This window comes from Carex rostrata, chromosome 10, assembly GCF_964058835.1.
Source record: "Carex rostrata chromosome 10, lpCarRost1.2, whole genome shotgun sequence".
NCBI lineage: Eukaryota > Viridiplantae > Streptophyta > Magnoliopsida > Poales > Cyperaceae > Carex > Carex rostrata.
Window position 1 is genome coordinate 4,838,804 of NC_135927.1, and position 115,959 is coordinate 4,954,762.

The 115,959-nt window shown below is 33.2% G+C and overlaps 7 protein-coding genes across 7 annotated transcripts; all 7 read left to right on the forward strand.

Annotated features, from left to right (window-relative positions):
• The first annotated feature begins 9,023 nt into the window (after positions 1 to 9,023).
• On the forward strand, positions 9,024 to 14,872 carry LOC144561033 (disease resistance protein RPP13-like). The gene is made up of 3 exons (XM_078310253.1): positions 9,024 to 9,718; positions 10,105 to 10,857; positions 13,471 to 14,872. The coding sequence occupies exons 1-3, from the start codon at positions 9,105 to 9,107 to the stop codon at positions 14,684 to 14,686; spliced, it is 2,583 nt and encodes an 860-aa protein (XP_078166379.1). The 5' UTR covers positions 9,024 to 9,104; the 3' UTR covers positions 14,687 to 14,872.
• An 18,625-nt stretch (positions 14,873 to 33,497) lies between these two features.
• On the forward strand, positions 33,498 to 37,203 carry LOC144560182 (uncharacterized). The gene is made up of 3 exons (XM_078309365.1): positions 33,498 to 35,800; positions 35,925 to 36,221; positions 36,312 to 37,203. Exons 1-3 carry the CDS (start codon positions 33,498 to 33,500, stop codon positions 37,201 to 37,203), a joined length of 3,492 nt encoding a protein of 1,163 aa, XP_078165491.1.
• An 8,772-nt stretch (positions 37,204 to 45,975) lies between these two features.
• On the forward strand, positions 45,976 to 76,263 carry LOC144560183 (putative disease resistance RPP13-like protein 3). The gene is made up of 4 exons (XM_078309366.1): positions 45,976 to 46,592; positions 46,955 to 47,764; positions 74,867 to 76,052; positions 76,213 to 76,263. The coding sequence occupies exons 1-4, from the start codon at positions 45,976 to 45,978 to the stop codon at positions 76,261 to 76,263; spliced, it is 2,664 nt and encodes an 887-aa protein (XP_078165492.1).
• LOC144560801 (putative disease resistance RPP13-like protein 3) lies at positions 57,170 to 63,027 on the forward strand. The gene is made up of 3 exons (XM_078310045.1): positions 57,170 to 57,805; positions 58,183 to 58,950; positions 61,830 to 63,027. The coding sequence occupies exons 1-3, from the start codon at positions 57,180 to 57,182 to the stop codon at positions 63,025 to 63,027; spliced, it is 2,592 nt and encodes an 863-aa protein (XP_078166171.1). The 5' UTR covers positions 57,170 to 57,179.
• A 4,867-nt stretch (positions 76,264 to 81,130) lies between the features above and the next one.
• LOC144560184 (pentatricopeptide repeat-containing protein At2g22070-like) lies at positions 81,131 to 82,119 on the forward strand. The gene is made up of 3 exons (XM_078309367.1): positions 81,131 to 81,254; positions 81,344 to 81,687; positions 82,042 to 82,119. The coding sequence occupies exons 1-3, from the start codon at positions 81,131 to 81,133 to the stop codon at positions 82,117 to 82,119; spliced, it is 546 nt and encodes a 181-aa protein (XP_078165493.1).
• A 5,724-nt stretch (positions 82,120 to 87,843) lies between these two features.
• Positions 87,844 to 92,740, forward strand: LOC144560185 (putative disease resistance RPP13-like protein 3). The gene is made up of 3 exons (XM_078309368.1): positions 87,844 to 88,509; positions 88,872 to 89,681; positions 91,391 to 92,740. The coding sequence occupies exons 1-3, from the start codon at positions 87,893 to 87,895 to the stop codon at positions 92,580 to 92,582; spliced, it is 2,619 nt and encodes an 872-aa protein (XP_078165494.1). The 5' UTR covers positions 87,844 to 87,892; the 3' UTR covers positions 92,583 to 92,740.
• A 9,212-nt stretch (positions 92,741 to 101,952) lies between these two features.
• LOC144561043 (putative disease resistance RPP8-like protein 2) lies at positions 101,953 to 106,456 on the forward strand. Its single transcript, XM_078310263.1, has 3 exons — positions 101,953 to 102,620; positions 103,633 to 104,400; positions 105,245 to 106,456. Exons 1-3 carry the CDS (start codon positions 101,998 to 102,000, stop codon positions 106,449 to 106,451), a joined length of 2,598 nt encoding a protein of 865 aa, XP_078166389.1. The 5' UTR covers positions 101,953 to 101,997; the 3' UTR covers positions 106,452 to 106,456.
• The last annotated feature ends 9,503 nt before the right edge of the window (positions 106,457 to 115,959 follow it).

A 115,959-nucleotide genomic window follows, 5' to 3' on the forward strand; every position in this document is an offset into this window, starting at 1 on the left:
TAAAATAATAACACACTAAGATTCTTTGATATATAATTGATAGTGTTTTAAAAAAATCAACTCAATAATTTTTATCCCTTGAATTATATTACATGGTAAATTTAAAGAAAAATTGTTATAGAATTATAGATGCATGAATACTTAATCTTCTTGAGGTCCTGTACAACTAAGTTATTTTTCAATTTTCAAAATTCAAAACGTCGATCCAAACAGTTAAAGTTATCTCTATATTAAAATGTGCTTGGAAGCCAAATTTTACATTTTTCTAAATTATTTTACTATTTGTTAAGCCACATTGAAAATCGCTGATCTGACGATGACTTCTGGTTTTACTATTTTGTTAAGCTAGCACTGGATCAACGATTTTCAAAGTGACTTAATAAATAGTAAAAAAAATTAGAAAAAAAAATATAAAATTTGGTCTCCAAGCACATTTTAATATAGAGATCAACTTGAACAGTTCAGATCAACGTTTTTGACACCCCAAGAAATCATTTTACTGTCTTCACAACCTACCAAAAGTTATTTAAAAGCATCTATCATTTTACTATCGGCTTTCAAAAACAGTAGGGTATTATTTGCAAAATGCAGATATAACACTGATTTTATATATATATATAAAAAGTCACATGATATACTAAATGAATCGAGCTAATTGAGATTTTTTCGCAAATTCTTTTAGTCAATTAATATATCGGCACTACTACCAGAACTGTTAGTTCTATCAGGCAAAAAAGCTGAGTACTAGCAGTATTTCCACCTGTTAATTAACGGATAGAACTTACAAGTTACTCCGTTAATTTTCGTGTGGAAACGGATCTTGCGAGTGGAGCAGTATCACTGGTTCTGCAAGGAATCACAAGCCGAAGCCGGAAGCCCTGCGTTTTCCACAACCTAAAACCTTCAATCCTTAACAGAGTGCTTCTTGATGCTTTCTATCTTTTCTCTCTAATTTTGGCTGTTACTATTCACACGTTTTTCTAATTATTAGAGAGAGAGAGAGGTATAGATGGTTTATATAAAACCAATGCACCCTTTTCAAAATGAGTTCGCATCTATTCATAACGGGTCAGATTTTGAGTTGGATTTCCCATAACGGGCGTACCATTAAATAAATCCAACACCACCGATAGATACCAACACCATAGAACAGTAGTTTCCCTCACTACCGATAGAATTAGAGGGGTAGTTATCATAACGGTGGTTACCTCTCTACCTACAGAAGAAACTGTAATCAAATTAAAATAAAAAATTAATTCAAATGCATCAAGAGACCTAAAGTTGATCAGAACATATTTGAAAACTTCAAATGCATTAAGAATAGGTCCCGAGACAAATAATCGGCTTGTCTAACCAAGAGAGATGCAATGAAAGTCAAGGACACATTACCAAACTCGGCTCGTAATTAAAGTCGGTAATTCCAGTTAGCATTTTCTTTCAAATTTACTAATTATGTCATGAAATGAAGTTTTAATTCTCCAATTGGATTTAGTGTAATAAAAAGGAGAATCTTTTAGAAACACCTTCTCTATGATATCAAACTGCGCCTTACAATTCTTCCACGTGCAGAGCGCGTGCTGTCCTTTGTTGTATCGGATGCTGACAACTGGTCAGAGGCACTGACTGCACTGATGCTGAAAATTATAATGGGCTTATACTGGGCCTATGTCAAGACAAATCAATTAATTATTAATTATATGCCACACTGAACTTGGATTAGTTGATCTATTTATCTTCTGAATACACCTAGCCATGTATCCACTAATATTAGAACAAAAATGCCTTGTTTTCGTAAATAACAAAATACATAACATAAGATTAAATCTAGAAAATACATAACAAAATATTTAACTAAAAGTCTAACACACGTACACAGAATTAATTTATAGATACTGAAAGAATAGAGTTTAATTTTTAAACCAACCAATTTACCTCTCCTCCCTCTAGGTGTTCTTAGAGACAACACTACTGAAAGCATAAAGTAAAAAAAATAAAAAAATATCACCACAGTGTGTTTTATTTGCAGTTATTAATGGAAAATACTTTTCTATATAAATTGTCTTACGTTGTTAGAGACAACACTACTGAAAGCATAAAAAATAAAAAAAAATAAAAAAAATCTCATCACAGTGTGTTTTATTTGCAGTTATTAATGGAAAATACTGTTCTATATAAATTGTCTTACTTTAAATAATTAAATTCTTTCTTCAATTTTTTTTAACTGAGCAAAATCTGGAAAATAACACTAGTAATTTGCCTCCCTAGTGTATATATAATTTTATAAGAAATACTGACAACAAAAAATATGTACCTCTAGACATTTTTTATGTCGTTTGTGAGTAATCCATCAAAGTGTTTTATTGTTCACTTTCATACCGAATAATTTACATTTTTACAAAACTTGTTAAGAGCTTGGAATATCCCAAGTGATGCATATTTCAAGAAGCATGAATTTATGTATTGTCCATGTGTGCATGCATTATATTTAAAGGTATAAAAAGACGCTCCTTTGGATATGCAGTTTTCTAACGGTTAAAAAACAGCTCTACTAACATGCAGTATGGAGACCGACACGATAGAAGAAGATGAAATATCTTCTAATAGATATACAAACCGATAGAAAATTTACACATCGATCTTCTATCGGTTTAGCTAAATAATTAAACCGATAGAAAAAGTGTACATCTTCTATCCATTCATCAAATGTTATCAATAGAAATTAATGGGTACCTGAGGAAAATCCATTCATGCATGTGCCTCATAACATAATACTTGCATTACCCGACCGATTTGTGTTATTGATGACACATATTTTAAAAAAAAGTATTAGTATTGTGAAACTTGCAATAAGTAACCTTATAATTTAATATTCAATAATTGTTTATCTCGAATGATTTCCAATTATTTTTGTTGCCTCTCCGTATACCTTCCTTTACGAGACTGATAAGTTCGAAAAGCCTTGCATTTAATCAGTATGATATCGGTGTCATATGACACCAGCTATAATATTGATTGGATGGACTTTAAATGACTAATCTAAACCATTCAAACCGATTTACTTTATGAGTGATGCGTTTACATACAACACATGCATTTATACTTTCTAGTTATTTTAGTATCAAATTAAGAGGTAAAAAATGTTGAAAAATGAATGCATTAAAATTAACTTAAAATCTCACACATTTGATTGCTTAATTTGATACTAAATAAATTCGAACAATTACAAATTTTGCATGTAACTGCACAACTAATGAAATAGATCAATCTAAACAGTTTAGATTCACAGTTTGAAGTCAATTCAAGTGGTTTTGGAGTTGGTGTTTAGATTCATAGTTTGAAGTCAGTTATGATTCACAGCTGAAATGACACTAATTCATACTCACTATCAAGTCTTTCAAAAAATAAAGACACTAATATCATACTAGGCAAACTCGTTAGTATGTTATTATTAGTCAATGAGATCCAAATTTAATAAACGTGTTGCTTTCTCGTCCAAAGTCCACAAGAAAATGACTTCTTACTTACTCATTAGTATATAATTTCCACCCATGCTCCCTTCCCTTCTTTGCTAAGTAATCAGCCATATCATTTTGGCTTCTCAGTATATGAGAACACTTAAGAGAAGAGTTTTGCTTGATCAACTTCCAGCTCTCATAGCACTCCTTATATGCCCTCCAATCAGCCTCTATTGGCGGTTGGAGCTTACTCGTCCAAAGTCCACAACATAATATTAGATAATATACAAAATATTTTTAACAAATAATTTTAACTATCATTATAAAATATATATAAGTCTAAATATTTGTGATAGTCAAACATATTTTTGAATTAATTTAATTGAAGTCAAATTTTCAAATCAATAAACGAAATATCCATCCTCCTAAATATTTAAAAAGAACTAAAACAAATTGTACGGAATTATTAGAGAAAGAACTAAAAAAATTAGGAAAGCACAAACTGAAGGTATAATGGAATGGAAAATAAAACAATGAACTGAATGTGAAGTATCAAGTTTTTTTTTTCACTGTCATTTCTGGTAATGTATAGAGTTTTTGGGTAGCAATATGAGCTGTTGATTAATGATCCTTTTATGAGTAGAACTAGGGTGTTCTTAAGCTCACCAAAGTGTTTGGTGAGCTTAACTCCAAAATTCATCAAATCGGTTTCAAATGACGAATTCGAATGGTTCGAACGCCTATCTTACGTGTGATGTGTCAATATGTGAAATTTTTAAATATTTGAATTAGTTTAGTATAAAATCAATCGGTCAAAATTAGAAGGTCAATAAATTAATTTTAGTGCATTCGTTTTTTGAACATTTTTTGACCGCTTGACTTTATACTAAACTAATTCGAATGTTTAAAATTTTCACATGTAGGCTCATCACCCGTAAGGTAGGCGGGTTAATTCCAACCGTTCAGATTCGTCATTTGAAACCGATTTGATGAGTTTTGGAGTTGAGCTCGCCAAACACTTTGGTGAGCTTAAGAACACCCTAGTTCTACTCTCCTTTTATAACTTAAATTTTTAACTTTGATTAATTAAGTACAAACTTAAAATTTTGGATAATTAAAATCATATTCTAAACTAAAATATAATATATACTTGAAAATTCAATATATGAAGAGTTGAGAACTTATTTATCATTTCACAAAACACAAGTCTCTTGTGTCTATTACAAATTGAGATTGAATTGAGTGAAAATCTTTATTGATTACTTTCTCATATCTTTACAATATAGGTTTATATGAGAACAAAAGAATGACAAATAAACGTAATTATATTTCCATTGTTGGAGAACTAATTAAGCAATATATACAAGGATTTCTAGTCTTGTCAGAGCGTGGGGAATTTAGCATTTATTTTCTTTTTATTTGTCTTCCTAAGAGATGAATCCATATCCTTTTTTACGGGATGGCTTACTTTTGGTGAAGTGGAGTCGGAACCAAATCTTCTGCCTCCATGTGGGCAAAAAATTCTTGTCTCTAAATTCACTGACATGTGAGTTTGGGATGGATTTTAAGGCAAAACTATATACAATATTTAAATATCAAAACTCACCCGAGACTCACGCATCAGTTACTTTAGAGGCAGAAATTTTCTGTCCACAGGGGAGCAAGTGATCCGGTTCCAGTGGAGTCATTATGAGTATATTTCAAATAATTGTTCGAGTAGTATAGGTCCGTTTCTAGGTCTTTCTCAAGCTAAATAGATTATACTCAGTCTTACACAATTTTCCTACTTTGCCTATGATCTCTATTTAAGATTTTTAAGTTGAATAGTACATAGTCCAAGAGAGAGAATAAGTTGAATAGTACATGGTCCAAGAGAATCTTCGTTTATGGATGCTGCAATTACTATGAAAAGACAGAGGCCAAGAGATTTTAGAAAGCAAAGGCCAAGGACTTGACTTGAGAGTTGATTTGTACGAGTCTTGTTATAATTTTCAGTATAAAATAATTTTCATTGTAGTTGCTGGTAGTGTGTAGAGTTTTTGGGTAGCAATATGAGGAGTTTATTAATGATCCTTTTATAACCTAAATTTTTAACTTTGATTAATTAAGTACAAACTTAAAATTTTGGATAATTAAAATCATATTAATAGCTAAACTAAAATATAATATATACTTGAAAATTCAATATACGAACTGTTGAGAACTTATTTATCATTTCACAAAACACAAGTCTTTTGTGTCTATTACAAATTGTGATTGAATTGAGTAAAAATCTTTATTGATTACTTTCTCATATCTTTTGCAATATACATGACAAAGAATATACATACTAAATAGCCGTAGTTAAAAAAACCATTGACACCTAACAATTTTTTTTTTTTTTTTTTATTGAAAGGCCCGGCAGAAGACCTAACAAATATTAAATAAGTTTTTACTTCAATGACCACAAAATGTACTTATTTATCATTTCACAAAACACAAGTTTCTTGTGCGTATTACAAATAGTGATTGGATTTAGTGAAAATCTTTATTGATTTTTATGGATATGAAAAATTGAAGAGTAACGAAATTATCTTGGAAATAAAATGATTAGAGAGATGTCATATCACATGCCAAGGAGAGCATCTTTAAAAAAGTAACTGTATTATGGTAAGAAATTGTCTTAATTTGGTCTAGTGACAAAAACACATGACTCCTACGTGAGAGGTAATGGGTTTGAAACTCACAAAATAGAGAAATCCTCTGTATTAATATATAGGGTTTGAAATGTACTGGGGGACTTGATCTCCAACTCATATTTCAAAAGTAACTGTATTATGGTAATTGGTAAACAAAGAATATTATGAGCAAATTAGGTTCACACTTTCTTATCGTAAATTTTGATATTTTGAATACATATTCATATATATGTTGAGAGAAGATGCTAATAACAATCATATCTGACCAAAGCATCTCTCTCTCTCTCTCGCTAATGGAGATGGAAATTAAGCTCATGTCAATTCGCACGTGTTGCTCTCATCGTCTGAAATGGGGAATCAGGAACGGTTGTAATAAATTCCAGCAAATAAATTATCAATTAGTTGGACAATGACTTGTTGCATTTTCCGGTTTGTAGTCATGAATGTTGTAATTGCTTCCAATAAATGGATGGCAACTTGACAAGGAATTGTACAGACAGATATTTGCTTCCAATAAATGAAAGATTTCTTACCATTATTGTCTATCAGTTTCAATTATTTAATTCAATGGCTGTGGAATATTTTTATTGTATTTTGTCAAGTATATTTAATTAGAATCAAACAGCGCCATACAGCTAGCGGTAATCAAAATCAACTTCAATTATCTTTTTCCAGTTTCAAAGTAAAAAAATTCAAAATAAAAGAACGATGGTATGATTGGATATTTTTATTCGGGGGACTTTCATATATATCCCTCAAAAGCATCAAAATTACGTATTCCCCTCTAAAATTCATCATAAAATATATAATATATACCATCTAAGTTTAAACTGACAAATTTACCTATTTTATTGGTTTTTATATTAAAACTGATTTTCAATTTAAAAAGTATCCGTTTTACCCTTCATTACAAAAAAAAATGTAGTTTGTTAAAAAAAGTCTTCTAATTGATCAATTTTCAAGGAAAAATAGATGATTTTCTACTTCTAACGCATAAACAATGACATTAGATATACACGTGTAAACATCAAAAGTATAGAATTGAACCATTTGTCTTCGGAAACCGACCAATTAAGACTTACATTTTCCTTCAACATGCTACATATTTTTTTAAATAATGGATAAATTGGGTGCTTTACACATTCAAAATTGAGTTTTACTAGAAAATGCAATAAAATGACTAAATTTGTAAATTTTTTTAAATTTAGAAGGATAAATGATATTATGAATTTAGATAGAACAATAAATAGTTTTGAATTTTTTAAGGGGTATATACCTGAAATTGCCCTTTTATGTGAAAAAGTCCATCGACAACACAACCACACAAAATTAGTGGTAGATAGGCCTGCTAAAGGATCCGGGCCGGCTCATGGGCTTTGAGCTGGGCTCTTGAATGAGCCGAATTGAGTTGAGCTCAATTTGAGTTGAGTCCAAACTCAGCTCGAACTCATAATTGAAGAGCGTTTCCCTAACCGAGTCGATCTGATCCGAGCCGGGCCGCCCATTGGGTCTTTCTTCTCTTCTCTGTTGAGCTCGCCGATCTCCTCCCTGTCGAGTTTGCCGATCTCGCCACATCTTCTCCCTGTCGCGGCGTCACACGCACCGTCTCCCACCGCTTCGTTCCCAAGTTTCTAGCCTCCTCATCGTCTCCCTCTCGCGCACAGGCCTCGCTCTCTCTCACAACTGGTATCTCACTAAGTTGCGCTCGATTTTCTTATTTTAGTTTTTTCTACTTGATTTGAATGCAACCCATTAAGCACAGTGGCCTATATTCGTGATTTATTCCTACTTGAGTTGATTTGAAGCAACCCATTAAACACAGTGGTCTATATTCGTGATTTATTCGTAATTTGAATGCAACCCATCAAGTAGGTATTCCTACTGGTATTCCTACTTGAGTTGAAACTTGAAACTTTAACAGTAAATGATGACCAGAACCATAGTTATATATGAGGAAAGCAAAACTCATATTTTCTGGCTTGCTTATACTCTATTTAATTTGCACTATAGTGTCCATCTTCTTATTCAAGAATGAGCAAAGAAAAGATAGTAATTCCTGGCACAAAGAAGAAAGGAGCCGATCATTGCATTCTAGCCGCACTAATGCAATGCAGGTAACATACAACAACAAACCTTTACACTTTTATTCAATTTTCAGAGGACTTCTTTATCAAGTATATTGAAGTTTGTGTTTCTATTTGGAATAGCTGAAAGTTTAGGATTCCGAGGACATCAAGACAGCTGCTGATTCAGCAAAATAGATTCTTTCTTGCTTGCATTTAGATTGAGAGTTAATCTCAATCCGTAAACTGAAGGGAATTTTTACAGTAATGGAGAGGATCATTGTCCCTATTCCTATAACCACATGATTGGATTATGACGGACAGAGGTTTTGAAAATATGCATTTGAGATTTTGTGTGGCATAACTTAAATAATGAGGATGCAATGGGTCAATAAACAAAGCCATTAAGCGAGTCATATATATAACCAAATTTTATTTAGAAAATAAAATTTTAAATATTTCATAATTCATAATATTATTATAATGAAAGCAGGATAGGACATTCGACCCTCCTAATTAAATAATAAGAAACAAAAATTCAATGTTATTTTTGAGATAAAGTGTTAAATATTTTCACAATTCATTATTTTCAATGTCTAAATAAATATTTATTTTCACAATTCATTATTATAATTTGAATTAGGACATGGTAATTCACCTATTATATAATTACTAAATTAGGACATGGTAATTCACCTATTACATAATTACTAAATTAGGACATGGTAAATTAGACAAAGCATCAATTGCAAAATGAATTAAATTTATTTTTTCAAATAGACATAGCATCAGTTTGCTTTCCAGTAGCTCGCCTATATAAACACATTATCTTTGCCTAGCATAGTCATCTGCATTAGCTAATAACATCCCCTTACACTAGTGCACATTATTTCCAAAGAGAGAGAGAAATGGCTCAGGCGGTTATTGTGAATATTGTGGTCGGCAAGCTTGCTAATATCATCGCGAAAGAAATTCAATTCTTGGGTAGCGTTGGGGAGAAAGTCAAAAGGGCGCAACGTGAGCTAACCCGAATCCAGTCTTGCCTGAAAGATGCGGATTCAAAAGGAAAACTAGATGAGAGGGTGCACAACTGGCTCAATGAGCTCCGCGATGTGGCATATCGCATCGAGGACACAATCGACACGTTCTTTCTCGAAGTTGATTATAACCAAAATCATAGCTTTTTGCAGAAACTCAAGAAGCAGCCGAACATGCTTCTTATCCACGAACTTGGCACGAAGCTCGATAGCATCCAAAATGAACTCGAAGAGATCTCGAACAGCAGGGAGAACTATGGAATCATAGCCCTGCAAGACATACCGGTGGGAGAGGCAGTCATCTTGCCTTCTCGGAGAGCTACTTATTCTGAAGTAGACGAAACTGAAGTCGTAGGCCTGCATGCCGACAGGGACAACATTCTGAAGTTGCTGCGCTGTGAGGAAACTCCAAGGCGGGCCGTCATAACCATTGTGGGTACCGGCGGTCTAGGAAAGACTACCCTAGCACATATGATATACAAAAGGCAAGTGAGATATTTCTTTTTCAACTATGTTATGATGAGATAAATAATTGCAAGACTAGCTAGGTTGCAATGTCATTATTATTAACAGTGTTTCCAAAATTCCCAATTTAAATAATAATCATAATAATCATAATAATAACAACAACAATAATATCATTTTATCAGTATTTATTAGCGGCTAACTTATTTGTTAATCATAATTATCAATATGTTTCGCTATTGACATTCATATATTTAAGTGGTTCGGAAAAACTTAATTAGATAGTTATTAATTTCTAAGAAATAATTGCTCATATCTTAGAATACATAGTTGCCGTGATGACTATTGTTAAAAATTGTGCTAGAAATCAATCTAATAGTATATTTCTGTTTGTTTGTATATCCAGTGCGATGGCAGAGTTCGAGTATCATATGATGCTGTCAGTTTCTCAACAGTTCAGTCTAACTGAACTCCTGAAAAGGATGCTACGTCAAATCATAGATTCTGTACCGAAGGAGCTAGATGTGGAATATTTAATGAGGGAGCTCAAGAAAAAATTAAGTAGCAGAAGATATCTAATTATTCTTGATGATGTATGGCAGGTTGATGTATGGAATCATCTGAAGAATGCATTGCCAGATGACAAGAATGGAAGTCGTGTTCTGATTACCAGCCGGTCTATCAATGTTGCAATATCAGCAGACCCCAATATGGAATACAAACTAAACTTGTTAGATGATCAGAAAAGCCTAGATCTCCTCCTCAAAAAAGCCCTCCCTAATCAAAAACCTAGCGAAGAACTCCTGAAGCTTGCTAATGAACTATCAAAGAAATGTAAGGGGTTACCTCTAGCTTTGGTAGTAGTAGGTGGTATACTTTTAACTAAAGATCGAAACTATCATGCGTGGGGGAGAGTGTTGCGAACAATGGATTGGCACTCAGAGGGTAGAGATTGCATGGACGTCCTCGCCATGAGCTACGAAGATATGCCTTATTATCTCAAGGCGTGCTTCCTTTATCTTGCTTTATTTCCTGAGGACTGTCAGATCTCTGCAAGGCGTCTGATAAGAATGTGGGTAGCAGAGGGGTTCATACCACAAGAAAGAACGAAAACGATAGAGGAAACAGCCGAGGATTACCTCTACGAACTTTTTCAAAGGTTATATGTTTTATTTTTTCTTTTATCCTTTCACTTTTTTCAGCCTTCTATACAATATTATTACAATTTTTTTAATGGCAAATTAAATATCATAGAACACATTTCATGTATACATGATATATACTCAGAGAACACTTTTTGTAATTAATTTAGGGCTATCATAGAAATAAACATCTAGAATCATTTAATATACACATTTTTATTTTTAAAAATTCAAATTTAAGTTTTAATATATTATTTTATTTTATGATTATTTTTCACGAAGACTCTAGAAGTTTATTCTCCGATAGTCCTAAATTAATTTTTATTACAAAGAAGTCCAATTACATATATATTATTTTATTTTATGGTTATTTTTCACTAAAGACTCTAGAAGTTTATTCACCGATAGTCCTAAATTATTTGTTATTACAAAGAAGTCCAATAACATATATATTATTTTATTTTATTTTGTGATTATTTTTGACCGCAGACCCTGAAATTTATTTGTCAATATCTCTAAATTTACTTTTATTACAAAGAAGTCTAATAATATATATATTATTTTATTTTATTTAGTGATTTTTTTTTATCCTGATGAAGGTTATATATTTATTTTTTATTTTATCCTTTGATTTATTTCAGCCTTCCTTTACAATATTATTGCAAAAAATTTTGTCACAAATAAATTTCCTCATAGGACACAATTCAGGTACACATGATATATACTCCAATTTTGTTCTCATAATAGAGTAGAAGAAGTAGAAAAATACCATATTAAATTTATATAAAAGTGAAATGAAATACCTGACTAACAAAATAAGCTACAACGCCTTTAATTAATACTCATTACTACAAAATAATCATGTATACCTGACGAACAAAATAATCAATACTCTTTACTACAAAATCGATATGTGCTGCATGCAATATGATATAGTTTCCTTCATCTATTATTATTTATTACAAGTATCATATATACCACCCCTTCATGTTTTATGATTTCATCTCTAATAAATAGCTTCTTCCTGGTAAACCTTCTACCAAGCGTGCTCTCATTTTTTTTTTTTTTTTTACAGAGTGCCAGCAAAAGCTTTTTCTATATTAGATATCTTTCACTTCCGTTGCAAAAGAAACAATCGATACGGTTTGATACTAAAACACGATTCCAAGGATAAAATCAAAATTTGATATTTCGGAGACTAGGGGTGTGCAAAAGTATTATTTTGTGTAAGGAATAAGAATTTCAAAATTAAAAATCAATTTTTTTAATATTATTAATTCCAACACTTGTTAACCGAAATTTTTAAAAAATACCATTTCTCCAAAAAAAAAAAAAAACACTAAAAAAACCATGATTTCTCTACAATTATAAATCTACCACGGTCGCATCTAAGAGATGCGGACTCAATTACTAGAGACCGCATCTAGGGGATGCGTCCCTATTTTTTTTTTCAAAGTCTGAGAGATTCTCAAAGGATACTAATTCAAATTTAAGTTATAATATATTATTTTATTTTATGGCTATTTTTCACCGAAGACCTTAGAAGTTTATTCGCTGATAGCCCTAAATTAATTCTTCTTACAAAGAAGTCCAATTACATATATATTATTTTATTTTATGGTTATTTTTCACAGAAGACCCTAGAAGTTTATTCGCCGATAGCCCTGAAATTATTTTTTATTACAAAGAAGTCCAATAACATATATATTATTTTATTTTATTTTGGGATTATTTTTCATCGAAGACCCTGAAGTTTATTTGCTGATATCTCTAAATTTATTTTTATTACAAATAAGTCCAATAACATATATATTATTTTATTTTATTTAGTGATTATTTTTCACCGAAAATCTTAGAAGTTTAATCACCGATAGCCCTAAATTAAACTTTTTAGGGTTATCGATGAATAAAATTTTAGGGTGTTCAGTGAAAAATAATTATAAACAAAATAATATATATGTTATTGGACTACTTTGTAATAAAAATTAATTTAGGACTATCGGAGAATAAACTTTTAGGGTTATCGGTGAAAATAATAAAAAATATATAAAATAATATATATTATTGGATTTTTTGTAATAAAAATAAGTTTACAGATATTAGCGAATAAACTTCTAGAGTTTTCGGTGAAAAATAACCATAAAATAAAATAATATATTATAACTTAAATTTGAATTCGTATCCTCTGAGAATCTCTCATACTTAGAAAAAAACAAAAAAAAATATAGGGTCGTATCTAATGGATGTGGACTGGGGCTGCATCCCATAGATGCGGTCCCCAGTAATTGGGTCCACATCCCATAGATGCGGCCATGGTAGATTTATAATTGTATAGAAACCATGGTTATTTGGGTTTTTTTTTTTTTTTTTGAGAAAATGGTACATTGAAAAATTTCAGAGTTTTTAACCAACATATATATATATTCATTCAAATATTTCTCTTCAAATTTAAAGTTCTTATTTATAGTATCATACAGATTGCATTTATTGTTTATTTTAATTTCAGTCATCCTAATGATCAACATATATAACTTAATTTTAACATTCAATGTAGGAAGTAATTAACTAATCTATTATTATTACAATATTTTTTGTATTCCTGACTTGCTTATGAACCAAAATTATTTCAGGAGTATGATTCAAGTATCAAGCCGACACGTGAATGGTTCGATCAAGCGCTGTCATGTGCATGATCTTCTCCGTGACTTAGCAATGCACGAAGCCAGGGAAGAAAACTTTGTTATGGGTTTCTCAAAAGAATCAGATTCCAAAAAGCCGAACAGAGAAATCCGACGTGCTTCGTTTCATTCCTTGAAATCCCATAATGATAATTCCCATCTGCGCAATAACCTTTTGCACTTAGAATATTCCCGTTGTTTATTATTGGCTGGGGGACATGGCTGGAGCCAAATACCTAATTTCCGTAAGTTTAGGCTACTGAAAGTTCTAGTACTTGACGGAGTCATTAACCATGATGTTGACCTGGTCAGGGGATTAGAAAACTTGGTTCACCTTAAATACTTGGGGTTAAGAAGATGCCAAATTCCCATCTCGAAATGTTCCTTTCATCGTATGAAGGTTCTTGAAACCCTGGATATGCAAGGAATCGGAACTGGTGTTGAAGTACCGAATGGTTTATGGTCAATTGATACATTGAGGCATGTGATGTGTTCTAAGCCTTTCGAGCTACCAAAAACAACAGCTGGGCTCAAAAATATCCAGACCTTGCAATGGGTGTATTTTAATAAGAAGATGCCCCTTTTAAGCAACCTTTGTAAATTAGGTATTGTTATTGTAGATGATTGTACTGATCCGATTGGATTCACCAGTAATCTATTTGTCACGCTACCTTCTCTGGTCTCCCTAAGTATTGATTCAGGGTTACGTCATGATAATTTCACTCTTCTCAGAATGGAGGTTGTTTACCCAAAAGCACTCCCAAATTATCAAGATTTACAATCTCTCTACTTAAATGGAGTTTGGTCAGCGAATGTCCCCTTAGATGCTAGCTTGTTTCCACCACACCTCCTTAAATTGACACTTGAAATATCCGGCTTTTACCAAAATCCAATGCCAGAGCTTGGAAAGTTGAAGAGCTTGAAGAAACTTTGCTTAGGAGAGAAGGTGGTAAATTGGATGGTTTACAGATCTGGTCGAATATTCTGTCCAGCAGGATTCCCTGTCCTACAATACTTGAAATTGGGATATCATTCTATGAAGAGTTTAACGGTGGCAGAGGGGGCCATGCCAAATCTTAAATACGTCAATGTAAATGACCGCAGCATTAAGTTTCATCTGCCCCCTGAACTACAGCACGTGAGCATTACATATAAATATAATTATTAGATATAGGGTGCACTGTAGGTTGCTTTTCTTATGAAATTTCTAGTTGTACACATGGTTGATGTTACATAATTGGCCTCCTACTAAATTTGCTTTTTTGTTTTCTGTAATTTTATTCTTTTGACAGATGAATTATATGAAAATTTGATTGTTGTTTTTCTACTTACGGGTTGATCTTCATCCTACAATTTTTGTATAGTTTTAAATTGTACCGATCACTTTATGTTCTCATGCCGGGAATATAAAAGAAACCGAGCACAAGATTGTTCAATTGCGAATAATTTATTCCACTTGTGGGCCGGGAATGGAATAAAGCAGCTAAAGTTAATTTGGAAAAGAATGACGGATCAAGAAATTAAAAAAGAACAAGGGTTAGTTTGAATAAAAATATTAAAAGGTTAATGTTTGTCAAGTGACACAAAATCGGTTTTACAAAATAGTTAATATTTTAGGAATGAAATTTGTTCTTCTAAAGATTTTTGGTACCATAAAAGAAATTACGTACTGAGATTGAGAATTAGATCTTGAGAAATTAAGATTAATTTAACTTTTCGTGCAAATATTAATTATTAGTTAACTACAAAGAACTTTTCCTGAATCAACTGCTTCACTATGATAATTTTTAATTTTTTATACTTTGAATTATTACATTATAAAGTCAAAGGCATAGTACGTAGTTATAAAATTTTATATATGCATGAATAATTCTTTCATAATTAGAAGTAATACATACATATATACAATACCATTTAATTATACTTTTTGAAATTTCATGCTATCAATTTGAACTGCTGTAATGATGCTAATTTTTAATGTCATTGGAACAAAATAATCAAGAAAATATTGTTTATGAGGTCAAATGTAACTCACAATCTAATAATTTAATTATGTTAGAAAGATTCACATTTCTTTCATTGAACAATCGTTTCATTTAATTTTAAAATTAGTTTCCTCCATTGCTCTATAAAACAATTAACTAAAAACAACTATCATAAATTTCTTTTATGAATTTTGAGACAGGAAAACCTTTAAGTGACGTCATTCAACTAATTTTTTACTTTTATAATTATAAATCAAATAAATTTTATGATCCATCATTGTTAGTTTAGCCTGCTTAATTGTTTATCATAAGAAAATTACCTTATTTTTGCTTGGCAATCAAAAAGTGTTGAACATGCCAAACTCACCTCAAGTTCCTGTTTCCCAATAAAAATAATCATATTACTTTTTTTTTAAGATGAAGGAATACTGACATAATTATCAAAACACAATAAATATTTATTATTGTGTAATGCACAAATTCCATAAACATTCAATGCCATAAATGCTTACAAGGTGTACCATGATATTTTATGATTTCTATAAAAGTCTAGTACTTCTGGTGCCCAGGTTTTATTATATGTTGTGCCAATTTGTACTGTAACATTAATTATTGTATATTGTAATAATAACTAAGGTATATTTTTTTTGTTAACATAACTGGTATGACATATGAGTACGGGTAAAAAAAAAAAAAAATAGTTTTTGAATAAGGGTACAAGTAAAAACTATTTCGTATTCATTACCCTATATAATGATTAATAAATATTAGATGATATACGATATTTTTATTTGTTCTCATATAATTGTATCGTGTTAATCATTATGATTCAATTGATTTATAAAATATTTTATATCATTTTATTTAATTGAAAATTCATATTTTTAAAATAGTGAAATAAAAAATAATAATTCTTAAATTTTATGAAATTACGTACATCTGTGTTTAATATATTTGATTATTTCTTATATTTTTATAAATTATCAATTTATTTTATAATTACACATTATTCGTTTATTTATTTGTTATCTTAGTGAGTACGGGTAAGATATGAACAAGGATATTTTATACAAATAGTAAAATATTTCCAAAAAAATATAAAATTTGGTCTCCAAACACATATTAATATGGAAAACAAGATAAACGATTTGGATCAGTCATTTGGACTTTGAATCCGGTGATTTATGATCCAATGCACCATAGCCCATCTCTCTCTCTCTCTCTCTATATATATATATATATACATATTAATATAAAAATACTTCCACGCGATCCATACTATACGCATACTGTTTGAAAAGTTTATTTTCATACAAGATAGGTCTTTAAAACCTACCGAAAGTCATTTAAGAGCATCTATCATTTTACTATTTGCAGTATTATTTGCAAAATGCAGATTTAACACTGATTTTATATAAAAATAAATTTACACATACCTAAGATGAATCGAACTAATTGAGATTTTTGTTTGCAAATTTTATTTAATACATCAGACACTAAATCAGTGAGGAATGAGGACAATAGATCACCATGTCTAAATCATCTTTTACATTAAAATTATTCTCTACCTCTTTCCAATATTTTATGAATTAATCCATTCGAATACAGGTTTTTTATTCTTATATTTTATTAATATTTTATGAATACACATTTTAGTGCCCTACACAAAACAACAACTAGAAATGTGGCTATTTTATAACGAAGAACATAGAGATGATCATCAGATGTTTTTCACGTTCTTCTTCAAAAGTTTGTCAATCACCTGTTTCTATTATGTATGATTTTAGATTAATTTTTATATATGTTATTAATATGTTTGAAGTTCATTCATACAGTATCGTCTGAGCAAAAACCCGTACAAGAAAAGAGATCTGCATGAAATCTGTAATAAATGGTGTAAGTACTTCTTAAGAAAATGTTTTGCCTTAGCTAATTATGAAACAAACAAATGGTGCAAGTACATCTGCATATTTCACACTGAGTCTAAGGCTCTTTCAGCGCAATAAAGATAAAGCCTTGAAACAAACCCAATAAAGATGGAAAATAGATTTCAAGAAAATGAGTTTTTTTTTTTTCTGGGCTAACGACAAATTTTTTTCTCTTTTTTTTTTTACCCCACAATACTGATATGCTGGTTACTATTTTTTCTATTGAAAGAAAAAACAATCCAAGTGAGATTTAAAATTACTATCAGTATCCATTAACTATTAATGCCCTCCTGAAAGAAAATTGTTTCTCATCACGGAGTGTTTTATTTACAATTCTGAAAGAAACAAATTTTTCATATAAATTGTCTTACTTTGAAAAAATAAATTATTTCTTCAATTGTATTATTTTTTTTAAATCTTCACAGAAGAAGTGAAGTCGTGAGGAGAGATCGAAAATCTTGACTGTTTGACAAGAACAAATGTCCTATCTAGCCGACCAGCTTCTTTCAGCCATCAGTGATAGATCTGGACTCACTTCGAGCAGTCAGTCAGTCAGTCAGGAGTCTAATTCAACCTAGTGGTGGATGCTACAGGGAACAATGAGGCGCCGTCCAATCGGCTCATTCCATGGTCTTTACGGTAATTAATAGAAAGCGATAGGGGTGATTAATGAGCGAGCATGAGCGAGTTAGGGTATGCTCATGCTCGCTCATTAAGTAAATGAGCGAGTTGTTAATGAGCGAGTTTAAATGAGCGGATAAATGAGCGAGTTGTAAATGAGCGAGCTTTTAATGAGCGAGTTATGAGCGGCTCACGAGTTATGACTTATGACTCATAACAAAATTATATAGTGTGTCCACGCATAACAAAATTTGTTAAAAGTCATCATAACAAAATCCAACAAATTGTCATAATTCATTTAAATGAGCGAGTTATTATGACTATTACTTGTTTTGGGCTTTAGGCGGAGGTTTTGGTTCTGCCGATTGACTAAAAAAAAATGAATATGAAACTATGAATATTAGTATATTATACACGATTAAATGTTACATTGTGCTCACTATATTACACAGGATCAAATATGAAACTATGCTTACTATCTATCAATCTTAATGAGGCAAGGTTGATGTTACACAGAATTACATATGATTAAATGTGGCAAGGATTAGATGTGGCAAATGCTTAATGAGCGAGTTATGAGCGAGTTGGGTCATGCTCATGCTCGCTCATTAAGTAAATGAGCGAGTTGTTAATGAGCGAGTTTAAATGAGCGGATAAATGAGCGAGTTTAGGCGAGCTTTTAATGAGCGAGTTATGAGCGATTTACTCACCCCTAGAAAGCGACATCTTTAAATATTAAGGAAAAAGACCAACGACTAGGTAAATTGGGGAAAATTGGGTCTGGTCTATGACAACAACAATATCGTTTGTTTGTGTGGGAGGTCAGATTTATTAGATAGAAAATTTGGGAAGTCATATTAGATAAAAAAGAATTTATTGTGAATATTTAATAGTTGAAAACAACGGTTTTCAAACCAGCTTAATAAATAGTAAAAAATTCCAAAAAATGTAAAATTTGGTCTTCAAGCAAATTTTAATATAAATTGAACATCTAACAGTTTGGATTTGTTGTTTGAACATCAAATACTAAAATATGACCCTGTAAGCACCTCGGTCGAAGTGCTACCGGTAGCAATTTAGCCATACTATATATATATATATATATATATATATATACATATATATATAGGCTGTGGCTAATTTGCTGCCGGCAGCATTTCTGCCGGCGGTGCTGCCACTGTTTTTTCTATTTTTTGATGTTCAAACGACAAATGTAAACCGTTAGATGTTTAATCTATATTATAATCTACTTGGAGACCAAATTTTACATTTTTTGGAATTTTTTTACTATATATTAAGCTGGTTTGAAAACCGCTGATTTCAATGCTGCAGAAATTTACTGAAATCAGCGGTTTTCAAACCAGCTTAATATATAGTAAAAAAATTCCAAAAAATGTAAAATTTGGTCTCCAAGTAGATTATAATATAGATTAAACATCTAACGGTTTGGATTTGTTGTTTGGACATCACACGGCTAAATATAGCCCCGGCAGCACCTCTGCCGAAATGCTGCCAGCAGCAATTTAGACAGACCCTATATATATAAATAGATACAACAAGCATTTTCTATATATATTTAGCCATCACTCATTAAGTTACAACAAGTTACAACAAGCATTTTCTACATTTTCAAAGTCCAAATCGTCGATCCAAACCGTTATATGTGATCTCTACAATAAAACGTGCCTGGAGACCAAATTTTACATTTTTTAGAATTTTTTTACTGATTATTAAGATGGGTACAAAATTCAATGATTTGAATTTGACTAGTTTTTTTACTCATCTTAATAAATAGTAAAAAAATTTCAAAAAATGTAAAATTTGGTCTCTAGGCACATTTTATTGTAGAGATCACATCTAACGGTTTAGATCGACGATTTCAACTTTGAAAATATAGAAAATGCTTGTTGTAACTTGTTTTAACTCAAAAATTATTGTAACTTGATCCCTCCTCTATATATATATACATAAATATAGAAAATATAGAAAATTGTTTCTCATCACCACTACTAGAATTCACTCTTTTTTCATGCTCCCGAAAATGGCTATTTTCAACGGATTACCCTTGAAAAAAGCCCAAAAATCGCTATTTTCAAGCGCTACCCTTGAAAATACTACCGTTGATAATACCCTCCTTGCAAATAGTCAGTATTTCCAAGAGGACCGTTGGAAATACTCTTTTGTAACTTTTTTCAAGAGACTACCCTTGAAAAAAGGGCCGTTGGAAATACTTTCAAACTTGGCCACTGTCTACATTATTTTCAAGGGGAGCATCGTGGGGCCCACCAGATTATTTTCAAGGGGAGCATTGTGGAGCCCACCAGATTATTTTCAAGGGGAGCATTGTGGAGCCCACCAGATTATTTTCAAGGGGAGGGAACATGGGTCCCACTTGAACATTTCCAAGGGTGACACCCCTGGGACCCACTACAGTATTTTCAAGGGTAGTTTACGGGGGACCCACCCCAGCATATCCATGACCAGCAAATGTGGGCCCCACCTGGTCAGAAATTGGCGCTTTTATTTGAGTGGGTCCGTGCATTTTTTCCAGGATATACCCTTGGAATTACTAGACTCCTATTTTTGGTACCAGAACGCTTTCATTAGACAATCCTCCCGGTACCAACCCAGTATTCCTTTACAATACCCAATTCCCATTCAAACTGAGAACACATCTTACAAATCGATAGAAAACACATTGAGAAAAGAGATTGCAAAGCATTTAATAAGCATAATCATTAACATAGCATAATCAACACATTGTATCAAAATAAGGTGGAAAACCCTTTACAACACAGTATTGTGTGCTTGAACATTGCTAATATAAACAAAATATACACACTATGACCAAAATATTCACAAAAATTCACATAATACGCTACCCAAAATATACCCACTATACCATGAGTTAACAAAAATTCACATAATAAGTTACGCAAGACCCATTCACTTGCTGATATGCTAACTTGTAAATTCACAAAAATCTAAACCTTCTGACACACTATAAGGCATGGTTCAGTTTGAAGGTAAATTGGCCCACCATTCGTCACCCCTTGCAATTTCTCCATTTCCAAGTGGAGCTTGATTCAATAGTGCTTGAAACGAGTCTCTCTGATTTGGTTGCATTGGAAAAGAAAGACCCTATGTATTACCAATTACCACATATATAGAGACAGCATGTTATATTTATGAGGGATTTTGCATGTACACCCTCAAAATAATTAATTTTGCAATTTAAGCATTGGGATCATTAATTGTACCTGAAAAGTAGGCAAACTCCTAGTTACACCTTGCTCAGTTCCAGAAATGTTCGGTTGAGCCTAAGTTTAACAATGCACAATGCATAATGTTATTGTACCTTTATTACCAATGCTTTACTAGAAAACCACAACAGTGTCAGAATACGCCATATGATAATTGCAGAAATACCAAATGAGTTCATAGGTTAATGGTGGTACCCGAGTAGTAGGCAAATTCCCAATGACACCTTGCTCAATTCCAGAACTGTTAACTTGAGCCTATGTTTCACAATTCGAAAGGTTTAATGTTAGTATACATCCACAACAGTAGCAAATAAGCCTTACACAGCTTGCAACACTAATACATGAGTTGTAAATAATGCATATGATAGTTGCATAAATACAAAAATGAGTCCATAGGTTAATAGTGGTACCTGAATAGGAGGCAAATTGCCAAGTACACCTAGCTCATTTCCAGAACTGTTAGCTTGAGCCTAAGTTTCACAATTCGAAAGGTTTAATGTTAGTATACATCCACAACAAGGTTTATGTGTATTTGATTTTATTTTGAAGTAGAATTATGGAACTATAAGTTGTGTATCTGATTCAAATCTTATATAGACTTAGAGGTTTATGTAGTGTATTATGAAATATTCAATTTTAGCCCTAATTTATGACCCATAATGCACTAATCAAATGTAGTTCACATACCTGCAAAGTAGGTTTTGGTACACCACACATTGAGAATAATTGGCTGAAGTACCAGTCATAAGTTGCCATTTTTCTTTCCTTCTCAGCCTCCGCCTCATTTTGACGACGTTCACTCTGAGCTAAGAGCAATCCTACTTCTGCGCGAGAGAACATTGACTGCTCCCCATTTAGCACACCAGAAATAGAAGATGTGTGGTGCTGTTTGGCTCGGGTGGTTGCTGGTTGCACCTTGTTTTGAAGCATGCTTCCAAATCCTTGGACCCTACCATGTTTTGATCCACCAACAGCTGAGAGAAACATGGTGTTCTCGTCCATGTCAGAATTGGCCTGATCAGCCATCATGTCCCTCACCTTTTGCTATGAGTTGTTCCAAATTTGAAATAAGAGGGGGAAAAAAAATTAAATCATTACTCAATCAGCCCTGTGCTATAAATACTGTACATGTTGTACTTATACTGAAAATGACAGAGGCTAAAGTTTGCAAGGCTTAAAAAACAACATAAAGTGTTGAAGCTTGTCAGTACCAGTGGAGGTGCTGTGGCACTTAGTGGTTTGAATTTTTCAATAAATTGTATGTATGTAATAGGTAGAGTTGTAAGTAGATATATCTTTTTTACAGTTGGTAGCTACTACCCAGTCTTTCAAATAAAAAAATTGAATGCATTGCAATGTATGTAATGCAACTTACATAAACTGCCTGTGAATCTGTGTTGGTAAAATGTAAGGAATTGACATCCAAAGCAGGAATCTCCGTGCAACTCTCATCGGTAATTGACTCCATTGGCCCGTTACCATCAGTAAATTCGGTGTTGGCCTCCGCAGCCTTCATGGCAGCTTCGATTTGGGCCACAATCGGTGATTTGCCATTCACTTTAGAACAATGAAGATGGGCATAAAGTTGTACTTTTGACGGTTCTTTTCCTTTGCGCAATTTTGTCTCCACATGAAAAAATAATAAACAAGCAATAGTAAAGGTCACAACAGTTATCCAAAATCGAACTCACAAAAAAACAAAATAACTTAAAAGGCACAGAAAAGCAAAATAACTTATTATGTGAATTTTTGTTAACTCGTAGCACAGTGGGTATATTTTGGGTAACTCACCCATGTTCAAGTACCAGCCCAGTGTGATACTAGTTAAAAAAAACTCACATAATAAGTTGGTTTCCCATAATATATTAGAATGTTAGCAAGTCTTTCAAGTTCACACAACAACAGTCACAGACTCATAATATATGTTGAAATATCTAATGGCATTTTTTTTTCATGGTTCTATAGTCAAACATGAACAAATCCAATATATACAGTACATGCAAGATTTAACAAATCTTATTACAAGACCAATAGAAGGAATCACATATATTAGATATAATAAGAGTTAACTAAATCTATTTTCAGCACTACACATATTAAAACATATCAAAAAGAAACCCAAACCTTTAATTTCTACATAATCCAATCCATTTTAAAAAATCAGCAGCTGAACAGTACCAAAATTATCCAACTCAGGTTGGTATGCAATCAGATCTAAATATAAACAACCCAATTTGATCTTATGAACATCAGAGTAATCTGATTTCCTGTGCAATTTATTAAATGACCTTATTTCTGATTATACTAGAAAATATTCGCTAATTGCATAAGAGTTAACTAAATATTTTTTCAGCACTACACATATTAAAACATATCAAAAAGAAACCCAAACCTTTAATTTCTACATAATCCAATCCATTTTAAAAAATCAGCAGCTGAACAGTACCAAAATTACATAATAGTTTGTAGAGTTTACCAGCATTTGATGGTGCTGGTGTGCGCTTGCTGACCCACCGTGGTGTGCCGTGATATTACGTTGCTTGCGGTTTTCCTGGTTTTGTGTACTAATTTGTTTCCAATCTTCTGTGAAAAACAAATCACACAAACCATGCCAGTTGGGGTGGTCAAGGCACCAATGCGGAACCGTGGCCTTCCATAATTGTATGTTTGTACCATATCTTAATGTCCATGTAACCCTCGCCGTGTGAAGCTCCTCGGTAACCCTTTTGGTTGCTATGGCCTCCAAAACATCTCTACAATGATCGGGGTCTTCCCCTTCCTTGTACCTGAATTTTTTCTGCAAAAACACATATGCACTGCCTTAATAGTGATCATTGACCCTAAAATCGTGAAAAGTGCAACTGAACTTGAATGTCTTTCATACCGTTCAATTAAGTCACTGTGCATATTAACCCTAAATATTCAATTAACTTTTCATGACTTATCCAATCAATTTGTTTTGGGACGTCAAAGGCTAGGATTATAATCCATGATATACTGTAATTTAAAAAAAGGGTACCAAAAAGAGAAACTCGATATTATCCTTTGTCTTATCATCATAGGCATGGAAGCTTCTCAATGGTCCTGGCATATTCTGCAGAGCAAGCCTATTGATAACAACATGCATTAAAATGTTGCACTCAACCGATATGTAGGAAATATTTTGTACTCAGTTCTGTAGAAAATCTACATATTTTTGTACTCAAAAGGTATGAACCAGATAGGAAATTTTTTCAAAAGACATACAGTTCTGTAGTAGATTATACTGTGCCAAAAGCTTAAAATTTATAAATACACCATGAATAGTTTTAGATGAAAGGACAGGTTACCTAGTGATTGCTGTCTTAATTTGATTTGGATTGTCGTCGCATGTGAACTCGCGAGGCCCAACAGGCCAGATTATCGGGCGGTCTTCTAGTTTATCCGTTGATTTTCTCATAATTGAAGGACCTCGTCCCTTCTTCTTTGGGGGTTCCGGTGGTGCAATTTCACGGTCTGGACTAGCATTTGAACAGTCAAGGGCATCAGGTATGGCCTGTGAACTGCCCTTTCTCTTTGAAAATTTTCTGGAAGTTGCCCTTTTTAGACCAGTTTTTTTGGGGGGCATATTTGCTGTGTTAAAAACCAACATTAATGAGTTATATAAGGATATAAGTAAGCACTGGCTAAGATAATATATAAGCACAGAAATTGCCAATAATAATGCATTTTTCCAATGGGAGGTGCTATTTTAATGTTTACATAGAGCAGAAATGTTGGTCATCTTTTTGTATACATACATTCACATACTCGATTCTAATGTTTGACTTATGAATGAAATGAAATCTAAGGACATATGAGTTGCAGCAAAATATATATATATAATCTAATTGTTTATTTTTTTTTTTTGGAAATCAAATATCCTTAGGTTTCATTTCATATATAATATCACCAACGAGTCAACCTTCCTAGCTGTACGTAATTATTTATAGAGACAACCCAACACTTTACTGCTGACCCTAACTACTGACAAAATTATCTGGGATGCTTCCTCAATCACTCATTTCAAGAGGAAAAAAAAAAGAGACAAACAAATCAAAATAAGGAAAATGATATAACAGTTTCATGGAAGCTCATTAATAATAATTAGCCTAATTAGTTGCATCAATCATAGCCTAGGTTTTGAAATTTACAAACCCATAAGAAGCAGGTCAAATCCTTGGTATAAGCCTCACAAAATGGGAGAGGCAAAAATATGCAAAACCCTAGACTCAAATTAGGTTTCCTTCTCAAGTAAAGACTCGATAAATGAAAATTGGAGGGACATTACCAATTTAGTTCGAATTTGATGAAGTTTTGAAGGACTTCTTCCAATTTTCTCTCAAGCCGTCGCTGAGAAGTGCTACCGGATATACACAGCGGGGGTGAGATTTTTGTGCAACATGATTTATTGGGAGAGAGCGGTGTATTATAGGAGGGCGAAATTTTGGTGAAAAATGAGAGGGAAATTCTGGCGGCCATTGATCGTACTCCGGAGAGGGAAATTTTACTTTTTTTCGGAAGAGATTGGGGGGAAATGAAAATTGGGGCTAAGTTTCAGCTTTTGCGTCTTCTCTACATTGATCGTAGAATACACAGGGAGCTATTATGCGTATCGGATGCCTCATGGTGATCTGAGTCGTTGGGTCTCCGCAGTAATCCGCATTGATAACTTTAATATTCACGCGGATGACAGTTCAACGGTACAAGATCTTTAATGTTACATCCGGAGCTAGGATACAACTTAATAAGAGTGCATCTGGAGTTGAACTGCGAAATGTTTAGGGTTAATATAACAGATCAGCTTCTTCTTCGTGCAGTCTTATATCTGCATATAAACAGTGGACATTGTTTAGGATGAGCACTGCTTGTATTGAAAACTATTGTGTTAATTACTAGGTGACATAATTGACAGAGCAGTTTGTTCTTTGTTCAGTTTACTAAATACTCTGGAAGCTCTTGTGTTGTTATAGGATGAGAACTGTTCCCAGTTAAATAGGTGCTGTTAATAAAGCCCTTAATCTGTTTACAATATAGAATTGTGATATTAATTGATTAGGATGGTGAATTAAATTGTTTACAATATAGAATCTGTTTACAATACATAATTCTATAAATAATTTAGTATTTTATAAAATTGTTTATTTTAACTTATTAGAATGAGCATATGCTATTTATTACAAATAGTAAATTAATTAGTAATATTGTTTAGTGAATTAATTTAGACCATTATTGTATTATAATATTTTTTTAAGTGATATTAGATCTAATTAACGCAATTATGATTGAAATACATGCATGTTTATGAATTATTAAATGATTTAAGCAAAAAATTATATATCAAGACATGGTTGTTGCACAAATAGGATGTGTGCTTCTGTGTTGTACATAGCACATGAACTCTCGAAGTGTGACATAATGAAGACTGACAAGTTTACGAAGTCCGATGGTCGATCGGAACCGTTAAATGTGAAGCATACCATATTACAATTGTTGTATTGAAATTTCATGTCATATGGCGTTTATTTACTCATCGATCAAGCTCATGCAATATACATTCATCGTATGGTCACAATTTCTTCGCGTTGGATCGATGCTTCGACATATGACAACAAATTTTTTTTTTGTTGGTTACGTTCAATGTTTGACCTTGATCATGTAACAATTATTTTGAGATGATTTCATTACGGATCGACCGTCGATCGAGTACGTGAAAATGAACGGTCTGCAATTATTTGCTCAATCTTTAAAAAAAAATAACTTTCAATTTAAATGAAATTGACTATTTCAGACATTATCTGGTCACATTGTATGTAAAAATTTATAAAATGTATATTTGGAAATTTATTTCTATTAGTTGCTGTACAAAATTAATTTGAATTAATCAATCTCTGATGTGAACCGTCTAATATGAGATGAAGAGCTTGGATTATCAATGGAAGCGTCCATTAGATTGTGAGAGGGCTGGAGGAGAATTTCTCTGAGGTACCATTATATTTCTGTTTACATCGTAGCATCTTAAAATATGTTAATAATCGTGCCAATTATGATCTTATGGCCCTGATTTCACATGGCATATTGCGTTACCCCAGTCGATACAAAATATTTGGTAGGTGGACAGTAAATGCGATACAAGGGAGTGCTCTCTGTAAGCATTGGCACTTAGAAAATTTTTTGGAAAAAAACGCCCTTTCAAACGTTCTCCGCAGAGAATTCGTATCCTCTGAGATATCTCAAACTTTGCGTGACTTTATGGAAAATCCCAACCGTTTAAATACGTTATGCACGAATCTCAAAGCACACATAATTCTGATCCTGCATCACTCCCCGGACACGTCGGTCACGTAAAATTTGAGATATCTCAGAGGATACGCACTTCGCAGCAGAGGCACCCCTCCTTTTAACTCCGCGGCGATCAGTTCGAACCCCATTTCCCTAGCCTCTTCTTACACACTAAGGCGGCTCAATCGATCGCCAAACCCTCTCAACGAAAACAGTAAAAACCCTAGCCTCCTAGCCACACTGCGACGGCCTAATCGATCGGCAAGCCGCTGATATCGGACAAACTACGAAGCAAATCGACGGCGCGGAGGACTCCGGTACGAAGCAAACCGACGGCGCGGAGGAGTCCGGTACGAAGCAAACCGACGGTGCGGAGGACTCCGGTACGTGGATCACTTTTAGGTCACTATTTTATGTTGGTTTCGCTGTTAATTTTGTCACCTTCAACTGAATTAAGACCAATAATCAGGGTCTACCCAATAGGTCTTTAAATCGGGGATGCTGTATATTGATCGTGTATTAGATGAGAAGACACGGTTTAGATGAGAAGATTGGATGAGGCTACTCGGTTTAGCTGAGTCTACACAAATCAATGTGTGAGTAAATTAGACCATAGCGGTATGTGAGTAAATCAGATGAGAAGACACGGTTTAAAGGAGTATACACAAATTAGACCATAGCAGTATGTGAGTAAAATCATCTTAGGCAAAATCAATGTGTTTAGATGAGAAGACACGGTTTAAAAGCATCTTAGGAATAATCAATATGTTTTGAAAGCATCTTTGTTTTAGTTTTTTATAATTATTGCTGAAATGGTGTTAATTGGTACAGAAAACATGGCCAAGGACGATGATGCCTCCAAGTACAGGGTCGTAACTCGCCGTACATCTGCGAGACTCAATCGTGACTATAAGGCAACGATGGAGACTGAGGAATCCGAGGTTCCGGTTGTAACTCAGTCAGTAGAGCCACAAACGATGGAGACTGAGGAATCTGATCCCCCGATTGTACCAGCCTTAGTTGTGAAAGCGCCAAGTCCTAGGAGATCTCCGAGGTTCAATCCACCCGAGAAGGACAATACATCCGCAAAAGCGACAAGTCCAAAGATATTTTTTGGACCAAATCCATCCTGGGCAAAGGGTAAACCGGGATTGAAGAAGAAAATCAACCCCACAAAACCACATGCAGGTACTGCCCTTTTTGTCAAACTGTGTTTTTCTTTTATCACTGTGCTATGAAATTATTTGGTTGGATTGAACTCAAGGGTCCCAATTACTGTGTGTACTGTGAACAATACATACAAATAATCATGGGTGCATTTGTTGAGATTTAGTTGAGAGAAAATTACATGGTTAGCACATTTGTGCATTTAGAAAATTACATGGTTAGTAAATTAGTGCATTTGTTCATATGCTACACTATATATTTTAGAGAAATTTGGACATATACCCATCATAACTTCATCAATTTGATATTTCCCCATCAAAACCTTAAAATTAGTTATTTCCCCATCTAAATTCATCAATATTATTAATATACCCATTCGTCAATTAATCCATTAAAAATACTAATTATTATTAGTAAAAATAAATAAAATTACAATTCTACCCTCCATTTCATCTCCTTCAACTCAGGGAATAAAGATATGCTTCTCTAGTTAATTTTGCATCTGTTCTTTCATCTTCTTCATTTCGCTAATAAGTTCTCATTCTCCTCTCATAAGATTTTTATTCTTTTATGGGTCTCATCTATTGCCTCTTCTATAGAAAGTTTAGTGATTTCGTTTTTTTTTTTTTTTTTAACTGGACTTCTTGTAAAGAGAAAGTCAACTTCTCCATGTCCATCTTCACCTCCTCTTCACACTCTTTCCATTTTTGTTTCACCTTCTTCAGTTCCACATTTCTATAAAATTAAGAATAGAGGAAATGTGGAGAAGGTGAAACAGAGATAGAGTGTGAAGATGGACATGGAGAAGTCGAGTTTCTATTTACAAGAAGTCCAGAAACCAAAAATGAAATTACTAAACTTTTGAGGGAATGAAAGCTTTTATCTGAGGAGAATGACAAATTTGTGGGAGAAATGAAGAAGACGAAAAAAACCACAAAATCATTTTTTGAATCTGTAAACTGAAGAATAGATATATAATCAACTAGAGAGAAGAAGCATATTTTTTATTTTCTGAGTTGGAGGAGATGAAAAGGAGGGCAGAATTGTAATTTTATATAATTTTATTAATAAATATCAGTGTTTGTACTGGATTAATCAACAAATGGGTATATTAATAATATAAATGAATTTAGATGGGGAAATAACTAATTTTAAGATTTTGATGGGGAAATATCTAATTGATGAAGTTATGATGGGTATATATCCATATGTTTAATTGTAAGGATGTTATCAGGAATTTAGAAAATAACAATAATCAAAATAACTGTGTGTTTAATTATTGTTAATTTTCGCAGAAAACAAGGGAGGTGCAGATGAATCAGAATCAGAACCTGCTCAGGCAACGGGTCCGGCCCGACCAGATGTATCAGTGCCTCCTCAGTCAACGGGTCCGACCCAACCGGAGGCATCAGTGTCGGCTTCGTCAGAGGAATCAGAGCTGGCTCTGTCAGAGGCATCAGAGCCGGCTCAATCAGATGAATACTTCTCCTTGACATCAGTCCCGGCTCCCTCACCGTCTCGGTCGCTGTCTTCGTCTGACACCAACCAAGCTGAGCAGTCCACTTATAGGCCACCTGTGGAACCTATGGATAGTACACAGAAACCATGGGATCGGTGGCCGCCTGAGGGCCAGAAGGAGGCTGCGAACCAGTATTCAGATCCCTCAGAAGATGAATCTGACGATGGTCAGTCGAGCGGGTCAAAGATATTATTGGATGATGATGGTGGTAGGAGGATGCACAACCATCTGCCCCTCAGGTGTTATCCCGAAGCTATTGCAGCATGCGGGAAAGATCTTGAAGAGTCTACAGCTAAAGAGACAACTGGCAAGCGAAAAAGAAAGAGAAAGACGGACAAATCTGGTCCGAGGAATGGGCGGGGTCTTGCGAAGCCTCGTGATCCAGCCCGTCTGGAAGACAGACCAGAGCTCATAGTGGTTGGTGACTGTGAGTTCACAACTAAGCCCCTCTGCACAAAAGTCATAACAACGATTCGGATCCTGACTTTGGAGAACCTACCAGGACCTTGCAGGTCATACCGGTGGTTTCCAAGTAAAACGAGGTTGAATATCCTACAACAGTTCCTACAGAGGTATCGATGGGGTGAAGGTGAAAGAATTCTGCGTTGTCTCGATGTTTTTGAGAATATAGCGGCGGTCGCTTACGCTTCCCATTTGGCAGAGGACAGAGCTTCGTACACGAAGAAACACGGGGAAGATAAGGCGAAATGGAAAGATTTCCCTCCTAAATGGTGCAAAAATGTAGAAGCCTGGAAGGGGTTGTGTGACATTTGGTCCACTGCCAAATTTGCAAGTCAATCGTTGACCAACAGTGACAACAAAAAGAAGCAAAAACATCCGATCCACCACGTGACTGGTTCTAGGAGTATGTATCGACACAAGCAAGCCATGGTATTGATTTACTACATTAACTTGAATTAAATTACAAATGTATTTATTTTATTAACATCATCTACATTTTTGTCCAATCTGCAGTGCAAAGAGAAGGGGGGTGCACCAGTGGAGTTGAAGGAGGTTTTCGATTTAACTCACATGATAAAAACACCGGAAGGGCCAAAGAAATACGTGAACGCTAGCGCTGAAAAGGCAGCGGTGAGTGCCTCTTAATCCACCTGGAGATAACGTGCACTCTGGTTTCTTTCTTCCTTTTAAGGGTGTTTTAAGGGTTCTCAATTTCATATACCTTTCATATATGAGTTAGAGGATAAATAGTGAAAACAATATATATACATTGTTTTAATGATTTGATGTATATGAGAGGTCTAACATTGAAGAAAGCAAATTTGCAAATCAACTGTTGTGTTTGTTAGTCCAAAGATTTTCAATCACTGACAGTTATTTCTAACAAATACAGAAAACCTATTCTGCCCTTAAGGAGAAGTATTCGGGGAGGCTTTCTGATGAGGAAATATGGGAGCTAGCTGTGAACGGAGAGGACAAGCGAGGGAGGTTATTTGGATTTGGCAACAAATCAAGGACAAGCAAAGCCACCCGCGTCTTGGAGACATTGGAGGCAGACATGTCTACTCCAACCAAGAGCACTGCCACTTCTGCCAGTGATGCAGATAAAAAATTCTCAAAGGAGGAGGTGACAGAATTATTAGAAGCTGAACGTGCCAAATTTGCTGCTGAACGTGCCAAGATTGTTGCTGACATAGTTGCCCAAGATGAGCGGCACAGATGTGAAATGCGTGATGTTCAAAGATACAATGAGTACACGCAGGACTGTTTTAACAAGCTCTTCAAGGCTCACGGCAGTCGACCTCCACGTCCACCTCCAATGTACAAGGTAAGCAACTAAACAACATAAAATAATTTATGCGTATGATACTTATATGAATAATTTCCAACCCCGAGTCTTTGTTTGCTCTTTGATTGGGCAGGGTCCGTCAAAAAAAGGCAACGGTGGTGAGGGCAACAGCGGTGGACAGACGGATGATGGGGCATCGAAGAGCTTTTGAAGGGGCAGAGCACACCAATCGACGCATGGTGTTGGATTATATATGTGATGATTGTAATAATCGTAGGACTGAACAGTATTTTGAAATGTTATTGTAATGATGTTTTAAAATGTTTCGGTTGAAACTGGTAATTGTAGGATGTGTATGAACTGTTTAATACTGGTAAGGCAAACATGCAACTGTGATGTGTAGGATGTGTATGAACTGTGATGTGTAGCAGTCGACTTGTTAATGCTTTAACTCAGGTTCGTTAGCTAAAGGATGTGCAGGATGTGATCTTGTTAATGTTTTAAAATGCTATGGTTGAAACTGATAATTGTAGGATGTGTATGATGTGTTTAATTTATGCATGTTGTGCTTTGTCAATGTAGTGTACTTTGATTTCTAAGGATATGTACATGTGTACAAAGTATGCATGCTGTGCTTTGTGCATTGAAGGCATAGGGCTTTGGGTAGTGGATTAATCATGGAAATTGTTGGTGTGTAATAAATCAAAATTTATGCGTACAATGGGTACGCAAACAACAATATATATTTTATCCAACAATTATATGGCCCTATTTCCGTTGGAATACCGAGGGAAATAAGTGCAACTATCTATCAGAACCTTCTCGCCTATCTATTGCAACTATCTGCTGTCCATTCTCTCTTTGTGTGAAAACCTTGTCGCCGTTCTCAGCTTGCGATTGAAAACCCATCGCCTCTAACCCTATTTAGGTCGCCGTTCTGTGAGACCTGATAAACCCCATCGCCATTTCTCTCTTCAGGAGAACTTTCGATCACCCTGTCCCACCATCTTACCTTCTGTTGTGGTCTCATCCTCTTTGGTTACTGCATTTAGGTAGGTAACACTCACTCTATCTCCACTCTCAATAATATCAAGAGAAAAAAAGAGGAAATAAGGAAACAAATCTGTTTTTCTAGGACTAGAAAATAACCATTTGTGACTTTTTCCACTGTGACAGTAACTTGAATTTTTCCACTGTGACAGTAAGTTACAATCCATGCACCAGTGAGCCATTTTAATGAATCAAACAACATAAAGTACTCATTTTAGAATACCATAACAGTATCAATGGTGAAACTACTCACTGTTTTGTGAAGAATGAAAACTTCAACCCAAGTAAAATATATACCCACTGTCATGTGAATCAAACGCCAAGCCTTCATGTCACTCTCTATGTTATTGTACAGTTATTTAATGAACTTGAATTAATTTGTCAAGGTTACATCGAATGGCCACTGATAGGGGATGGATGTACAATGGCCGATCAAATACGGGAGGAACTCTTCAACCCGAATTCATGGCAGGTGTTGACGAATTCATCGCTTCTGCTTTGACCCATCCTTCTGTTGTGAGTGTTGATGCAAGTGGAAATAAATGTATCCCGTGTCCATGTGAAAGATGTGACAATCTATACAACAAGGATATAGAAACCGTTCAACTGCATCTTTATCAACATGGCTTTTGCAGTGTATATGCTGTTTGGTACAAACACGGGGAGCCACATCCGAATTCAGCTAACAACCAACCTCAAAGTCCACCACCATCGAATAATGCCGCTGATCGAATGAGTGACATGGTGAGGGATGCCGCTGGTCAAGAATTCAATTGGAATGAGGAGGAACCGGCTGGAGCGGCTAAGCAATTCTTCGACATGATGGCAGCATCAAAGAAACCACTATGGAAGTTTAACGCAACGGGTGAAATGAAATGCGAAAAACACACCGTATTGTCGGTTGTGTCACGTACCATGGCTGTCAAGTCTAAACACCAAATGAGCCAAAAGGCATTTAATGATGTGTTAGAAGTTATGAAGGAAACGCTTCCGCCGGGTGAAGAAATGCCCGAAAATTGGTACCAAGCGAGGCGTTTGGCTGATGGATTGGGCATGGAGGCTCAAAAAATAGATGTATGTCCCAACTTTTGCATGCTATATTACAGTGAGGATAACAAGAAGAAGACACGGTGTGATGTATGTCTTGAACCAAGGTATAAGCCTCCCGGACCTAATAAAAAGGCTATGCCCGTTGCACAAAAGCAAGTTCGCTATCTACCTATCACACCACGAATGCAAAGGATGTACATGACTGCATCATCTGCGAAGAATATGAGATGGCACAAGGAAGGTGTGCGTCATAAAGCACCGATGATGGAGCACCCGGCGGATGCCGAGGCTTGGAAGCATTTTGCTGAAAAACATCCCACCTTCGCAGATGAGGTTAGAAATGTTTGGTTGGGGCTCACAACGGATGGATTCATGCCGTTCAACTCGAGTGCAGCTCCATATTCGTGTTGGCCGGTATTTGTTTTTCCGTATAACCTACCACCTGGGATGATAATGAAAGAGGAGAGCATGTTTCTCGCGCTACTCATTCCGGGACCAAAGCATCCAGGCCGGGATATTGATATATGTCTCGAACCTTTAATCGACGAATTGAACCGTTTGTGGTTAACTGGAGCACATACATGGGATGGGTATAAAAAAGAGAATTTTCAAATGCATGCACAACTACTTTGGACGGTGAGTGATTACCCGGCTTATGAGATGCTATGTGGTTGGGGTACAAAAGGCCGGTTGGGGTGTTTTTATTGCATGGAGAAGACAAAAGCTTTTCAACTTCAGTATGGTGGAAAAGCAACTTGGTTCGATGGTACAAGGTGCATGTTACCTCGGGATCACCCATTCCGTCGAGATAAGAAGAATTTCATAAAAGGTAGAGTCGAGAATGATCCGCCACCACCGAGATTGACAGGAGAGCAGCTGCTCGACATAGTGAGTTTGATCCCGCCTATTAAATGGGGTAAAGATGCACCATTATTTCAGATTGAGGGTTATGGTGTTACCCACCATTGGCAAAAGAAGAGTATCTTTTGGAGTTTACCCTATTGGAAAGACAATTTGTTGCAACACAATTTGGATATGATGCATTTGGAGAAGAATTTCACTGAAAACTTGCTATACACGCTTTTAAGCATAGGTGGCAGAACAAAGGATAATGAAAAAGCAAGGAAAGATTTGGCTATATATTGTGATCGTCCCACCCAGCACCTAATCCCGGTGGATGGCCACCCGGGAAAGATGCATAAACCAAAGGCCCCCTTCGCACTCTCTCCATCTGATAAGGTGATTGTTTTAAAATGGCTCAAGGATGTAGTAAGATTTCCAGATGGCTACGCATCCAATTGGTCAAGGTTGGTTAATCTAAACACTAACACCTTTGTTGGACTTAAAAGTCATGATCTACACGTGTTCATGGAGCGCCTCCTCCCCGTCGCATTTCGAGACTTTGTCCCGGATGCTGTATGGGATGTTTTATGTGAGATTTCAGCCTTCTTTCGAGAGATTTGTGCGAAGGAAATTGATCCAAACCGTCTTGCAACATTAGAAGATGATTTCATTGTCACAATGTGCAAGGCCGAAAAAATTTTCCCACCGGGTTTCTTCAATTCCATGGAGCATCTTGCGTTGCATGTAGCATACGAGGCTAGAATGGGTGGGCCAGTATTGGCCCGTTGGATGTTTGCATGTGAAAGGTTCGTGTGGTTTGTAATTTCTTCTTATTTTACATAAATGAACACTAAACTTACCTATAGCTTCTATTTCTAAACCATAATAGTTTATCAAGGCGCTAACACTAAACAATTGTTGCATTTACAGGCGTAACAAAGAACAACGGATGAGAGTCACAAACAAGGCACGGGTTGAGGGCTCGATCGTAGAGGCTACAATTGCCAAAGAAATTGGTACATTTTCCAAAGACTACTTTGCAGTAAATTCTAACATTGGCCAAGGAGTTGAAACAAGTAGACGTTTGGCGGGACAACTTTCGATATTCGATACTCCGACCCGTTGCATTGGCAGGAAAAGACGAAGGCCTCTCTCTGAAACAGATTTTGATGCGGCACACGCTTATGTCATCCTCAATTGTCCGGAGATCTGTGAGAAGTACATGGGGTACAATCTTATAGATTTGTTTTTGATGATTTGAAAATTCTATTCTAAAACATATCAAAATCTAATATATTGACATATTATAATACGCAGAGAGTTTGATACATGCATGCTTAACACCGGAGTAGCCACAAGCTCGGTAGATCTCCCAAAAATTCGTCAAGAGGGCTTTGCAACTTGGTTACGTAAAAAGGTAATAAATTCTCGTGAGGAAGGCGATTACTACATACGAATGGCGGGAATGAAGCCGAGCAAAGAAGCTTACTTCTATGAAGGTTGTGAAGTCAACGGGTATCGATTTCACACACAAAAGTATGGGCAAACCATGTCAACTAAAAGTAGCGGGGTTTGCATTAAAGGAGAGTGGGATGCAAACAACACACAAATCGATTACTATGGAATTCTCCAAGATGTCATTGAGCTACAATATGATGCCCACACGGTAATTCTCTTTAGGTGTGATTGGTTTGACATAATAAACGGTGTCAAGGTGGACCGCAAACATGGTATTGTTGAGGTTAAGCATACTTCTCGTCTTACAAATTACGAGCCGTTTGTGTTAGCGGCTCAAGCAACACAAGTATACTACCTACCTTATCCATCGCAAAAGGCCGAAAGACGCCAATGGTGGGTGGCAATGAAAACAAGCCCCAAGTCAAGGTTTCGTTCCGAAGGAGATGATACAAACATTGAATTTTACCAGGAGGAAAGACCGGATAATCCAATTGAACCAACAATTGGGGAAGACATTGATTGGGATGGTATGATCATTCGAGAAAACGAGTTGGAGCTAGTGATAGATACGACGACCCTTCCGTCGGCAACATCAAATGAACCGCCGAGTTTGGCGAGGGACGAAAACAACATAGATGAGGATGAGAATGATGATGACATGGAGCAAAATGACGACATAGAGCACGATGATGGCATGGAGCAAGATGATGAAGTTGACCTAAACTCCGATGATCCCGATGAAGACTACTAATTGGTAAATCAACACACATATGTTTTATATTTTTCATTTCACATTACTTTACACTTTATTAATCCGGTGTGCTTCATTTTCATCGAAGCCTTTTCTAACCTTGTTCTCTTATTTTTTGTTTGTAACAGGTACATGTTGTCATTTGTCAAAGGGAGATATCATGTTTGTCAAAAAAAATTGTATCTAAATTATATATGTTTGCACTAACAAAGACCTAATTAACATTTATGTTTTCAATCAAATGTTTCCTTCTATACAACTCAATTAAATAATGCTTGCTATTGTAATTTAATTTGGATAAACAATCAAAGGGGCATCTCAAATAAACAGAAACTTTTCTGTCTCCAGGAACTAAATTTTTCCAACGATGCTCTCATGGAAAACAAAATATGATATTATTATTCTGTTATTTAGTAATATTTTTATATAATTTAGCATTATTAATTGAAATTGTGGGTATTTATTGTACTAGTCTTATTGTTGTCATTTTTTTGTTTTCATTATTCAAAGGGGCATCTCAAATAAACAAAAACGTTTCTGTCTTCAGGAGCTAAATTTTTTCAACGGTAGCCTCATGGAAATATTATGTCTAACTATAAAATAATATAAACTGAATCAATAAAACATTTCCAAGGGTGTGCTCCAGCATTTTCATGGGCCTCAGCATAAAATAATATAAACTGAATCAACAAAGTATTTTCAAGGGTATTGTGCTCTAGCATTTCCATGAGCCTCACTATAAAATAATATAAACAAACTTACCAAAACATTTTCAAGGGTAGTCCCTTGAAAATAATATGGGCTCTCAATAAAATATAATATTCGTTCTGTTTAGTGGGTCATGGGTCATGCAAAAGTATTTCCAAGGGTGGATAGCAAACATTTTCAAGGGTTGGCATCAGGGATTTCCATGCGCTACTATTTTCAAGGGACTACCCTTGAAAATGGTTAGATGTGTCAGCAAACCCGATTTTATTTCCAAGGGCCCTTCCTACCCTTGAAAATACAGATGCTACCCTTGAAAAAAGCGAAAATTCTAGTAGTGCACGGAGTGTTTTATTTACAGTTCTGAAAGAAACAAATTTTTCATATAAATTGTCTTACTTTGAAAAAATAAATTATTTCTTCAATTGTATTATTTTTTTTAAATCTTCACAGAAGAAGTGAAGTCGTGAGGAGAGATCGAAAATCTTGACTGTTTGACAAGAACTGCATAAGAACTTCATTCTTTCCATACACACCAAAGCTGGCAGAATCAACACTGCACAAGAACTGTTTGACAAAATGCCCCAGAGAGACAAGGTCTCGTGGACCACCATGATTGTCGGGTTCAAACGATTGGGTCGGTTCAGAGAAATTATTGATTCGTTTCTGCCTTTCTGGGAATGGTAAGGGCTGGTATTGTCCCAACCTGGTTCACTTTTACCAATGTTCTCTCTTCATGTGCTACTCTGGAGGCAGCTTGTATCAGTCAGAAGGTCCATTCCTATGTGGTTAAACAAGGATTCAGTAACTGTGTAAGGTTGGTATGGCACAAAAAATCGTAGACAGGTGCATGACATGTGACGTAAATTTAATTTCACTTACCGCTCTTTTAGAGGGCTATGTTAAAATTGGCAATGTGACTGCAGCTAGAAATATTTTTGACATGATGAAATATCATGATGTGGTAGCATGGATGGCCATGATTGTTGGGTACGATCAAAACAGGTTTAATTCTGAGGCAATGGATCCTTTCCGGATAATGCTAAAAGAAGGCACAAAACCTAATTGTTGTACTCTATCATCTATTTTAAGTGTTTGTGCAACCCTATCAGCAATGGAGAAAGGGAAGCAAATCCATTGTTGGGTTCTAATGTGGCTTTATCAATGTATGCTTGATGTGGTAACGTTACATCGGCAAGACAGGTATTTGGCAAAATTTGATTAAGGAACCAAACTGTTACTTGGACCTCTATGGTGGTTGCATTGGCACAACATGGCATGGCAAAAGATGTCCTCTAACTGTTTGATGAAATGATCAAGCTAGGAAAGCAACCCGATCACATTACGTGTGTAGGTATGTACTCATTTAGGTTTGGTACAGAATGGGAAGAGGTATTTTGAACAAATACAAAATGAGCACAAGATTGTACCGACCATGTGCCATTACACATGTATGATAGATTAATTGTCTCGTGCCGGGAAGTTTCAAGAAACCGAGGACTTCATTGAAAAATTCCAGTCGAACCAGATTAAATTGCTTGGGGTTCTCTTTTAGGTGCTTGTAGGGCCCACAAAAGTGCTGACATGGCTAAAATTAAAGGCGGCGGAAGCCGGAAAGGCTGCAAGCCATTGATCCGTTGAGTAGTGATGCTTATATATTCCACCTTAGCGAATAAGTATTCCACTTTTGGGGAATGGAATAAAGAAGCTAAAGTTTGGCAAAGAATGAGGAATCAAGGAATTAAAAAGGAATTGAAGAGAAACAAGGTGTTAGTTTATTTATAAAATCAAAACTTGAAGTAGATGATATTTTGCATCCTCAAATGATACAAAATTAGTTTTACATGAAATCGATTGTTCCTGAGATTCAGTGCAACTAAGTCGTTTTTCAATTTTCAAAGTTCAAAACATCGATTCGGTTCAAGTTATCTCTATATTAAAATGTGCTTAGAGGCCAAATTTTATATTTTTTTGAATTTTTTTAATATTTATTAAGCCACATTGAAAATCGTTGATTCGATGGTGGCTTCTAGTTTTAATATTTTCTTAAGCCACCACTGAATCAGCGATTTTCAAAATAGCTTAATAAATAGTAAAAAAATTCAGAAAAAAATGTAAAATTTAGTCTCCAAGCACATTTTAATATAGAAATCAACTTGAACGGTTCGGATCAACGTTTATGACACACCAAGAAATCATTTTACTGTCTTCACAACCTACCAAAAGTTATTTAAAAGCATCTATCATTTTACTATCGGCTTTCAAAAACAGTAGGGTATCATTTGCAAAATGCAGATATAACACTGATTTTATATATATAAAAAAAAAGTCACATGATATACTAAATGAATCGAGCTAATTGAGATTTTTTTGAAAATTTTTTAGTCAATTAATACATCGGCACTACTACCAGAACTGTTAGTTCTATCGGGGAAAAAAGCTGAGCACTAGCAGTATTTCCACCGATAGATACCAACACCATAGAACACTAGTTTCCCTCACTACCGATAGAATTAGAGGGGTAGTTATCATAACGGTGGTTACCTCTTATCCTACAGAAGAAACTGTAATCAAATTAAAATAAAAAAATAATTCAAATGCATCAAGAGACCCAAAGTTGATCAGAACATATTTGAAAACTTGATCAAATGCATTCAGAATAGGTCCCGAGACAAATAATCGGTTTGTCTAACCAAGAGAGATGCAATGAAAGGCAAGGACACATTACCAAACCTCGGCTCGTAAAGTCGGTAATTTCAGTTAGCATATATTTTCTTTCAAATTTACTAATTATGTCATGAAATGAAGTTTTAATTCTGCAATTGGATTTAGTGTAATAAAAAGGAGAATCTTTTAGAAATACCTTCTCTATGATATCAAACTGCGCATTACAATTCATCCACGTGCGGAGCGCGTGCTGTCCTTTGTTGTATCGGATGCTGACAACTGGTCGGAGGCAGTGACTGCACTGGTGCTGAAAATTATAATGGGCTTATACTGGGCCTATGTCAGTAGTTAGTTTCAAATGAACTTGGAAAATAATTGGGCTTCTTCAATTTGGGTTTTTTATAAAGGAAATGGTCAGCTTTAAACGACCTCATTCTGACTTAATTAGCTTCTTCAATTTCACCTCATTCTGACTCTATCGTTTCCTAATGAAATTTTGCCAAAAAAACAGATTATCAATTTTTCAAGAACTATTGTTTTTGTTGCGTAAAAGAAAAGAAGAAAAAATAGAAAATAGAAAACAGAAATGAAATGTTTCTTTAATTCATCTAATGACGAATGCCAAGTACAAATTTTAGCTTATATATCCCCTCAACTAACCAAGCAATCTATATATTCAACTGCAATTAAAAAAAAAAAACTTGATACATCACCTTCAGTTGGTGCTTTCCTACTTTTTTTTTCTAGTTCTTTCTCTAATAATTCCGTACAATTGTTAGACCCTTATTGGGCCTCATTAATTCCCAGATTGATACATCTGCAGCCTTCAAAGATTCTAAAAGTACCAAAACTAATCACGTGGAATGGAACGCTCTTCCTTTGCAAATTGAATATTGATTCAATTAATTAATTAGCACGTAATCTGATGGAACAAAAATATTTCTCTCGTAAAGAAACTATATAGTATTGCTTAATTAAATTTATCATATCATGCAAACAAGTACTCTTGTTATTTTCCATATTAAATCATCTCAGAACCGAATCTCCTGCCTTTCTGTGGGCAGGGAATTCTTATCCCTAAAATCACTGACACGTGGATCCGAGATGTATTTTGAGGCAAAACTATATCGGATATTAAATGTCAAAATCCACCCTGGACTCACATGTTAGTAACTTTAGAAGCAGTAATTTCCAGCCTACAAGGGAGCTGGTGACCCTGTTCCAGTGGAGTCATTATAGGTACCTTGCAAATAATTGTTCGAGTAGTAGTATAAAATGTACTCAGTCTTTAAATTACGCAATTTTCCTACTTTGCCTGTGATCTCTATTTAGGATTTTTAAACAATAACATATTTTTGACAACACGTACTGGATATATTGCCTGAATGTATCTATATGTACTCACTAGTCATTTTGAACTCATGTATTCAAACATTATATAATACTGAATTTTGGAAATAATGAAGCAACTGTCTAACAGGCTTTCTTAATGCATGCTTCAGTATCTTACATTTAAATTATTATTTTTGGTATATAGAAAAAAAAGAAGAACTTTTTAGACATTTACACATGTACATGAGTTTAGAATAACTTGTGAACTTGTTTTGAAATTAAACATATAGCTGTTAAACATTTTAAAATAAAAATAATAAAAAATTTCAAACCAGCTATAAATTAGAACTAAAAAAAAATAAAAACATTAAATATTCGTCTGAATAATGTTTTGACTGATGTGCTCATCAATGCATATAAACCCTTGCTAAAAAATAAAGCCTTGGACTAAATTCCAGATAAACTTGTACAGAGCAGGACAATACAACGGTAAATATTTTAACATAAGAGCTTTGGCTTCAGCAGTGCTCTTTTGATGATATAGTCCATTGTGCTGCATGAAGTCAAAACTGCTATGTTAAATCTTTAATTACCCAACAAAGTGAAAGAATAAAAACAAATTGATTATTTATGTGATTTAAACTGAACTGAACCAAAGCATACTTTAGCGTAGTATATTTTGACAATAACATAAACTCATCTTTGCTCGTAATTTTAAATTCATTTCCTCTATTCACTTAGCATACCAACTAAGTTCTACATTAGCCATACTTAATTTTTTTTTTCATCCTTTTTTGTTCTCTATTTTTTTTTTCTCATTTATAACATACTACACTTGATAAAGAATTAATCTTTATTATTTTTTTCAACTTATTTTAAGTTATACATTTCACCAAAACTTGTGACAAGTGATGTTTCTCTTAAAAAACTCTAATGTAAAATAAAATTCAATTAATCAAGTCATAGCATGTGTAAATTAAATATTCCTTGCTTCCTTCTATTCATGGCGTGTGGATATGTGTTTTGAGTACCTGTGAAAGGTTGATACTTTGATTAAGGTGTTGAAAACATTAGTACACGAAAGGTTGATATATATTCTTTTTTTAGGTTGTTGTTGATGTCTTGCTTGCAACTTTTTTTTTGTTTTAATATTTCCCTTTCTCCTTAATCACTCTTTTCATATTCCCCTCTCAACCTTTACACCCAAGACAGACTTCACCACCTATACTCCCCCAAAAAAAAAAAAAAAAAAAAAAACAATGGGTATAAATGTTGAAAGGGTAATATAAAAAGAAAAAGAAAAGTACGATTGGACACACAATTTGAGTTCTTCATAGAGAAAATGCTCAGCTGTAAATGACTTCATTCTGACTTAATTAACTTATTGGAAGCTGGTGTGAATTTCGGCATGAATGCTCCGCTTAATTAGCACTGCAGTACTTTTCTTTTCTTATTTATGAATGTATTTCCAAAAGTATAATTGGTAAAATCTGAATAGGCCTTATTGCCAGTGGCGGAACCAGAAATGATCGATAGGGAGGGCCTAACTAGTTTCTCAGGATATCAGTTTTAGTTTCATGTTACAAGAATTTATGTTTACAATTTTTCAAATGACCATTATTCCTACATCAAAAGGTCAGAAACACTTTTCAAATAACTATACATATCTGCCAATTATTCCGAGATTTTTAGACAATGAATCATTAGAACAAAACATCTAAATTCTCACAAATATTTGATATTAAAGGGGGGGCCGTTTTTTTTTATTTATTAAAAGGCCTCTGTAAATTTTCTGAGCCAAGGGGGGGGCCAAGGCCCAAGCTGGCCCAGGCCTTGGTTCCGCCCCTGCTTATTGCTTCAATTAAATACGTAATCCGACGGAATAAAAGTATTTCTCTCATAAAGAAACTATAGAGTATTGTTTAATTAACTTTATCATATCATGCAAACAAGTACTATTGTTATTTTCCTTATTAAATCATTTCTTACATTCAAAAATTTAGCATTTCTTTTCTTTTGATCTGTCTTCCTAAAAGATGAGTCGGAACCAAATCTCAGTGTCCCCATGTGGGATGGCTTACTTTCGGTGAAGTCGAGTTGGAACCAAATCTACTACCCCATGTGGACATAAAATTTCTGTCTCCAAAGTTACTGACATGTGGATTCTGGATGGATTTTGAGACAAAAATATATCTAATATTTAAATGTCAGAACTCATCTCAGACCCACGTGTCAGTGACTTTGCCTATAATCTCTATTTAAGATTTTAAACAATAACATATATATTTTTGTTTAAATCTTTTTGACAACACTGGATATATTGTCTGAATATATGTATATGTGTTCACTTAGTCATTTTTAACGCATGTATTCAAACATTATATAACACCGAAAATAATCAAACAACTGTCTACCAGGCTCTCTTAATGCATGTCTTCAGTATCTTAAGTCTTTAGACAACACAAGGGTAAAGATTTTAACATAAGAGCTTTGGCTTCAGTAGCGCTAGCTGTCTTGATTTTATAGTCCATGTGCTGCATGAAGTTAAAATTGCTCCGTTAAAATCTTTACCAAACAAAATGAAAGAATAAAAACAAATTGATTATTTATGTGATTTAAGCTGAACTGAAACAAAGCATACTTAAGTGTAGCATATTTTGAGAATAACATAAATTCATCTTTCCTTGTTATTATTAAATTCATTTCCTCCATTCACTTGGCATACCATCTGAATTCTACATTAGCCATATTTCATTTATTTTCATCCTTTTTTGTTCTCTGTTTTTTTTTTCCTCATTTATTACATACTACACTTGATGAAGACTTCATCTTTATAATTTTCTTCAACTTATTTTAAGCTATACATTTCAGGAAAGCTTGTGACCAATGATGTTTCTCTTAAAAAACTCTAATGTGAATTAAAATTCAGTTAATCAAGTCATGGCATGTGGAATTAAACATGCATTGCTTCCTTCTATTCATGGCGTGTGAATGTGTGTTTTGGGTATCTGTGAAACATTAGTGCACAAAAGATTGATATTCTTTTTTTAGGTTGTTGTTAATGCCTTGCTTCCAACTTTTTTTTTGTTTTCATATTTCTCTTCCTCCTTAATCACTCTTTTCATATTCCCCTCTCAACCTTTATACCCAAAACAGACTTCTCCACCACTTATACTCCAAAAAAAAAAAAATAATAATAAAGATAAAATAAGACATTGAGTATAAAGGATGAAAGGGGAATATAAAAAGAAAAGTATGGTTGGGCACACGAAAGAGATATCAATATGGAACCACCTAAGAAAAGAATAATATACTATTACACAAGTAATAGTATCTTTGCCTTTAGGATAGTAATCTGCTATAGCTAACAATTAATATCCTCTTAATCGCAGCTGCTGATGTGTACTCAAATAAAATAGGAAATCATTAACTAAAACAAATTATATTTTAGCTGATTAAGAAAAAAATTAAGTGAAATTGTAAAATTGAAAAGTTTAAATTAGGTTCGAATTTTTACAGTGATTTTTTTTTTACAAGTAGATTTCTCCATTCATTCATGATCCATTTTTTTATTAAAAAAAAAAAGGAAAAACATTTCACTATGAGGAAAACACCAAAAAGCACTTCTCTCAAAATATCGGTTGATTTAGTAAAGCTCAGCAGGTCATGTTTTACTTTTTGGCATCCCATAATGTCGCATTTATAATCTTTCTAATTAGTACCGTACTTGAATAAGTGATGCCATAATTTCCTGATCAAATTTGAATTTAGTTAAAATTTGAAAAAAGTTCTTAAATATTTGATGTGAATAATTTGTATCAAACAGATGAATTCACCTATTATATAATTAATAAATTATAACATGGTAAATTAGACATATATAGCATCAATCGAAAAATGAATTAAATTTATTTTTGCAATTAGACATAGCATCAGTTTGCTTTCCAGTAGCTCGCATATATATATATATATATAACCATGCACATTATCTTTGCCTAGCATAGTCATTTGCATTAGCTAATAACATCCCCTTACACTAGTGCACATCATTTCCAAAAAGAGAGAGAAATGGCTGAGGCGATTATTGTGAATATCGTGGTCGATAAGCTTGCTAATATCATTGCGAAAGAAATTCAGTTCTTGGGTGGCGTTGGGGAGAAAGTCAAAAAGGCACAACGTGAGCTAACCCGAATCCAGTCGTGCCTGAAAGATGCGGATTCAAAACGAAAACTAGATGAGAGGGTGCAGAACTGGCTCAATGAGCTCCGCAATGTGGCATATCGCATTGAGGACGCAATCGACATGTTCTTTATCAAAGTTGAATGTAACAAAAATAATACCTGTTTGCAGAAACTCAAGAATAAGCCCCGGGAGGTGTATTTCCTCCACAAACTGGGCACCAAGCTCGATAGCATTCAAAATGAACTCGAAGAGATCTCGAAGAGCAGGCTGAACTATGGAATCACAGCCCTGCAAGACATAGCGGTGGGAGACCCAGTTATCTTGCCTGTTCGGAGAACTACTTATTCTGAAGTTGACGAAACTGAAGTCGTAGGCCTGGATGCTGACAGGGACAAAATTCTGAAGTTGCTGCACCCTGAGGAAACACCAAGGCGGGCCGTCATAACCATCGTGGGTACCGGTGGTATAGGAAAGACTACCCTAGCACATATTATATACAAAAGGCAAGTGAGATATTTCTTTTTCAACTATGTTATAATGAGATAAATAATTGCAAGACTAGCTAGGTTGCAATGTCATTATTATTAACAGTGTTTCCTAAATTCCCAATTTAAATAATAAAATAATACTAATATTAGTAATAATAATAATAACAACAACAACAATAATATCATTTTATCAGTATTTATTAACGGTTAACTTATTTGTGAATCATAATTATCAATATGTTTCGCTATTGACATTAATATATTTAAGTGGTTCGGAAAAATTTAATTAGATAGTTATTAATTTCTAAGAAATAATTGCTCAGATCTTGGAATACATAGTTGCCGTGAGGACTATTAATTGTTAAAAATTGTGCTAGAGATAAATCTAATACTATATTTCTGTTTGTTTGTATATCCAGTGCGAAGGCAAAGTTCGAGTATCATATAATGCTGTCAGTTTCTCAGCAGTTCAATCTAACTGAACTCTTGAAAAAGATGCTACGCCAACTCATAGATGATGTACCGAATGAGCTAGATGTGGAAGGTTTAATGAGCGAGCTCAAGAAAAAATTAAGTAGCAGAAGATATCTAATTATTCTTGATGATGTATGGCAGGTTGATGTGTGGAATCACCTGAAAAATGCATTGCCAGATGACAAGAATGGAAGTCGCGTTCTAATTACCAGCCGGTCTATCGATGTTGCCAAATCAGCAGACCCTATTATGGCACCATGCGAACTAAACTTGTTAGATGATCAGAAAAGCATAGATCTCCTCCTCAAAAAGGCCCTCCCTAATCAAGAACCTAGCGAAGAATTGGCTAGCGATCTCCTGAAGCTTGCCAATGAACTATCAAAGAAATGTGAGGGGTTACCTCTAGCTTTGGTGGTGCTAGGTGGTATTCTTTCAACTAAAGATCGAAACTATCATGCGTGGGAGAGAGTGTTCCGAACAATGGATTGGCACTCAAAGGGCAAAGAATGCATGGACGTCCTCGCCATGAGCTATGAAGATATGCCTTATTATCTCAAGGCATGCTTCCTTTATCTTGCTTTATTTCCTGAGGACTATCAGATCTCTGCAAGACGTCTGATAAGAATGTGGGTAGCAGAGGGGTTCATACCACAAGAAGAGAGGATAACGATGGAGGAAATAGCTGAGGATTACCTCTACGAACTTTTTCAAAGGTTATAATATGTTTTATTTTTTTCTTTTATCCTTTAGATTTTTTCAGTCTTCTATACAATATTATTACAATTTTTTTTAGGACAAATTAACTATCATAGAACACATTTCAGGTATTCATGATATATACTTCATTTTTTTTTTTTATAATAGAGTAGAAGAAGTAGAGATCTACCATATAATAGTATATAAAATTGAAATGAAATACCTAACGAACAAAATAAGCTACAACGCCTAATACTCTTTACTACAAAATCGATATTTTTGTAATAAGATTTAGTTTCCTTCATCTATTATTATATAATACACCCCTTTATATTATGATTTCTTATCTAATAAATAGCTTCTTCCTGAAAAACCTTCTACCAAGTGTGCTCTAATTTTTTTTTTTTTAAATAGTGCCAGCAAAAGCTTTTTCTAAATTACACATCTTTCACTTCCGTTGCAAAAGAAACAATAGATATGGTTTGGTACTAAAACACGATTCTAATGATAAAATAAAAATTTGATATTTTAGAGACTAGGGGGTGCAAAAGTATTATTTTGTATATAAGGAATCAGAATTTGAAAAGTAAAAATCATTTTTTTAATATTATTAATTCCAACACTTTTAACCGAACTTTTTTAAAAATATCATTTCTCCAAAAAAAATAAAAATAAACCAAGAAACCATAATTTGTGTACAATTATAAATCAACCACGACCGCATTTAAAGGATATGGATCCAATTACTGGGTACCGCATCCACTAGATATGGCCATATTTTTTTCCAAAGTCTGATATTCTCAGAGGATACGAATTCAAATTTAAGTTATAATATATTATTTTATTTTATAGTTATTTTTCACTGAAGACCCTAGAAGTTTTTTTACTGACAGCCCTAAATTAATTTTTATTACAAAGAAGTCCAATTACATATATATTATTTTATGGTTATTTTTTAGCAGAGACCCTCAAAAAATATTCGCTGATAGCCTAAATTATTTGTTATTAGAAAGAAGTCTAATAACATATATATTATTTAATTTAATTTTGTGACTATTTTTCACCAAAGAACTTGGAGTTTATTTGCCGATATCTCTAAATTTATTTTTATTACAAAGAAGTTCAACAACAGATATATTACTTTATTTTATTTAGTGATTATTTTTTCACCGAAAATCCTAGAAGTTTAATCGCTGATAGCTCTAAATTAAACTTCTAGGGTTATCGACGAATAATCTTCTAGATTTTTTGGTGAAAAATAATCATAAAATAAAATAATATATACGTTATTGGACTACTCTGTAATAAAAATTAATTTAGGACTATCGGCAAATAAACTTTTAGGGTCTTTGGTGAAAAATAATAAAAAATAAAATAAAATAATATACATGTTATTGGACATTTCGTAATAAAAATAAATTTAGGGATATAGATAAATAAACTTCTAGGGTCTTCGGTAAAAAATAATGATAAAATAAAATAATATGTTATAACTTAAATTTGAATTCGTATCAACTCTGAGAATCTCTCAGACTTTGTAAAAAAAAATAGAGCCGCATCTAGCAGATGTGGACCCTACTCTAGGGTTTACGATTTAGGGTTTATAATGCGGTCGTAATGGATTTATAATTGTACACTTAGGGTTCACGGTAAGTGTACAATTATACTTTGATTACAATATTTTATCTATTCCTGACTTGTTTATAAGCCATAACTATTTCAGGAGTATGATTCAAGTATCAAGCCGACACGTGAATGGTTCAATCAAGTGCTTCCAAGTGCATGATGTTCTCCGCGACTTAGCAATGCACAAAGCCAGGGAAGAAAACTTTTTTATGGTTTTCTCAAAAGAATCAAATTCCAGAAAGCCCAACAAAGAAATCCGACGGGCTTCGTTTCATTCCTTGAAAGACAGTGATGATCCCCACCTGCGCAATAACCTTTTGTACTTACAATATGCCCGTTCTTTATTATTGTTTGGGGAATATGGCTGGAGCCAAATACCCAATTTCCGTAAGTTTAGAATACTGAAAGTTCTAGTACTTGAGGGAGTCACTAACCATGATGTTGACCTTGTCAAGGGATTAGAGAAGTTGGTTCACCTAAAATACTTGGGGTTAAGAGGATGTACTATTCCCATCTCGAAATGTTCCTTTCATCGTATGAAGGTTCTTGAAACCCTGGATATGCGAGGAATGATAAATGATGTTGAACTACCGAATGGTTTATGGTCAATTGATACATTGAGGCATGTGATGTGTTATAAGCCTTTCGAGCTACCAGAAACAACAGCTAAGCTAAAAAATATCCAGACCATGCAATGGGTGTATTTTAATAAGAAGATGCCCCTTTTCAGCAACCTGTGTAAATTAGGTATTTATATTCCATCATGGGGTGATCCAATTCTCAACCTCACCACTAATCTACTTGCAACGCTACCTTCTCTAGTCTCCCTAAGTATCGATTCATGGTATCTCACAATGGAGGTTGTTTACCCAAAAACACTCCCAAATTATCAACTTTTACAATCTCTCTACTTGGAAGGAAAATGGCCAAAGAATGTCACCTTAAATGCTAGCTTGTTTCCACCACACCTCCTCAAATTGACACTTGTGGGATCCAGATTTGAACAAAATCCAATGCGGGAGCTTGAAAAGTTGAAGAGCTTAAAGAAACTTTGCTTAGAACATGAGGTGCTAAGCGACGAGCTGTACAACTCTGGTGAAATATTCTGTCCAGCAGGATTCCCTGTCCTACAAAACTTGAAATTGGGAGTTTTGTCTGTGAAGAGTTTAACAGTGGCAGAGGGAGCCATGCCAAAACTTAAATACATCAATTTATTTAAACGCAGCATTAAGTGTCACCTGCCTCTTGAACTACAGCACGTGAGCATTACATTTGAACATAATTTTTAGATATAGGGTGCACTGTAGGTTGCTTTTCTTATTAAATTTTTAGTTTTACACATTGTAGATGTTACATAATTGGCCTCCTACTAAATTTGCTTTTTTGTTTTCTGTAATTTTATTCTTTTGACAGATGAACTATATGAAAATTTGATTGTTGTTTTTCTACTTACGGTTTGATCTTCATCCTGCAATTTTTGAATAGTTTTAATTTCCATTCCTTGGTTATTTATTATTGTTTGGAAGCGACATCTGCTCCCTAATTCTTCTCTCATGCCCAGATACTATTCGAGGAAATGCCTGACAGAGATATCGTCTCCTGGAACTTCATTCTTTCCATGCACACCAAGGCTGGCAGAATCAACACAGCACAATAACTGTTTGACAAAATGCCCCAGAGAGACTCCGTCTCGTGGGCCACCATGATTGTCAGGTTCAACCGACTGGGTTTGTTCAGAGAGGCTGTTAATACCTTGTTCCAACTCAGTTCAATTTTTCCAATGTTCTTTCTTTCATGTGCTACTATTGGGGCAGGTCGTATCGGTCAATAGCTCCATTCCTTTGTGGTTAAATTAGGACTCAATAACTGTGTACTGGTCACCAATTCGTTGCTTAATTTTTATTGAAAAAGTGGTGATGGTCAAACTGCTGAAATTATGTTCGATAAATTTCTTCTAAAAGTTGTTTATAGCTGGAAATTATCTTTGCTGTCCGGATTTTGAAACTGCGATCACCGATACGAAGAGCATTGTCTTTGCTTCTAGATCAAAGACTGATTTTTTAATATAAAGAAATTTAATAAATTTTATTGAATTAATTATCTCTTGTAATCTCGTACGAATCCTTGCTATTTTACATTATATTTATGTCTTCATTTGTTTATTTAATATTAGCTTTTTTTTTCATACTCAATGCCTCCGTTGTATCTGGTTCATATTTAGAGGGGATTGATGAAAACTACAAGAATAAGGTGATGATAAAAAAATTACTTATATGTTGTTAGTAAGACCACGGAAATAGTTATTCCTTGACACCATCAACTTCAAATTTTGAATTACTTCAGAAGATATGAATTTGAATCTTTTAGGATACCATACACAATAAATGAAGAGAAAAGCATCTGAACAGATCGAGGTGGATTCAGAATTTCAATCAGAGATGAGCACAAAATACTGAGAAGAGTAGAGATCAGAGGCACAAAAAACAATAGAATTTGATCACTTATCAAAGAAGAATCAGGGAAGAGAAAGAGTCAAGGTCAGAAAGAAAGAGGAGAATAGTTGGGGCAGAGGACCAACTTGGGCAAAATGAGGGGGGCGATGCAAATTGTCTTTTTTCTCTCCTCTGGTGAGCGGTGACGCCAAACACATCGTCTTTTTTTTTTCTTTTTGATGACGCAAATCATTTTTTTTTCCTCCTAGTGAAATAAAATTCAGAATCCAGAAGTTGCCTATATCTGAATCTCTTTGGATCTGCCATTGCATCTGATCAAACGCACAATAGCAATGTTCTTCACTATGCTCAACCTTCAAATAGGTTTTGGCAGGTAGCAACATGAATTTCTGAGCTAAACTGGAGATATCTTAAAATTAAATTTCAAGTACATTTTTGAGGGAAAGAGATATCCAATCTGATTAATGGGACAGTATACTTTGCTTTTAACATAAAAGGGGTGTGACTGGATTTGTCGTTGTTGTTTGTTAAAAATGTGGCCCATTAAAGAGCTGCTTCAAGAATAGCAGTCAAAAATTTGATTTTAACAGTATTATGTAAGGTCCAACAATTTCAGATTTTAAACTGTACTAGAAAATTAATATGAAGAGCTGCTTCGTTAGTATAGCACTAGGAATTTAAACTTTAAGGTCATATTTGATCCTTACATAAATTTATAAAGAATTAATTTTTTTTTTACTTTTTTTTATTATATCTTGTTTGATAATTTATGTATTTTTAATAAAAGTGGGTATACTCAATGAAAATGGTATCAAGAGCTCTCGTTTAACAGTTTAATTAATTATAAATTGCCTCGTGACTCCATAAATTAATCAGATTTGAAAAATTGGTGTTAATTATTTATCTGGCGTTTTATATGTTATTATTAGTCAGTGAGATCCAAATTTAAATTAAAACCAATTACATTTTTAGGCACTACATTTTACGTAAATAAAAACCAATTAATCTTTTATAATATGCAAAATTTACATGAATGAATTCACTTAGTAACAGTCTCTACTAATCTCTGGAGGTAACAACGCATATAGATGATATTTTGTATGTAACCTTGTATATGATTTGATTTATATGGAAAATAATTGGGATGACCAATTTGCACACCTCCTATTTTATATGTAACCTTGTATTTTTGTGTCTCAAGAAACATATGTGAAGGGGATGTTGAAGAAATTTAAATAGAAGATTGTAATCTCATTAGTCTGATTGAGAGAGGTACGAAAAATTTATCCGATATGATAAAGGCAAGACAGTTGATGCAACATTATATAGAGAATGCATGGTGCCAAGGCGGGTGACAGGAAGTAGCATCCTGGCCAGTCCTCGATTACACAACAACAAAGCAAGCAAGCAAAAATTCTATCCGGATTTAGAAAGAAAAATTGATCCGAGAGGAGTTCTTTAGAGAAACCAAACAACAAAGTGGTATGTAAGACTGTAACACCCTAGATTGGTTTCGAGAGAGTTCTTTAGAGAAAGAGGAGGGGGCTGAAACCCTAATAGAGAGAGAGAGAGAGAGTGTGTGAAGGGAGAAGATAGATCGACAACTATAAAGAGGAAAAAGAGAGAGATAGGAGAGAAAGTTATACGATTAGACGTGAGAGTGGTGGGAATTAACAATAGGGCAGTGATCGAAGACACAAAAAAAGAGAAAACCTTAAGGACTATTCATACATGGTTCCATAACAAATACCGTGCATATATAATATACAATAATCAAACACGGTTCCTAGAAGAAACTGTGTATAATGTATAGGGGGGGAGTCGAAGAGGCGTTTACATGGTATAGTCAAAGAGCCGTGAAAAACAAAAAACCTTATAACACACAGATCGTACCGAATAACCGTGTTTGCTAGCTATGTGCATTTCATTTTTTTTTTATCAAATTTATTTTTTTCTGAAAAAAATATCTCCATTTGTAATTAATACACACCAAATCAAGATCTCGTAAATATACAAAAGATTACAACATTTTTCAATTTGTAATTATGTTCAATATCAATACACACTTAATCAACAATATATATATATAGCTAGTGATCATCTAATGGCTCTTCTAGTAATCAACAAGATAAATTAAGCTGAGCCAAAATATGAACCTTTCACTGATAATTGGGTAATAGGGCCCAAGAAATTTATTTTTTCTAGGCCATTTATACAGCTTGGCTCAGTAAATGTTGATCATGAATGCTTGACTACTAAAGGTTTAGCATGAATGCTTGAGTCGATTTTGAGCTTTGAATCCTGAAGGATGAACAACATGTGTGCGTGCCTTATTAATATCTGCAAAACAACAAGCTTTTTAATTATATACATTTCCGATATAACAATCTTTTTTTTTAAGATATTAATCTCCCAATTTTATATATTTGCAAGGCATTGTCAATCGGAAATTAATTAGCTTAGTCACTACACTAGAAGTTGGTGTTCGGTAGCAATCTGAAGTAACTAAAATTATACAAGTGCTTCTTAATCTTTTTACCAACATTATAATTATTATTAAACGGTGCAAATTAGAAATGGAATAAAATTGGTGTATAGAATTGGCCCAACTAAATTATAAGTTTAAGGGGGTGACTTGTGGGATAAACAGCTCCCAGCATGTTGAGCATGAGAAGAACATCTAAAAAGATGTGTGCCAGCTTATCATCAGAACATGTCTTCAATTCATTACTGAAACTTCATAGCATATTTCGAGGCGTACTTCATTTGTTAATCAATTCCGTTGATGTAGACTGAGTTCAGATAGCACATCTGCACCTAGCTGGTCATGTCTACTAAACAAGAATAAAATATAATTAACAAACTAATTAGTGTTGGACTGGCAGTTGTTTGGTGTGCCAATTCGTGTGGTATGTGTAGCAGCTGGAAAATGATGGAACCGCATTAATGAGTTTGGCTAATATAACATTGGTTTTACATGACACTTGTTGAATAACTTGGATAGTAGAAGAGAGTAGTATATAAACTAATTTCTATTACTTAATGAAGAGTACATACAATGCTTGATGTATTCCTCACCCTCATCACTACTCCCGGCATATATACATGAACTCTATTTATACATATTGTTGTCGGTGTTTGATTTTTCTAAAGAATTCTTGATATAAGATCACTATATAACTACAATATAATATATTATGCTTGATGTATTCCTAAAACGATTTTTTAGGTTTCTTCAAACTTGCGAATTGTATGTCTGCAATTTAAAAATAGTATTCAAAATATAAAGTTTTGTGTAGATAAGAAAAACAATATATAATATTGCAAACAATTGCCTGTACGTAATTTGACAGATTATATATTTGAATATACAATTGACGAAAGCACGAAATTTATTTAAAAACAAACCTTAATTGATCCAATTGGCCGTCTCTTATTAAAATCAAACTATATTAATGTCATGCATGTCATGTTAATTTGTCCAATCGTGAAGATCTCCAATAGTTGACATTCTGTTTAATATGTATTCTCATGCTCATCTTACCGCTTAATCATATTATTTAAAAAAAGACTAATTAAGTGGAAAAAAAGGTCGAGAACTTGCCTGTGTTAGATATACTGAAGAGACAAATCCTTTAATTGCATGATAGCTCAAGAAATGTTTCTATTAGTTCGGATAAAATATATTTACAAAATTTTGTTTTAAAGACGACAATTTATAAAAATTTGTTTCTTTTTTACATATAGACGGGATTTATACCTGCGCTTCAAGTAGCCTGTTATCTATTTAAATATATAAAATTTGTCAGCGTTTCAGAACATGTAGAGTCGCACAGGTTAGCCATAGCGAACCATAAGTGCCAACTGCCAACTGTCTACTACTCATTTGTCTTTAATTCATTAGTCAGACTTAATGGCACATTTCGAGGTCTACTCTACAAGATCTCTTCATTTGTTTAATTCAATATTGATTTAGTCGAGTTCAGATCGCATCTCTAGCTGTATCCAGCTCTTCATGTGTATTAAACAACAATATAGAAATAATTAACTAAAACAGTTGTTGGATGGGGAAATAATATTTGACTTAGCACATTTAGATTCCATAAATGCAGATCTCAATTTGTACGAGCCATTAATTAGTTGTTTTCTTTGATTTTGTATATTGGTTACTTTCATTTTTATCAAACTAATGGTTGGATTTCTGATGTAAAAAAATAATCTCTATTATGACGGAGGACATCACAACAAGACTTAAAACAAAATTGCATACCAATATTCTAAAATTAAAATCAGACAAAGAGGTAGATATCAGCTTCAGTCAATAAAAAAGCCAAAGTTGTTGCATTGCGCCAAAGCAGATCTCTCAATTTGATTAAGCGATTAGTTTATTTGAAGATTAACTGAAAGACTAAATATGTAGAATATCATCATGGACAACAAATAAAAAACAAAAGCAATAAATGATGTCAAGATGTTTTATCAAATTTATATAATTTAGATAATCATGCCAATTATACATAATTGCTCTTCAGTCAATTACTTTTTGTTCTAAAACATGCAGATTTGAAATCAAGCCAGGAAATCCTTTCTTTCACTCATAGGAAAGCTGATGTAACTTAATTCAAAAAAGAAAGGTAAAAATACTTTATTAACTCCTTCTATGTATTTTTACACAGCCTGTCCCAAGCCAGAAAAAAGGTTAGTGTCTATGTGGCTGATTCCTGTTGAGTTTTATTTCTAGCCTACCTCCAACTTGTTTGGGAATAAAGACTTTTAAGATGAAGATGATAAAGTCATATATTGCATACTTAAGAAATAGAAAAAGACATAACAAAGAAGAAATTTTAAAATATATCCCTAACAAACAAAATCTTTAAAAAAATTTGAAACAAAGTAGAAATTTGAATGAAAAAAAAATGTTGTCGAAGATCACAGTGTGGATTTGATGTGAATAATTTGGATCAAACAGATGAATTCATCTATTATAAAATATATATTATTGTTATATTATTGACGATAGCTGAGTTGATCTGTCTCCTCTAACAATTATATAATTAATATAGTAGGACATGCATGGTAAATATTTCAAGCTGACCTTTTATAAAATAATAATAAAGCCAAACGAAGTTTAGAGCTTGTCTCATATAGAATTGATATTCCACCAAGCGGGCATTTTAAAAATTAATTAAATTTATTTTTGCAATTAGACATAGAATTAGTTTGCTTTTGAGTAGGTCGCCTATATAATCACATTATCTTTGCCTAGCATAGTCATCTGCATTAGCTTATAATATCCCTTTACACTAGTGCACATTATTTCCAAAGAGAGAGAGAGAGAGAGAGAGAGAGAGAAATGGCTGAGGGGATTATTGTGAATATCGTGGTCGGCAAGCTTGCTAATATCATCGAGAAAGAAATTCAGTTCTTGGGTGGGGTTGGGGAGAAACTCAAAAAGGCGCAGCGTGAGCTAACTCGAATCCAGTCCTGCCTGAAAGACGCGGATTCAAAACGAAAAGGAGATGAGAGGGTGCAGAACTGGCTCAATGAGCTCCGCGACGTGGCATATCGCATCGAGGATGCAATTGACATATTCTTTATCAAAGTTGAATGTAACCAAAATCATACTTTTTTTCAGAATTTCAAGAAGCTGTTGAACAAGCCCCGGGAGGTGTATTTCCTCCACAAACTTGGAACTAAGCTCAATAGCATCCAAAATGAACTCGAAGAGATCTCGAAGAGCAGGCTGAACTATGGAATCATAGCCCTGCAAGACATACCGGTGGGAGAGGCAGTCATCTTGCCTTTTCGAAGAGTTACTTATTCTGAAGTAGACGAAACGGAAGTCATAGGCCTGCATGCTGACAGGGACAACATTCTGAAGTTGCTGCGCCCTGAGGAAATACCAAGGCGGGCCGTCATAACCATCGTGGGTACCGGTGGTATAGGAAAGACTACCCTAGCACATATGATATACAAAAGGCAAGTGAGATATTTCTTTTTCAACTATGTTATAATGAGATAAATAATTGCAAGACAAGCTAGGTTGCAATGTCATTATTATTAACAGTGTTTCCTAAATTCCCAATTTAAATAATAATCATAATAATAACAACAACAATAATATCATTTTATCAGTATTTATTAGCGGTTAACTTATTTGTTAATCATAATTATCAATATGGTTCGCTATTGACATTCATATATTTAAGTGGTTCGGAAAAATTTAATTAGATAGTCATTAATTTCTAAGAAATTATTTCTCAGATCTTAGAATACATAGTTGCCGTGATGACTATTGTTAAAAATTGTGCTAGAAATCAATCTAATAGTTTATTTATGTTTGTTTGTATATGCAGTGCGAGGGCAGAGTTCGAGTATCATATAATGCTGTCAGTTTCTCAACAGTTCAGTCTAATTGAACTCTTGAGAAGGATGCTATGTCAGCTCATAGGGTCTGTACCGAAGGAGCAAGATGTGGAAGATTTAATGAGCGAGCTCAAGAGAAACATAAGTGGCAGAAGATATCTAATTATTCTTGATGATGTATGGCAGGTTGATGTGTGGAATCAACTAAAAGATGCCTTGCCTGATGTAAAAAATGGGAGTCGCGTTCTAATTACCAGCAGATCTATCGACGTTGCAATATCTGCAAACCCTAATATGGCACCTTACGAACTCAACTTGTTAGATGATAAGCAAAGCCTAGATCTCCTCCTCAAAAAGGTTCACTCTAATCAAGAACCTATCGAAGAATTGCCTAGCGATCTCCTGAAGCTCGCCGATGAACTATCAAAAAAATGTAAGGGGTTACCTCTAGCTTTGATAGTAGTAGGTGGTATACTTATAACTAAAGTCCGAAACTATCATGCATGGGAGAGAGTGTTGCGTACAATGGATTGGCACTCAGAGGGCATAGAATGCATGAAAGTCCTCGCCATGAGCTACGATGATATGCCTTATTATCTCAAGGCATGCTTCCTTTATCTTGCATCTTTTCCTGAGGACTATCAAATCTCTGCAAGATGTCTGATAAGAATGTGGGTAGCAGAGGGATTCATACCACAAGAAGGGAGGAAAACGATGGAGGACATAGCTGAGGATTACCTCTACGAACTTTTTCAAAGGTTATATGTTTTATTTTTTATTTATCCTTTAATTTATTTCAGCCTTCCTATACAATATTTTTGCAAATTTTTTTGTCACAAATAAATTTTCTCATAAGACAAAATTCAGGTATACATGATATATACTCCAATTTTGTTCTCATAATAGAGTAGAAGTAGAGAAATACCATATTAAAGTATATATAAATGAAATGAAATGCCGGACGAACAAAATAAGCTACAACGCCTTTAATACTCTTTACCACAAAATAATCATGTAGACCTGACTAACAGAATAATCAATACTCTTTACTACAAAATTTGATATATGTTTTGCAATAAAATATAGTTTCGTTCATCTAGTATTATTTATTACAAGTATCATATATACACCCCTTTATATTTTATGATTTCTTCTCTAATAAATAGCTTCTTTCTCGAAAACCTTGTATCAAGTGTGCTCTAATTATTATTTTTTAAAATAGTGCTAGCAAAAGCTTTTTCTAAATTCGATATCTTTCACTTCCATTGCAAAAGAAATAATAAATACGGTTTGATACTAAAACACGATTCTAAGGATAAAATCAAAATTTGATATTTCAGAGACTAGAGGGTGCAAAAGTATTATTTTGTGTAAGGAATCATAATTTCAAAAGTAAAAATCAATTATTTTTAATATTATTAATTCTAACACTTGTTAACCGAAATTTTTAAAAATACTATTTCTCCAGAAAAAAAAAATTAAAAAATCACGATTTCTGTACAATTATAAATCTACAACGGCCGCATCTGAGGGATTCTCAAAGGATAAGAATTCAAATTTAAGTTATAATATATTATTTTATTTTATATCTATTTTTCACCGAAGACATTAAAAGTTTATTCGCCGATAATTCTAAATTAATTCTTATTACAAAGAAGTCCAATTACATATATGTTATTTTATTTTATGGTTATTTTTCACGGAATACCCTCGAAGTTTATTTTTCGATAGCTCTTAAATTATTTTTTATTACAAAAAAGTTCAATAACATATATTTTATTTTATTTTATGTTATTTTTGGGATTATTTTTCACCGAACAGAAGTTTATTTTCCAATAGCCCTTAAATTATCTTTTATTACAAAGAAGTTCAATAACATATATATTATTTTATTTTATTTTTGGAATTATAAATTATTTTTTATTATAAAGAAGTTCAATAACATATATATTATTTTATTTTATCTTTGAATTATTTTTCACCGAACAAAAGTTTATTTTTCAATAGTCTTGTAATTTTTTATTACAAAAAAGTTCAATAACATATATATTATCTTATTTTATTAAGTTCAATAATTATTTTATTTTTGAGATTATTTTTATTTTATATTATTTTTCATCGAAAACATTGAAATTTGTTGTTGACATTGAATGAAGAGATTACGTGGGCGGTTTGAATTCCGAACCGGTAATAACCGGTTGCAACAGATTCCTTCGTTTCATTCATTTATTTAAGAAAGCGGGATATTATATAATGGGCTTGATTTATTTTTGATTACCGCAGTGGGACTAAGTTTGGGCACAGGAGTCCGGAACTTTTCTTCTTTTTTTCCTTGGATTCTAGCGCACCGAAATTCTTCTTTCTTTATTTTTTTCATATGAGAAGAAGCGCCAGCCAGTCAAGGTTCAAATGATTACTGAACAATCAATCTTTTCTTTTTGACTGGACCCATCCCATTGAAGAGCTTGTTTCTATATCGAGAACTTTATTTGTAGAACCATAGTAGATGAAGTCAACATTCATCATCCGATTAATGTTGATCAAATATATAAACGGCTTTCTTTTCCATTTTTCTTTTTTATTTATGTTTTGTTTTATTATTCTTATTTTTTAAATTAATATTTGTATATTAAAGTTCATATGAATTAATTATTTGACAATTATTCATTTCATATATCTATTCGAATTCGTATCTGTGGACTATCCGTATCTGTTTAAGGTGAATTTGATTTTGAATTTTGTTATCCGTTTACTATTCGTATCCGCTCATTAAAAAACGGATGTGGATATGGTATCAGCATTATCCGCTCTGTTTTCACCCCTATTAATCGCCGATAGCCTTAAATTAAATTTTTTAGGGTTATCGGCGAATAAACTTCTAGGGTGTTCGGTGAAAAATAATTATAAAATAAAATATTATATATATTATTGGACTACTTTGTAATCAAAATTAATTTAGGGTTATCAGAGAATAAAATTTTAAGGTTATCGGGGAAAAATCATCAAAAAATAAAATAAAATAAAATAATATATATTATTGGATTTTTTGTAATAAAAATAAATTTACAGATATCAGCGAATAAATTTCTAGAGTTTTAATTCGGTGAAAGATAACCATAGAATAAAATAATATATTATAAATTAAATTTAAATTGGTATCCTCTGAGAATCTCTTAGACTTTGAAAAAAAAAATATATATATAGGGCCCTATATAGCGCATGCGATCCTTATTCTGGGGCCGCATCCCCTAGATACGGTCCCCAGTAATTGAGTCCACATCCCATAGATGCGACCATAATAGATTTATAATTGTATAGAAACCTTGATTTTTTTTTTTAGTTTATTTTTGTTTTGAGAAAATGGTACATTTAAATTTTTTTGAGTTTTTAACCAACATATGTACATTCAAATATTTCTCTACAAATTTAAAGTTCTTATTTATAGTAGTACATACATATTGCATTAATTGTTTATTTTAATTTCAGTCATCCAAATGATCAACATATATAACTTAATTTTGAATGTAGAAAGTAATTAACTAATTTTAACATTCAATGTAGAAAGTAATTAACTAATCTATTATGATAACAATATTTTATGTATTCCTGACGTGTTTATAAACCAAAATTATTTCAGGAGTATGATTCAAGTATCAAGCCGACACGTGAACGGTTCGATCAAGCGCTTCCATGTGCATGATCTTCTCCGCGACTTAGCAATGCACAAAGCCAGAGAAGAAAACTTCGTTATGGTTTTCTCAGAAGAATCAGATTGCAAAAAGCCGAACAAAGAAATCCGACGTGCTTCGTTTCATTCCTTGGAAGACGGTGATAATTCCCACCTCCGCAATAACCTTTTGTACTTAGAATATGCCCGTTCTTTATTATTGTTTGGGGAATATGGCTGGAGCCCAATACCCGCCAATAATTTCCGTGAGTTTAGGCTACTGAAAGTTCTAGTACTTGAGGAAGTCGAGAACGATGATGTTGACCTGGTCAGGGGATTAGAAAAGTTGGTTCACCTAAAATACTTGGGGTTAAGAGGATGTGATATTCCCATCTCGAAATGTTCCTTTCATCGTATGAAGGCACTTGAAACCCTTGATATGCGACGAATAGTAAATGATGTTAAATTACCGAATGGTTTATGGTCAATTGATACATTGAGGCATGTGATGTGTACTACAGGTTTAGAGCTACCAAAAACAACAGCTGAGCTAAAAAATATCCAGACCATGCAATGGGTGTATTTTAATAAGAAGATGCCCCTTTTAAGCAACCTGTGTAAATTAGGTCTTGTTATTGAAAAAGGTGGTGATCCGATTGCATTCACTAGTAATCTATTTGCAATGCTACCTTCTCTAGTCTCCCTAAGTATCAATTCAAGGCAAAGTCTGACAATGGAGGTTGTTTACCCAAAAGCACTCCCAAATTATCAACATTTACAATCTCTCTACTTAAATGGGGAATGGCCAGAGAATGTCACCTTAGATGCTAGCTTGTTTCCACCACACCTCCTCAAATTGACACTTGCATGCTCCTTTTTGGAACAAAATCCAATGCCGGAGCTTGGAAAGTTGAAGAGCTTAAAGAAACTTTTCTTACATTGTGGCGTGCTTAGCATCGAGCTGGACAACTCTGGTCCAATATTCTGTCCAGCAGGATTCCCTGTCCTACAATACTTGAAATTGGGAGTTTTGTCTGTGAAGAGTTTAACGGTGGCAGAGGGGGCCATGCCAAATCTTAAATACCTCAATGTATATAGACGCAGCATTGAGTTTCACTTGCCTCCAGAACTACAGCACGTGAGCATTACATATATATTAGATTCTTAGATATAGGGTGCACTGTAGGTTGCTTTTCTTAGGAAATTGTTAGTTGTACACATGGTAGATGTTACGTAATTGGCCTCCTTCGAATAAATTTGCTTTTTTGTTTTTTGTAATTTTATTCTTTTGACAGATGAATTATATGAAAATTTGATTGTTGTTTTTCTACTTACGGGTTGATCTTCATCCTGCAATTTTTGTATTGTTTTAAATTGTACCGATCACTTTATTTTCTCATGCCGAGAATATAAAAGAAACCGAGCACAAGATTGTTCAATTGCGAATAATTTACACAGGTTAATTTCGAATGGAATAAAGCAGGTAAAGTTAATTTGGAAAAGAATAACGGATCAAGAAATTAAAAAAGAACAAGGGGTTAGTTTGAACAAAAATATTAAAAGGTTAACGTTTGTCAAGTGACACAAAATCGGTTTTACAAAATAGTTAATATTTTAGGAATGAAATTTGTTCTTGTAAAGATTTTTGGTACCATAAAAGAAATTACTTACTGAGATTGAGAATTAGATCTTGAGAGATTAAGATTAATTTAATTTTTCGTGCAAATATTAATTATTAGTTAACTACAAAGAACTTTTCCTGAATCAACTGCTTCACTATGATAATTTTTAATTTTTTATACTTTGAATTATTACATTATAAAGTCAAAGGCATAGTAGTTATAAAATTTTATATATGCATGAATAATTCTTTCATAATTAGAAGTAATACATATATATATACAATACCATTTAATTATACTTTTTGAAATTTCATGCTATCAATTTGAACTGCTGTAATGATGCTAATTTTTAATGTCATTGGAACAAAATAATCAAGAAAATATTGTTTATGAGGTCAAATGTAACTCACAATCTAATAATTTAATTATGTTAGAAAGATTCACATTTCTTTCATTGAACAATCGTTTCATTTAATTTTAAAATTAGTTTCCTCCATTGCTCTATAAAACAATTAACTAAAAACAACTATCATAAATTTCTTTTATGAATTTTGAGACAGGAAAACCTTTAAGTTACATCATTCAACTAATTTTTTACTTTTATAATTATAAATCAAATAAATTTTATGATCCATCATTGTAATTAGTTTAGCCTGCTTAATTGTTTATCATAAGAAAATTACCTTATTTTTGCTTGGCAATCAAAAAGTGTTGAACATGCCAAACTTACCTCAAGGAATACTAACATAATTATCAAAACACAATAAATATTTATTATTGTGTAATGCACAAATTCAATAAACCTTCAGTGCCATAAATGCTTACAAGGTGTACCATAATATTTTATGATTTCTATAAAAGTCTAGTACTTCTGGTGCCTAGGTTTAATTATATGTTGTGCTAATTTGTACTGTAACATTAATTATTGCATATTGATAAGCATAAATTATATACACAATTGATCTAGATTTTATCATAAAACAACCTCAAATATCTTGTATTTTTTAATATAAAGTGATTAAAATACACCTGGAATCAAGTTACTGCGGTTATTTGGCTTTTCATTGCAGGAAATGATGAAAAATGGTGAAAATACCCCTCAGTGCAGATCAACCACACGCACTGCGGATCAGTGCAGCCGCCCGGAGTACTTAGCCGCATTTCCAACATCCAAGCGCTGCGCACGAATTTTTCCCGAGCCTAGTGCGGATGAAGTTCCACCCGCAGTGCGGATGAGCCCAGCCGCACTCAATACTTGGCCGATTTCAGAAACTTCAGAAAAGCAGTATCCACCCTCAGTGCGGGTCATCCATCCGCAGTTCCACCCGCACTCAACTAATTCGCAGAAGTTAAATAAGAAAACTTAGACTCAGTGCGGGTGAGACCATACGCAGTGCGGATCAGCCATCCGCATTGGACCCGCAGAAAGCCAAATTTACACAGTTTCAACACGGTTTCTATTTTTGGCGCTTCATGGGAGTGTTTTACAGCTAAATATGGACAAGACAATCCTGGGAAATAATCCAAATATAGCACCCACTAACTCCACTTCCTAGCCTCTTAATTGGGCATAAAAGAGGAGGTTCATTCCCATCCAAGAATCATTCACAATCTCATTCTGTCTCTCCACACACACAATACTTAGCGATAAATTCTGAAGTAAGTAAAGCTTTCAAGCAAGGAGAAGAAGGGTTTCCTGAGCAAGATTCGGCAAGATAGAGGTTTTTGATTTGTTAAAGGGTGTAATACTTCTTTTATTTCATTTCTTCTTACTTTGCCAACTTTTTGTAATGGATCTCTCTAAGAGAGAGTAGTTCTCTCTCTAGGGGTTTAGGTCAATGCATGAACTTGTTTAATTCTATTTTATTCGGTTATTTGTTTTTATTATGATTGTTTTATAGGATTTGATTGTTAATTTCTGTGATTTAATCATTTGTGTTAATTACATAGTTAGTACTTGAATTGTAGTATCCCATTTTGGATTCGAAAGAACCAAAATTAACTATTATCAATAGGATAGTACCAAATTATGAATGCAAATACCCTAGGTTTAGATTAAGATTGTAACCAATTTAATCTAAGCCGGAACTATAGAAATTAAGGTTAGGAACTTGGTGAAGAACCTAACCGTGAAGCCAAACCCTAATTAGGACATCTCAATTCGAATCGGGTATTGGTATGATGGACTTAATTGCGAAGTACCAATATTTGAGGAAAGGAGAGACTACAAGAGCTCCATGGGTCTAGGTAGCTAGGGTGAGGGACCTAATCGAGAAGTCCGAATTACCTAGGCACGTTATTAATTTACGAAAGTAACCCTTAATAACTTATTAGGTTAGAAACATCGTCAAATCATAGATGAATTCAAACAAATACCGAATAGATAGAATTAGCAAGGAATTGTAGACCGAATACTCCTAGATCTTCTCATCTAGAAAGCAAACCAATCTTTCTTTCATTCATTTACTTTTATTGTTTAAAACTCTCTATTTGGGTATTGAACCCAAATTTAGGAATTGTTAGAACAACCCCCCCCCCCCCAATTTACTTTTATTGCACTTTACTTTATTTTATTTTCTGAAATTTATTATTAAAGTTTAAACTAAGTTTTTATCATACTCCCTGTGGTTCGACACCTCAAATACTATTTTGATAGAATTGTGCACTTGCAATTTAAATCAAACGTTTGTTAAAGGTTTAAAAGGTACATCATCTTGTACTGAAACTTTGCACTATACCTTTTTGGTGCATCACATATTGTAATAATAACTAAGGTATATTTTTTTTTCTTAACATAACTGGTATGAGTATGGGTAAAAAAAAAAAATTAGTTTTTGAATAAGGGTACAAGTAAAAACTATTTCGTATTCATTATCCTATATAATGATTAATAAATATTAGATGATATACGTTATTTTTATTTGTTCTCATATAATTGTATCGTGTTAATTATTATGATTAGATTGATTTATAAAATATTTTATATCATTTTATTTAATTGAAAATTCATATTTTTAAAATAGTGAAATAAAAAATAATAATTCTTAAATTTTATGAAATTACGTACATCTGTGTTTAATATATTTGATTATTTCTTATAGTTTTATAAGTTATCAATTTATTTCATAATTACACAATATTCATTTATTTATTTGTTATCTTAGTGAGTACGGGTAAGATATGAACAAGGATATTCTTTTTATGTCTCTCTCGCCTCTCAACTTCCCTTGCTGGCTTGCTGCCCCAACACACAATCATATTCTTTTATGTCAATTTCTAATGCACATCACAATGCCAAAACATAGCTAGAAAGTAAGGCTGCATGCCTTTGTTTGTTCTCTCAGTCTCTCATTAACTGTGAAGGATAAAAACCACATAGGCAGAGAAGAGAAAAGAAAACCAAAACCTATACAAAATATAACCCATTGACAGGTTTAATAATGGTGGCACCGAGGTTAAGTGGTATAATCACACATGGGTTATTAGCCATGTTTCTTCTCTGCCCTTGGTGCTGCTCTGCTTCTGGCCTAGAAACTTCAAATGGTATCAACATAGAAGGTGATTTTCTCTTTTGATATTCAAATTTAACTGATCATATATGGGCCTTTACTTGGTCAATTTAATATGAAAATTAACTGTTGTGTATTTTTCACATGATGATTTCAGTTTCAGCTTGATCTAAATAGGCCTCAAATTGAACTTTTAACTCATGTCTTTATCGCTCTTTTATTCTCAAAACATGCAAAAAAAATGAACCCAACTAATCTTCCCATGTCGTGCATTTCTCTAGTGCAAACATTTTTTTATTGTAATTACAAACTTGCTGTTGATCCTTGTAGCTTTTCCTTGGTGACATGCTCTTCTGAAAATTTAGTTATATCTTTGTGAGTATTTCATCAAGTTTAGTTTCATTTAAACTTTGAAAAATTAAAGAAGTTTCTATGGATTTTTAAAGTTGGGTTTTATTTTATATACAGAGATGGTCCAAGCGAGAATTAATGGAAGAGATGTTGTTAACCATTCTCCACGATTGTTGCATGACGGTGAAATTTTATCTAAAGGATGTGTCAAAGAGAGATTATTGCGAGGAATGTAATCCATTTTCACCATATCCAAGAAATTTTTTGCTGTTTTAAAGATTATTGGCACCAGAAAAGAAAGTTACAAAGATTAATTGATTCAACTTCTTTTGCAAAGGTTAATGACTGTGTAATTACAATAACTCTCAAATTTCCTGGATTTGCTAACAATTTTGTTCTTTGATTACTCTTTTTTTAAGATAATAATATACTAAGATGCTTTGATATATAATTAACAGTGTTTTTAAAAAATCAACTCGATAATTTTTATCGCTTTATTATATTGCAGGGTAAATTCAAAGAAAAATTGTTACAGAATTATAGATACTTGAATACTTGATATTGCTGAGAAGTTATATATATATTCCAATTTAAACAAATTTACATATGCAGATGTTTTAAAAATGAAGATAAATAAAATCATAAAATTCTATTTTCTTGCATATGAATTGATTTTTAAAGTTTTCGCTAATTAAGAAATCCATAATTTTTTAATTTTTTATGCATGCGAGATTCAAAATTAATTAATAATTAATTCTCTAAAAATTGTCATTAGAATTGAAGCAATGTCCAAGCTGCAACTAAACAAAATGTATTTTATGAATTATTATAATAATGTCACAACATTTATTTGAAAAATCAAATAGTTTCATTAAAGAATAAATGTTGATTTGATAATCTATTTTTTTCTCATAATTAGATTAGATGAGTGGCTCATCTTCAATTAGTTTCCTCCAATATTTTATGTTAAGTTATAAAACAATTAACAGAAAAACAACTATCATAGTTTTAGTTTCCTCCAATATTTTGAGCTTCGAATCCTGAAGGATGAACATCGTGTGTGCGTGCCTTATTAATATCTGCAAAACAACAAGCTTTTTAATTATATACATTGCCAATATAGCAAACTTTTTTAAGATATAGATAGAATTAAATCTCCCAATTTTATATATTTGCAATACACTGTCAGTCGGAAATTACCTTAGTCACTGCACTAGAAGTTGGTGTTCAGTAGCAATCTGAAGTAATTAAAATGATACAAGTGCTTCTTAATTTGAAGTAACCAACATTATAATTATTATTAAATGGTGCATAGAATTTAAAGGGGTGACTTGGTGGGATAAACAGCTCCCAGCATGTTGAGCATGAAATGAACATCGAAAAAGATGTGTGCCATAGCGAACCATAAGTGCCAACTGCCAACTGTCTACTACTCATTTGTCTTTAATTCATTAGTCAGACTTAATGGCACATTTCGAGGTCTACTCTACAAGATCTCTTCATTTGTTTAATTCAATATTGATTTAGTCGAGTTCAGATCGCATCTCTAGCTGTATCCAGCTCTTCATGTGTATTAAACAACAATATAGAAATAATTAACTAAAACAGTTGTTGGATGGGGAAATAATATTTGACTTAGCACATTTAGATTCCATAAATGCAGATCTCAATTTGTACGAGCCATTAATTAGTTGTTTTCTTTGATTTTGTATATTGGTTACTTTCATTTTTATCAAACTAATGGTTGGATTTCTGATGTAAAAAAATAATCTCTATTATGACGGAGGACATCACAACAAGACTTAAAACAAAATTGCATACCAATATTCTAAAATTAAAATCAGACAAAGAGGTAGATATCAGCTTCAGTCAATAAAAAAGCCAAAGTTGTTGCATTGCGCCAAAGCAGATCTCTCAATTTGATTAAGCGATTAGTTTATTTGAAGATTAACTGAAAGACTAAATATGTAGAATATCATCATGGACAACAAATAAAAAACAAAAGCAATAAATGATGTCAAGATGTTTTATCAAATTTATATAATTTAGATAATCATGCCAATTATACATAATTGCTCTTCAGTCAATTACTTTTTGTTCTAAAACATGCAGATTTGAAATCAAGCCAGGAAATCCTTTCTTTCACTCATAGGAAAGCTGATGTAACTTAATTCAAAAAAGAAAGGTAAAAATACTTTATTAACTCCGCCTGTGTATTTTTACACAGCCTGTCCCAAGCCAGAAAAAAGGAGGAGAGTTAGTGATGGACTTCTGGGTACTAGGATGGGTGACCTTCTGGGTAATCTCTGTATGGCTAATTCCTGTTGAGTTTCATTTCTAGTCTACCTCCAACTTGTTTGGAAATAAAGACTTTTAAGATGAAGATGATAAAGTCATATATTGCATACTTAAGAAATAGAAATAGACATAACAAACAAGAAAGTTTAAAATATATCCCTAACAAACAAAATCTTTTAAAAAAAATTGAAACAAAGTTGAAATTTGAATGAAAAAACAATGTTCTCGAAGATCACAGTGTGGATTTGATGTGAATAATTTGGATCAAACAGATGAATTCATCTATTATAAAATATATATTATTGTTATATTATTGACGATAGCTGAGTTGATCTGTCTCCTCGAACAATTATATAATTAATATAGTAGCACATGCATGGTAAATATTTCAAGCTGACCTTTTATAAAATAATAATAAAGCCAAACGAAGTTTAGAGCTTGTCTCATATAGAATTGATATTCCACCAAGCGGTCATTTTAGAAATTAATTAAATTTATTTTTGCAATTAGACAGAGAATTAGTTTGCTTTCGAGTAGGTCGCCTATATAATCACATTATCTTTGCCTAGCATAGTCATCTGCATTAGCTAATAATATCCCTTTACACTAGTGCACATTATTTCCAAAGAGAGAGAGAGAGAGAGAAATGGCTGAGCGGATTATTGTGAATATCGTGGTCGGCAAGCTTGCTAATATCATCGAGAAAGAAATTCAGTTCTTGGGTGGGGTTGGGGAGAAACTCAAAAAGGCACAGCGTGAGCTAACCCGAATCCAGTCCTGCCTGAAAGACGCGGATTCAAAACGAAAAGGAGATGAGAGGGTGCAGAACTGGCTCAATGAGCTCCGCGATGTGGCATATCGCATCGAGGATGCAATCGACATATTCTTTATCAAAGTTGAATGTAACCAAAATCATACTTTTTTGCAGAATTTCAAGAAGCTGTTGAACAAGCCCCAGGAGGTGTATTTCCTCCACAAACTTGGCACTAAGCTCAATAGCATCCAAAGTGAACTTGAAGAGATCTGGAACAGCAGAGTGCACTATGGAATTGTAGCCCTGCAAGACATAGCGGTGGGAGAGGCAGTCATATTGCCTTTTCGGAGAGCTACTTATTCTGAAGTAGACGAAACGGAAGTCGTAGGCCTGCATGCTGACAGGGACAACATTCTGAAGTTGCTGCGCCCTAAGGAAACACCAAGGCGGTCCGTCATAACCATCGTGGGTACCGGCAGTTTAGGAAAGACTACCCTTGCACATATGATATACAAGAGGCAAGTGCAGATATTTCTTATTCAACTATGTTATAATGAGATAAATAATTGCAAGACTAGCAAGGTTGCAATGTCATTATTATTAACAGTGTTTCCTAAATTCCCAATTTAAATAATAATCATAATAATAACAACAACAATAATATCATTTTATCAGTATTTATTAGCGGTTAACTTATTTGTTAATCATAATTATCAATATGTTTCGCTATTGACATTTATATATTTTAGTGGTTCGGAAAAATTTAATTAGATAGTCATTAATTTCTAAGAAATAATTGCTCAGATCTTAGAATACATAGTTGCCGTGATGACTATTGTTAAAAATTGTGCTAGAAATCAATCTAATAGTTCATTTTTGTTTGTTCGTATATGCAGTGCAAGGGCAGAGTTCGAGTATCATATAATGCTGTCAGTTTCTCAACAATTCAGTCTAACTGAACTCTTGAGAAGGATGCTACGTCAACTCATAGGCTCTGTACCGAAGGAGCTAGATGTGGGAGAGTTAATGAGCGAGCTCAAGAAAAACATAAGTAGCAGAAGATATCTAATTATTCTTGATGATGTATGGCAGGTTGATGTGTGGAATCAACTAAAAGATGCCTTGCCTGATGTAAAAAATGGGAGTCGCGTTCTAATTACCAGCAGATTTATCGATGTTGCAATATCTGCAGACCCTAATATGGCACCATACCAACTAAACTTGTTAGATGATCAGAAAAGCCTAGATCTCCTCCTCAAAAAGGCCCTCCCTAATCAAGAACCCAGCGAAGAATTGCCTGGCGATCTCCTGAAGCTCGCCGACGAACTATCAAAAAAATGTAAGGGGTTACCTCTAGCTTTGATAGTAGTAGGTGGTATACTTATAACTAAAGGCCGAAACTATCATGCATGGGAGAGAGTGTTGCGTACAATGAATTGGCACTCAGAGGGCAAAGAATGCCTTATTATCTCAAGGCATGCTTCCTTTATCTTGCTTCTTTTCCTGAGGACTATCAGATCTCTGCAAGACGTTTGATAAGAATGTGGGTAGCAGAGGGATTCATACCACAAGAAGGGAGGAAAACGATGGAGGACATAGCTGAGGATTACCTCTACGAACTTTTTCAAAGGTTATATGTTTTATTTTTTTATTTATCCTTTAATTTATTTCAGCCTTCCTATACAATATTTTTGCAAATTTTTTTGTCACAAATAAATTTTCTCATAAGACAAAATTCAGGTATACATGATATATACTCCAATTTTGTTCTCATAATAGAGTAGAAGTAGAGAAATACCATATTAAAGTATATATAAATGAAATGAAATGCCTGACGAACAAAATAAGCTACAACGCCTTTAATACTCTTTACTACAAAATAATCATGTAGACCTGACTAACAGAATAATCAATACTCTTTACTACAAAATTTGATATATGTTTTGCAATAAAATATAGTTTCGTTCATTATATACACCCCTTTATATTTTATTACAAGTATCATATATACACCCCTTTATATTTTATGATTTCTTCTCTAATAAATAGCTTCTTCCTCGAAAACCTTGTACCAAGTGTGCTCTAATTATTATTTTTTAAAATAGTGCCAGCAAAAGCTTTTTCTAAATTCGATATCTTTCACTTCCGTTGCAAAAGAAATAATAAATACGGTTTGATACTAAAACACGATTCTAAGGATAAAATCAAAATTTGATATTTCAGAGACTAGAGGGTGCAAAAGTATTATTTTGTGTATGGAATCAGAATTTCAAAAGTAAAAATCAATTATTTTTAATATTATTAATTCTAACACTTGTTAACCGAAATTTTTAAAAATACTATTTCTCCAAAAAAAAAAAAACTAAAAAACCACGATTTATGTACAATTATAAATCTACCACGGCCGCATCTGAGGGATTCTCAAAGGATAAGAATTCAAATTTAAGTTATAATATATTATTTTATTTTATATCTATTTTTCACCGAAGACCTTAAAAGTTTATTCGCCGATAATCCTAAATTAATCCTTAGTACAAAGAAGTCTAATTACATATATGTTATTTTATTTTATGGTTATTTTTCACCGAAGACTCTCGAAATTTATTTTTCGATAGCCCTTAAATTATTTTTTATTATAAAGAAGTTCAATAACATATATATTAATTTATTTTATTTTTGGGATTATTTTTCACCGAATAGAAGTTTATTTTTCGATAGCCCTTAAATTATTTTTTTATTACAAAGAAGCTCAATAACATATATATTATTTTATTTTATTTTATTTTTGGAATTATAAATTATTTTTTATTATAAAGAAGTTCAATAACATATATATTATTTTATTTTATCTTTGAATTATTTTTCACCGAACAGAAATTTATTTTTCAATAGTCTTGTAATTTTTTATTACAAAGAAGTTCAATAACATATATATTATTTTATTTTATTTTTGAGATTATTTTTCATGGAAAACTTTGAAATTTATATATATTTTATTTTATTTTTTAGATTAATTTTCATGGAAAACTTTGAAATTTATATATATTTTATTTTATTTTTGAGATTAATTTTCATCGAAAACATTGAAATTGAAATTTGTTGTTGACATTCAATGAAGAGATCACGTGGGACTAATTTTGGGCAAAGGAGTCCGGAACTTTTCTTCTTTTTTTCTTTGGATTCTAGCGCCCCGAAATTCTTCTTTCTTTATTTTTTTCGCATGAGAAGAAGCGCCAGCCAGTCAATCCCTGGACCCGGTTCAAATGATTACTGAACAATCAATCTTTTCTTTTTGACTGGACCCATCCCATTGAAGAGCTTGTTTCTATATCGAGAACTTTATTTGTAGAACCATAGTAGATGAACTCAACATTCATCATTCGATTAATGTTGATCAAATATATAAACGGCTTTCTTTTCCATTTTTCTTTTTTATTTATGTTTTGTTTTATTCTTCTTATTTTTTTAATTAATATTTGTATATTAAAGTTCATATAAATTAATTATTCGACAATTATTCATTTCATATATCTATTCGAATTCGTATCCGTGGACTATCCGTATCTGTTTATGGTGAATTTGGTTTTGAATTTTGTTATCCGTTTACTATTCGTATCCGCTCATTAAAAGACGAATGTGGATATGGTATCAGCATTATCCGCTCCATTTTCACCCCTATTAATCGCCGATACCCCGAAATTAAACTTTTTAGGGTTATCGGCAAATAAACTTCTAGGGTGTTCGGTGAAAAATAATTATAAAATAAAATATTATATATATTATTGGACTACTTTGTAATCAAAATTAATTTAGGGTTATCGGAGAATAAAATTTTAAGGTTATCGGTGAAAAATCATCAAAAAAATAAAATAAAATAATATATATTATTGAATTTTTTGTAATAAAAATAAATTTACGGATATCAACGAATAAATTTTTAGAGTTTTCGGTGAAAGATAACCATAGAATAAAATAATATATTATAACTTAAATTTAAATTGGTATCCTCTGAGAATCTCTTAGACTTTGAAAAAAAAATATATATATAGGGCCCTATATAGCGGATGCTTATTCTAGGGCCGTATCCCCTAGATACAGTCCCCAGTAATTGAGTCCACATCTCATAGATGCGACCATAATAGATTTATAATTGTATAGAAACCTTTATTTTTTTAGTTTTTTTTTTTTTTGAGAAAATGGTACATTTAAAATTTTTTGAGTTTTTAACCAACATATGTACATTCAAATATTTCTCTTCAAATTTAATGTTCTTATTTATAGTAGTACATACATATTGCATTAATTGTTTATTTTAATTTCAGTCATCCAAATGATCAACATTTATAACTTAATTTTGAATGTAGAAAGTAATTGACTAATTTTAACATTCAATGTAGAAAGTAATTAACTAATCTATTATGATTACAATATTTTATGTATTCCTGACTTGTTTATAAACCAAAATTATTTCAGGAGTATGATTCAAGTATCAAGCCGACACGTGAATGGTTCGATCAAGTGCTTCCAAGTGCATGATCTTCTCCGCGACTTAGCAATGCACAAAGCCAGGGAAGAAAACTTCGTTATGGTTTTCTCAGAAGAATCAGATTCCAAAAAGCCGAACAAAGAAATCCGACGGGCTTCGTTTCATTCCTTGAAATACGGTGATGATAATTTCCACCTCCGCAATAACCTTTTGTACTTAGAATATGCCCGTTCTTTATTATTGTTTGGGGAATATGGCTGGAGCCCAATACCCGCCAATTTCCGTAAGTTTAGGCTACTGAAAGTTCTAGTACTTGAGGGAGTCGAGAACCATGATGTTGACCTGGTCAGGGGATTAGAAAAGTTGGTTCACCTAAAATACTTGGGGTTAAGAGGATGTCATATTCCCATCTCGAAATGTTCCTTTCATTGTATGAAGGCTCTTGAAACCCTGGATATGCGAGAAATATTAATATATGGTGATGGTGAAGTACCGGATGGTATATGGTCAATTGATACATTAAGGCATGTGAGATGTGATTCTGATAATCCTTTCAAGCTACCAAAAACAACAGCTGAGCTAAAAAATATCCAGACCTTGCAACGGGTGTATTTTAATAAGAAGATGCCCCTTTTAAGCAGCCTGTGTAAATTAGATCTTGTTATTGAAGAAGATGGTGATCCGATTGCATTCACCAGTAATCTATTTGCAACGCTACCTTCTCTGGTCTCCCTAAGTATCCATTCATGGTATGATAGTCTCACAATGGAGGTTGTTTACCCAAAAGCACTCCCAAATTATCAACATTTACAATCTCTCTACTTAGATGGAGAGTGGTCAGAGAATGTCACCTTAGATGCTAGCTTGTTTCCACCACACCTCCTCAAATTGACACTTGAATGGTCCAGATTTGGACAAAATCCAATGCCGGAGCTTGGAAAGTTGAAGAGCTTAAAGAAACTTTGCTTAGAATGTGAGGTGCTAAGCATCGACCTGTACTACAACTCTGGTCCAATATTCTGTCCAGCAGGATTCCCTGTCCTACAATACTTGAAATTGGGAGGGAATTCTATGAAGAGTTTAACGGTGGCAGAGGGGACCATGCCAAATCTTAAATACCTCAATGTATATGACCACGACATTATGTTTCACTTGCCTCCTGAACTACAGCACGTGAGCATTACATATGTAATTAATAATTATATATAGGGTGCAGTACTGTAGGTTGCTTTTCTTATGCAATTGTTAGTTGTACACATGGTAGATGTTACGTAATTGGCCTCCTTCGAATAAATTTTCTTTTTTGTTTTCTGTAATTTTATTCTTTTGACAGATCGATGAATTATATGAAAATTTGATTGTTGTTTTTCTACTTACGGGTTAATCTTCATCCTGCAATTTTTGTATAGTTTTAAATTGTACCAATCGATCACTTTATTTTCTCATGCCGGGAATATAAAAGAAACCTAGCACAAGATTGTTCAATTGCGAATAATTTATTCCACTTGTGGGCCGGGAATGGAATAAAGCAGCTAAAGTTAATTTCGAAAAGAATGACGGATCAAGAAATTAAAAAAGAACAAGGGGTTAGTTTGAACAAAAATATTAAAAGGTTAATGTTTGTCAAGTGACACAAAATCAGTTTTACAAAATAGTTAATATTTTAGGAATGAAATTTGTTCTTCTAAAGATTTTTGGTACCATAAAAGAAATTACGTACTGAGATTGAGAATTAGATCTTGAGAAATTAAGATTAATTTAACTTTTCGTGCAAATATTAATTATTAGTTAACTACAAAGAACTTTTCCTGAATCAACTGCTTCACTATGATAATTTTTAATTTTTTATACTTTGAATTATTACATTATAAAGTCAAAGGCATAGTACGTAGTTATAAAATTTTATATATGCATGAATAATTCTTTCATAATTAGAAGTAATACATACATATATACAATACCATTTAATTATACTTTTTGAAATTTCATGCTATCAATTTGAACTGCTGTAATGATGCTAATTTTTAATGTCATTGGAACAAAATAATCAAGAAAATATTGTTTATGAGGTCAAATGTAACTCACAATCTAATAATTTAATTATGTTAGAAAGATTCACATTTCTTTCATTGAACAATCGTTTCATTTAATTTTAAAATTAGTTTCCTCCATTGCTCTATAAAACAATTAACTAAAAACAACTATCATAAATTTCTTTTATGAATTTTGAGACAGGAAAACCTTTAAGTGACGTCATTCAACTAATTTTTTACTTTTATAATTATAAATCAAATAAATTTTATGATCCATCATTGTTAGTTTAGCCTGCTTAATTGTTTATCATAAGAAAATTACCTTATTTTTGCTTGGCAATCAAAAAGTGTTGAACATGCCAAACTCACCTCAAGTTCCTGTTTCCCAATAAAAATAATCATATTACTTTTTTTTTAAGATGAAGGAATACTGACATAATTATCAAAACACAATAAATATTTATTATTGTGTAATGCACAAATTCCATAAACATTCAATGCCATAAATGCTTACAAGGTGTACCATGATATTTTATGATTTCTATAAAAGTCTAGTACTTCTGGTGCCCAGGTTTTATTATATGTTGTGCCAATTTGTACTGTAACATTAATTATTGTATATTGTAATAATAACTAAGGTATATTTTTTTTGTTAACATAACTGGTATGACATATGAGTACGGGTAAAAAAAAAAAAATAGTTTTTGAATAAGGGTACAAGTAAAAACTATTTCGTATTCATTACCCTATATAATGATTAATAAATATTAGATGATATACGATATTTTTATTTGTTCTCATATAATTGTATCGTGTTAATCATTATGATTCAATTGATTTATAAAATATTTTATATCATTTTATTTAATTGAAAATTCATATTTTTAAAATAGTGAAATAAAAAATAATAATTCTTAAATTTTATGAAATTACGTACATCTGTGTTTAATATATTTGATTATTTCTTATATTTTTATAAATTATCAATTTATTTTATAATTACACATTATTCGTTTATTTATTTGTTATCTTAGTGAGTACGGGTAAGATATGAACAAGGATATTTTATACAAATAGTAAAAAATTTCCAAAAAAATATAAAATTTGGTCTCCAAACACATATTAATATGGAAAACAAGATAAACGATTTGGATCAGTCATTTGGACTTTGAATCCGGTGATTTATGATCCAATGCACCATAGCCCATCTCTCTCTCTCTCTCTCTCTCTCTATATATATATATATATACATATTAATATAAAAATACTTGCACTCAATCCATACTATACGCATACTGTTTGAAAAGTTTATTTTCATACAAGATAGGTCTTTAAAACCTACCAAAAGTCATTTAAGAGCATCTATCATTTTACTATTTGCAGTATTATTTGCAAAATGCAGATTTAACACTGATTTTATATAAAAATAAATTTACACATACCTAAGATGAATCGAACTAATTGAGATTTTTGTTTGCAAATTTTATTTAATACATCAGACACTAAATCAGTGAGGAATGAGGACAATAGATCACCATGTCGAAATCATCTTTTACATTAAAATTATTCTCTACCTCTTTCCAATATTTTATGAATTAATCCATTCGAATACAGGTTTTTTATTCTTATATTTTATGAATATTTTATGAATACACATTTTAGTGCCCTACACAAAACAACAACTAGAAATGTGGCTATTTTATAACGAAGAACATGGAGATGATCATCAGATGTTTTTCACGTTCTTCTTCAAAAGTTTGTCAATCACCTGTTTCTATTATGTATGATTTTAGATTAATTTTTATATATGTTATTAATATGTTTGAAGTTCATTCATACAGTATCGTCTGAGCAAAAACCCGTACAAGAAAAGAGATCTGCATGAAATCTGTAATAAATGGTGTAAGTACTTCTTAAGAAAATGTTTTGCCTTAGCTAATTATGAAACAAACAAATGGTGCAAGTACATCTGCATATTTCACACTGAGTCTAAGGCTCTTTTAGCGCAATAAAGATAAAGCCTTGAAACAAACCCAATAAAGATGGAAAATAGATTTCAAGCAAATGAGTTTTTTTTTTTTTTCTGGGCTAACGACAAATTTTTTTCTCTTTTATTTTTTACCCCACAATTACTGATATGCTGGTTACTATTTTTTCTATTGAAAGAGAAAACAATCCAAGTGAGATTTAAAATTACTATCAGTATCCATTAACTATTAATGCCCTCCTGAAAGAAAATTGTTTCTCATCACGGAGTGTTTTATTTACAATTCTGAAAGAAACAAATTTTTCATATAAATTGTCTTACTTTGAAAAAATAAATTATTTCTTCAATTGTATTATTTTTTTTAAATCTTCACAGAAGAAGTGAAGTCGTGAGGAGAGATCGAAAATCTTGACTGTTTGACAAGAACAAATGTCCTATCTAGCCGACCAGCTTCTTTCAGCCATCAGTGATAGATCTGGACTCACTTCGAGCAGTCAGTCAGTCAGTCAGGAGTCTAATTCAACCTAGTGGTGGATGCTACAGGGAACAATGAGGCGCCGTCCAATCGGCTCATTCCATGGTCTTTACGGTAATTAATAGAAAGCAACATCTTTAAATATTAAGGAAAAAGACCAACGACTAGGTAAATTGGGGAAAATTGGGTCTGGTCTATGACAACAACAATATCGTTTGTTTGTGTGGGAGGTCAGATTTATTAGATAGAAAATTTGGGAAGTCATATTAGATAAAAAATAATTTATTGTGAATATTTAATAGTTGAAAACAACGGTTTTCAAACCAGCTTAATAAATAGTAAAAAATTTCAAAAAATGTAAAATTTGGTCTTCAAGCAAATTTTAATATAAATTGAACATCTAACAGTTTGGATTTGTTGTTTGAACATCAAATACTAAAATATGACCCTGTAAGCACCTCGGTCGAAGTGCTACCGGTAGCAATTTAGCCATACTATATATATATATATATATATATATATATATATATACATATATATATAGGCTGTGGCTAATTTGCTGCCGGCAGCATTTCTGCCGGCGGTGCTGCCACTGTTTTTTCTATTTTTTGATGTTCAAACGACAAATGTAAACCGTTAGATGTTTAATCTATATTATAATCTACTTGGAGACCAAATTTTACATTTTTTGGAATTTTTTTACTATATATTAAGCTGGTTTGAAAACCGCTGATTTCAATGCTGCAGAAATTTACTGAAATCAGCGGTTTTCAAACCAGCTTAATATATAGTAAAAAAATTCCAAAAAATGTAAAATTTGGTCTCCAAGTAGATTATAATATAGATTAAACATCTAACGGTTTGGATTTGTTGTTTGGACATCACACGGCTAAATATAGCCCCGGCAGCACCTCTGCCGAAATGCTGCCAGCAGCAATTTAGACAGACCCTATATATATATATAGATACAACAAGCATTTTCTATATATATTTAGCCATCACTCATTAAGTTACAACAAGTTACAACAAGCATTTTCTACATTTTCAAAGTCCAAATCGTCGATCCAAACCGTTAGATGTGATCTCTACAATAAAACGTGCCTGGAGACCAAATTTTACATTTTTTAGAATTTTTTTACTGATTATTAAGATGGGTACAAAATTCAATGATTTGAATTTGACTAGTTTTTTTACTCATCTTAATAAATAGTAAAAAAATTTCAAAAAATGTAAAATTTGGTCTCTAGGCACATTTTATTGTAGAGATCACATCTAACGGTTTAGATCGACGATTTCAACTTTGAAAATATAGAAAATGCTTGTTGTAACTTGTTTTAACTCAAAAATTATTGTAACTTGATCCCTCCTCTATATATATATACATAAATATAGAAAATATAGAAAATTGTTTCTCATCACGGAGTGTTTTATTTACAGTTCTGAAAGAAACAAATTTTTCATATAAATTGTCTTACTTTGAAAAAATAAATTATTTCTTCAATTGTATTATTTTTTTTAAATCTTCACAGAAGAAGTGAAGTCGTGAGGAGAGATCGAAAATCTTGACTGTTTGACAAGAACTGCATAAGAACTTCATTCTTTCCATACACACCAAAGCTGGCAGAATCAACACTGCACAAGAACTGTTTGACAAAATGCCCCAGAGAGACAAGGTCTCGTGGACCACCATGATTGTCGGGTTCAAACGATTGGGTCGGTTCAGAGAAATTATTGATTCGTTTCTGCCTTTCTGGGAATGGTAAGGGCTGGTATTGTCCCAACCTGGTTCACTTTTACCAATGTTCTCTCTTCATGTGCTACTCTGGAGGCAGCTTGTATCAGTCAGAAGGTCCATTCCTATGTGGTTAAACAAGGATTCAGTAACTGTGTAAGGTTGGTATGGCACAAAAAATCGTAGACAGGTGCATGACATGTGACGTAAATTTAATTTCACTTACCGCTCTTTTAGAGGGCTATGTTAAAATTGGCAATGTGACTGCAGCTAGAAATATTTTTGACATGATGAAATATCATGATGTGGTAGCATGGATGGCCATGATTGTTGGGTACGATCAAAACAGGTTTAATTCTGAGGCAATGGATCCTTTCCGGATAATGCTAAAAGAAGGCACAAAACCTAATTGTTGTACTCTATCATCTATTTTAAGTGTTTGTGCAACCCTATCAGCAATGGAGAAAGGGAAGCAAATCCATTGTAGAGTTATTAGTTTACGTGATATAAATGCGGTTTTGGGTTCTAATGCGGCTTTATCAATGTATGCTCGATGTGGTAACGTTACATCGGCAAGACAGGTATTTGGCAAAATTCGATTAAGGAACCAAACTGTTACATGGACCTCTATGGTGGTTGCATTGGCACAACATATATGGCATGGCAAAAGATGTCCTCTAACTGTTTGATGAAATGATCAAGCTAGGATAGCAACCCGATCACATTACATGTGTAGGTATGTACTCATTTAGGTTTGGTACAGAATGGGAAGAGGTATTTTGAACAAATGCAAAATGAGCACAAGATTGTACCGACCATGTGCCATTACACATGTATGAGCACAAGATTGTCGTGCCGGGAAGTTTCAAGAAACCGAGGACTTCATTGAAAAATTCCAGTCGAACCAGATTAAATTGCTTGGGGTTCTCTTTTAGGTGCTTGTAGGGCCCACAAAAGTGCTGACATGGCTAAAATTAAAGGCGGCGGAAGCCGGAAAGGCTGCAAGCCATTGATCCGTTGAGTAGTGATGCTTATATATTCCACCTTAGCGAATAAGTATTCCACTTTTGGGGAATGGAATAAAGAAGCTAAAATTTGGCAAAGAATGAGAAATCAAGGAATTAAAGAGGAACAAGGTGTTAGTTTATTTATAAAATCAAAACTTGAAGCAGATGATATTTTGCATCCTCAAATGATACAAAATTAATTTTACATGAAGTGGAGGAAGAAATAATGGAAGAGATGTTGTTAACCATTCTCCATGAGGGACCACTTTGTGGATAATGGAAAATCGATGGTGCGCATGGATTGTCGCATGACGATGAAATTTTATCTGAAAGATGTGTCAAAGAGAGATTATTGCAAGGAATATGTAATCCGTTTTCATCATTTCCAATATGGTTTTTGTTCTTGTAAAGATTATTGGTACCAGAGATTAATTGATTCAACTTCTTTTGCAAAGGTTAATGACTATGTGATTACAAGAACTCTCAAATTTCCTAGCTTTGCTAACAATTTTGTTCTTTTATTACTCTTTGCTAACAATTCTGAACCATACCCATTGACACCTACCTGGCTACCTGTCGTTTTACAGTTTGGTAACTTTAATTTCGTACAATATAGGTCTTCATAACCTACCAAAAGTCATTTAAGAGCATCTACCATTTTACTATCTGCTTTAAAAAACAGTAAAATATTATTTACAAAATGCAGATATTACACAGATTTTATAATATATATATCGAAATAATTGAGATTTTTTTCGCAAAATGTTTTATTCAATACATCGGCACTACTACAGAACTGTTGAGTTCTATCGGGCAAAAAAGCTGAGTACTAGCAGTATTTCCACCGATAGATACCAACACGATAGAACAGTAGTTTCCCTCACTACCGATAGAAGACGGGTAGCTGTGATAACGGTAGTTACATCTCTACCTATAGAAGAAACTGTAATCAAACTGCACCTTACAATTCATCCATGTGCGGAGCGCGTGCTGTCCTTTGTTGTATCGGATGCTGACAACTGGTCAGAGGCAGTGACTGCACTGGTGTTGAAAATTATAATGGGCTTATACTGGGCCAATGTCAGTAGTTAGTTTCAAATGAACTTGGAAAATAATTGAGCTTGTTCAATTTGGGTTTTTTATAAAGGAAATGGTCAGCTTTAAACGACCTCATTCTGACTTAATTAGCTTCTTCAATTTCACCTCATTCTGACTCTATCGTTTTGTAATGAAACAGGTGGTCAATATATACCACTTTTTTTTTTTTTTAATTATCTTATTGCAAGCTGGTGTGAATTTCAGCATGAATATATTATCAATTTTTCAAGAATTCTTGTTCTTGTTTCTTTAATTCATCTAATGACGAATTGCCAAATACAAATTTTAGCTTATATATCCCCTCAACTAACCAAGCAATATATTCAACTGCAATTAAAAAAAAAAATTGATACATCACCTTCAGTTGGTGCTTTCCTACTTTTATTTTTTTAGTTCTTTCTCTAATAATTCCGTACAATTGTGAGACCCTTATTGGGCCTCATTAATTCCCAGATTGATACATCTGCAGCCTTCAAAGATTCTAAAAGTACCAAAACTAATCACGTGGAATGGAACGCTTTTCCTTTGCAAATTGAATATTGATTCAATTAATTACGTACGTAATCTGATGGAACAAAAGTATTTCTCTCATAAAGAAACTATATAGTATTGCTTAATTAAATTTATCATATCATGCAAACAAGTACTCTTGTTATTTTCCATATTAAATCATCTCGGAACCGAATCTCCTGCCTCTCTGTGGGCAGGGAATTCTTATTCTAAAATCACTGACATGTGGATCCGAGATATATTTTGAGGCAAAACTATACCGGATATTAAATGTCAAAATCCACCCTGGACTCACATGTCAGTAACTTTAGAAGCAGTAATTTCCAACCTACAAGGGAGCTAGTAATCCAGTTCCAGTGGAGTCATTATAGGTACCTTGCAAATAATTGTTCGAGTAGTAGTATAAAATGTACTCAGTCTTACGCAATTTTCCTACTTTGTCTGTGATCTCTATTTAGGATTTTTAAACAATAACATATTTTTGACAACACGCTGGATATATTGCCTGAATGTATCTATATGTACTCACTAGTCATTTTGAACTCATGTATTCAAACATTATATAATACTGAATTTTGGAAATAATGAAGCAACTGTCTAACAGGCTTTCTTAATGCATGCTTCAGTATCTTACATTTAAATTATTATTTTTGGTATATAGAAAAAAAAGAAGAATTTTTTAGACATTTACACATGTACATGAGTTTAGAATAACTTGTGAACTTGTTTTGAAATTAAACATATAGCTGTTAAACATTTTAAAATAAAAATAATAAAAAATTTCAAACCGGCTATAAATTAGAACTAAAAAAAATGAAAACATTAAATATTCGTCTGAATAATGTTTTGACTGATGTGCTCATCAATGCATATGAAGTTATAAACCCTTGCTAAAAAATTAAGCCTTGGACTAAATTCCAGATAAACTAGTACAGAGCAGGACAATACAAGGGTAAAGATTTTAACATAAGAGCTTTGGCTTCAGCAGCGCTCTTTTGATGATACAGTCCATGTGCTGCATGAAGTCAAAACTGCTATGTTAAATCTTTAATTACCCAACAAAGTTAAAAAATAAAAACAAATTGATTATTTATGTGATTTAAACTGAACTGAACCAAAGCATACTTTAGCGTAGTATATTTTGACAATAACATAAACTCATCTTTTCTCGTAATTTTAAATTCATTTCCTCAATTCACTTAGCATACCATCTAAGTTCTACATTAGCCATATTTAATTTTTTTTCATCCTTTTTTGTTCTCTATTTTTTTGTTCTCTCATCTATTACATACTACACTTGATAAAGAATTAATCTTTATTATTTTCTTGAACTTATTTTAAGTTATACATTTCACCAAAACTTGTAACAAGTGATGTTTCTTTTAAAAAACTCCAATGTGAAATAAAATTCAATTAATCAAGTCATAACATGTGGAAATTAAATATTTCTTGCTTTCTTCTATTCATGACGTGTGGATGTGTGTTTTGAGTATCTGTGAAAGATTGATACTTTGATTAAGGTGTTGGAAACATTAGTGCACGAAATGTTGATATATATATTTTTTTTAGGTTGTTGTTGATGCCTTGGTTGCAACTTTTTTTTTGTTTTAATATTTTCCTTTCTCCTTAATCACTCTTTTCATATTCCCCTCTCAACCTTTACACCCAAGACAGACTTCACCACCTATACTCCCAAAAAAAAAAAAAGAAAGAAAAAAAAAAGACAATGGGTATAAATGTTGAAAGGGTAATATAAAAAGAAAAAGAAAAGTACGATTGGACACACAATTTGAGTTCTTCATAAAGAAAATGCTCAGCTGTAAATGACCTCATTCTGACTTAATTAACTTATTGGAAGCTGGTGTGAATTTCGGCATGAACACTATATTATGCTCCGCTTAATTAGCGCTGCAGTACTTTTCTTTTCTTATTTATGAATGTATTTCCAAAAGTATAATTGGTAAAATCTGAATAGACCTTATTGCTTCAATTAAATACGTAATCCGATGGAATAAAAGTATTTCTCTCATAAAGAAACTATATAGTATTGTTTAATTAACTTTATCATATCATGCAAACAAGTAATATTGTTATTTTCCTTATTAAATCATTTCTTTTCTTTTAATCTGTCTTCCTAAAATATGAGTTGGAATCAAATCTCGGTGTCCCCATGTGGGATGGCTTACTTTCGGTGGAGTCGAGTTGGAATCAAATCTCCTACTCCCATGTGGACATAAAATTTCTGTCTCCAAAGTTACTGACATGTGGGTTCTGGATGGATTTTGAGACAAAAATATATCTAATATTTAAATGTCAAAACTCATCTCAGACTCACGTGTCAGTGACTTTGCCTATAATCTCTATTTAAGATTTTAAACAATAACATATATATTTTGTTTAAATCTTTTTTGACAACATTGGATATATTGTCTGAATATATGTATATGTGTTCACTTATTAGTCATTTTTAACGCATGTATTCAAACATTATATAACACCGAATTTTGAAAATAATCAAACAACTGTCTACCAGGCTGTCTTAATGCATGTCTTCAGTATCTTAAGTCTTTAGACAACACAAGGGTAAAGATTTTAACATAAGAGCTTTGGCTTCAGTAGCGCTGTCTTGATTTTATAGTCACCATGTGCTGCATGAAGTTAAAACTGCTCCGTTAAAATCTTTACCAAACAAAATGAAAGAATAAAAACAAATTGATTATTTATGTGATTTAAGCTGAACTGAAACACAGCATACTTAAGTGTAGCATATTTTGTCAATAACATAAATTCACCTTTCCTTGGTATTATTAAATTCATTTCCTCCATTCACTTAGCATACCATCTAAATCCTACATTAGCCATATTTCATTTCTTTTCATCATTTTTTGTTCTCTGTTTTTTTTTCCTCATTTATTACATACTGCACTTGATGAAGACTTCATCTTTATAATTTTCTTCAACTTATTTTAAGCTATACATTTTAGCAAAGCTTGTGACGAATGATGTTTCTCTTAAAAAACTCTAATGTGAATTAAAATTCAGTTAATCAAGTCATGGCATGTGAAAATTAAACATGCATTGCTTCATTCTATTCATGGCGTGTGAATGTGTGTTTTGGGTATCTGTGAAACATTAGTGCACAAAAGATTGATATTCTTTTTTTAGGTTGTTGTTGATGCCTTGCTTCCAACTTTTTTTTGTTTTCATATTTCTCTTCCTCCTTAATCACTCTTTTCATATTCCCCTCTCAACCTTTATACCCAAAACAGACTTCTCCACCACTTATACTCCCAAAAAAAAAAAAATAATAAAGATAAAATAAGACATTGAGTATAAAGGATGAAAGGGGAATATAAAAAGAAAAGTATGGTTGGGCACACGAAAGAGATATCAATATGGAACCACCTAAGAAAAGAATAATATACTATTACACAAGTAATAGTATCTTTGCCTTTAGGATAGTAATCTGCTATAGCTAACAATTAATATCCTCTTAATCGCAGCTGCTGATGTGTACTCAAATAAAATAGGAAATGATTAACTAAAACAAATTATATTTTAGCTGATTAAGAAAAAAATTAAGTGAAATTGTAAAATTGAAAAGTTTAAATTAGGTTCGAATTTTTACAGTGATTTTTTTTTTACAAGTAGATTTCTCCATTCATTCATGATCCATTTTTTTATTAAAAAAAAAAAGGAAAAACATTTCACTATGAGGAAAACACCAAAAAGCACTTCTCTCAAAATATCGGTTGATTTAGTAAAGCTCAGCAGGTCATGTTTTACTTTTTGGCATCCCATAATGTCGCATTTATAATCTTTCTAATTAGTACCGTACTTGAATAAGTGATGCCATAACTTCCTGATCAAATTTGAATTTAGTTGAAATTTGAAAAAAGTTCTTAAATATTTGATGTGAATAATTTGAATCAAACAGATGAATTCACCTATTATATAATTAATAAATTAGAACATGGTAAATTAGACATATATAGCATCAATCGAAAAATGAATTAAATTTATTTTTGCAATTACACATAGCATCAGTTTGCTTTCCAGTAGCTCGCCTATATATATAACCATGCACATTATCTTTGCCTAGCATAGTCATCTGCATTAGCTAATAACATCCCCTTACACTAGTGCACATTATTTCCAAAAAGAGAGAGAAATGGCTGAGGCGATTATTGTGAATATCGTGGTCGACAAGCTTGCTAATATCATTGCGAAAGAAATTCAGTTCTTGGGTGGCGTTGGGGAGAAAGTCAAAAAGGCACAACGTGAGCTAACCCGAATCCAGTCGTGCCTGAAAGATGCGGATTCAAAACGAAAACTAGATGAGAGGGTGCAGAACTGGCTCAATGAGCTCCGCGATGTGGCATATTGCATTGAGGATGCAATCGACATGTTCTTTATCAAAGTTGAATGTAACAAAAATCATACCTGTTTGCAGAAACTCAAGAATAAGCCCCGGGAGGTGTATTTCCTCCACAAACTGGGCACTAAGCTCAATAGCATTCAAAATGAACTCGAAGAGATCTCGAAGAGCAGGCTGAACTATGGAATCACAGCCCTGCAAGACATAGCGGTGGGAGACCCAGTTATCTTGCCTGTTCGGAGAACTACTTATTCTGAAGTTGACGAAACTGAAGTCGTAGGCCTGCATGCTGACAGGGACAAAATTCTGAAGTTGCTGCACCGTGAGGAAACACCAAGGCGGGCCGTCATAACCATCGTGGGTACCGGTGGTATAGGAAAGACTACCCTAGCACATATTATATACAAAAGGCAAGTGAGATATTTCGTTTTCAACTATGCTATAATGAGATAAATAATTGCAAGACTAGCTAGGTTGCAATGTCATTATTATTAACAGTGTTTCCTAAATTCCCAATTTAAATAATAAAATAATACTAATATTAGTAATAATAATAATAACAACAACAGCAATAATATCATTTTATCAGTATTTATTAACGGTTAACTTATTTGTGAATCATAATTATCAATATGTTTCGCTATTGACATTAATATATTTAAGTGGTTCGGAAAAATTTAATTAGATAGTTATTAATTTCTAAGAAATAATTGCTCAGATCTTGGAATACATAGTTGCCGTGAGGACTATTAATTGTTAAAAATTGTGCTAGAGATAAATCTAATACTATATTTCTGTTTGTTTGTATATCCAGTGCGAAGGCAAAGTTCGAGTATCATATAATGCTGTCAGTTTCTCAGCAGTTCAATCTAACTGAACTCTTGAAAAAGATGCTACGCCAACTCATAGATGATGTACCGAATGAGCTAGATGTGGAAGGTTTAATGAGCGAGCTCAAGAAAAAATTAAGTAGCAGAAGATATCTAATTATTCTTGATGATGTATGGCAGGTTGATGTGTGGAATCACCTGAAAAATGCATTGCCAGATGACAAGAATGGAAGTCGCGTTCTAATTACCAGCCGGTCTATCGATGTTGCCAAATCAGCAGACCCTATTATGGCACCATGCGAACTAAACTTGTTAGATGATCAGAAAAGCATAGATCTCCTCCTCAAAAAGGCCCTCCCTAATCAAGAACCTAGCGAAGAATTGGCTAGCGATCTCCTTACGCTTGCCAATGAACTATCAAAGAAATGTGAGGGGTTACCTCTAGCTTTGGTGGTGCTAGGTGGTATTCTTTCAACTAAAGATCGAAACTATCATGCGTGGGAGAGAGTGTTCCGAACAATGGATTGGCACTCAAAGGGCAAAGAATGCATGGACGTCCTCGCCATGAGCTACGAAGATATGCCTTATTATCTCAAGGCATGCTTCCTTTATCTTGCTTTATTTCCTGAGGACTATCAGATCTCTGCAAGACGTTTGATAAGAATGTGGGTAGCAGAGGGGTTCATACCACAAGAAGAGAGGATAACGATGGAGGAAATAGCTGAGGATTACCTCTACGAACTTTTTCAAAGGTTATAATATGTTTTATTTTTTTCTTTTATCCTTTAGATTTTTTCAGTCTTCTATACAATATTATTACAATTTTTTTTAGGACAAATTAACTATCATAGAACACATTTCAGGTATTCATGATATATACTTCATTTTTTTTTTATAATAGAGTAGAAGAAGTAGAGATCTACCATATAATAGTATATAAAATTGAAATGAAATACCTAACGAACAAAATAAGCTACAACGCCTAATACTCTTTACTACAAAATCGATATTTTTGTAATAAGATATAGTTTCCTTCATCTATTATTATATAATACACCCCTTTATATTATGATTTCTTATCTAATAAATAGCTTCTTCCTGAAAAACCTTCTACCAAGTGTGCTCTAATTTTTTTTTTTTTTTTAAATAGTGCCAGCAAAAGCTTTTTCTAAATTACACATCTTTCACTTCCGTTGCAAAAGAAACAATAGATATGGTTTGGTACTAAAACACGATTCTAATGATAAAATAAAAATTTGATATTTTAGAGACTAGGGGGTGCAAAAGTATTATTTTGTATATAAGGAATCAGAATTTCAAAAGTAAAAATCATTTTTTTAATATTATTAATTCCAACACTTTTAACCGAACTTTTTTAAAAATATCATTTCTCCAAAAAAAAAAAAAAAACCAAAAAACCATAATTTGTGTACAATTATAAATCAACCACGACCGCATTTAAAGGATATGGATCCAATTACTGGGTACCGCATCCACTAGATATGGCCATATTTTTTTCCAAAGTCTGATATTCTCAGAGGATACGAATTCAAATTTAAGTTATAATATATTATTTTATTTTATAGTTATTTTTCACTGAAGATCCTAGAAGTTTTTTTACTGACAGCCCTAAATTAATTTTTATTACAAAGAAGTCCAATTACATATATATTATTTTATGGTTATTTTTTAGAAGAGACCCTCAAAAAATATTCGCTGATAGCCTAAATTATTTGTTATTAGAAAGAAGTCTAATAACATATATATTATTTTATTTAATTTTGTGACTATTTTTCACCAAAGAACTTGGAGTTTATTTGCCGATATCTCTAAATTTATTTTTATTACAAAGAAGTTCAACAACAGATATATTACTTTATTTTATTTAGTGATTATTTTTTCACCGAAAATCCTAGAAGTTTAATCACTGATAGCTCTAAATTAAACTTCTAGGGTTATCGACGAATAATCTTCTAGATTTTTTGGTGAAAAATAATCATAAAATAAAATAATATATACGTTATTGGACTACTCTGTTATAAAAATTAATTTAGGACTATCGGCAAATAAACTTTTAGGGTCTTAATTTGGTGAAAAATAATAAAAAATAAAATAAAATAATATACATGTTATTGGACATTTCGTAATAAAAATAAATTTAGGGATATAGATGAATAAACTTCTAGGGTCTTCGGTAAAAAATAATGATAAAATAAAATAATATGTTATAACTTAAATTTGAATTCGTATCAACTCTGAGAATCTCTCAGACTTTGTAAAAAAAAATAGAGCCGCATCTAGCAGATGTGGACCCTACTCTAGGGTTTACGGTTTAGGGTTTATAATGCGGTCGTAATGGATTTATAATTGTACACTTAGGGTTCACGGTAAGTGTACAATTATACTTTGATTACAATATTTTATCTATTTCTGACTTGTTTATAAGCCAAAACTATTTCAGGAGTATGATTCAAGTATCAAGCCGACACGTGAATGGTTCAATCAAGTGCTTCCAAGTGCATGATGTTCTCCGCGACTTAGCAATGCACAAAGCCAGGGAAGAAAACTTTTTTATGGTTTTCTCAAAAGAATCAGATTCCAGAAAGCCCAACAAAGAAATCCGACGTGCTTCGTTTCATTCCTTGAAAGACAGTGATGATTCCCACCTGCGCAATAACCTTTTGTACTTACAATATACCCGTTCTTTATTATTGTTTGGGGAATATGGCTGGAGCCAAATACCCAATTTCCGTAAGTTTAGGATACTGAAAGTTCTAGTACTTGAGGGAGTCAAGAACCATGATGTTGACCTTGTCAGGGGATTAGAGAAGTTGGTTCACCTAAAATACTTGGGGTTAAGAGGATGTACTATTCCCATCTCGAAATGTTCCTTTCATCGTATGAAGGTTCTTGAAACCCTGGATATGCGAGGAATGATAAATGATGTTGAACTACCGAATGGTTTATGGTCAATTGATACATTGAGGCATGTGATGTGTTATAAGCCTTTCGAGCTACCAGAAACAACAGCTAAGCTAAAAAATATCCAGACCATGCAATGGGTGTATTTTAATAAGAAGATGCCCCTTTTAAGCAACCTGTGTAAATTAGGTATTTATATTCCATCATGGGGTGATCCAATTCTCAACCTCACCACTAATCTACTTGCAACGCTACCTTCTCTAGTCTCCCTAAGTATCGATTCATGGTATCTCACAATGGAGGTTGTTTACCCAAAAACACTCCCAAATTATCAACTTTTACAATCTCTCTACTTGGAAGGAAAATGGCCAAAGGATGTCACCTTAGATGCTAGCTTGTTTCCACCACACCTCCTCAAATTGACACTTGTGGGATCCAGATTTGAACAAAATCCAATGCGGGAGCTTGAAAAGTTGAAGAGCTTAAAGAAACTTTGCTTAGAACATGAGGTGCTAAGTGACGAGCTGTACAACTCCGGTGAAATATTCTGTCCAGCAGGATTCCCTGTCCTACAAAACTTGAAATTGGGAGTTTTGTCTGTGAAGAGTTTAACAGTGGCAGAGGGGACCATGCCAAATCTTAAATACATCAATTTATTTAAACGCAGCATTAAGTGTCATCTGCCTCCTGAACTACAGCACGTGAGCATTACATTTGAACATAATTTTTAGATATAGGGTGGTTGCTTTTCTTATTAAATTTTTAGTTTTACACATGGTAGATGTTACATAATTGGCCGCCTCCTCCTAAATTTGCTTTTTTGTTTTATGTAATTTTAATTATTCTTTTGACAGATGAATTATATGAAAATTTGATTGTTGTTTTTCTACTTACGGGTTGATCTTCATCCTACAATTTTTGTGTAGTTTTAATTTTCATTCTTTAGTTATTTATTATCAGGATACATATATTAATAGCTGTATTTTGAGTGGTAAAATAAAGAGAGATTTGTTTGCATGCCACCCCAAAATGCTGAATTTAACAAAATGTCATTCCAAAATTTCAGTTTTGTTAAATATCACCTCAAATCTCATTTATTAAAGAAAATGTCACAATATCATATTAATGTATAATTTTAAATTAACAATTTATAGTATAACTGAAGTGACTGAAATAGCCTTGATGAAAATTTATTTTTCTCCTTAGAAATGCGATTTCTCCACCAGATGAACGCCAAGTCGCCACCCCTTGGCATTAAATTTGTATTTCAATTCAATTTGCATTTCGATCAACGCTTGCTGTTCTTCGTCATCTATCTCACCTCCTGAGTCGTCTCCTCAGACACAGCCTTGGGTTTAGTTGTTGATTGTTGGCACAGAACACCCCCAAAAACACATACCAAAAGTCCAACTGTTCCCACCACCCTGGAATGCTTATCCCAAACCAGTAAATTAACCACAATGGTAAGTAGTTTGTTCACTATACCAAGAACCGTAAATCCAATGGCTGAAATCGCCTTTCTACAAGCAAAACCCAAAAATTGAAATTGACAATCCAAATATACACGACAACCCAACTGGCAAGATAACCTCTAATTTGTCTCTGCCTAAGTCTTGACTCTCAAGCTTCAAAGTGAAAACACCACAAAATTTTATTAAATTTAAGCTCTTATGTTCCAAATTCTACACCAATGGTCCACTTGCGACTGCGTGATCTTTAAGCTTCGACTGGGCTCACCACTTCGACTGGTCACCCACTGCGACTGAGAACATGGTCTGCGTCTCCAGCATCGACTGCGTGATCTTTAAGCTTTTTGTTACTTTTAGGGAGGCTTCGACTGGGAAGGCTCACCACTGCGACTGGGAGGCTCGGCTATGGTGGAGAACGATCGGTGTGGTGGAGACAAAGAGAGGAGATGAATTTCTGATTGGACCTATTAAGGGTTACAAAGGAAAGAGTGAGGGTATTTTTGGAATATACAAAAATACTATTCAAAATACAACATATTATGTTTATTTTTTTATTACAAATGTATAACAATTTGTTAATTGTGATATTTTCCTTACTAAATGAGATTTGAAGTGGTATTTAACAAAACCAAAATTTTGAAATGACATTTTGCTAAATTCAGCATTTTGAGGTGACATGGAACCAAATTCCCCTAAAATAAATTATTGTTTGGAAGCGACATCTGCTCCCTAATTCTTCTCTCATGCCCAGATACTATTCGATGAAATGCCTAACAGAGATATCATCTCCTGGAACTTCATTCTTTCCATGCACACCAAGGCTGGCAGAATCAACACAGCACAATAACTGTTTGACAAAATGCCCCAGAGAGACTCGGTCTCGTGGACCACCATGATTGTCAGGTTCAACCGACTGGGTTCGTTCAGAGAGGCTGTTAATACATTGTTCCAACTCAGTTCAATTTTTCCAATGTTCTTTCTTTCATGTGCTACTATTGGGGCAGGTCGTATCGGTCAATAGCTCCATTCTTTGTGGTTAAATTAGGACTCAATAACTGTGTACCGGTCACCAATTCGTTACTTAATTTTTATTGAAAAAGTGGTGATGTTCAAACCGCTGAAATTATGTTCGATAAATTTCTTCTAAAAGTTGTTTATAGCTGGAAATTATCTTTGCTGTCTGGATTTTGAACCTGCGATCACCCATACGAAGAGCATTGTCTTTGCTTCTAGACCAAAGACTGATTTTTCAATATAAAGAAATTTAATAAATTTTATTGAATTAATTATCCCTTGTAATCTCATACGAATCGTTGCTATTTTACATTATATTTATGTCTTCATTTGTTTATTTAATATTAGCTCTTTTTTTTCATACTCAATGCCTCCGTTGTCTCTGGTTCATATTGGAGCTCCACCGTACCTATAGCTTTAGAGGGGATAGATGAAAACTACAAGAATAAGGTGATGATAAAAAAATTACTTATATGTTGTTAGTAAGACCACGGAAATAGTTATTCCCAAGATGTCAAGGAATCAACTTCAAATTTTGAATTACTTCAGAAGATATGAATTTGAATCTTTTAGGATACCATACACAATAAATGAAGAGAAAAGCATCTGAACAGATCGAGGTGGATTCAGAATTTCAATCAGAGATGAGCACAAAATACTGAGAAGAGTAGAGATCAGAGGCACAAAAAACAATAGAATTCGATCACTTATCAAAGAAGAATCAGAGAAGAGAAAGAGTCAGAAAGAAAGAGGAGAATAGTTGGGGCGGAGGGCCAACTTGGTGAAATGAGGGGGCGATGCAAATTGTCTTTTTTCTCTCCTCTGGTGAGCGGTGACGCCAAACGCATCGTCTTTTTTTTTCCTTTCTAGTGACGCAAATCATTTTTTTTTCTCCTAGTGAATCAGAGCGTAGTAGTGGACCTCATTTTTCCTTGGCAAATCAGCAATTTTTCTGAACGGGGTAGTGGACTAGACACCATTTTTTTTGTTTTTCTTTCTTTTCTGCGAATCAGTCTTGGCTAACTTTCTTTTATGCACAATTTTCTTTTGTTGAGTGGTGAATTAAATCTTCTTATTCTCATCTAAGGAATAGACACAAATAAAAATACCACCGAATCGAAATAAAATTCAGAATCCAGAAGTTGCCTATATCTGAATCTCTTTGGATCTGCCACTGCATCTGAAACGCACAATTTACAGCATGCGAAAATATTTTTTATCCTCACAATAGCAATGTTCTTCACTATGCTCAACCTTCAAATAGGTTTTGGCAGATAGCAACATGAATTTCTGAGCTAAACTGGAGATATCTTAAAATTAAATTTCAAGTACATTTTTGAGGGAAAGAGATATCCAATCTGATTAATGGGACAGTATACTTTTCTTTTAACATAAAAGGGGTGTGATTGGATTTGTCGTTGTTGTTTGTTAAAAATGTGGACCATTAATTAAAGAGCTGCTTCAAGAATAGCACTAAAAAATTTGATTTTAACAGTTTTATGTAAGGTCCAACAATTTCAGATTTTAAACTGCACTAGAAAATTAATTTGTGGGCCGGGTGGATGGTTGTTGTTTGTTAAAACGTGGCCCATTGAAGAGCTGCTTCGTTAGTATAGCACTGGGAATTTAAACTTTAAGGTCATATTTGATCCTTACATAAATTTATAAAGAATTAAAATGTTTTTTTTTGTTTTTACTTTTTTTTAATATCTTGTTTGATAATATATTTATGTATTTTTTAATAAAAGTGGGTATACTCAATGAAAATGGTATCAAGAGCTCTCGTTTAACAGTTTAATTAATTATAAATTGCCTCGTGACTCCATAAATTAATCAGATTTGAAAAATTGGTGTTAATTATTTATCTGGCGTTTAATATGTTATTATTAGTCAGTGAGATCCAAATTTAAATTAAAACCAATTACATTTTTAGGCACTACATTTTACATAAATAAAAACCAATTAATCTTTTATAATATGCAAATTTTACATGAATAAATTCACTTAGTAACAGTCTCTACTAATCTCTGGAGGTAACAACGCATATAGATGATATTTTATATGTAACCTTGTATATGATTTGATTTATATGGAAAATAATTGGGATGACCAATTTGCACACGTCCTATTTTCTCGGGTTAGAAGTGAGACGATAAATTAATTTGTATTTTTGTGTCTCAAGAAACATATGTGAAGGGGATGTTGAAGAAATTTAAATAGAAGATTGTAATCTCATTAGTCTGATTGAGAGCGGTACGAAAAATTTATCCGATAAGATAAAGGCAAGACAGTTGACGCAACATTATATAGAGAATGCATGGTGCCAAGGCGGGTGACAGGAAGTAGCATCCTGGCCAGTCCTCGATTACACACAACAACAAAGCAAGCAAGCAAAAATTCAAATTGATCCGAGTGGAGTTCTTTAGAGAAACCAAACAACAAAGTGGTCTGTAAACCCTAGCTAGATTGGTTTCAAGAGAGTTCTTTAGAGAAAGAGGAGGGGGCTGAAACCCTAATAGAGAGAGAGAGAGAGTGTGAAGGGAGAAGATAGATCGACAACTATAAAGAGGAAGAAGAGAGAGAGATAGGAGAGAAAGTTATACGATTAGACGTGAGAGTGGTGGGAATTAACGATAGGGCAGTGATCGAAGACACAAAAAAAGAGAAAACCCTAAGGACTATTCATACACGGTTCCATAACATATACTGTGTATAATATACAATAATCAAACACGTACGGTTTGCTAGAAGAAACAGTGTATAATGTGTAGGGGGAGTCGAAGAGGCGTTTACATGGTAGTCAAAGAGCCGTGAAAAACAAAAAACCTTATAATACACGGATCGTACTGAATAACTGTGTATGACCACTAACTGCACACAGTTATTCTTTTGAAACCGTGCTTGCTATGTGCATTTCATTTTCTGAACAAAAGATCTCCTTATGTAATTAATACACACCAAATCAAGATCTCTTAAATATACAAAAGATTACACCATTTTGCAATTTGTTATTTTCATTATGAATACACACATAATCAACAAATTAATAGTTAGTGGTCTAATGGTGTCTAGTGATCAACATGATTGAACTGAGCCAAAATATGAACCTTTCACAGATAATTGGGGTCAATTTCTCTTGATTTTGAGAGGGGATGTGACTGCTTGACTACTAAAGATTTTACCTGAATGCCTGAGTCGATATTGAGCTTCAAATTCTGAAGGATAAACAACATGCGTGCGTGCCTTATTAATATACTCAAAACAACAAGTTTTTTAATTATATACATTGCCGATATAATATAACAATCTCTTTTTCTTAAGACATACGTACATAGAATTAAATCTCCCAATTTCATATGTTTGCAAGACATTGTCAATCGGAAATTAATTACCTTTGTCACTACACTACACTAGAAGTTGGTGTTCGGTAGCAATCTGAAGTAATTAAAATTATACAAGTGCTGCTTAATTGATTATTCAATAAATTAAGTTACTGTGGTCGCTCTTTCGCCAGAGCGAATTTTGACGATTTCAAAAAACCCAAACCCTAGCCCAGCCGCCACCTCCCACTCCGTCACCCTAGCTCTCTGACTCCGATGCCGCTACTCTCCCCTCTCTCGCCTCTTCCCTCCGCATCAGATCGGAGAGGAGGGTGAGGGGAGGGGAGGAAATGAGAGATAGAGACAGAGAGAGAGATGTGCGTACCTCGAGCTGAGGGTGAGGCGATGGGTGCACCTCGGGCTAAGGAGAGGATAGAGAGTGACCTGCCGTGAGAGGAGATGGCGCAAGGAGGTATCAGTCATGATGCGGCCAGTGAGGTTTGTTTGTTGATGATCTCATTGCGAGTCCCCTCGACAGTTGCTGCTGATGCGGTTGCTGAGATGGGTCTGACAGGAGCATTTGAGGGCTTCAACCTGACGGTACCAGGTACCGGCGGAGTTATGTTAGTATTGCGTGACGGTTAGTAGATCTGATCGTCGGAGTGCGGTAGTGGTCGGAAGAGCGGATCCGATTATGAAGTGAGATGAGGATTAAAGTATTAGAGTGATTATGAGTTTATATCAGTAGAATTAGAAGAGTAGATTTAAGAATTTAGAGGTTGATTAATGACGATTAGAGTAATTTTGAGTGATTTAGAAAATTTCATGAGAATAAAGAAGTAGATTTAGGAATTAGAGTTGCTTAGAAATATGTTTTTTATCAATCAAATTATTAGTAGGCATTTAAAGCCGCTAACCTTAAAAAAAAAAAGTGCTGCTTAATTTAAAAAGATGCATGTGTGCCAGCTTATCAGAACATGTCTTGAATTCATTAATGAAACTTAATAGCATATTTCGAGGTCTACTTCATATGTTAATTAATTCCGTTGATTTCGACGAGTTGTTGCACTGGCAGTTGTTGGGTGTGCCAATTGGTGTGGTATGCATGTGTAGCAGCTGGAAAATGATGCATGGAACTGCCCTAATGATGCATGACAATAGTTGATATTCTGTTAAATATCAATATGTATCCGATAAATGCGCAATGTAAAACAAAATACATGTGCTGGCCTGATTGATATATTGAAGTATACTGAACAGACAAATCATTTGACATCAAATTAGGATATGGATATAAAAACTTGCATGATAGCTCAGGAAATTTTTCTCTTAGTTCGGATATAATATATTTACAAAATTTTGTTTTAAAGACGAAGAAACGAATGAGTATTGTCAAGAATTAAAACATTGAGGTAATTATTTCTGAGGATATGTTTATTTTAGATGGAATATTAGCGAGAATATCAACGCTACTAAGTAATTTTATCCTGGCCTTTAAGACATATTTGTTTTTGTATATATAGACAGGATTTATACCTGAGCTTCAACTAGTCTTTTATCTATTTAAATATATAAAATTTGTCAGCGTTTCAGATCGAACATGATCGCACAGGTTAGCCATAGAAAACCACAAGTGCCAACTGCCAACTTTCAACTACTCATTTGTCTATAATTTATTAGTCAAACTTAATGCAACATTTCGAGGTCTACTCTACAATATATATCTCTTCATTTGTTTAATTCAATTGATTAATTAGTTGAGTTCAGATCGCATCTGTGATCTGTCTATGCAGCTGTTCATATGCACTAAACAATAATAGGAGATAATTAACTAACACATGAGTTGTTGGATCATAATATTTGACAGATGCGTACGTCGATCTCTTTCCCATGTCTCATGCTCATCTTACCACTCAATCATATTATTAAACTAATCATACGTACATGTGCTCCTTCCTGTTAAATATACCCAAGCGACAAATCCTTTGATATTTGGAATATGGATATAAGAACTAACAATTCGATGGATTGTCCAATTTTAGAACATAGATTGACAATAATAGATGAAACATCTCACGTATATAAAATAATTACGGTGTACAGAAATTGAGAGTAGTTCTAGATTAATTACTGTGTTTTTAAGAGATAAATTAGTTGTTTTCTTTGATTTTGTGAATTTAAGTATAAGGTTATTAATTAGGAACAACTTGAAGATAATTTCTTCTGTAAATCACAATATATTTTTCATTTTTATCAATTTAATGGTTGGATCTCTGGTGTAAAAAAAATATCTATTATGATGGAGGACATCGATCACAACAAGATCTAAAACCAAAATTGCATAACAATATTCTAAAATTAAAATCAGACAAAAGTGAGATCTACCAAGAGGTAGATATAAGCTCTAGTCAATAAAAAAAAAAAACCAAAATAGTTGCATTGCGCCCAAAGCAGATCTCTCAATTTGATTGAGCGATTAGTTTATTTCAAGATTAACTAAAAGACTAAATATGTAGAATATCATCATGCACAACAAATAAAAATCAAAAGCAATAAATGATGTCAAGATGTTTTATCAAATTTCTATAATTTAGATAATCATGCCAATTATACATAATTGCTCTTCAGTCAATTATTTTTTGGTCTGAAACATGCAGATTTGAAATCAAACCAGGATATCCTTTCTTTCAGTCAAAGAATAGCTCATGTAATTTAAAGCGAAAAAGAAAGGTAAAAATACTTTATTAACTCCGTCTGTGTAGTTTCTACACAACCTGTCCCAAATCAACAAAAAGGAAGAGGGTTAGTGATGGGCTTGGTGAGTCAGTAGTAGAAAAAAATAGCTTATGGAAATGAAATCCTCACGTAAAAAAAAAAAAGCTTATGGGCTTGGTGAGTCAGTACTAGGATGGGTGACATATATCTTGGGAAGTCCCTGTGTTGCTGATTCCGGTTGAGTTTCATTTCTAGCTTACTCCCAACTTGTTAGAGAATAAAGACTTTTCAAATGAAGATGATGAAGTCATATATTGCATACTTAAAGAAAGAGAAAAGGACATAGCAAACAAGAAAGTTTGAAATATATCCTTAACAAACAAAATCTACAAAAAAAATTGAAACATGACAGTAATGTACATTATGTTAGGTCATTATACTAAAAACTAAATTAGTACAAATTTCTCAATAATGGTTAATAATTGAATAAACAGAGTTGATCGATAGATACAGGATTAAAAAAAAATATCCCATGACTCGCCTTGTGAAAGGATTCACGGACTTTATATGTTCTAAAAAACTTTCTAAAATATAGAGCTCGTTAAATTAATTGCATGTGCCATCATGTAAGATGTTTTTATATTAGATGTTCTTTAATCTTGTGGCGTATTTATAATCTTTCTAATTACTATCATACTTGAAAAGGTGATGCATAACTTCTTGATCAAATTTGGAAAAAAAAAAAAGTTCTTGAAGATCACAGTGGATTTGATGTGAATAATTTGAATCAAACCCGAAATTTTAAAATATACTATACCCAAAAAAAAAATAAACCAAATAACTACGTTTTCTAATAAATTCAAATTTTGACAAGACCGCATCTCCTAGATGCGGACCCCTTTTCTGGGGACTGCATCTAGGGGATGTAGACCATTAATGGGGGACGCATCCCCTAGTTGCGGCCCTCCTTTTTTTTTCTTTTTTCTTTTTCCTTATGGTACAGCGTACAGCGGCAATTCAATTCAAGCCATCTAATACGCAGAAATATTTGACCAATTGCCATGTTTGACCTTCGGATAACAGAGAGAAAGAAAACAAAAACGAAAAAAAAGAGGGTCCGCATCTCCTAGATCCGGTTCCCAGAAAAGGGGTCCGCATCTAGGGGATGAGGCCAGGGTATTTTTCGAATTTTCAGGATTTCGTGGTTATTTGGTTTTTTTTTTTTTTTTGGAATATGGTATTTTTAAAAATTTCGGGAATCAAACAGATGAATTCATCTATTATAAAATTTACTATTATATTATTGACGATAATGATAGCTCAGTTGGTCTGTCTCCTCTAACAATTATATAATTAATAGATTAGGACATTGTAAATATTTCAAGCTGACCTTTCATAAAATAATAATATAGCCAAACAAAATTGAGAGCTTGTCTGGTATAAAATTGATATTACCACCAAGCGGGCATTTTAGAAATTAAATTAATTTTTGCAATTACACATAGAATCAGTTTGGTTTCGAGTAGGTCGCCTATATAATCACACTATCTTTGCCTAGCATAGTCATCAGCATTAGCTAATAATATCCTCTTATACTAGTGCACATTTATTTTCAAAGAGAGAGAGAAATGGCTGAGGCGGTTATAGTGAATATGGTGGTCCGCAAGCTTGCTAATATCATCGCGAAAGAAATTCAGTTCTTGGGTGGGGTTGGGGAGAAAGTAAAAAAGGCGCAGCGTGAACTAACCCGAATCCAGTGCTGCCTGAGAGATGCCAATTCCAAACGCAAAGGAGATGAGAGGGTGCAGAACTGGCTCAATGAGCTCCGTGATGTGGCATATCGCATCGAGGACGCAATCGACACATTCTTTCTCAAAGTTGAATGTAACCAAAATCCTAGCTTTTTGCAGAAACTCAAGAAGGTGTCGAACATGCCACGGGAGGCGCATTTGCTCCACAAACTTGGTACAAAGCTCAATAGCATTCAAATTGAACTCGAAGAGATCTGGAACAGCAGGGTGAACTATGGAATCATAGCCCTGCAAGACATAGTGGGAGAGCCAGTCATATTGCCTGCTCGGAGAGCTACTTATTCTGTAGTAGATGAAACTGAAGTCGTAGGCCTGGATACTGATAAAAACAACATTCTGAAGTTGTTGCGCCATGAGGAAACACCAAGGCGGGCCGTCATAACCATCGTGGGTACCGGCGGTCTAGGAAAGACTACACTAGCACATATGATATACAAAAGGCAAGTGCTGATATATCTTTTTCAACTATATTATAATGAGATAAATAATTGCAACAATAACAATATCAATAGTTAGTGTTAGACTAGGTTGCAATGTATAGGACCCAAAATTTTTAAAAATGCCATAATAAAAAATAAAATAAACCAACTAACCACTGATTCTGAAAAATTCGAATTTTAATACAACCGCATTCCCTAGATGTGGACCCCTTTTCTGGAAGCTGCATCTAAGGGATGCGGACCATTAATTGGGGCCGCATCCCCTAGTTATGGCCACTTTTTTTTTCCTTCTCACACCGTTCAATTCAAAACAAAATAGGGGCCGAAATTTTTGACCAAAATTTTTTTGATCGAAACTAACAAAGAGAAGGAAAAGAAAAAAAAAAAAGGGGGCTACATCTAGGGGATGCGGACCCCATTTATAGTCCGCGTCTCCTAGATGCGGTCCCCAGAAAAGGGGTCTGCATCTACGGGATGCGGCCATAGTATTTTTCGAATTTTCAGAATTTCGTGATTATTTGATTTTTTTTTTTTTTTAATATGGTATTTTTAAAAATTTCAGGTATAGGACCAACTTCATAATAATATGGTATTTTTTAATATGGTATTTTTTAATATGGTATTTTTTAATATGGTATTTTTTAATATGGTATTTTTAATATGGTATTTGAATAATTAATCATAATAATAATAATGATGATGATGATGATGATGATGATGATGATGATGATAATATCATTATTATTAACAGTGTTTACTGCCATTTCATGTTGAGCGCTGAGAGATGTCTACTATTAGCTCTTAATTGTTAATAATAATTATCAATATGTTTCGTTATTGACATTCATATTTTAAGTGGTTTAAAAAAATTTAATTAGATATATAGTGATTAGTTTTCTAAGAAATAATTGCTCAGATCTTAGAACACATAGTTGCCGCGATGACTATTGTTAAAAGTTGTCCTAGAAATTAATCAATCTAATAGTATATTTCTGTTTGTTTGTATATCCAGTGCGAGGGCAGAGTTCGAATATCATATAATGCTGTCAGTTTCTCAACAATTCAGTCTCACTGAACTCTTGAAAAGGATGCTACGTCAACTCATAGATGATGTATCGAAGGAGCAAGATGTGGAATATTTAGTGAGCGAGCTAAATAAAAAATTAAGTAGGAGAAGATATTTAATTATTCTAGATGATGTATGGCAGGTTGATGTGTGGAATCAACTAAAAGATGCCTTGCCTGATGTAAAAAATGGGAGTCGCGTTCTAATTACCAGCAGATCTATCGATGTTGCAATATCTGCAGACCCTAATATGGCACCTTACGAACTCAACTTGTTAGATGATAAGCAAAGCCTAGATCTCCTCCTCAAAAAGGTTCACCCTAATCAAGAACTTAGTGAAGAATTGCCTAGCGATCTCCTGAAGCTCGCCGACGAACTATCAAAGAAATGTAAGGGGTTACCTCTAGCTTTGATAGTAGTAGGTGGTATACTTATAACTAAAGGCCGAAACTATCATGCATGGGAGAGAGTGTTGCGAACAATGGATTGGCACTCAGAGGGCAGAGAATGCATGGACGTCCTTGCCATGAGCTACGAAGATATGCCTTATAATCTGAAGGCATGCTTCCTTTATCTTGCTTTTTTTCCTGAAGACTATCAGATCTCTGCAAGACGTCTGATAAGAATGTGGGTAGCGGAGGGGTTCATACCAGAAGAAGAGAGGAAAACGTTGGAGGAAACAGCTGAGGACTACCTCAACGAACTTTTACAAAGGTTATATATATGTTTTATTTTTTCCGTTATCCTTTAATTTTTTTTTTCTGCCTTCTATACAATATTATTAAAAAAAAATTATCACAAATTAACTATCTCATAAGACACATTTTAGGTATACATGATATATACTCTATTTTTTATTTATTTTTTATTTATTTTTTATTTATAATAGAGTAGAAGAAGTAGAAATCTACCATATAAAAGTATATAAAAGTGAAATGAAATACCTGATGAACAAAATAGACTACAACGCCTAATCAATAGTCTTTACGACAAAATCAATATTTTTGCGATAAAATATAGTTTCTTTCATCTATTATTTTATTTTACAAGTGTCATACACCCCTTTCTATTTTAGGATTTCTTCTCTAATAAATAACTAATAAATAGCTTCTTCCAAGTGTGACGAACAAAAGCTTTTTCTAAATTAGATATCTTTCACTTCCGTTGCAGAAGGAACAATAGATACGGTTTTATACTAAAACACGATTCTAAGGATAAAATAATAAAAATTTGATGTTTCGGAGACCAGAGGAAAAGTATAATTTTGTGTAAGGAATTAAAATTTTTAAAAGTATAAATCGATTTTTTTTATATTATTAATTCCAAAACTTTTGAACCAACATATAGGACATTCAAATATTTCTCTTCAAAAGTTATTATTTATACAACAGATTGCATTAATTAATTGTTTATTTTAATTTCAATCATCCTAATGATCAACATATATATAGATTAATTTTAACATTCAATTTAGGAAGTAATTAATTAATCTATATATTATGATTATAATATTTTCTGTATTCCAGACTTGTTTCTAAACCAAAATTAATTATTTTAGGAGTATGATTCAAGTATCAAGCCGACACGTGAACGATTCGATTAAGTGCTGCCATGTGCATGATCTTCTCCGTGATTTAGCAATGCACAAAGCCAAGGAAGAAAACTTTGTTATGGTTTTGTCAGAAGAATCAGATTCCAAAAAGCCGAACAAAGAAATCCGACGTACTTCGTTTCATTCCTTGGAAGACGTTGATGATTCCCACGTACGCAATAACCTTTTGTACTTAGAATATGTAGGTACAAATGTCCGTTCTTTATTATTGTTTGGGGATGGCTGGAATTATACCCAAATACCTAATTTCCGTAAGTTTAGGCTACTGAAAGTTTTAGTACTTGAGGGAGTTATGAACCATGATGATGACCTGGTCAGGGGATTAGAGAAGTTGGTTCACTTAAAATACTTGAGGTTAAGAGAATGTGATATTCCCACATTCTCGGAATGTTCCTTTCATCGTATGAAGGCTCTTGAAACCCTGGATATGCGTGGAATGTCGATAACTTTTATTCCAAATGTACCAAATGGTTTATGGTCAATTGATACATTGAGGCATGTGATGTGTGATAATATTTTCGAGCTACCAAAAACAACAGCTGAGCTAAAAAATATCCAGACCTTGCAATGGGTGGATTGTACTAATAAGCTGCCCCTCTTAAGCAACCTATGTAAATTAGGTACTCGTGTTGATCCCTTTGATCCGATTGCATTCACCAATCTAATTGCAACTTTGCCTTCCCTGGTCTCCCTAGGGATCGAAGGGTTACATCTCTCAATGGAGATTGTTTACCCAAAAGCACTCCCAAATTATCAACATTTACAATCTCTCCACTTGAAAGGAGATTGGTCAGAGAATGTCACCTTAGATGCTACCTTGTTTCCACCACACCTCCTCAAATTGACACTTCAATACTCCAATTTTGCACAAAATCCAATGCCGGAGCTTGGAAAGTTGAAGAGCTTAAAAAAGCTTTTCTTAGGTTTTGCGGTGCTAAGCGACGAGCTGTACAACTCTGGTGAAATATTCTGTCCAGCAGGATTCCCTGTCCTACAATACTTGAAATTGGGATATAAACCCATGAAGAGTTTAACGGTGGCAGAGGGGGGCATGCCAAATCTTAAAAGCCTCAATGTATATAATCACAGCATTGAGTTTCACCTGCCTCCTGAACTACAGCACGTGAGCATTACATATGTAATTAATAATTAGATATAGGGTGCACTAGCTGTAGGTTGCTTTTTTTATGAAATTTTTAGTTGTACACATGGTAGATGTTACATAATTGGTCTCCTCCATCTAAATTTGCTTTTTTATTTTCTGTAATTTTATTCTTTTGACAGATGAACTATATGTAATATAACGGCCATTTTTATTAATATCGTTAAAAAAAACTTAATTTTAAAAATAACCCTATATTTAATTTTTTATTAAAAATGCTCCAACCGCCAGGCCCACGAGCAGCCCAAAACACAAGCGGACCGCCCGTGGCTGGGGCGCCCCATGGTCCCTTTTTTTTTTAGAGAGAGATCTTAGTATTTTGATTTGAATAATTTTGTGAAAAAAAAAAAGTTTTCTTATTTAGAGTGTATGCCAAAAAATAAAATATTTGATATATTTACGAAGTAATGTCGTAAATTTTTATAACTTTGATTTTTTTTTTTTTGGTGAACTTTGATTTTATTTGTCAATTGGATATCACAAGTCTAAATATAACACTAATAATGACTTGGCATTTATTATGGTTTTTATAATATGTATAATATACACATATACACATACACACATACACACATATACATACACATACACATACACATATACACATACACACATATACATATACATATACTAGTATTTTGATTTAAATAATTTTGTGAAGAAAATTTTTTTTTGTTTAGAGTGCATGTCAAAAAATAAAACATTTGGATATATTTATGAAGTGATGTCGTAAATTCATATAATATGCAATAATTTTTTTTTTACGAAATTGATTTTCAGTGGTTCGTATAAAAGTTATACAGATTCAATTAATTTTATGTATAAATATTTTCTTATAATTTTGAACGAAAATTTTAACTGAAAATTTTTATTTTTTATTATGTATGCACATATATGTTGATGAATGTCATTTGGAGATGCAATATGTTGGAAATATTTAATCAAGAGACATCATGTCATGGATCACATACATACTCTTTTTTTGATATGTTGGATCTAATACGTCTTAGTTTGTATGAAATTTCGGTCCAAACTAGATCATAACCAAGCATTTTGGCAATTTTAGCCCAACTTAGCGAATTTTGGGCCAAACCTTAATCATGTGGTTACTAAGTGGTAAGGATATAACTTTTATACAAACATTGTATTGAATCCTGAGGAGTATATGTTATGTCTTATTATATGAGATTGCATGTACAAAAGGCTTTGTATATATATATGTTGCATAAATTGTAATATTCTACCTTTTTTTGTTACTAACTAATATCAAATTATAATTGTAGTATAAACCAAAGCAAAAGTGTATGTGTATATGTATACTAATATTATTTGTTAGTTGGATATCACAAGTCTAAATATAACACTAATTAAGGACTTGGTCTTTATTCAAAATAGTAGTTTAGAGCTACTAAAATAATATATGTATATATGTAGCTTTGTATATGTATATGTGTATATGTATATGTATATGTATATGTATATGTATATGTGTGTATGTGGATATGTATATGTATATGTGTGTATGTGTATATATGTGTATGTATATGTGTGTGTATGTGTATGTATATGTATATATGTGTGTATGTGTATATTATACATATATTATAAAAACCATAATAAAGGCCAAGTCCTTATTAGTGTTATATTTAGACTTGTGATATCTAACTGACAAATAAAATCAAAGTTCACCAAAAAAAAAAATCAAAGTTATAAAAATTTACGACATCACTTCGTAAATATATCAAATATTTTATTTTTTGGCATATACTCTAAATAAGAAAACTTTTTTTTCACAAAATTATTCAAATCAAAATACTAAGATCTCTAAAAAAAAAAAAAAAGGGACCATGGGGCGCCCCAGCCACGGGCGGTCCGCTTGAGTTTTGGGCCGCTCGTGGGCCTGGCGGTTGGGACATTTTTAATAAAAAATTAAATGTTGGGTTATTTTTAAAATTAAATTTTTTAAGGATATTAATAAAAATGGCCGGTAATATAATTAATATTGTTTTTCTACCTGCGGGTTGATCTTAATCCTGCAATTTTTGTATAGTTTTAATTTCCATTCCTTGGTTATTTATTATCAGGATATATAAATTAATAGCTGCATTTTGAATGGTAAAATAAATTATTGTTTGGAAGCGACGTCTGCTACCTAATTCAACATTAATTAGATACCAAAAATGTGTGCTAAGCTCAGCGATTGCAAAACTGGATTCTTCTTTGATGCCCAGATATTGTTCGATTAAATGCCTAACAGAGATATCTGTCTCCTGGAGCTTCACATTCTTTCCATGCACACCAAGACCAAGGCTGGCAGAATCAACACTGCACAAGAACTGTTTGACAAAATGCCCTAAAGAGACTCGGTCTCATGGACCACCACGATTGCCGAGTTCAACCGACTGGGTTGGTTCAGACTTCAGAGAGCATGTTAATACATTGTTCCAACTCAGTTCAATTTTACAAATGTTCTTTCTTCATGTGCTACTCTGGGCAGGTTGCATCGGTCGATAGGTCAATTCCTTTGGGTTAAACTAGGTCTCAATAACTGTGTACCAGTCACCAATTCGTTACTTATTTTTTATGAAAAAAGTGGTGATGTTGAAACCGCTGAAATTATGTTCGATAAATTGCTTCTAAAAGATGTTTATAGCTGGAACACTATGATCTTATTATATGTTCAAATGGGCCAGTACGCATGGGAAAAGATGCACTCGAACTGTTCGATGAAATGCTCAAGGGAGGATTGAAGTCTGCTCATATTACATATGTATGTGTTTCAATTATCAGCATGTACTCATGCTGGTTTGGTATTGAATGGGAAGAGGTACTTTGAACAAATGCTGGTTAGGTATTGTATGATCAATTTATTTTTTCGTACCGAGGACTTAATTGCAAAAATGCCGGTTCAATTGCGAATATTTATTCCACTTGTGGGAAATGGAATAAAGGAGCTAAAGTTTGGAAAATAATGACATATTATGGAATTATAAAAGAACAAGGGGTTAGATTGAAAAAAAAAGATTAAAAGGTTAATATTTGTCAACTGACACAAAATCGGTTTTACAAACATTTCAAAAATGGGATTTGTTCTTCTAAAGTTTATTGGTACCAGAAAAGAAAATTACTGAGGTCGAGAATTGGATCTTGAGAAATTAAGATTAATTTAATTTTTCCTGCAAAGGTTAATATTTAGGTAACTACAAGAACTCTGAAATGTCTGGTTTAATTTGCTAACAATAGTAATTTAATTTAATTTTTCTTTGCTTGCTCTTTTTTTAAGATAATAATACAAAAACAAATCTTTGATATATAGCTGACAGTATTCTTCCTGAATCAACTGCTTCATGCACTGTGATGATTTTTAATTTTTTAATTATACTTTGAATTATTAGTTTATTACATTATAAAGTCAAAGGCATAGTAGTTATAAAATTATATATGCATGAATAATTCATTCATAATTAGAAGTACTACATATCTCTCCTCTATATTATGCATTTTAAATTAAAGGGGGAATTTCATGTATATTTCTCAAAAGTTTCAATATTACGTATTTATCCCTCTAAAATCAAAAATTACATATTTATCCTTAAAAATGATAGAAACTCACATAATTATCCAATCTAACTCTATTATATATCAAATATCTCCAAAACTAATTAAATAATATTTTTTTAAACATTAAAATTTATTTTACAATATTAATTAATATTGTAATGACCATTGTACTCTTTCTTCATCTCTCCCTTTAACCTGTTGAGGCTTGGAGCGCCAAAACCTCCGCCTCTTCTCTCCAAATATGCTAACATAAACTCCCGCCTCCCGCCTGTTCTCTGGAACTTTCTCCCTGCCTTTCCTTCTACCCCGTCTTTCCTTGTCACCTCCCCTCTCAATTTCTCTCACCCCTACCTTAATTTTTCCCTCTTCATCTCTCCCCTATTCAATATGACATCAGATGTTGAATCGCCCCTCTCTCTAGACTTGACTACCAGAGATTCCTCGAGACCTACATGGGAGAACATGGCTGAGTTGCCCACTATCGAGTAAGTTCTGAAACTTAGTTTTGTGTTAATTTTGTGCAACTTAGAATTATATTTGAGAGTACCTAATTAGGCACTTTGGGGAGTACATGAGTAAGTTCTGATTAGGCGATTAGGCAATGTTGCATAGATTTTTTTTCCCAACTTTCTTTTCTTTTCTGAATGTGTTTGGGTGAGTTGGTATCAGAGGTACCGATACTATACCAGTTAATTATAATTTTACTGGTATGGTACCAGTCCGTACCAATGGGACTGGCCTATGAGTAGTGGTTCTGGTAAACACAAGCAAACTACAACAATACCTAAACTGGTACTGTGCATCCAAAAACAGCCTCTAATTGAAAAAAAAATGAAAAACATTGGTTCCAGATTGAAGTTGACAAAACTGTTGTGCTTCCATATAGAGAACACTCATGTGAACACACTGAAAAAAAAATCTTGATTTCGAATTTTCTGTGATTTTTAGTTAGTGTTTGAAGTCCATATCCTAAAATGGAGCTGGTTTAGAAAAAACTGCTATCAGCCTAGAATTTGTCAGTTCGAAAATCACCGGTTCATAATAGTTCCAGAACCATGAAAATTCTGAAATTAATTAAGCATAAAGTTCAAGTATTGATTGTCATTTTCATATAAAGAACTCTTAATTTGGCCAAGTTAATTGGTCACTGTAAAATTATGAAATCAGGTTGTCAGAACAATGGACAGCATCTAATTTCTGGTTTTGGTAAACTAGGAAGAGCATGAAATGAAATAATCCTACTTGTGCTTGAATGGAGCAATAATTAATGCCGAGACAAGCAATTCTATCTTTTTTTATTGGGTTATTTTTCTCTCTTGCTAGTCTTTTATAGTATAATAGGGGCGATGATTAAAAAGAGAGAGGACTGGAGTGGATATGAAACTTGTTACCTCGGCATGGATGCAGATTTAGTTGATATTTGAATTTGGAGGTGTTAGATGGTGCGGTTTTTGCCCCCACAGTGATGGTTTCTGTAATAATCTACACTTGATATGAGCCCCACAGGTACAGTTCAGTACTGGTACAGTACGATTCAGTACTGGTACAGTACGATTCAGTACTGGTACGAGGAAAACACAAGACACAGTGAAATACAAAGAACAATACTTTAATGCATGTGACAGTGTCTTGTGCTTTTGAGTTGCTGATCATGCCCGAAAAGAGGAATTAATGTAAGTGAGGCAAAGAAGATACTTTAGTCAGGCTACTGTTGAGGAATAAAATTAGTCCCTTGATATTCGTGACATCAAGGGAGTGATAAAGTGGACATACACACAGAAGCAATGGATCAACGTGTGAGATCCAAAAGATTTAGGAGTTTTTCCTCATTATTTCCTTGTGTGTTTTAGCAACTAGATAGGGTAATATTTTACAGGTTCTTTACACTCTGGAAAGTTGGGAACTAGAACTCAGTTTATGCTTTTTTTTATGAATTTTTTTTCTTCCATCAATCTACTTTACATTAGGAGCCTTTCTTAGATTGATAAGGGTTGTAACAAATTTTACATTCAATCAAGAGTGAGTCTATGGTACTATGAATATTACGATTTGGCACCGTACTACGGCACTATATTTGAGTTTTCAAATCCTAACGGTCGATCTAAACCTTTCATCTTGTTCAGAATAACAGTTTTTGAGATTGAGACGGAGAAATTTGTATGAGAAAAATATATTTCATTCTACTTTTTTATTGTACAGTGTTGGGTCTTTTATAGGATAAAGTGAAAATATATCTGTTGGAAAACATAACAGCTCCCTAATCCCTATTAATTCTAACGGGTGCCTATGCATCTAAAAGTTATAGTTGCTCTTCTTTAATTACAAATGGATTCCTAAATGGGTTTGAAGCTTAACGGGTCTGATACAATTTTATCCTTCATTCTCAACACTCCCCCTCAAGTTAGGCGTATAGATATGTTGAGAATGAAGGATAAAATTGTATCAGATCCGTTAAGCTTCAAACCCATTTAGGAATTCATTTGTAATTAAAGAAGAGCAGCTATAACTTTTAGATGCATAGGCACCCGTTAGAATTAATAGGGATTAGGGAGCTGTTATGTTTTCCAACAGATATATTTTCACTTTATCCTATAAAAGACCCAACACTGTACAATAAAAAAGTAGAATGAAATATATTTTTCTCATATAAATTTCTGTGTCTCAATCTCAAAAACTCAACATGGTATCAGAGCATGGATTTAAATCCTAACTCAAAACAGAAAAATCAGCAACAGCACTAGGAGCTGTAAAACCAGAGGAAAATTAGCAACAGCACCAACAGTTGTAAACCAGAAAAATAACAACAGTACCAGCAGCTGTTATTCTGCAAATTCCACAATCAGCTAAGGAAGAACTGCAAGTAATCCAATACCGAGAAAAAAAAAAAAAAAAACTCTCGAAGAGCTGCACAAACATAGCAGCCACTCAAGGAGAGGGTCCTCAAATTGAAACCAAAGTCTCAAATAAAGCAAGCGCCATAAAGGCCACCAGAAAATCAAATCCAAAAAAAACTGATACAAATCAAATACCAGTAAAACCGAAAAACATGCCTCAACTTGATTTCTCAAAACTCATAAAGGAATTAAAAGAGTACTTTTTCCCAATCTCAGACCCATTGCTATCCTCTAATCTTCACGACTTTGCAACAGTAGTGACCATGAATAAAACAGAAGAGCCACGACAAGTAGCCGTGAGCGGTCCACAAGCCGATGGCGAGGGACACAAGGCTCTGGCACTCACCGTGACTAACAATTCTAAGGTCGAAGGTCGAACACACCGAAACCCTAACTCCAAAAATCAGGGCGAGCGGTGTACAAATTGCAAGAAGTCGAGGCATACCCGTAACAGATGTTGGTACCTCCGACCAAAGAAAGCGAGAAGAGCAGAGAAGAGTGGAGAAAGAGAGACAAGGGAAGAAGGCAACTGGAGAGATGAAAAAAAAGAAATGAGTTATCACTACTGGAGCGATGAGAAGAAAGGAAGTGGTATTTTTGCGCTGGGGTGTGAACAGGTTGCATCCAGCCCAACATCCACAACAGATCCGAACTTGGATCAAATGAAACAATTCTTACAGCAGCTCACTGTGCTGCTTCAAGAAAATTCTCAAAAGAATTCAGGTATGGTTGCCAACCTACTATTTAACTCAAAAAATATTGAATGGATTTTAGATTCTGGTGCTACAAACCATATGACCGAAAATAAAAATTTGTTAGATAATTTTGAAAAATACGAAACCAAACAATTTGTTACGGTTGCAAATGGTGACAAAATGGAAATTCTTGGAGAGGGTTCAATAACTATTTTCTCAAAAATAATTCCAAATGTCTTGTTTGTAAAGAATTGCACATCCAATTTATTATCCATTGGTAAAATCGCAAAAGAATTAAATTGTGAGCTTATTTTTTCATCAAAAAAGGTAATTTTCCAAGAATGGTTAACCAAAAATATGATTGGTGAAGGATATTTCGAAAATGGACTCTATTTTTTGAATGAACAAAAATTCAATTTCAATGCTAAAAAGGAAGAGATGAGCACTCTTTGGCATAGAAGAATTGGACATCCTTCTGACAAAATTTTAAAAAATCTTTTTAATTTTTCAAGTTTAGATAATAGTGATTGTGAAGTATGTAAACTAGGAAAACACACTAGATTACCTTTTAATTTATCAAATAGTAAAAGTGAAAAACCCTTTGATTTAGTACATTCGGATGTATGGGGTCCCGCTCCAATTAACTCTTTTAATGGATACAAATATTTTGTTATCTTTATAGATGGTTTCTTTAAAACAACTTGGTTATATTTATTAAAAAGTAAAAGTGAAGTGTTCTTACAATTTTTAGATTTTTATAACTTCATAGAAAATCAATATGAAGCAAAAATTAAAACTTTTAGATCCGATAATGGAACGGAATTTGTAAACCAAAATTTCTCAAACTTTTTGAAATCAAAGGGAATTTTGCATCAAACAACATGTGTCTATACACCCGAACAAAATGGTGTTTCCGAAAGGAAAAATAGACATTTACTTGAAATGACTCGGGTACTTTTATTTCAAAATAATGTACCAAAATCTTATTGGTCGGATGCCGTCCTTACCGCAACATATTTGATAAATAGATTGCCAAGTGCTAATTTAGATTATAAGAGTCCATTAGAAATTCTTTACAAAAGAAAACTCAACATTGAGCATTTACGAAATTTTGGTTGCACATGCTATGTACACAAAAATAAACAAGATAAGTTGGATTATACCTCAATTAAGGCTATATTTGTGGGTTATTCATCACAAAAAAAAAGGATACAAATGTTATGACCCAATAAATAAAAAATTATACATATCTAGAGATGTAACTTTTTTTGAAAATGAGCCCTATTACAAAGAAAAAAGTAATGAGGAAAATATTGTAGAACCTCTTAAATTTTTTGCATTGCCTCATCTTAACTCACCAAGAGAAGAGGTAAGGCCGATAGAAAATGAGGTTGCACCCGAAAATGAAAATGAAAATGAAAATGAGAGTGAAAATGAAAACGAAGAGGAGATAGAAGAAATTCTCTCAAATGATAGAGACCAAAACATGGAAGAAACACCATTGAGAAGGTCGGTTCGAACAAGACAACTTTCAACAAGGCTAAAGGATTTTATAACCTACAAGGTACAATACCCTATTCAAAATTTTATTACATACGATAATATCTCTTCCAAACATAAATCATTTTTTACCTCAATTGCAAAAGAACAAGAGCCAAATAATTATGAGGAAGCCATAAAAAATTCTACATTGACCAAAGCCATAAAAGAAGAGTTAAAGGCTCTTGAAAAAAATGAAACTTGGGTTATTGTGCAATTACCAAAAGACAAAAAATCCGTAGGTTGTAAATGGGTATATAAAATTAAGTATAATTCCGATGGTACCGTAGAACGGTACAAGGCTCGCTTAGTTGCAAAAGGGTATACTCAAACCTATGGTATAGACTATCATGAAACATTTGCACCCGTGGCCAAAATGAATACGGTGAGAATACTATTTTCTATTGCGGTTAACCAAGATTGGAAACTATATCAAATGGATGTCAAAAATGCATTTCTTCAAGGAACACTTGAAGAAGAGGTATATATGACTTTACCACCCGGTCATGAAAAAGAAAGAAACCATGAATTAGTTTGCAAATTGAAGAAATCAATCTATGGATTGAAGCTTAATGGGTCTGATACAATTTTATCCTTCATTCTCAACAGTTCTCCATATTAATATGTTTTTGGAGACTAAATTTTACATTTTTTGAAAAAAATTTTACTATTTTTTTAGATTTATTGAAAATCACTGTTTTTGGATGGTCCAGAATTTTCAAATCAAGTGATTTTCTAAATATCTAAAAAAATAGTAAAAAAATTTCAAAAAATGTAAAATTTGATCTCCAAACACATATTAATATGGAG

Bases quoted from the DNA above. Each gene is read 5' to 3' on its own strand.
- LOC144561033 (XM_078310253.1), top strand. From the start codon at position 9,105: ATGGCTCAGGCGGTTATTGTGAATATTGTGGTCGGCAAGCTTGCTAAT. The intron at 9,719-10,104 runs GCAAGTGAGATA...TTGTATATCCAG, and splicing joins GCACATATGATATACAAAAG to TGCGATGGCAGAGTTCGAGT. The intron at 10,858-13,470 runs GTTATATGTTTT...AAATTATTTCAG, and splicing joins CTCTACGAACTTTTTCAAAG to GAGTATGATTCAAGTATCAA.
- LOC144560182 (XM_078309365.1), top strand. From the start codon at position 33,498: ATGGCCACTGATAGGGGATGGATGTACAATGGCCGATCAAATACGGGA. The intron at 35,801-35,924 runs GTTCGTGTGGTT...TTGCATTTACAG, and splicing joins TGGATGTTTGCATGTGAAAG to GCGTAACAAAGAACAACGGA. The intron at 36,222-36,311 runs GTACAATCTTAT...TATAATACGCAG, and splicing joins ATCTGTGAGAAGTACATGGG to AGAGTTTGATACATGCATGC.
- LOC144560183 (XM_078309366.1), top strand. From the start codon at position 45,976: ATGGCTGAGGCGATTATTGTGAATATCGTGGTCGATAAGCTTGCTAAT. The intron at 46,593-46,954 runs GCAAGTGAGATA...AAATTGTGCTAG, and splicing joins GCACATATTATATACAAAAG to AGATAAATCTAATACTATAT. The intron at 47,765-74,866 runs GTTATAATATGT...AAATTATTTCAG, and splicing joins CTCTACGAACTTTTTCAAAG to GAGTATGATTCAAGTATCAA.
- LOC144560801 (XM_078310045.1), top strand. From the start codon at position 57,180: ATGGCTGAGGGGATTATTGTGAATATCGTGGTCGGCAAGCTTGCTAAT. The intron at 57,806-58,182 runs GCAAGTGAGATA...TTGTATATGCAG, and splicing joins GCACATATGATATACAAAAG to TGCGAGGGCAGAGTTCGAGT. The intron at 58,951-61,829 runs GTTATATGTTTT...AAATTATTTCAG, and splicing joins CTCTACGAACTTTTTCAAAG to GAGTATGATTCAAGTATCAA.
- LOC144560184 (XM_078309367.1), top strand. From the start codon at position 81,131: ATGGTAAGGGCTGGTATTGTCCCAACCTGGTTCACTTTTACCAATGTT. The intron at 81,255-81,343 runs GTAACTGTGTAA...CCGCTCTTTTAG, and splicing joins TGTGGTTAAACAAGGATTCA to AGGGCTATGTTAAAATTGGC. The intron at 81,688-82,041 runs GTATTTGGCAAA...GTTCTCTTTTAG, and splicing joins ACGTTACATCGGCAAGACAG to GTGCTTGTAGGGCCCACAAA.
- LOC144560185 (XM_078309368.1), top strand. From the start codon at position 87,893: ATGGCTGAGGCGATTATTGTGAATATCGTGGTCGACAAGCTTGCTAAT. The intron at 88,510-88,871 runs GCAAGTGAGATA...AAATTGTGCTAG, and splicing joins GCACATATTATATACAAAAG to AGATAAATCTAATACTATAT. The intron at 89,682-91,390 runs GTTATAATATGT...AAACTATTTCAG, and splicing joins CTCTACGAACTTTTTCAAAG to GAGTATGATTCAAGTATCAA.
- LOC144561043 (XM_078310263.1), top strand. From the start codon at position 101,998: ATGGCTGAGGCGGTTATAGTGAATATGGTGGTCCGCAAGCTTGCTAAT. The intron at 102,621-103,632 runs GCAAGTGCTGAT...TTGTATATCCAG, and splicing joins GCACATATGATATACAAAAG to TGCGAGGGCAGAGTTCGAAT. The intron at 104,401-105,244 runs GTTATATATATG...TAATTATTTTAG, and splicing joins CTCAACGAACTTTTACAAAG to GAGTATGATTCAAGTATCAA.